Source organism: Leucoraja erinacea, chromosome 12 (genome assembly GCF_028641065.1).
Source record: "Leucoraja erinacea ecotype New England chromosome 12, Leri_hhj_1, whole genome shotgun sequence".
In the NCBI taxonomy this organism is placed as follows: domain Eukaryota; kingdom Metazoa; phylum Chordata; class Chondrichthyes; order Rajiformes; family Rajidae; genus Leucoraja; species Leucoraja erinaceus.
The window spans coordinates 13,042,687-13,186,865 of NC_073388.1; the positions used below are offsets into that span (position 1 = coordinate 13,042,687).

At 40.8% G+C, this 144,179-nt stretch overlaps 4 protein-coding genes across 7 annotated transcripts in view; 2 read left to right on the forward strand and 2 right to left on the reverse strand.

Annotated features, from left to right (window-relative positions):
• Positions 1–1,734: 1,734 nt before the first annotated feature.
• Positions 1,735–65,951, reverse strand: LOC129702067 (non-POU domain-containing octamer-binding protein-like). 4 transcript variants are annotated; one of them, XM_055643603.1, is made up of 12 exons: positions 65,812–65,951; positions 65,207–65,577; positions 56,906–57,207; positions 52,476–52,571; positions 51,476–51,672; positions 50,485–50,569; positions 49,039–49,150; positions 47,602–47,656; positions 46,237–46,323; positions 43,331–43,369; positions 42,900–43,027; positions 1,735–6,908 (listed from the first exon to the last, which is right to left on the reverse strand). In XM_055643603.1, the coding sequence occupies exons 2-12, from the start codon at positions 65,570–65,572 to the stop codon at positions 6,747–6,749; spliced, it is 1,629 nt and encodes a 542-aa protein (XP_055499578.1). In that variant the 5' UTR covers positions 65,573–65,577; positions 65,812–65,951; the 3' UTR covers positions 1,735–6,746. The 4 variants fall into 4 exon arrangements, with proteins under 4 accessions (XP_055499578.1, XP_055499576.1, XP_055499575.1 ...); XM_055643601.1 differs by lacking the exon at positions 1,735–6,908 and adding an exon at positions 35,671–36,669 and having other exon boundaries at positions 46,237–46,314; positions 65,812–65,946; XM_055643600.1 differs by lacking the exon at positions 1,735–6,908 and adding an exon at positions 35,671–36,669 and having other exon boundaries at positions 65,812–65,946.
• Positions 65,952–72,769: 6,818 nt separating this feature from the next.
• Positions 72,770–74,792, forward strand: c1galt1c1 (C1GALT1-specific chaperone 1). Its single transcript, XM_055643611.1, has 2 exons — positions 72,770–72,927; positions 73,160–74,792. The coding sequence occupies exon 2, from the start codon at positions 73,220–73,222 to the stop codon at positions 74,174–74,176; it is 957 nt and encodes a 318-aa protein (XP_055499586.1). The 5' UTR covers positions 72,770–72,927; positions 73,160–73,219; the 3' UTR covers positions 74,177–74,792.
• A 20,396-nt stretch (positions 74,793–95,188) lies between these two features.
• Positions 95,189–110,671, reverse strand: mcts1 (MCTS1 re-initiation and release factor). Its single transcript, XM_055643612.1, has 6 exons — positions 110,519–110,671; positions 109,212–109,364; positions 106,106–106,203; positions 99,553–99,686; positions 98,643–98,710; positions 95,189–95,657 (listed from the first exon to the last, which is right to left on the reverse strand). Exons 1-6 carry the CDS (start codon positions 110,527–110,529, stop codon positions 95,576–95,578), a joined length of 546 nt encoding a protein of 181 aa, XP_055499587.1. The 5' UTR covers positions 110,530–110,671; the 3' UTR covers positions 95,189–95,575.
• Positions 110,672–113,341: 2,670 nt separating this feature from the next.
• The window catches only part of cul4b (cullin 4B), a 49,878-nt gene continuing 19,040 nt past the window's right edge, over positions 113,342–144,179 (forward strand). The window contains exons 1-10 of the mRNA XM_055643599.1: positions 113,342–113,979; positions 122,735–122,850; positions 124,091–124,194; positions 125,922–125,991; positions 127,135–127,208; positions 136,816–136,978; positions 137,065–137,154; positions 142,920–143,002; positions 143,361–143,428; positions 143,666–143,784. Coding sequence (XP_055499574.1) covers positions 113,544–113,979; positions 122,735–122,850; positions 124,091–124,194; positions 125,922–125,991; positions 127,135–127,208; positions 136,816–136,978; positions 137,065–137,154; positions 142,920–143,002; positions 143,361–143,428; positions 143,666–143,784 — 1,323 coding nt within the window. The 5' untranslated portion in view covers positions 113,342–113,543. The remainder of the gene's footprint in view (positions 113,980–122,734; positions 122,851–124,090; positions 124,195–125,921; positions 125,992–127,134; positions 127,209–136,815; positions 136,979–137,064; positions 137,155–142,919; positions 143,003–143,360; positions 143,429–143,665; positions 143,785–144,179) is intronic.

Genomic DNA, 144,179 nt, shown 5'->3' on the forward strand with positions numbered 1-144,179 from the left:
CAACTAGAAGTCAAAAGAAACGTGACGGACGAGAAAGAAAGAATTCACCGGAGATGGACAAAGTTCAAAGCTCAAACGATGACTTGGCAGAAACCATGCGCTCAATGCTCCACAATATCAGTAAGGAAATACGTGACTTCAGGGCTGAATATAAAGTGGACTTACATAAACTTAAAGGACTCGAAGACATGAAAGCCAAACTCAAAGATCTGAAGCAAGAAATTTACCATAACATTTCTGCTAACTCCAAACAAATCCACGCCCACGAAACTAGACTAAACAAAGCAGAGGCACGAATCGAAGAGGCCGAGACAATTAGCATGGCTAATGTTCTGATTATATCTATGAAAAAACAGAAAGTCCTGCAAGAAAAACTGACTGATTTGGAAGGACGGTCTAGATGAAACAACATTCGCATCTACGGCGTACCAGAAGAGAAAGAAGGCAAATCCATGTCTGAATTTGTGGAGCAATGTTTGAAAACTGGACTCACTATAACAACGGACACCAACGTACGGATCCAGCGCGCGCAGAGCTTTGGCTTGCAAACCGGAACTTAACGCACCACCTAGGTCCATAGTGGTAAATTTCCTGGAGTTTAATACCAAAGAAATTGTGTTGGAAAAGGCCTGGGGAAAGAAGATGATTGATGGGCGACGTCTATCATTTGACCACGACTATGCAACGAAGGTTGTCCAGAAGCGCAAGGCATGCAAGGGAATAAAGAGGGCCCTGAAGGAGAGAGATGTCCGCTTCCAGACTCCGCTGGACAAGATACGTATTCACTGAGACTCAGGAACATGCACATATCATAGTGCACAAGACACAGTGCAGGAGCCGAGGAGAGGCTACTCCGTGGAGACCAGATTACAGCGTTGAGTAGCCGGCGGACCCAGAGATGAAGCGTCTTCTCCAGGCTAGGACATGGCAGAAAGTTGGAAAGAGGAGCGAAGACGGGAGTGAGACAGCAAGAGAGCGACTACAGGAGTCTGAGCAGACCCCATCCAACTAGCTATTATTGTGTCAGGATTTCTTTTGGACTGGAAAATAAGTGCTATCGGATGACGTTGGACGATACTAGCATGCGTGAAATTGAGTGTTTCACCTCTAGCGAGGGGCCCACTGGGAGGTTTTCCCCTCTACCCACCAACGAGGAATCAGGGTGGCAAGGAATCACCCTTACTTGGAAGTCAACCGTTTTTTTTTTTAAGTGTCTTTATTTGGCACATGTTGTCCAGACGTTCAGACCTGCACAGTTCCAAGTTATCTGGAGATTTATGAATGCAATACAGGATTAGGTAAATTAAATGTCACACAATACTATTAAATTGATGTCACTCAATGTAAATGGGATGAGTAATCCAGTTAAAAGGAGCATGGTCCTGGCTAAACTGAAAAAAGAAAAAGCTCAGGTACTATTTTAACAAGAAACCCACCTGCCTCAACAAGAACATGAGAAATTAAAATGCTTTGGCTTTAGAAACGCATTTTATAGTTCCTTCAAAACTAGCCAAAAGATGGTAGTGGCTACCCTTATTACAAATGCCGTCCAATTTGAATGCCATAAAGAAGTCGGGGACAAAGAGGGAAGTTATGTATTAGTTAAAGGAAAGCTGGAAATCAAAGTAGTGACCCCCCCCAGAGAGTACCAAATGTTTTTTCAAAACTCTGTTTGACATTATTGCTTTAGAGACTTAAGGTATTTTGATATGTGGAGGGGATTTCAATGAGGTCATGAATCATAATTTGAATACAAGCCTAAAAAAACCCAAGATGCATCTGACCAAGTTTATTAACATCAGTGCAGGAAATGGGCCTAATTGATGTTTGGAGAGAACTTCACCATTTAGAAAGGGACTATACACACTATACAGTACCTCACTCAGTCTACTCCAGGATTGACTACTTTTTAAATGAATACGGGTGAAAGCCACAGGATCACAGAGTGTAAAATCGGGGTGGCAGATATATCTGATCATAGTGCGATCAGCTTGACAGTACACCTGAATAGTAGAAAAAGAAATACTGTTTGGAAGCTCAATGTGGGTATTTTAAATGGCAAGGCAAATGTGGAATAAATAAGGGAAGAGATAAAAAAGGTACATAAAAGAGAATGATAAATGGGATGTGGATCCTGTAATACTGTGGGATGCTATGAAGGCAGTTATACGTGGAAAACTGATCGCCCTGACGTCATCACAAAAAATGGCCCGGCTAACTACATATGAACATAAAAGTAGAAACATTGAAAGAATTGGAGAAAAAAAAATAAAAACATACAGGATCAGGTGGTACTAAAACAGATTAAGGAAATAAGGGGGGGGGGGGGAGATAGGTGAGATCCTCAGGGGAGATATAGAAAAAAGGGCAAGATTTGCAAAGCAGACCTATTTTGAAGCAGGTCCAAAAGCAACTAGACTCCTGGCCAGACGCCTGCGCAAACAGCAGGCATCTAATACAATTCAGAAAATAAGAGATCCTAAAACGAATCAATTATCACATGAGCCAGATGAGATAGAAAGAATATTTGATGAGTACTATAAGAAACTCTATTCCAAACCACCATCAGCTGACGAAAGTGTTCTTAACTCACTCGACCTGCCATCCATTGGTGAGATACAAAATAATACCATTATGTCACAATTTACGGTTAAGGAGCTGGAAGCTGCAATCAGTAGACTTAAGGCAAGTAAATCACCAGGCAGTGATGGGTTTCCACCAGAATGGTAGAAGGCCTTTAAGAAAGAGCTAACACTTCTGCTCCTGCCTTGCTTTAACTGGACCCTTAAAGAGGGCAGGGCTCCCCCATCATGGAAGGAAGCAATTATTACCATTTTACCTAAGGAAGGCAAAGACAAAGAGCAATGTAAACATTTCAGGCCAATCTCAATTTTAAATGTAAACTACAAACTATTTATCTCAATCATTTGCAAAAGACTAGAGACTTTTGTACCAGATCTGATTAATGAAGACCAAACTGGATTTATTAGGGGGCGTCAAACACAGGACAATATTAGAAGAACCCTCCACATTGTGGATAATGCTCAAAAAAAGGATACAAATATAGTCCTGGTCAGTTTAGATACAGAAAAAGCCTTTGATAGTGTTAGTTGGGTCTTTTTATATGAAGTACTAAGGAGATTTGGTTTCAATGAAGATGCAATTTGGTGTATTAAAACAATATATCAGGAGCCTACAGCTAGGATTAAGGTAAATGGAAACCCATCAAAAATAATCCAGTTCGAGAGGGGCACAAGACAAGGATGCTGTCTCTCTCCTACTCGCTTTGTTTTGTAAGTTGAGCCCTTAGCACAAGCAATAAGGCAGAGAGAAGACCTGCAGGGGGGTCAAAATAGGGGGGAAACATATCATTGGCCTTTTCGTTGATGATGTCATTATTTTTCTTGAACGACCAGATATGTCTCCCAAACCTAATGAACCTACTTGAAACATATGGATACTACTCGGGGTATAAATTGAATATAACAAAAACACAAATTCTTTCCTTCAATTATTCTCCATCCCAACAAATCAGAGATGCATATAATCTGAAATGGAATTCAAAAACAATGCAGTATCTTGGTGTAACTATAACCAAAACACTTTCCAACATGTTTGAAACTAATTGTGACAAAATTGAAGAAAACAGCAAAAAAAGATATTGAAAGGTGGTCTACCCTTCCTCTAGACTTCAGTGCCAGGATACAAACAGTAAAAATGAATATCCTACCTAAACTACCATATTTATTCCAATCTCTCCCAATTAATGTTCCCCGAGCCAAATTCATAGCCTGGGATAAGATGATCTCTAGATTCATTTGGAATAGCAAAAAAACAAGAATAAAACTAACACTTCATTCCGCCCTTGCCATAAAGCAATGGCTTCAACAAATCTGAGGAAATACTTTTATGCAGCTCAACTCAGACCTCTGGCTTGTTGATGTAAACCTGATTATGAGTCTCGATGCAAAGAAATGGAAAGGGAGATACAGGGTTACCAGACCCAGATTTTGGTGGGAGGCAAATATCTGAGAGGGCTTTGAGACATGTACGGATCTAATAGTAGCATTTACGTTAGAAATATGGAACGTTAGTGGAAAAATACAAATTAAAAAGAGGGATTCACGCATTGAAGTGGTTCGCATATGACTCAAAGTTTAAACCAGGGGTGTATGATTCAAGATTCAAAGAATGGGCACAAAAAGGCATAACGGCAATGTATAGTTTCAGAAAACGGCGAGTTTATGAGCTTCTAAGATTTAAAGTCAAAGTATGGTCTCGAAAACAAGGATTTCTTTTTTATATACTTGCAATTAAGAGACTTTACCAAAGAGATAAGGCCAGAACTAGATGAAACTTCAAATAACGTGATCAAGGTGATTGTGGATGCATACAAACAGAAGGGCGGTTCCCGGAGGTTGCAGGTAGTGGAAGCAGGTAGGGAGACAGACAAAAACCTCCGGGAACCGCATGGAAACCTTGGGTGGGGCGCAAAGTCTCCTGAGGTTTCCGTTCAGGTTTCCTAAGTGGGACAGGGGCATTACTCACTTTTTTTATATAACACCCAAAATAAAAAGCAGACAAATTGCTGTACAACAACACTGTTGGAGGTTGTGTGGGAGTACGGAGGCAGACCACTCGCATATTTTCTGGAACTGTGTAAAGACAAGGCCATACTGGGAAAATGTTAACGCAGCTATTGAAAATATCTTGGGTTATAAAATCCCAAATACCTGCCCTGTGAAGTATCTGGGGCACATTAAAGATATTGTAAAGATAGAAGATACCCATTTGATTAAAGTTTTGCTTGCAGCAAGTAAGAAGGCCATTACCAGGCAGTGGCTTAATGGAAAAAAAAAAACAGGAACATCGCCTAGAAATTGAGCGCGACATCATTACTATGGAGAAACTGACATATTTCTTGAGAGTCAAGGAGAATTCATTTGAGAAGATCTGGGAAAAAAGGACCGTTTATTTGAGCAATGACACCAACTAGCATCTGCAGTTCCTTCTTACACATCTTTTCTTTTATTGAAGGTACAAATAGAGCATGCAATAGTTTTACTGGAATCTGCGGTTTTCCCTCTGAAAGGACAAGCTGTTCTTCTCTACAAAAGTACAGAGTGGCGACAGTAACGGATAGAGGAGCCAGAGTAAGAGTCATTGCCCCTGATTATTACAACATAATCTCAAAGCTGTCACTATACCAGACAAACCAGAATTTGTTAACAAAACAAAAGCACAGTTCGAATTCGACGAGGATTCCACCCATTAACCGCACAGGAGAAAATTGAGCAAAAAAATTGTTTCTTAAATCACTTCATGAACACACCACAGCATACCATTTACACAATTAAAACATACTGCAGTTGGCCATCTACATTACAGCATCAATCAAGTGTCTACATTTTTATTAGGTTAATAGATCTATACATTTGATGTCATTTTGCTTGAAGTATTCTATTTACTCATGTTACAGAGTTGGCATGTACGCGCAAAGAATATCTCTACATGAGTGCATTGACTTTTAAACTTAATAACATGTTGTTAGATTGAGTCTTTATGAAATTAAAACATTGCAACTAAACAGTTGAGGTAAGACATCATGTTGCATATTGCTATTGATATTTTTATGCTAGAGAGCATTTCTGATTAAACAGCAAAAATGTTTCCATTCATTCTGACTATACCTCATCATATGGCACTGAGCCACATGCATCATGTCCTATGACCAAATACAACTTTTGCTAAGTTAGCGGATTTTATCCAATATTGTTAGCTTTAATATCTTTGGGCTGGAAACAGGAAATAGATAGGATTCCGGCTCCATTGCCACTCCACCGTCCTAACCAGAATTGTGCATCATGGATATTGGGCAATGCACAGTGTTATATTCAATCACAAGAACTCAAGATTTTAGTCTTCAAGCTATTTTAGTATCGGCATACGTCTTCACTTGCAACAGGAAACCAGTTGCACAACTTGGCAAATCAGATGATTCTGAGTCACTCCATACATTGTACATAATGTGCAATTCCAATCAGGAATCTAATCTAATAGGAACTAGATTATGTTACAGAAAGTATAGAAAAGATTCACAAGGATGCCGCCTGGATTGGAGCATTTGAGTGAACAGGCAAAATTGGATAGGCTAGGTCAGTTTTCCCTGGAGTGAAGGAGGCTGAGAGGTGTCATGATAGAGGCATGAAATTGAGAGGTAGGCAGCTCAAAGAAGGCTTACTAGACCAATACCTGGAAATTAAGAAAATCTGAAGGCAAAATTCAACATGCCAGGCTTATATCCATCACATTTAGAACGGTAAAGATTATAAATACAAGATTCTGACGGATGTGGGGAGCAGATGTCCTCTAGTGAGAGAAGCCTATCTTTAAAACTAAAAGGTTGCTTCCATTTAAGTTAGAGGAGGCAAATTTATTCTCTCAAACGGTTGTGGGGCTTTAGAACTTCCTTCCTCTAAGAGTATGAATATTTTTAAGACAATAAGTTATCTGATAAACAAGTTTAATGGGGGTTCGTGAGAATGCAGAGACTCCAATCAGAACACTGTAAACGAAAGCGCCAACAAGTTACTAAATACTACTTTATTGGTGATTGAGTCACAAATCCTTTTTTTTTTAGCAAAACTGCCCGAATATTCTCCATATTGGAAGAAACCTGTCCCCAATACAAACATCCCAGTGCATATGTCCATTTTCAATACTGTTTTTTAACGTTTAAGGTCCAGCTACCTCTTTTGCACCTTCCCTTCAGTCGTCTGCTTTGATTCTGGCCATAGCCATTGTAGTAATCTTTCACCTAATGCAATCTTCCCCATTTCCAGTTTTAGTTCCGCTGTGTTGCTGTAACCGCGCTCCAATTGTTGGTAATTTACCTGCTCCATGATATGCTAAAACAGCATACAAAACAGATATACATTGTAAGTTATCTTTTTATATTGTTTTCTACGTACAAAATACTTACCCATTTTAAACAAAAAAAAAGATACTATATACATGTATTACATTCAAGTATTAATCATTTCATTATTGTACATAATTTCTTTAAACAATAACATAACAAATACAATTTTAAAATCACATTACCTTTACTCTGCTACATTATCTTTAATTCACATTCACCCCATTCTACATATTCTTTATAATTCAATTTATTTTTAATTAAAATTTTTATCATTCTCTCCAAATCGCAATATGTCACAAGTGAAGGTACTATGGAAGAATATATATTGGAATGATTTTGTGTGCACCAATATACCTGTTATTGCTTGCAGGACCTCCTCATGTTACAGCAAGGCTCCGTTCATGAGAACTGTTGGTGCCTGAACAATCCACAAGTCTGAAATGCAGCTTCCCACATGATCGAAAATGCCTGCAGCAGCCAGCAAATGTATCTCACCTGTCTCCCAAACATCAGTGGGCTGTACATGAGTTGAGCATTTGTAAGCTGCAGAGACAGTGTGCTATGTTTTATTTTATCTATTCCTCCTCTAATTATTGAATATATTTATTGTGTACCCACAGGCCACAGATCCATAATGCACATTTATTGTTCTCAAGGCCCGCCTTGTTGGCAAGATCAATATTTACTGCCTATCCCAAAATGCCCTTAAGAGGCGGTAAACTGCATTTCTGAATGATAGCAATTCCTGACATCCTTTAAGTGGGAAATTCTGGGATCTTGACCTAGCAGTGATGAATAAATGTTGATTCACTTCCCAGCCAGATTCAGTGGAATTTGCAGATGGTGAAATTCTATATGCCTACTGCCATTGCTCTTTTGAATAGTACATGTCATGGGATTGGTCGGACAAAATTAGATTTGATTTTGCTTGAGCACATGTACAGTTATATATCTTGTACTTCAATCATGACTGTTCTTTACATCAGATATTATTTATCATATAGTAATAACAATACACAAAGAGGCCATTCCCCCTTTTCAAGTCGATTGTACTGGTTTTTATTTATTCTTGAGGCTTGGCACGTCCATCTTTAGTCTGGATTTGCAGTAAGGAAAATCATTTGTCCTTGGAAGTTTAAAAAAAAATCAAATTTAGTTTAATCCAGGACCTACAAATTGTGGCCTTCTGCTGCAACCAAGTTTACCTATTGCACTGTCTACTATCAGCCTGCCAAAGCCCAAGTCATCACTTCATCACTATCAGACCACCCCAGACTGTCTCGGGTCTCAACCTTCTTCCCACCTTGGGGCTCATAGCTCATTTATTTCCTTGCCATTGGGGAATTTGGGTTCTTGCCACTTAGTGTCCCAGTGGCAGTTTTTAGATCTGAGAAACATCGCTCAACATCTTCCCAATAATTCCTTTGGAAGATATACAGGATCTATGAGCATTACCAGATAAAAGGGGCAAGTGAAACCTCATTCTACTAGCTAGCCACATGCATCCAATTCAAGCCCGCTGACACACAGATAACATGATTGTACTTCCTCCCAACCTGTCTCTTCTAAGGAATCCATTCGATTCTCCTATTTCTTCTGTCTCCACTGCGCCCACTCCAATTATGACATACTCTGCACAAGTGCTTCTCCACAACCAAAGTGGGCAAACTCTTGATTGTATCTCATCTATTTCCCATACCTCTGATCTCACTCTCTTTCTCTGCTTGGACCGAGTGAAAACAGAGTTCCCTCAGTCCTTACCTTCTCCCTCAACAGACTCCATATTCAAGTTTATGCTTTACAACTTCCGCCAAAACTCCAAGAAGATTGCACCACCGGACACACAACCCACTCCTTCCATTTTGCAGAGATTGCTCCCTTCATTACTCCATTGTCCTCTTCTAACCCCACCCAGCTCTCCCCATCTTATGGCACTTTCCCATGCAACCCCAGGAAATGCAACAATGGTCCTTTCACCCTTTCCCAATATCTAGCAATCAAAAATGTCTTTCCAAGTGAAGCAGTGATTCAGCAGCAAAACTTCTAAGCTAGTGTTCAGCGTTCAAAATGTGGCCTCATCTTCGGTAGAAAATACAGATTGGTGAATGTTTTGCTAGACATCTGTATTCAGTCTGCAGTGTTTCTAGATGTCCTCACTTTAATTCACCATTTCATTATAACTCTGATCTTTCCGTCTGGGACTTCCTGCAACATAAAGTGAGGCCACATACAAGCCCTAGGAACATCCTTCTGTCTGGGCATGTTGTACCCTACAGAAATCAATATTGAATTCTCCAACTTTAAGTGACTCACTCTTTTGTCTGTATTAGACTAACCTGTCACAATTTTGTCTGTATTAGACCAGCTTGTCACAATTTTGTCACAAGTTTGGCTCAATTTTTCTTTTCCTATTTCTATAGCCTGGTCTGATGGGCACATTCCACAACCTTACTATTAGGAAGACATTCAGCACAGAAAATCCCAACTACTTGGCTGCCATATTTACTCATTTGGTCTCACCATTATTAGCGATGTTTCCTTGGGAGCAGAGCAGAGGGAAGTGAGGCTATGGGATATCCTCTCCTGATCTGCAGACATGGAAGATGCTTGCAAGAAGAAAGCTTGTTATTGGCAGAGCAGGAGGCATCAAAATAATGGTGCCATGCTCCTGGAAGCTATGCTAAATGTAAATCAATGAGTAGAGCCGGTAGCAATGGCTGGGGAGATCCTCCAATTTTCTGCTCACTCTGCCCTCTTAGGCCTGATCTAGCACCTCAGATACAACCACCCCTCTCTATCAATTTCCTTTTGAACATTTGCATCTGTCCTGCCACATAGAATTATTATGTAATTAATTCATCATCCACAAAGAGCAGAGATCAGCATGCAGAGGCAAAGGCCTATAGACACCTGTTGAGCTTTTGCTATTTACACTTGCATAGCCAGAGGAATTAAAAATATTGTGAAAATCTGAGTACATGGCTACCTGGCCACAAAATTCAGTACCATCTACCTATAGTGCATGCAACAGTGGTTATGTAGCTGCAAGGTCACAAAAATCATTAAAATTATCAGAGCACAATGATAATCTGAATCCTTACCTTGTTTGTTTTAGTTCATGCCTTTATACAACAGGTGCAGCAGGATAATGTTGAAGATTCCTCAAAAGTCACTCATTGTAAGGAATCTGGTCATTAGACTTACACGGATCAAATACCAGTTCTGATACTCGCACACCGAAGAGACTGCTGGTTGTTGGTCAACACAGGTACTCGCATATCTCCAGTAAGCAATAGCACGTAAGAATACGCAGAATCAGCGAGGTACACACATCTTGAGAGGTATCAAGGAACAAGAGACATTAGAGCAGCAGGAAACAAGCGTGATGTATTGACTTACTTCGATACAATGAAACTTTATTCATCCCAGGAGGGAAATTGATCTGCCTAGTCATAAAAATACAAAATACATTACATTAAAGCGCCAAGTGGAAAGGCTTGAGGGATGTGCAAAGATTGGTGGTGGGGGAGGAAGGGGAGTCAGTCTCAGTCCTCCCCATGACAGAAACATAGAAAATAGGTGCAGGAGTAGGCCATTCGGCCCTTCGAGCCTGCACCGCCATTCAATATGATCATGGCTGATCATCCAACTCAGTATCCTGTACCTGCCTTCTCTCCATACCCCCTGATCCCTTTAGCCACAAGGGCCACATCTAACTCCCTCTTAAATATAGCCAATGAACTGGCCTCAGCTACCTTCTGTGGCAGAGAATTCCAGATTCACCACTCTGTGTGAAAAATGTTTTTCTCATCTCGGTCCTAAAAGATTTCCCCTTTTTCCTTAAACTGTGACCCCTTGTCCTGGACTTCCCCAACATCGGGAACAATCTTCCTGCATCTAGCCTGTCCAACCCCTTAAGAATTTTGTACGTTTATATAAGATCCCCCCCTCAATCTTATAAATTCTAGCGAGTACAAGCCGAGTCTATCCAGTCTTTCTTCATATGAAAGTCCTGACATCCCAGGAATCAGTCTGGTGAACCTTCTCTGCACTCCCTCTATGGCAAGAATGTCTTTTCTCAGATTTGGAGACCAAAACCGCACGCAATACTCCAGGTGTGGTCTCACCAAGACCCTGTACAACTGCAGTAGAACCTCCCTGCTCCTATGCTCAAAACCTTTTGCTATGAATGCTAACATACCATTCGCTTTCTTTACTGCCTGCTGCACCTGCATGCCTACTTTCAATGACTGGTGTACCATGACACCCAGGTCTCGTTGCATCTCCCCTTTTCCTAATCGGCCACCATTCAGATAATAGTCTACTATCCTGTTTTGTTTTTTTTGGGGGGGGGGGGGGTTGTAAAGAGTTTGATAGCCACAAGGATCTCCTGTGGCATTCTGTCCTGCATCTTGGTGGAACCAGTCTGTTGCTGAAGGCACTCCTCAGGTTGAATAGTGCGTCATCCCCACCAAGATCTCCTCACATGAATCCAATTCCGCCCACAGGTCAGAGCCAGCCTTCCTGATGAGTTTGTTGATCCTGTTGGCGTCCACAGCCTTCGCCCTACCACACGGCAGCGAAGAGGAAGGCACTGGCTATCACCGATTGGTAGAACTGCAGCATCGTATTGCAGACGTTGAAAGAGACTCAAAAAGTACAGCCGGCTCTGTCCCTTCGAGTACACATTGTATACTTGAAGTGACCGGGGGAATCCATGTCGACCATAAGCAGCATGCTGTTGCAGCACTTCTGGAAGATGCTTTTGAAATAGCAGAGGTATTTGGTACTTATTTACCAAACTCCAGAACAGTTCCACTGGATTAGAAGGTGGATAATGGAAGTGCAATTCCTTTAATTAAAGGTGGTAGCAAAAGACATGAGGCATTATAGATTGGTTCGCTTTGCATCTATAGTGTTGTAAATGCTGGAGCACAATATCAAAGAAGTGATCGCAGAACACTTGAAGAGTGACTGAATTAGACAAAGTCAATATGGATTTACAAAAGGGAAATCATGCGTGACCATCCTACTGGTAATTTTTGTGGATGTAATCAGCAAAGATTAGGAAAACCAGCGGATAGCATGGATTTCCAGAAGACCTTTGTTAAGGTTACATTACAAGATTAACATGCAAAATTAAAGAACATGGCATTACACAGAAGGTATTAAAACTGGTTTGTCATCAGCAAATGAAGAGAAGGAATAACCAGGTCTTCCTATCAGTCAGTGATGCAACTGATGCTATACCACAGGAATAAGTGCTGGAACTTCATTTATTCAGAACATATTAATGATTTAGATGAGGCAACGATGAGGTACTTAATTAATATTGACAACACCAAGGAGAAGATGGTGGGGGTGGGGAGTATGCGAGGCAATGAGTAGAAGCTGTGAGAACACAGAAAAACTGCAATGTGGTTTAGACAGATTGAGGGTCTTGGCAAATACACGACAGATGCAGTATAATCATGGAGATAAAAGGAACTTGATCCACTTTAGTGGCAATAACAGGAAAAAAGATTATTTGTACAGCAATATATTAGGAAAGGGAGTTCAGTGGGACCGGGGCATATCTGGATTAGTCAATGGAAGTAAAAATGCGACAGTGGTTAATGCAGCAAATAGTATGCCATTATACTATAACAATACATCAGACTCTCGGTCCGAACAAAGGATCAACCTGAAATGTTGGCTGTTTCTCATTCCAGTATTTTTATATTACATAAGAACTTTGTTTTAAGCACAAGAACAGGCTCTTTAGTCCACGACTGTGCCGAACATGATGCCAAGGACATCTTTTATAAACCTGCACATAATCCATAACCTTCCATTCCCTGCATTTACAAGTAAATCTATCCAAGTCTCTAAAATGCCACTATTCTATGTCTCCACGCCAGCAGTGCGTTCCAGGCACTTACCATCTTTTCCCAGCATGTCTGCTTTGAACATTCTCTCACCTTAAAGCAATGCTAATACTTAATATTTTCCATCCTGGGGAATAGGTTCTGACTATCTGCTCTACCTATGCCTCTCAATTCTATATATCTATCAGGAAACGATGCTGATGGCCCTGGTCAGTGGACAGAGTGAACAGGGTGGTGAGCAAGAGCCGGCGGCATGTCAAAGTTTGTTTCTTAAAAGCAGATAGCAACAAAAACTGTTAAAGGCAAAACCATGGCAATCTTTAATTGATTAGTCAGACGGGAGTGGCAAAAGATCTACAATGAGCACAAACGTTGCTCAGTGCTTCTCAGGCTCCCACTCTCAGAACAAAGGACAGTTAGCACAATTATACATTTTTCTTATCAGTAAAACACTCCTACCAGGTCTGAATATAGCATGACTGAAAGATTCTGTAGCCTTTCAGAATATAAGAAAGCTGGGTCCAAATCAAGCTCATCCAATAACAAGTTATTACTTATCTCTGGGGCATCAGCTATTTTTTCCCAATCTTGGCTTTTTTATGGCCTCGAAAAGAAGCACATATTACTGCAGGCTGCCAACTTAATGTCTTTATTGAAGACAACCTGTCCTCCATATTGTGTTCCATATAATTTACAATGTCATTCAGACGTGGCACCAAGCCATTCTTTTGTTCTACTAGTAGAAGAACTACGCCATTTTAGATTTAACTATTAGATTTGAATATTAGCTCTTTCATGGTCAGTGGACAGGGTGGTCAGTGACAGTCGGCGGCAGCAGCGTCGATGACCCCGGGAAGGCAGCGAGGGTCGGTGGCAGAGGCCCCAGCGAGATGGTGAAAGTCAGCAGCAGCAGCATTGGTAGTCTCAGGGAGGCAGTGAGAGTCGGCAGCGTGAGGGTGGCTGAAGAACATTCTGGTAATTATCATACTGGTAAAAGTCCTCTGCACCCTTTCCAAAGCCCCATCATTCCTGTAAACGGGCAACTATAACTGCACACTATACTCCAAATGCGGCCTAAATAAAGACCTGTAAATCTGCATCACGTCTTTCTGACTCTTACCCCAATCAATACCCCGACTTAGGACACCAAAATACCTGCGTTGCCACTTTCAGGGAATATGGACTTGGACCCCAAGTACATCAATGTTGTTATGAGTCACGCCATTAATTGTATATTTTTCCCTAATATTCAACCTCCCAAAGTGCAATATTTGACCTCATACTTGCTCGGATTAAACTCCATCTGCCATTTTTCCACCCATTTCTGTAACTGATCTATATCCCGTATATCTTGACGCATTTTTCACAATCCATGACCCCAGTAATCTTGGTTTTACTTGCAAACTTACTAACCCCAACCCGTTGACTTTTACATCCAAGTCATTTATACACATTGCAAACAGCAGAGATCCCACAACAGACCCCTGCAAATATGTAGAACCCTTAATATAATAAGACTAATAATCCAAAGGTATTCTGAATAATCCAAACAAGGAGTGAGAATGTGGAATATATCAATCAAGTGGTGTTAAAATGAATAGTGTGCATACAGTTTGGTAGAACACTAGTAATGATCTTTAATAAATCACAAATCAGCAATTAATTGTTGCTGGCCACTGGACAAAATAATTTCAGAGGGTACAATCTTCTGGAACTAACTTTTCAAGTCAAACCCACTCAGAAGATTCAGTGTTTGAAAAGTTCAAATGAGGGCAGTGAAACACGTAAATAAAGGATCATGACAAAGTAACGAAGCAAGTCAAACATAATAGGTGGAAGAAATGGACAGGTAACATTTTGGGCCAGGACCGTTTTTCAAACTGAAGGAAGCCTTTAGAAAGAATCGGACACAAAACATTCCCTCCACAGATGCCATATGACGCGCAGTTACTCCAGCACTTGGTGTGTTGCTCAAAATTCGAACCAGGGTGTGACCTACAGTAAATGGTAGGCCCCTGGGTAGTGTTGTAGAGCAGAAGGATCTAAGAGTACAAGTGCATGGCTCCATGAAGGTCGAGTCGCAGGCAGATAAGGTGGTCAAAAAGGCTTTTGGCACCTAGGCCTTCATCAGTCAGAGCATTGAGTATAGATGTTGGGAGATTATGTTGCAGTTGTATAAAACGCTGGTGGGATCGCATTTAGAATATTATGTTTAGTTCTGGGCATCATGTTATAGGAAATATATTGTCAGGCTCAGAAAAGATTTAGGAGGATGTTGCCAGGACTGGAGGGTGTGAGCTATAGCGAGGGGTTGAAACATAGAAACATAGAAATTAGGTGCAGTAGGCCATTCGGCCCTTCGAGCCTGCACCGCCATTCAATATGATCATGGCTGATCATCCAACTCAGTATCCCGTACACGCCTTCTCTCCATACCCCCTGATCCCCTTAGCCACAAGGGCCACATCTAACTCCCTCTTAAATATAGCCAATGAACTGGCCTCAACTACCCTCTGTGGCAGAGAGTTCCAGAGATTCACCACTCTGTGTGAAAAAAGTTCTTCTCATCTCGGTTTTAAAGGATTTCCCCTTTATCCTTAAGCTGTGACCCCTTGTCCTGGACTTCCCTAACATCGGGAACAATCTTCCTGCATCTAGCCTGTCCAACCCCTTAAGAATTTTGTAAGTTTCTATAAGATCCCCTCTCAATCTTCTAAATTCTAGAGAGTATAAACCAAGTCTATCCAGTCTTTCTTCATAAGACAGTCCTGACATCCCAGGAATCAGTCTGGTGAACCGTCTCTGCACTCCCTCTATGGCAATAATGTCCTTCCTCAGATTTGGAGACCAAAACTGTACGCAATACTCCAGGTGTGGTCTCACCAAGACCCTGTACAACTGCAGTAGAACCTCTCTGCTCCTATACTCAAATCCTTTTGCATTGAAAGCTAACATACCATTTGCTTTCTTTACTGCCTGCTGCACCTGCATGCCTACCTTCAATGACTGGTGTACCATGACACCCAGGTCTCGCTGCATCTCCCCCTTTCCCAATCGGCCACCATTTAGATAATAGTCTGCTTTCCTGTTTTTGAGTAGGCTGGAGCTCTATTCCATGGAGCGTAGGAGGATGAGGGGAGATCTTATAGAGGTATACAAAATCACCAGAGGAATAGATTGGGTAGATGCAGTCTATTACCCAGAGTCGGGGAATCGAGGACCAGAAGACATAGGTTCAAGGTGAAGGGGAAAAGCTTTAATAGGAATACAAGAGGTAACTTTTTCACACAGTCGGTGGTGGGTGAATGGAACAAGCTGCCAGGGGAGGTAGTTGAGGCTGGGACTATCCCATCGTTTAAGAAACAGTTGGACAGGTACATGGATAGGACAGGTTTGGAGGGTTATGGACCAAGCGCAGGCAAGTTGGACTAGGGTAGCTGGGACATTGTATGGGAGAATTGGGCCGAAGGGCCCGTTTCCACACTGTATCAATCTATGTCTCTATGTCTGCAGTTCCCTGTGTCTCCATGAAATAATGATTGTCCAGTGAAAATAATGAGTCAAGGTCATGTAGTTGGAAGGACCAGTCTAGGAGTGAATGACAACAAATATTCACAGTGATCAACAGAATATGTACTCCAAAGTCATTCCCAATTCTGTTCATCTGAACATTAGCAGAAAAACATCTAGATCTATACATATGTCTAGACTGTCCTCGACGTTTTTGGTCACATCAAAAACTATCCCTAATCAGCCTTTATCCATCTAAATACATGTATATCTTATCCTAGTATGCTCTATTGAAACTTTTCGACCACATCTTGAACTTCAACTGCATACTTAGATTCAATGCAAGGCACTTATATTGGGAACTGCCAAATTAACAGCTAACATTGAGCAATTTGAAATCCAATTGGGAAAAACCTCCCTTTGATTGGGAATGTTATGGCTAACATTGGAGAGGATCCAAAGCCTCTGCCAGCCTATTTGCTGCATTAGTTACTTGTTCCAATTACATCAGCTAGCATGACTATATATCACAGCATAAGCAGTAACACGTTTCCCAATAAACGAATTGCATCCAAGTACCCAAGGCTATTCACAAGTATGTTAACAGGTCCACTTGCTTGTACTGCTTTTTGGTATGAATACAGGGCATCATTCTATGGTGTTGGTACATTTTCCTTATATGTATTTGGAGAATTAGGATGGCTGCCACCTCCTTTTAGGTGCCATCATTTTTATCTTGCTACTCAAGTGCCTAATATAATTTCAGATGGTCATGTGCTTTAATCAACTATGGAAAATTCCATGAAGTAATTGCAAAGTCCCATAAAACCGGATACGTAAATTCATCCTCTGCATTTTTGCACGAATAACATTTTACGTTGATGGTGAGTTTCCATTAATGTCCCAAATGGATATCATTGGTATTGATTTTGCTGATAGTTCTACAAGTGCAAGAAACCTTTAGGTCATATACAGGTACATACAAGTCTCAGCCTTATCGGTAAAGCGAGGCAACCAATATCCTTGCTATAATCCGTCAATGGACTATCGATTAAATCCAGCGGAGTAGCAAAAAGTATAAAGATTCTCTCATATTTACAACAGGAACACCGTTCAACCAATTGTTTTGGTAAAATGTTAGGTGAACAAGTATCATTGAGCTCTCTCTATATAAAAATATATATACACTATATACGCGCATATTTGACAAATAGTAAAGTTGGAGCAGGGTTTTATTGGCAGTTGCACATCGACACTGGAGTTTTATAGTCAAAACTTGATCTTACTCATTCATCATCACCCATTAAAAGCACCAGCATCTGTTGCCACTCAGGGTCTCAACATTTGGTTCGGCAATAATCCATGGAAATGAGATTGGCCATTGAAATCCAGAGCAATGAAATTTGGTGGGGAACAGGGAACACAGACAAAGATAACAAGTGCAGACAACCCTACTCAAGAAATTCCATACTTTTACTGCTGATAAGAATTCACAATTACAATTTAGCTACTTAAAAATTCTCTCAATTATACAAATTGCAGCACAAGAAATGAAATGGTAGAAACAGGAATTAAAGCAGGTTTGGTCTTCTTCATATATTAGCAAGTCAAAAATATTGTCCAAAATTAGCAAGTCAAAAAACACCAAAATTTACAACTACAGTAATGCGCCAAGTACAATTCTATCACTAAATTGACCCGCGACCTTTCAGGTTCACGAGAATCGTCTAATTTACGATTCAATCAAGATCTTCTGCTTTGGCCCAATATACAGACCATGCCTTCTTTAAGTCAACGTCCGCAGCACAATCTTCAGCTTGTAAGCAAAATAAAAAGCAACATGGCATTGTAGAGTTCCTTCCTGCCTGTGATTTCATTCCCATCATAGTTTGCATTGGACTGCGGATTTAAAATCCCACAAAACTAAATCTTGAAGCAGAATGGGCATTTATACCCATCTGAAACTATCAATTCCAGGCGGTTTACTCAAGACGTCCAAATCAGTGAAGCTATTTGGAATATCCCAAACCTCACCCTGCACACAGGCACTGCAGCTCTGTGGTTCTTGTGAGGAATATAGAAAGTTTTCTAACAAAATTGCCAAATGCCAAACCAAAAAGAAAAACTACTCCAATAAACAAACTGAGGCAAATGTTAGAAATACACTGATCTACAGGGTGTTATACAACATACCACACAGTATGAGAACTTAAAAATGTTTTATTACATGGTATTTTAATAATTGTTTTGTTTAGTTATGAACTCTAATTCACATTTGTTGTCATACACAAATCTATTCTATCTTGGCTTTCTAAAAAAACTAGGTAAATGAACATGTAACAATTAGCACTACAGTAAAGTAATGCATTTACTAGAATGTCTTTCTTACATCAGGATTGCACAGTGCATTTACCAGCTTACTATTTTCAATTATTGCTAGCATGTTAGATAAGGTCATAGTTACTTTGGACACACCAAGGTGCAACTACCAACAAAATTGATAAATAAGCAATTAATCTGTTTTGACATAATTGACAAATATTGGACCAAAATACGAGAAGAAACTTGCCTGACAGTATCACTGATCAAGGAACATCCATCTAGTTAACAGTTTAAGGAAAAAGGCAACACTTGACAACGGGTGCTGTTGATAACGCAATTCTCTAATTTTGATCTTTCTTTCTTTTTTTTTAAATCAGGATACAGCAAAACTCTTGATTATCATATATTATAACGCAACCGTAATTAATTGGATTACAGGATTTTACAAGATGGATAATTGTGGGATAGAGAAAACATACAAATCACTAAGGATGAAATTTAGGGTTTAATTCCCAGGTTCATTCATGAGATGTGGCAGAATTGAGATTTATATTGTGGCAGTATACAACAATATTCCACATAACGATAGCTTTGTGAGGAAAAGGTACCAATCTCAGATAGTAATGTGCATTTCAAATGTGTGGCACACATGGGCTTGAGTGATCGGGATGCAGAATATGAACATAATTCTCACTAACTGAACCCGAAGAAAGTTTGAACACAAATTACATTTTTAACACTGCACTTGTTAATTCTTCTGTAGTGTTGCTGTAATTATGTTTAGCTAAATTATGTTTACAAATTAATTGATTTTTTTTTTAATGCAAGACAAGAGCACAATTAAGAATTTTATTGATCTAAAAGTTCTTATTGATCCAAAAGTTCTTTCCATCCTGTGTACCCATATATCTCTAAAACATTACTTTAACTTAGATTCATTGAGATTTTTTGACAATCGAGGCCCAAAAGGCTTTAAAAGCATTCAAATCCTTTTGTAGTCAGTATTAGCGACAGGGCGAATTATGGTTCAACAAACTAAGCGAAGTTAACATTTAAGAAATGTTAACTGAAAGATAAATATTGGCCAACTTCTTTGATATCCTGAGACACCAAATGCTTGCTGTCACCTCTAATTCAAATGACCGAACACATGACAATAAAGCAAAACACAATTGCTGGAGATACTCAGCGAGTCAAGCAACATCAGTTGAGGAAATGGAAAAACGATGTTTCGGGTCAGGACCTTTCTTCAGGTTGGTAGCTGTCGGTTAGGAGGTGGAGAGCTGGATGTTAGACAATGTCTGGCAAGTGATAAATGTAGACACAAGGAACTGCAGATGCTGGTTTTCAAAAGAGTCAAAGTGCTGGAGTAACTCAGGAAGTCAGACAGGTGCATAGAGGCAAGAGGAGGTTTGATTGGCAGATGAATTGAGTAAGTGACAAAAGGCTTAAAGGAGACAAAGGATGTCAGGTAACGAAGAATGAAGTGTGCAGCAAAAGTGAGGGATGTGGATGGCAGGGAACAAGGGAATGAATGGGGATTAAAGGGAAATGAAGAACTTGGGAAAGGGACGAATGGATGGAGGAAGTAGGGTAACTGGAGCATGGTAGAGAGTGGGAGAAATGGGTGCACTCTGGGGTAGTGTGCACAGGGAAGAGAATAGGAAGGGGTGGGTATAACTTCAAATTGGACAATTCATTGGGTTGTAAGTTGCCTCACTCTGACAATGGAGGAGGCCAAAGACAAAGGTCAGCTTGGGAATGGAATGGTTAGCAACTAGAATATCGTGCAGACCTTGGCAGACAGTGCACAAGTGTTCAGCAATAAAGTCACTGAGCTTATGGTTGGTCTCACTGATGTAAAGGAGGTTAGGTCGGCAGGCACTTAACGTGTGCTTAATACTGCCTGTCATTCTAGATTTAAAGGGCAGCAAATTTGAAATTACTTTGTTTTTCACTGCAAGAGCTTTTTCCTTGCTTGACAAAATTGTTAAATTATGAGGCAATAACTTTGCAATATAAAAATAAGCATATAACAATCAGTGAACAACAAGCAATTGAACAATCATTGTTTTAAGTAGGTGCAACCTGTGAAATAGAAATAACATCCCAAGAACAAAGCATAGAAGGCAAATCAGAATGGGTTTATTCATTATTAAACCAGATGGATAGAGAGAAAAAAAACCACATGAAGGTATAAAAAAAAAGGGGTACAACTTGTAAATAACATTACTATAAATGTCTCAAAGATTAATGGCAAAACTAAGACCGCATACATGGTTACAGTTCCAGAGATTACAGTAACGACCAACTGGAAAATTGTGAAAAGGAGACCCAGAAAGCCTGGCCCAAACACATTAACTGCTCTCAATAATGTTTGGGACAAAGACCCGTCATTTATTTATTTGCCTCTGTACTCCAGTTTGAGATTTGTAATAGGGAGTGCACACTGTCAGAATTTAGTAAAGGCCATTTTTATATATTTTGGGTTCACCACGTATAAATTACAGCAGTGTTTATACATAGTCCCCCTCCTCCCTCCCCCTAATTCAGGACACCATAATGTTTGGGACACATGGCTTCACAGGTGTTTGTAATTGTTCAGGTGTGTTTAATTACCTCCTTAACGCAGGTATAAGAGAGCTCTCAGCACCTAGTCTTTCCATCACCTTTGGAAACTTTTATTGCTGTTTATCAACATGATGACCAAAGTTATGCCAATGAAAGTTATGCAGAAGAATTCTCTCTATAACAAAGACAAATCCCCAAACAACTGTCCGACAGATCAGAAACACTCTTCAGGAATCAGGTGTGGGTTTGTCAATGACCACTGTCCGCGGAAGACTTCATGAACAAAAATTCAGAGGCTACACTGCAAGATGCAAACCTCTGGTTAGCCGCAAAAATAAGATGGCCAGGCTAGTTTGCCAAGTACTTAAACGAGCAACCACAGTTCTGGAAAAAGGTCTTGTAGACAGATGAGACGAAGATTAACCTGTATCAGAGTGATGGCAAGAGCAAAGTATGGAGGAGAGAAGGAACTGCCCAAGATCCAAAGCATACCACCTCATCTGTGAAACACGGTGGTGTTAAGGCCTGAGCATGTATGGCTGCTGAAGGTACTGGCTCACTCATCTTCATTGATGATACAACTGCTGCCCTGAAATGGGGGGACTTTGTATAAACACTGCTGTGGTTTCTACATGGTGAAACCAAAATGTATAAAAATGGCTTTTATTAAAATCTGACAATGTGCACTGTAACCACGTGATTTTTTTGTTACATTTAATTTGGTATCTCCTCCACCACTGTCCCCCCCACACACAAAAAAATGCAATGGGAGGGTGGGGGAGAGAGTACAGCAAGTAATTTTGAAGTCAAACCTTTGTTACAAGAGGAAATGGAGTATAAAAATAGAATAAACTTGTTACGCTGGGATAAGATCACATATTGGGTAATGTATAAAATGTTGACTTCCACTTTTCAAGCATACAACTGCTGATGGTAGTAGGATAATGAATTCTGAAGTGTATTGACACATCCTATCTACTCAAGTTCAAACAAATGCCTCAAAACACATTGGCTGGCATTGTACAGCAAAACCATGGAAGCAGTCAAGAGAAAGTTCACTAAATTGCTGGCTGGGGCGCATTATGGAAGTATGCAAGTGGATTGGGTATAATATAGAAGCTCAAGTACAACCTTATTTAAATATAATGTCTTCAGGACACTTGACAGTGTGGATGCTGTGGAATGTTGAAAGAGATCAAGTGTCCATGTACTGGGGGTGGAAAAAAAATATTAAAATCTCAGATTTTGAATCTTTGGAATTCTCTATTCCAGATCTATGGATGCCAAATCCCTGTTAATTGATGACAGAACTAAATTTTTGGCCTGTAGAGTTCAGGGTCTTGATTAGTCCAATGATCTAATTTAATGGCAGAGCAGATTCAAGAAGGGATACAACTTAGCCCTGCTCATAATCTTGAGTTCTTATAAAACAAAAATGCTTGAAAACCTGTTTAACAACTACCATTTGTCCTAACTACATATTAAATCTGACATACCTATTAAGAGAACATAACATTTCCTAATCTTAGCACTAGTAATTTTTCACTCAGATGCCACTGGTCATCACTTGTGGGAAATGATCCATGATCACATTGAATGGCCGTGCTGGCTCGAAGGGCCAAATGGCCTACTCCTGCATCTCGTGTCTATTGAAATGGAAACATACACGTCTACAAATGCAGCAAATTTGGTGATTTACCTTATTAACAATTACAAATAATTGATCCAAGAATTTTGTGTCGATGTGAGAACCTAAAATAGAATGCACTCTATTTTCATGTTATCACTCAAAGCATTCAAGAATTAAAGCATGTTATGTCTACATACTAGAGATTTTTATTTTACACACCTACAAATTTTACAATTAATTTTTACATCAGAACAAGGTGAGCATGTAAGCATGATTGGGAATTTCCTTTGCAAGGAGGGAATGGAACAAACTCGTTTTTTTTAATGTTAATTTTCTGCAGGAATATCAAACAATAGCAAAGAATACCTATCTTTGTATTTAAAGATGCAATGTAAATTACAATACAAAAGGAGAATATTTGAAATGTTACATTTTTCAAAATGCATAAAAATAAGTTGCACCTTCATGTAGACCATTGATTTTAATCATGAAGAACACCGCGGGTTATTTTTTTTGTTCTTGAAAAGAATTGTCTGATTGGACATTGGCAAAATATTGGCAATTTAGAATCAATTTAAAACTGAAGGCAATGTAAACCTCTTCTACAAGGATTCCATGCCATTATTTGGCACTTGCTAAATATAATACAATTCAAATTATTTTCAGATTGAAACATTATTTTTGATGGGCAGATAACTGGATTAATGATTTACAAAAGTATGTTTGAGCCCTATAGTGACTTTTTTAAAATAAATCTAAAATAAATAGAAATATCCATATTGGTGGCCATTTTTGGATAATATCAATCCCTTAGGCCAATGTATTTAAAAACAAAGGAAATGTGCCCTCCTCGCCTTGTCTGCAACATTGAACATAACCGTTGCAATTGTCTCATCTCCCTCTGAAATGACTTAGCAAGCCACGTGGTTCCAGGGCCAATTAGGAACAGGCAAATGTATTTTCTGGAATATATATTTGAAATTTAATGTTGTCAATGCAGAACTTCTCTTCACCTTCACAGTGATTGTCTCTGCAAATAAAGTGTGCGCTTTTGCCTTGCTTCCTTAATTCTTGCACCTTGCAGCTGGAGGAAGCTTGAAATAGTGTTAAATTACGAACAAAAACATCTTCCTGGAAAGCAAGTTTGGTTTCTTTGCTGGATAGGTAGAATTTTAATTTTAATAACTTCATTCAAAAACCTGCCCCATCTTAGTATGTCAAGGTGCAAAATTCCTAATTTGAATGATATGAAGAAACTGTTAAAGTCGGGAAGTCATTCAGTTACAGCATGAGTTTTGAATGGAGAAAGAAAAAACATTGTTCCCAAAAACTCTATTGAAATGGTGGAGCATTTCAAGTGTTCAGCAATAGCTCAAAATGGATTTATGTAATGAAACAAAAATGAAAGTAAAATGTTCAATTAACTCACCTGTTTAAAAAATCTTGCAATTGATTTAATACATTCTGTACCTACGCTTATTCACCAACCATTACCATTTCCACCTGTAGTCAAGAAATAAGCTTCTCTTTTTGCTGAAATCCACATTAAAATAATTGAGTAAAATTGATGAAGGAATGAAAGGCACTGTGGGCTGGTGATTAAAAGAAATAGCACATAATAATTTACTCACGTTTCAACATTTATATACATTAGAAAGCACTTCAATGATAATTTGCCAAATTAAATGGATTCTAAAGAATGAGGCAATGACAGATGGTGAAAAGTTTAACTAATTTTCTTAGCAACATCCAAATTGAAAACAGATAACCAAGGAAAACAAAAATAATTAAGAACAATCAAAACTACAGGGCACTGTGGAACAAATGATTAACTTCACAAAAGATCAAACTCAAGGTTGCACAATAGTTGCTCAATTTAATTAAATGAGATTATAAAGTTGCAAACAGCTTGCAACAAATGAAAGGATGGTGGAATGAATTTAAAAGTGTACAAATAATCTGGAAAGAATTACAAGAAGAGTTTACACTGTTTAACCACAGGCAGAATTTAGGTGCCATGAGCAAGACAGAAAGCATTTTGGAGCACTAACTTGGTTTGGAAAATGTAGCACTTGAGGTAAAAATCTTCACTTAAGCCTAAACAGCATTATAGAAGCTAAAGAGGATATACTTGAGCAATATATAATAGCTACATTATTAAGACTGAAGTCAGAAGGCAGTTAAGCTCTGTATGTATAGAGGCAACATAACTCCAAACATGAATGAAACTGAAGTAAAAGTATCCATTTTGTAGTATTCCACGATTTCAGAACTGTGTTACAATCCAAGATATACAACAGGCAAATATATTTACTTGCTTTTCTTCAGGTAATGCTATGGAAACATCAGTAGTTACGAGTGGCCAAATCCACAGTTTAATGCATTTTCCAAAGGACATTGGATAATGACTGTAGGCAGATATTCTTAGTTAGAATTAGTTAGAGGGTGAAAGTTTATATTGCAGAGTTGAAATATGGAAGGTTATGAATCCATTGGTGTGTTCAATACATTAAAACACTTTCAGTATTTGTAACAAATATTTATTTGCTGTGATAAAACACTAGATTCAACATGAAACACAACGTCCAAATTTTGGTTGGAGGCCACACTCTCAGGTTTACTGATAGCACCCTCCACTGGTAGCACAGGAAATTATTCGATCAAGATATTAGGTACAAGATGTCACCGAAATATGTACTCTTCCGCATCCTACCTTGACAAGGCATCTTCATAATGGTGGATCAAGTTTTTGTTTTAAATAATAGCAGCATAAAGAAAACAAACTGTATTTTGTAAGAGCATTGGTGAGTTTTCTTTGAAAACGTGTAGAACAGCAAAATGACTTGTAGGTTAATAACAATGATTACAATCTTTGATGTAGTACTTTTACATCGGCCATCAGAGTCCCAGACATTTGAAGAGTTTGGTATTCAATAGGACACGAGCACCCAGCTGAATAACGTCACAAATTTAATGTTGGGTTGGCATTACCCGGAGCACCATTCAAATCCTGCACCTTGTGAACCAGGATGTAATTCTACCACTAAGTTAATCAATACTCAGAGCAACCGATTTGATGTGAACTTGCAATCTGCAAATGAAAGAAGTGGTGCACCACCCTGACTTATTAATATTTTTGGTCATATTATATGAATTATCATAATTATTTACAGCAGAGTTTGATATATTCATGATTGAAAGTGAAGCTATGTTAGTGTTGAGGATGGTCTTGTTTCTTTGTTTCTTGGTTTCCTGGTCCTCCAAAATATTCCAAATGGAATTTAAACTGGAGGTGGTCGAAATCAACTAACTCTAGAATTTGTGCATTTTAGCATAGAAACAACACTAGTTATAAATAATACATTTGATACATTTTGAATACCATGAAATGAAACAAAAGACTGCAATTGTTGTAAATGTAAAACAGAAATGTTGAAAAGGTCAGGCAATATCTGTAGAGATGGAAAAGGAATCACATTTCAGACTGATTACCTTTCAGCAGCACTTGCCCGATGAAACATTCCAAAATGTTATCTTTTCAAATACTATCTGATCGATTAAATATTTTGAGGAATATAAATTTTATGCCAAAAAGTTTCTATTAGTCTACAATACATTTGCTGCTCAATTGCACATTCTAATAAATAAGAACAAAGCTTATTACAATATTCAAATGTTCTTCTTTAAACGAAAACTTTAATTGACATACGCACAGCAGCATTACATTAATCCAGGCTGCTAACTGGTAGAACATGTTAATCACCAAAAATCTAATAGTACTGCAATCCTCAAGTTCTTAACAAAGGGCAACCTAATCTAAAAGATTTTTAGTGACTGAAACTAGTTTCATAATTGTTTCATAGTGTTGAAAACTATTACTAACATTGCTTGCTGGAAGATTCACCTTTAGACACATTTAACTTGTGGCTCAAAAAGCAACACAGTCATAAAAAGGACAGAAAAATGTTAATTGTCTTTTTTCTTTTGTGTCTCCTTCATTTGCAGCTCATTGGTGAACTGCAAATTACAATTTGGGCACTGCCAAATCAAATCACAGGAAACCAGATGTTAAAACATTCCAGAAGCATATGATAAAAATTCAGGAGGAAAAGTTACAATGGTGCAGCTACTATAACCACTGTCTCACCGCTCCAGAGACCCAAGTTCAAGCCTGATCTCCTGTGCTGCGTGAAATCTACCCATTCTTCCAATAACCATAAAAGTTTCCACTGGATGCTCTGGTTTCTTCCCACTTCCCAAACATATGTGGAGATGGTAGAATAATTGACCACTGTAAATTGCCCATTTATATACCTACTTTCATGTTGCAAGAAGACACCAGAGGAGTTAATAGCCAATTAAATACTTCTGATATGTACTCGGATATTCTTTTTTAACATGTGCAACAAATGATTTAAACAAAGGAACAGCATCATACTGATTGTGGATGATCAGCCATCATCACATCGAAGGGCTGAATGGCCTACTCCTGCACTTATTTTCTATGTTTCTATAATTACGATAGTATGAACTGCTTCGGCGAAATTGGTCAGGGTGAACATTGGCCAAGAATAAAGGGAAAATTCTTCAGTAAAATAAAGTCATATGGTTTTTGATAGCCACCAAAATAACCTAACTGTCCCATTGTCATTGCATCCAAAAAGTGGCACTTTTGACAGTGCAATATAATGATTGTGCCAAACTAGAATATTTGCCTAGGTTTATGCTGAAGTTGAGTAGTGTTTAAACAGACAACCATTGGACAAGCTACACCCGATTCACAAGAGACAGCAAAAGAAAAAATGCGACAATAATTAATGATGAAAATGAACTACAAAGTAAACTAATGTCACATGGAACTATCAAGTTCCATGTGACAATTAAGCATACATGCTGCTTGTAACAGTTACCTTTGAATACAGTATTATCAATTCTTAACACTTTTGAAATCTCCATGAAAATCTCAGAATTCTTTCGTCGAGTGCAATGATGCGCATGAGTCAACAATAGAAATTGACAAATGGTTTTGTTATACCTCATTGAAACTACCTGTATTTTTTATTTATTTTTTTAAAGAATGCAAGAATCCCATTCCTTTCAAGAAAATGTGCCCAAAAGTCAAATGATGAGATGACGTCATTAGCAAACTTAAAAACTCTGCCTTTGGAAGTGTTCACTTTTAAAATAATCCCACATCAAAATTTATATGTGGGGGGGGGGGACACTTTTTTAATCTCTTCCCTGTACAGAGACCTGACTTTTTCCTTGTCGAGTCTCTGTTGTCGTTGAGGCCTAACATCGTGGAGTCGGTGGTCTCCAACCGGAATCAACCTGGGGGCTCCAGTTGCCGAGCTGGCCGACGGTGTGGGGAGCGCTGTGGTGGCGAGCGGCTGCGACCCGACTTCGGAGCTTCGTAGGCTCCAGCTGCAGGTCCTATGGACGGTAACATCGGGAGCTCGCAGGTCCCTGGCGGGAGACCACTTTTCGGAGCTCCCGCAACGGCAAACTTCGCCCGCCGAATCGAAGGACTTAAATCCTCCCAGAGTGGAACCATACGATGCCCGGCGCGGCTTAAACGGCCACGGGACTTACCATCGCCCACTGGGGGCTCTAATATCAAGAGCCTCGATCAGCTCGATGCAGCAGTTTGACTGCAGGAGAAGAATAAAGAACAGAGAACAGGGAAGAGATAAGACTTTTGCCTTCCATCACAGTGAAGTGGTGTTTGGAGATTCACTGTGATGGATATTTGTGTGGAATTGTGTTCATTGTGTGTTTTGGTTGTTTTGGTTGTTATGACTGCAGGAACGTAATTTCGTTTGAACCTATGTTTAAATGACAATAAACGGGATTCTGATTATGACCCCACCACATTATGACCTAAAAATGGAATTCTATAGGATGGAAAATATGGATTTAATGTGCAAATAAGTTTACATTACAGCACAAGCCCCCCATGAGCAAAATCATGTTTTGCTAAAGTTGTGGCGAGGCAAAACTCAAGAACTTAAATTTTGTTGCATTTCTTGTGGATTTTCACAATCTGGATTTTATTTTAAATCCCCATTGGTAACATTCTGAGAATGCCAATTTCAACACTGATGTACATTACATCTATATGCTCAATGTCACAAAGATTATGTTAAAATTGTCAACAAAATGAACAAAGGATATTTTGACTATTAATTCACATGCTTAATTACTAGCAATATCTGAAATTACAACTCAAAAGTAATTTTAACTGGGACCTTTTCAGACATTAAAGATGAGGATAATTTATCTGTTGTTGTTTGCTCGTTATTCAGCACATGGAGAGAGACAATTCAGTCACATTCTCCAAAATTAGTTTTCCAAAACTAGCTTTCCATCCATGATATATTGGAGACAGAAAAGACAAATAACAAGAGAAATAATATTTAATTGTACAAAAACCCAGAAGTCAGCGCTTTTTCCTAAATATTTCCCACACCATTTTTCCAAACAAAATCGCTGAAGTTGTACAGCATTTTGAAAAATGTACATAAATATCCACAAAAATGTAAATAAATATCCTTTTCTTTGCTGATACTGGACTGAACCTTTATTTGCCAGTGAATTGAAAACTACAAAGGCAAGTGAGACTAATTAAACAGCAGTAAAAGGTTGAACCAATTTTCATAGAAACACGTAGCAGAGATGGAATCTCTTGGCCCATCTTGACTATACCAACAGTGATGCCTTTTGAGCACTGATCCCATTCACTCGCATTAGCGTCTGTATCTATTACTTTTCAATCCAAGAACCTGTCTAAGATCTTTTTAAACGTAATTGCATCTGCTTCCAACACCGTGTCTGGCAGCTTGTTCTAAATATTCAGCAGCCTATGTGTGGAAAAAGATGTCCCTCAGATCTCCTTTAAATGTTCTTTCTCACCTTAAACCTGTGCCCTTGAGTTGTAGATTAACATGGGGAAAAAAGATTCTACCTATTCCCCTCAGTCTTCTACATCCAGCCTACTCAATCCCTCCTTATAACTGCAGTCCTCCACTTCATGTAACTTCCCAGTGAATCTCTTCTGCACCATTTCAAATGCCGCCACAATGTACTGTAGTAGCCAGAACTGTAAACAAACTCCAAATGCAGCCCAACCAAACCATAACTGCAACATTACATTACAACCCCTATATTTAATACCTCCACCTATTAAGTGAAGCATAGCCAGGTGTGTTTTTTTTTCCTACCCTATACAAAGTCCTTCAGTATATCATTGCTCCCAAGGTCCCTGTCATTTACTTTGTCTCAACAGAATTTCATCACCCCAATTACCTGGGCTAAATTCCATCTGGCACTGCTCTGCCCAACACCTCAGCTGATCTATATCCCTCTATCTTTAAATAACCTTTGTATCTCCAACTTCACCAATTTTCACACGAACTGAAAACTTCCTAATCAGTCCATCCACATTGCTAAGCCGGAGAAAACCAGATTTTCAGGGTTTTACTTTATACTGATTATTGGACACAATCTCCAATTCCATTAAAGTAGATTCCCAAAAAACAAACAACATAGTTGAGCGAACAAACACCTGAAAGGGGAAGAATGGAGGAGATGGCTCACACGCAAACATATAATTTCAGAATTCAGGTATATACAACGGACAAAATGCAGGGACTATGCATACGGCTAATAAGGAACTAATATACATAAACACAGGGTAGGTAGCCGATAGAAATCTATTGTTTAGGATTTTACTGCCAATTTTCACCCCCATTTTAATCACATGGCGACATTCCTTCATACAAAATCTCCAATCTGTCAAGTTTACTTTATTATTCAAAGGCTTCATAGCCTCAATTTTAGCTTGCCCAATATTCTGCTATTCATTATCCATCACTCATATATTTCCTGGCCAATAATCAGAAGCTCCAGCCCCAAGTAGACCAAGAACAGGGATACGAGAATATATTTCCTTTGGTTATACAAGTCACAAAAGGTAAACATGAGTTTTACAAACCAACACCAGAAATGAAAAGCTGGCATCTCAAACATGGCAAACAGCAGAGAATAGATGCCAAATATGTATAAAATACTACTCAATATTGGAATAAAGATAGTTACTTTATTGATAAATTATTCAAGTGTTTGAAAGGTAGCTGTAACGGGAAAATAGGGCTTAAAAAGGCAGCAATACACTTTGCAAATTGTTTGTACTTGCAGTAATTCATAGGTGAGCAATTGGAAGGTAGAGGATCATGTGGAAGCAGTGTCTGAAAGACCTTAAAATATAATTAGATCTACCGAAGTTCCAATAACTCGCAGGCTATATTACTTCTATGAATTGTTTTTATTTCAGATCATTTTTAATTGCCATCTTTCATTTGTTAATTGACCCTATATTTTCGTAAAAACTACAGCGAAAGAAAAACCTGAAGCAGTACTTTACACTGAAGGAAAGATTGTCTAATAATCTAAAAGGCAAGTCAAAACGAGGAAAAATGCATGTCAATCCAATTCATGTCAACTTAAAGTAACCTATATGTATATCAGGGTAGACAAAAATAAGTGTTTGCAATCATTTTGCTATCAGAAAATTAACAGATGTATCAAAGGAGAAAATGTTATGCTATTGCAATTATTTTAGCTGAGCAGTGCTTTTAAAAAGGCAAAAAAATCTTAGGTGACAAAATTACATTTGTTAATCAAAAAGAGAGAAATTCCCAAGAGAGATAAAGATAGTGATTAACCAGATACTTTGTTATTATAAATACAACGTCATAGAGCAAAACATTCATGCTACCTAATCAAAATTAAGGAATTCCTAACCTCAGAGTTTATTTTAAACTTCTAATCACTGGTCACAATTAGTCCCAATTCAAACCCATGACTGCTAACTTATTACCCTTGGTGGGTAGCCTATTTTGGAAATATTATGAAGTCACCTTGCACATTCATTGCTTGGTATAATACGCAAATCCGCTTTTGAAACCAGGAAAGGAAAATTTCAATCACATCCGATGTTCTGCTTTAATTCTCCTGCAAGCCTAATTAGCTACCTGGCTACCTGCCTTTGTCTTTTTTTTTTTTAAATCCCACCAAAGTAAAAATAATTTCTAAACTCTTTCTGGTATTCTTTCAGCTGATCCAGTATTCCCAACTTCACTACCATTTGACTAGTACAAATGGGGGTTATGGGGAGAAGGCAGGAGAATGGGGTTAGGAGGGGGATGGATCGCCATGATTGAATGTGGAGTAAAATTGATGGGCAGAATGATCTAATTCTGCCCATTACTTATGATCATCTCCAAATGTCGATGCAAAAATATAACATCCATGCTGGTGCTAGAGGGACAACTTGATTACTTCCAACCGTCTTGTTAAAACAATGAAAGTTTAGTATTAGTTCTCATTCCTATTGACCGATTTAAACTCTTTTCACTTCCCTCCTCTTTTTCACATGAACCTATTTTACACTTTGGTCTTTAAATTCCAGTTTTAACCTCCAATTATTCTGACAAGCTTTCACTGCAAATTTGGTCATTACTCTGAACATGATCCATTGCATTTCAACATTTCTTATTTCTCGTCAGTTCTATTGCTATTATTTCTGTCCCGATCCCAATTTTAACTGAACTTAGCAATTTTGTTCTCGGCCAATTGTAGCTTGCTCTTTGCAGTGCACATGCTGTGAACTTCAGTTTTATTTGTTCCACTTGATTTCTTGAAACAATTCTTCCTTTATCAGTAGATTAAAAAATTGATCTAAGGCACAACAGATGCATTTCACACTTTGAACATATACATTACCTTTAACCCTGGAGAACTTGGGATGGCCAAAAAAAATCAAATGTGCAAGTTGCAGGAGATACATGATTGTTTCTTCACAGCAGCTGGAACACATAACGATTTCAGACAAATTCCTGTAACAGTAAATGTGCTGCAAGTTCATTAACACAAGATGGAGAAATGAAAAGGATTACACATCCAAAAACGGAATTACTCCACAAAATTGTCAAGCAGTGAGAAAAATTGGTAACATTCTTGAAGCATCAGCAAAATAGGTAAATCTAGTGACTATATCCAGAATAAATATGAGGCAAATAATCAAGTCAATAAATATTTGGAGGCAAGTGCTTGGTGTTCACAGGATGCCATCCATGAATGCAAATGTCAGTTATCAAAGAATGATTTAAGAAATAATACAGCTCAAGTCTGGAGACTAAATAATAAAGCTAGTGAGCATCGCTAGCCAGATATTTAATTGGATTTTCCAAAGCAAAAATCGTTAAAAGATCCTCATCAGTTTTGGCGGAAATATGCATAACTTCAAAAATACTTTTATAAAAAATTTGGTTTCACCTCTTGCAGACTAAGAGATGATGTTGCCGGGGACGATTTATGAAATAAGAGCGATGCCATTTAATATGCTTACAGCACAAGCTTGTAGGGCAAGTGCTGTTATTAAAATAACAAATACATGATCTTCAGAATGATGTCCATCAATTGTACGTTTGGTAGGATAGGGTAGATTACTCTTAAATTAACAGATAGGCATATATAACGTCATACATTTAGAATATGGAAGAGCCTTCACTTTTTATATATGTATATATACTCGTTTGACTTCACATTCAACATGCCATGGTGAACTCAGAATATTCATGAAGCTAAGTTAGAAGAAATTGGGAATGCATGGAGGCATTGGTGAAAAAAAAATATGATGTACCAGTTAGCTGCCAATTTTCCATGCCTTCTTTCAAATAAAGAATAAACAAAATTATGTAAAGTATGTCTGAAATTATACATCATAAAAATTCTGCTGTACATACTTAAGGGACCAATCCACAATTTAAACGAGGGAAAATTGGAGATAAAAACTTATTAACATGACTACAGAGATTACCTTAAAATCAATTGTAAACCAATTGAAAGCTATCAAAAGGAGTTGGATCAGTAATAGATGAAAAGCAAAATTGAAGGCTATCGTATACCATCATTTGCAATACAGAAGTTGTAAAAATAAAACCACATGTTGCTCGTAGGAAAGCAACTTAAAAACTTGGGGAAAATACATCGGTTATGTGTGGAGTTCTTGACTGCAGATGTCCGTGCAGAGTTTATTATGACAAGACCAGTTTAAATCTTTCTGCAATTATGATTTTTATTTTAAATAGATTTTTTAGACCAGCCAAATGTATGCACCATTTATTGCAGCCCATCTGCATCAAAATATTTCCACTAAACTAAAGTGTGTTCCTTCTGGGCATTCAGAGTAACACTGAAGGCAAGATGACAAAATGACGAGCATAAGAAAAGTTTCAACAGGCATATTTCTGTTATCAACATCAAAGATTTTCCATTAAGATTCACATTTTCACTCGAGTACTATGTAGTAAAAGGAGCAATTTAGTTTTGCATGGACAAAACTGCTGGCTGCCTTGAATTAACAGTATTTAAGCATGGACTCAGATCAGTCATCTACAGAATCTGAGACATTTTATGGTCAAAACTAATTAAAAAAATTCTGAAGTTAGACACAAAAAACTGGAGTAACAGCGGGACAGGCAGCATTTCTGTGGGGAAGGAATAGGTAACGTTTCGGGTCAAGACCCTTCTTCAGACTGGTTAGGGATAAGGGAAACAAGAGATATAGACAATGATGTTGAGATATAAATAACAAAGATGAAAGATATGCAAAAAAGTAGTGATGATAAAGGAAACAGGCCATTGTTAGCTGTTTTTTTGTATGAAAATGAGAAGCTAGTGCGACTTGGGTATTTCAGCATTTTAAAAATCAGTATTTTTACGCCGTGCCATCTTGCTGAAAAATTATTTATTTTATGTGCGGTCATACCCATGTAAAAGTACAAGAATTAATAACTTTGCTACCAATTGACATGTCTTCTACGCACCTTATTTGACAGTGCATTCATTGCCATCTCTTTGTATACTGCTGTTTGAATGGCTGCTTCCTGCTTTTAGCAACAGATGATGATGTAGAGGCCATTTTGGAACACTCCCTCTCCCTCCCTCCCTCCACCCCTCCCTCCCCTTTCCCTCCCCCCCTCCCCTCCTTTTTTTCTCCCTCCCTCTCTCCCCCTTGAGACCATCCACCGTTCTGTAAAATCAAGGCCAAACCCAATGTAACTGCAATCCCACTGGTAACCTTTCACCACTAGGCATATCCAGAATTCTACCACTGCCTGAAAAATAATCAACGGCTCATAGAGAATTCCAAAGACTCATTGTTATTTGAGAATTTTGCTGAACAGTCTGTGGCCCATAGCTGTGGCCAATGCGCTATGTGTAAAGCCCATAGCGCTCCAGCCGGTAACGTTATATTTAGATCCCACAGCGCTTCAGCCAACAGCTCTTTGTTTAAATCCCTACGCGTTAAACTGACAGCGCTCTGTTTAAACCTGGAGCGGGACAGGCAGCAACTCTGGAGAGAAGGAATGGGTGATGTTTCTGGTCGAGACCCTTCTTCAGACTGAATTGAACTCCGTATTTAAAATCCGTATTTAACATCACAAAATTGTACATCAGTTTTCTTATCGCATTTCAGTACTAAATACGGAAAATCCCTATTAATTGGCAGCTCTGAAAAGTGTTTAGCAACTGGGAAATTAGGTAGGTTCAAGCAATTTTCTCCTTTTATTTAACAATGTCCAAGATAAAAGGTCAGGTTTCACCTATAAACAAAAAAGACTCACAAATAAATTCCTCTTAAATCTCCAAATGATGAATAATTGAAATGAAAGGTAAGAAACTTTGCAAAATAAAAAAAAATACTACAGGAATGAGCACCAACAATACATTAATTATTAACAAAAAAAATTTGGGGCTGTAAATGAATACATTACAATACAGGAAAGATTGCCGAGAACTTTATTTGCATCTTAAAGCGTGTATTGCAACGTATACCAAGCAACTGTGAACAAACTAGAGGGTATCAATTTCAAAAAGGTGGGTTTATATTTGATTTATTTTCCTGCAAGTCAGGCATTTTTTTCCAGGGATCAGGTGAATTTTAATTCTCATGTCCCAACCCACAAATACAAGATAATTCCTGATAGATATGGTCAGTAGTTTCAAATATTTCAATCTTAAGAACCTCAAAAACAGAATTCACCATATCCTTATAAAGCCAACACAGCATGGTATGGTCAAGAAACTTCAATTCTGCCTAGTCCATGTCAAAAGGCTTAAGCCCATTCCACATTCCAACAAACTCAAATGCAAACCCACCTATTGCTTATGTTTCGCTCCCATCCCAACCCCATCTACTATATTTAAAATACTAAACATATCAACATAAAGCCTTCAGCAATACAAAATAAAAACACATAAGCCATTTGAGATTCCAATTTTACTGTCTGAAATCACTTTAAAAAAAAACAAAAATCACAGAAGACGAAATTTTTCCAGAAGACTGTTTCATTGAAGGTGGTGCTAGAGCAGCTAAACAAATATCAAAATAGTAACATCTCAGTGAGACTTTTTGTCCAATTTCTCTGCAACTTGTGCATTACATTATGTACATTGTGGATTACTGAAACATATCATGCACATTCACTAAATACATCCAACAGGAAGTTAAAAGAATATTTGAAACAGTAAAATACCAAAAAGACCTTATGTACTAAAGCTCATTACAACTGATACAATCTGCAAAAATACTCGAGGCAATTAAGTGGAATGGCTAAAGGCTACTGCATCTTTCAGGTCTGTATTTAGTATCTACGACGTTTGTTTGCACCAAACTCTGCAACTTGATTTCCACGGGGAAACCCAGCAGGGCTGCCAACCATCGGTCCGCCCATGTTATTTGCTTGACCATCCATATTTCCAGGAACAAATCGATCATTAGGCTATTAATTTAGTTAAAATGCGTAGAAATTGATATTAATGTTCATTGCAAGTCCAACGTAGATTTTACATTAGGCAGGTTGAGAATCCCCAATGGAACGATGAAATTCAGCAGGGTCCAGAAGTACCGATAAAAAAAGGGAAAGGGGTAATTATATTAGACTTACAACATAATAACAAACTTAGGGAAACATTTCAGCACCTTCCACTTGCTGTCTGTATACAGCACTTACTAAAACTGACAAAATATAAATGTACAATATAAGAACAAAGAAAACAAAAAAGGTAAGCCAACTACTCTTTCAGGAACATCAATTGTAGATGCACAGACATATACACGTCGGAAGTTATCAGATAGAATAGTGCATGCACCTAAAGTATCCTGATATTAACTAAGGTCCAAAAATGATGTACACAAATACTTGAGCATTTCTTTGTTAAATAAGTGTCAACACTTTAACAGGTTCTAAATTCTGGTTTTTGTTTGTGTAGATTACAAATCAGTTAAACAGGATATAATCACGTTTGTTAGAAGCGTGCTCAAAGACTAGGCTTAACTAGAAAGCCTTAGTTCTCAACAATAACCAAGAGCCAGGGAAGACTCATACATGGAACTGTGACAAAGAATCAACATCTTAGCAGAGAGATATAATTAGCAAAATAAGTCTTATTGGTGCTCAAAAGCAAGCTATCAAAACAAACAATTCCCTTGGCAAGATAAATTGCCATATATATAACAAATATGGAATATACAAGTTAATTCAAAGTTGCTTAAACTTCTAGATTGGGAATGTTCTTGCTGAAGAACAATAAAAGCAGATTGCTTTCTATTCTTCATAGCAAGTCAATTATATATCACTTCATCTTTCCAATAACATTTACCAATTAAACTAGAAAATAGATCATGTAAGCCACCCATTAATACTATCAGATTGGTATTCCAAAACTCCTATATTTAATCACATCGAAAAGTAGTTTTCCCTCATCCTCCTCCTTTAATGAGGATTTCACTTTCTGCATCGTGGTTAGGTTCCTGTAAAATCACTTTTAGAAAAAACCTTCATTGAAATAGCAACAACAGAAGCTATTCATGGTCCCGTTTTACTAATTAAGATCCTCCTCAGAGCAAGTTCAGCTCTGGTGCCTCTAGCCTCGGAAAAGGTGGGAGCATGGGGAGTTGGCACAATAAAAACCCTTTCTATAAATGAACAACCATAAAAGGATGTCTACGGGCAAAATGAGATGCAACGTCTGGTTGAAGAATCAGGAGTTTGGGCATGGCGGAGGGGGGGGGTTGGTGGAATGGAAACGGCAAAAATGATCAAAAATTCAGCAACATGCTACGTAACAGTTTCAAAACTTTAAACTCAAAACAAACTGCAAATGGAATGTCTTGTCCTCAATGTTTTGATTTCCAGTGCATCTCCCAAATCAAAGTTTTCCACGAGTGACCCGATGCAGTCGTAAAAAAGTTTGCAATATTTTAAATATATTAATTATTATATTTTGGAGATTAACATGCTGCAGTTTCTTTTAAATTTAAAACTAAAATGCCTGCAGTCAGTGAATATTAGTACGTTATTATGATCATCCGAGAAGAAAAAAGTTGTTGTGAATGTCTAATTGTGTGATGGATGGGCAGAGAGAAGGTTGGGGATGGGGGGTGGGGGTGAAAGAAAGAGTTTAATACTTGGTTGCATGCACTGCAGTTTCTTTCGGAATTGAAATTAATTATCTGGAATAATGGACAATGCAAAGCACTGTCATCAATCCCAGTCAAAAGTGCAACCGAAGAGCAAAATACTTTGACATTTTCCCCGAGATGACTCGGGCAATAAAACTAACAAGCACATCATCTAAGTAGTTATCTCTAACTTCAGAACCAGAGAAAGAAAACTACAAAAGGTTTTAAACAATAAAAAATCCAATTTACCAAATGGCAAACAGCACCATTAAGTGTTAAGTGTATGTTTACCAATAGGTTCAAGGGCACACATTAATAATATCCCATCAGTAGTGGGGCAGAACTAAAATAATTGAGATTTCCATTAATGGAAGGGAGCATTGAAATCCATTAATTGTATTCCATTCCATACTCGGCACTTATTTGCAGTTTTGCTGGCAAAAATTCAATACTTATTAAACCACAATTGCGCTGCTGAACTAATTTTACCCTTTTCAGTTTACTATCCCATCTCATTGAGCATTGACATATTAACAGTTTAATAAGTATCTCAAAATTGTCTCTTGCCCATCGATTCAAATTACAAAAACTGACAATTACTTCAATGTTTGTGCAACCTAGAATTCAATTAGATGTTTGGATTCTTAAAGTCAAAACATCTATAAATATCATTGACCTGGCTCGACCAGACTAAAATCATGACATTGGCAACAGGCTCAGTCATGGATATGTCCAAGAAGAAACAGCAGCCAGAAGGTCTATGGAAAAGTACCGATCAATAATTATGGCATACAAGGCACTATAGCGTTATCAGCACATGTACTTTTTAGTAGCTATAAACTGTTATGTTAAGAAACCTTCAAATTGTTGTCCTGGGACATCACACAACAGACTGAATGAATGAGCGACAACCAGAGTGCTTCACACGCCATATTGAAACTGCCGAGAAATGCATAGCCTTTCTGAAGGTGCCCGACAGCAAATGCCACAAACCTTCCCCACAGAAATACGAATAAAACACTTGAGGAAAAGTCACAGGTTCTCTGCTTCCCTTTTAAAAAAAAATAAAAGTAGTACAGAGGCTAGTGCTTATAACAATGTTGCCAAAATGCAATTAAAATTAAATTTCCCTCAAACTGTCACTGGCTCATTTTGTGCAGTGGATTTCAACGTGTAATTTTAGAAGCGACCAACAAAAAATGTGATTGCACATGAAAATGCTTTAAATCCTCATTGTGCATCTTGTATTAACAATATGTTCTTGAATATAGAGCACCATGCCTTTGACACTGGTGATACGACGTCAATGCAGATAGTTTTGCTATAACATGCACTTCCATGACACGAATAGGACACACTGCAATTGAAGAATATGGGAACACTATTTGAATTACGCAGGCCAAATTGGTTATAATGCGATTTTGATAGGCTTGAGAACGAACCACTTCAAAGCTACTTTGAAATTGACAAGCAGAAATAAAGTTGGCTTGGAAAAAAACTGTTCACATCAACCTGCCCACAGTAATCACACTATTGTCTCTTAGGAACAACGATGTCAGTTTAACTGCAAGTGACCATAGAAATTGACCAGCAATAGCATCTACTAACACACGTGTAAAATTATACTCTATTAAACCCTAATAGAGTATAATGTAGCCTTTGGCATTCATTTGCATTAACAAAAATAAACTTGTAACTATTAAAAAATACCATTATATATCAAAATACGGCAAAAATAAAAATTGCCTGAATTGCAATTGCTCCTTCCCCAATGACACAAATGTTTTCGTAACATGATTTCTATATTGTATGGTTTCTTGGGAATGCAACAATCGCATGATAGCAGAACTACCTATACTTAAATGGATCAACTGCAAAATAAATGGAATTCAAGCCTCATCACTCAAAAATTAAATTTCAAGAAAATCTAATTTATATCTGCAAATACAAAACAGTAGCTGGTGCATGAATTAACCAGGTAATGACAACTATAAGAAGGCATATATAAGATCAATTATCAAACTGTCAAAGGCATACAGACATAGAAAACTAGTTCCAAATATATAATTATACAAAATATCTGCAGGGTCGTTTCCTATGTAGAGGCCGGGCCCTCCAAATAATACTAAAATTAATTAATAGTCCTGGCCACTGCTTAAGGATTACAGAATTAGTCTAAATGATGGCATGATGGCATCTCATGGGTGAAAAACATAGCCTAATAGAACAATAACTTCCCCATAACAATCAAAAGACACCAAATCATTTTACATTAAAATTCTTCGATAAATTAAGGGTTTAATTTTTCCTATCACCAATATATTCATGATGAGTGAGTGCCTTATGTAGAACAGGTTCAGAAATGTTTCATTTCAAAACTAATTTCCAGAAAATCCAACTAACAAAATCTACTTGGCGATGTGTAACTATAATACGCATAAGTCAGTATAATCCTATTCAAGAAAACGAATGGGAACTAAATTTAGCAATGCTGTTTTCAATTGATAATAAGCTACACAGGACACTGTATAATCATAATATTGTACTAATAGCCTCAGATGTCGAATAGCTTTCATACAAAGAATGGAATGAGTGATTTGGCAATATGTCAGGTAGGTTGGAGTTCCTTAAAAAAAACGACACAAAAGCCTTGTATAACAGCACCTTCAAAACTGATATAGGTATCCATCGTCCCATTAGTGCCTTTTATTTCAGTACAAAGTCTCATTATTCACTACGTATGTAAATAAATGATTTGGCATATCCACACTAAGTTAAGTGGTATTGCCTTTTGAATGTATAACTCTCAAAGTTTAGTACCTGCTTGCCAATTATGGATTATTTTACAGTTAACCTCCTGAGACACTGTACAGAACAGAGACCATGTGCAAGCTACAGGCACATTAGTGTATCAATGTAGCTCAGATCGATTTTAAGTCGTGGTCTGCACATAGTTTTTCCATCATAAATTCTTATACAAGCTTAGCACAAATACAAGTGCTTTCTCCTTTCGGTGGTTGGAATACACCACCACTGGCATGGACCATGTAATTTTAGTCTACAAGCTTAAACGGTCAGTTTTACAAGTGTGGATACAGAAATCCAATGTAAAGAGGTGACAGTATACACAGAAACTGTTTTAACTGCATTAAGTAATATATGGAATCATTGACAATTACAGACCAGGCAATAGTATATAATCTTATTGGAACAAAATCCATGTCAAAAGAATACATAAGAAGTAACGCTCTCAACATAACCGTGGTGCCTGAAACAGTTAAGTCTACAAGAAACCGGATAAATGGAATACAAAACTGGAATACAATTTAAGAATTCCCTGTAAGTATTTTATTTTGAGAAGTTGACTTTCACCTATTTAAACTCAAACCACTTCCTCAGTATTTCTAGAAGTCTGCAGTCAAACTTTTCCCTTTGGATTTTCTTCTATTTTTCTATCCATTCACAATCTCATTTTGGTACTATGTGTAAACCAAGTTCAAACTTTTACCGAACCTGGTATTAAGTTATGCATATGTTGGTCCAGCAGGGGACTCATCATAATTCATCCTTATTTACTCCAGAAAGCAAATAGAGGTCAAGAGATAAATTGAAAATCAGCTAGTAGCCTGATGATCTGATCAGATCAGAAGTATTACGGAATATTAAAACAAGACTAAAAGCTGCTAATGAAGAAATAACATTCTTCTGCTACAGAAAGACGAAGCATTGCCCTTACAAATAAATTGCTTCGGCAAATGGCAACTTGCCATTTGGAAAGTAACTGGGAAGTCAGAAATTTGTGTCTTTCATACAGCTATCTTGAAATGTATTGCTAAATTCACGGAAGAAAAGCATACGCCGCTTTCAATGTAATTAGTATAAACTGATAGATTAATAACCATTACAACGCAAGCCTGGTGGAATGGAGTTCGGATCTGCGTTTCCTGTGAGAACTTGGAATTAAGAAAGCAGGGATATTTTAGAGGCTATACTATATTATCTTGCTGGTTTTCTTCTCTTGTATAATTCCATGTCACTTTGACATTGAATTAACCCAGAATAAGTTATTGTGCAATATACGAGAAAAATGTTGAAAATAGCACGTAATTATGAAATATTTGCACCAATATAACTATAGGATAAGAGCCAAAGTCAGATAATCCATCCGAGCACTCTAAACCAAAAGTAAGGCATAGCTTCAAAGTTTTTTGAGGACATGGCTGAAAATCTAATAAAGGAAAACAAATCCTCTTCTACAAGAAAATGAATCAGTACTTAAGTGTTACTTAAGTGTCGGTTAAGTAACACTTGACAGAATTAAAACACTAAACAAAATGCTCTACATATTGCAAACATAGTTAGAGCTTCACCAAACTCACACCAACAAACATAACTATATAACGTTTGATTTTAGCCACATTCTTTCCCCTACTAACACTTGAAAGAATAAAAATATTCCTGGAAGTTCCGGTTCACTTACTATTCTTCTTATATTCACATCTATATTCTACCGTGTTAGTTATATTTTGCAACATATTAATACATTACCAATCCAATGTTGTTTTCTGGCATTTGGTTTCCCAGGCTTCCAGGTGGACCTTGAGGTGGTGGTGCATTGGTATTCACAGTGGGTCTGTTCATTCCCATAAGTGGCTGCGGAACTTGGTTTGTAGAGACTGGCGAATACAGTGTTTTAGTAAAATATTGACTGAAGAATTTGTTATAACATTTGCCATTCATCTGGCATCTACTTGCTCAAAATGCAGATCGCTGCACCATCAACTCTTACAATTCACGCAAGTTCCCATTCTTTTCTAGTCCGGTTTACATTACTTTGTTCCGCATAAGATTAGGCAGTCTATTATATTGTCTTCAGATTGCGATTGCACTGATTTATTATCTCCATTCAACAATTCTATTTTGGGGTCATTTCAGCAACTAAAGAGGTGCAAATTATATGAAATAAAAAAATTACATACCTGCTTTAAGATTTGAAAAATCAACTGCAGATAGTCCCACTAAAATGAATAGATGCAGAAAACAAAATTAAAACGAATTCCAAGCATTGCCATTCTAAATGAACATTGCACAATTTAAATATATTTGAATGATTTCCACAAAACAAGAACAAGGAATAAGAAAACTAAAAACATAAAAGTGCAGAGGAAAACATGCAACACATTTAGAGCTTCACATTCCTAGACTGCCACTGCGATTCAATACTGGAAGGAACCCTGGAAAGAATACTTTAATAGTCAAATTTTGAATATTCTCAATTCTTCCTTTCATTCAAATTGATTCCAAGCTTATAACCAAACTGCATACAGGATGAATATTGCGGATATAAAGGCTTGGCTGTTAGTTTCAATGAAGACAAGTTATTTCACAGGAAAGGAAAATATTATTCTGCTTTCCTAAAACCAACAAAAGCAGCCATTTTAATATACTGTAATACGTATTCAAATAAGATCTATGGAACTAAAATGAAGATTCCTAAAATATCCAAGTCTTCTCAAGTTGGTCAATAGCAAAACATATAGTAGGCCAAATGGATCCCCAAACTATTCATAAAAACAGTCACAGGAGCCTTCCGCTGCTTTACTGCTCTACAGAAGACAAGCACAATAATTAAAATTTAGAGAACACCTAGCACTGCAATATCCTATTGGTAAACAAATACAATATACAAGATTGGACTGTACAATTTTGATCATTCTAATTTATTCTTTCATGGGAAAAGCCACATTTGGAATCTTCAAAAGTGCCAAATTTAACCTCAAAATAAAACCATTCACACAAAAGAACCGATGAGAACAGTCCAAGTATACAAGATCTCGCTAAATACGAGGTCAGGTCCAAACGTAGCTTTCTTGATCAGACAAAACAGATGGAATCCCACTTTTAATTTATACATTCTATCCTTATATTTAAAAAAAAGAACTATATTTTTACCATACAGTCACATTAACAAACCTGCATTAACCGTGTGTAGAAATGGTCGGAACATATGTATTTCTTTGCACTCGGGACTGAAAAAATGAATCAAAATATGGACTTGGGACATTCTACAAAACTTGGTCACTGCAGGCAATACCAACACTTCCCATCATCTCACTCAAATCATTTTGGGAGTGTTTACATCCAGGTTGTCTACTACCCTCTGGTGAAGATATGACCAGTAATGTTGGGTATGAAGCTTGAGGTCCATGAAGTTAGGGTAATAATCAGACCTGAAGGAAAGCCAAAGTTCATTACACAACAGATTGTCTGTTGCTCTCAAATTTTTGGTGACAGAAGTTGCAGATTTACAGGGCACTGTCTTAGTAGCCCCAGTATGTAACTATTGTATATAGTTCAGAATATAAATGATATACAATAATGTTTGGTTTAATTGAGGGCAATTGAAGAGCTTCTCATCAATCAAACTGCTTTGCTTTAGTGTTAAACCCAAGTCAATGGAGCTGTACAATCCAGGCAAGTGAAAAAGATTTCAGCACATTCGATGAAAGTAGATCTAATCCTATCTGGCTGAGAAGCATCCCATCAGCAGCAAAACTATGGCAAGTGTTACTAACAGTGCTATCAGGTGGCATTTGTCCACCAATTCACGGCTCACTGACACCCAGTTTGGATTTTCAAGACAGAACCAGTTAGCTCTATGCGGCATCGAAGAACCGAACTCCAGAGGTGAGAAAGAATGTGATTAATGTCAGCATTTAATCACGTGTGGCATCCATTGGTAAAACGGAAGTCAATGGGCACCAAGGGGAAAGGTTTCCAATGGCCAGAGCCATAGCTCACACAAAAGAAAATGGTTGTCGTTTTGGATTGCAAACATCCCGGCCCACTGCACAAATTCCATGGGTTAAGATTCAAGGCCCAACCACATTTTGAGTCCTTTCATTCAAATAATCAAGGCAAATCTCATGATGCCCGACAGCATCGAGGCCAAAGCAACTAACATGATTGATTTTCCAAATATGATATTGAACATTCACACCCCCATCACCAGTATTGCAATTGTCATTTCTAACGCATAAAAAATATGGACTGCAGTGACTCACCGAGGATGTTACAACAGCATCACAAGCCTGCAACCTCTAACAACGAAAGGGACAAGGGTTTGTGGTACATGGGAAAATACCTGCATGTTTCCTCCCAAGTTGCAGATATACCCAAATTAGAAATATATCACCTTCATCTTCTTCTCATTCAAAATCCTGAACCAGCTTCCAACAATACAGTACAAGTATATTCACCAGAAGGTCTGCAGCTATTCAAATAAGGCCAATTTGGGACGGGCAATACACATGCTTGCCAGTTGCACTCCAGATAATAAATTAAACAAAAGAAATGAAAGCCCTTGCCTAAATATTTAGGTCATGGTACAAACAAGGATCAACTGTTTCATTTTCTGCAGTTGTGAATGAATAAAAAACTTTAATCATCACACATCTGCGCTTCTGTCTATAAGACGAAAATCATTAAAAGAACCAGCTGAAGAACCTCAGCAGCTATCCCAAAAAACTCCTGGAGTGACATCTCGGGACTGCCATGATTGACCATTGTCAATTTCCAAAATCATCCTTTGTATATGTTGCAAATCCAACCAGTGGAGCGCTTTCGCCATTAGCCCACTACATTCAAGTGTACCAGGTCACATTTAGGGCACACTGACAAAATGAGCCTTGATCTTTGGACCAAGGATGTTGAGGTCCAGAGCCAAGTGCTTCCACCAAATTCTAAACTGAGCAATAGTGAGCAAATTATTAGTGAATTACTAACTGTCAACAATATCGTCCATTATATTGCTGATATACTAAGAACGGACTCATTGAGCAGTAATTAGCCAGAACTGGATTTGTCTTCTGTCGGTGTGACATACCTGGGCAATTTTCCATTGTCGGATCAGTGCCAGCGTTCTTACTGTTCTGGAACAGCTTGACGGGAGGTGCAGCTAGTCCTGGAATGCCTCAATAGTAGAGACAGCAAACTCACAGTTAAGAACTGCAGTACTACTATAAGCCAGTCCAAGAAATTTTTCGTTCTCTTAAAAGAAATGGTCTAACAAAATCAATTTAAAACCATGAAGTGTCAACTTTGTGTGCAAGAATGAAACTGAAAAAACCCCACTAAATCCAAAACTAATGTAATAAAAAGCATGCATACAAAAACAAACCATTTGGATACTGCAGTTGCAACAACAGCAACCTCTACACATGCATAGTTATTTCCATAAATGTTAACACAGGAACTGTTTCATAACTATCTCCAGTATGATCTCCGAAACTGGTGATCGATGAATTTCCGATATTTTCAGAACGTACTCAGAATTTTTTTGCACAAGGTGAAAGTAGACTTTTAAATGGCATGCAGCATTCTAGTTACCTTTTAGCAATTGCCCTTTCTGGAGCATAATACTTATACAGATGCTAATTCTCAGGTAAATAATATGTTAGAAAGTATTTAATTTTCTTAACCATATTGAAGTCCAACTTAAAATCTGAATTAATTTATTTTAAACTTTTTTTGAGAATAGTGGCATAGCAGCATTAGTAAAGCTGCTGCTTCACAGCACCCATGATCCCAGGTTCAATCGTGACCTCTGGTGATGTCTACGTGGAGAATGCATTCACCTATGAACTCATGGGTTTCCATTGTTACAGGAGTGGTGGTGCTATGGCACTCCAGTCTGCTCCCATATTTCAGATGTGCAGCTTTGGAGTTTAAGTATCCACTGTAAATGACTCATAGTGAGTGAGCGAGTGGTAGAATAATAGATGCTGTGGGTGGTGTTTGGAACATTTGAGATTAAGGAGAAATGTGGGAAGAATTATTTTAAAATAGACTTAGTATAAATCGGTGGCTGATAGGCAGTACAGATTCAGTTAGCTGACTACATCTCAACCACACTGACTATTTCTTCAATCTGACAGACTGCTCAGCCACCATTTTTAGTCATATGGGCAGCAATCAAAATGAGAAAAAGAGTGAGATACACACTACAGAATTTCAACACCAGTGACCCCCAAATCGATATCATTATTTCACTGTCTGCAAGTTTTGTTTTATTTTACCTTCAAATCTTTGTGAAAAGAAAAACAGAAACATCAGCATTATCACATGCCTGAAATAAACCTGTTATTAATTTTGTAAAAATTCAAACAAAGTAACTCATCATATAAAATAGCAAATATATACTCCGGAAAAAAATACTTTCTACCATTTAAAATTAATTTTTAAGCCTCACCTGGCATGGCCATTCCAGCACGTTGCGCCATTTCTTCCAACCTCATATTCTCTCTCTGAAATAATAAGATTTGCACAATAAAATCCTATGCCATGCTCTTTTTTCCATTCCTGAAAAATATTTAGTTTTCTTAGATCACACATTCATCCTTCCAATTACTCTCCAAAATCTCACTAAGCAGAAAGTAGTTAGTAGAAAGGCCCTTAATGTTGTGCATCGTCAAGGAATCAATTGCATGAAGGAATGCAGGTCAGCCGATAACATGCAGCTTCAGCAGGGGATGCTGACAGGAGCTGCAGGTCTACGCAGAGTACAATCTATGGCCTTACTCCTTACCAGACCATTCAACTTGGAGGAACACTAATTCATCGCTTAAGAGATGAAAATACTTGGTAACAAGATGGTGGTTTTCATAATCGCCATGTTACTTTGTGGGTACTCGGTGTTCAGGATTCCAAATGTTAGTCCTTAGCACCTGGAGGCCACAATACTACCAACTTTGGTGGGTCTATCCTTTCTTGGGCCAAGAAATAGGTATTGTGATGGTACATTGTAATATACCATTCTGAGATTTTGACAATGTCAGGCTGATGTCTGGCTGTGGAGCCATTCTCCCAATAGTGACAGCAATTTCCTGATGTTTGTGGGGCATTTTACAAAATCCGCCATGCTGGGAACATTACCATGTCCAAGTTTGGTGCCCAATAGAATTCAAACATAGCAGGAATGATAGTACTGAGTGGCTTGCTAATCATTTCAAAGGGCATGAAGTCACACATAGGTCAAACAAAGCAAGCATGGCATGTTTGTTCTCCTGAAGGCCATTTAGATGGAATTAGAATGGCATCGGTTCATTTGGAAAATTTGTGGACTGTATTTAGTGAAAGACAAAACAGTCTCGCTTGACATGCAACTCCCTTAACTACTGTTCTGACATAGGCGAGAAACACAAATACAGAAATGACGAGTCATGCCAATATTCCAAACCTTGAAGAAAAGATAAAGAGTGCAAAATGGCAATAAATGTTTGTTGAGTAAATAAGATGAATATACATTAACGTGCAAGATCTGTATTTGATTAGATAGTTACTTTTATAATCATGTCAATTTTTCATAATCAGCTCAATGGCTAGAAATATAGGATTGTAGTTACAAAACAATCCTCATCATTCCATGTTTAAGAAAGAACTGCAGATGCTGGTAAAATCGAAGGTAGACACAAAAAGCTGGAGGAACTCAGGGGGTGAGGCAGCATCTATGGAGAGAAGGATGTTTCGGGTCGACTTAACATATTGACATATTAACATATTGCACAGCTTATTGCACAAAATAGCAGGTAAAATGGTGCAAAAAGTAACTTTCCTATGATTTATTTTTAAAATCCCAGTTTTGACCTCCAGTATAGCAATATCATCCTAAGTATCTCACAACCCTTACAGTTTCGGCAAAGTTTCCTCGAAAGCTCTCCTGTTGTCTTCTCATCATTTCTTCCTTCTCACGCTGACGAAGTAGTATTTCCTCCTCGCGTCTTCTGCGTTCTTCTTCTTGCCTACGGTAATTAATCATGAAAGGTTATCAAATGTATTCTTCCCACATGAAATTATTTCAGCATAAAAATCATAAAACAATTCTTTTCATAAGTAATTTGCTGATGCTATGGAAAATTGGCACATTTTTTCAATTTATTTTTTATTTTTTAAAAGCCAAAAACTTATTTGCTTGGTCACGTAAATTCAAATTGCATGCCAATTTAAAAGTTTTCCAATAAAGCTCGTCTGTGGGAATTGCGTTGAGTTGCACCTCCTGGATGACCATTCTACAGCTGGAGCTGCAGTTGGAATCATTCAGAAGCATCCATGATGCTGAGGACATCATGGATAAAAGTTTCAGTGATGATTACACCCAAGGTGCAGGCAGAAGAAAATTAGATAACCACCAAGACGTAGAGGAAGTAGGCAAAGAGTGCGCGATACCTCTGAAAGAGATGAGACGTGTGTCCAATAAGATGTTTATAGTATACTCTTCATTGCCAAACTGCTATTCCAATTCTAACTGCACACGTCCAAACCAACACTCCTTCTCCTCCCCACACCATCATGCCAACAAACCATCTCATCACCTCCAACCCCAAACATGGCAATTTATTTATTAACTGCTCAACAGATCTCAGAACAATTGGCATCTTTTATCACCACCAAATACCATCTTCATTTATTCAACTATAATATTATGCAACAATTAAAAAACAAAGATTCAATCCATTTTATGGATACAGAAACAAAGGATTGGGGTGTATGTGTGCAATTCCTATCAAGATGACTGTTATCTGTCAGAAAAGTCTTCCAGAAATATTTCAAGAATTTAATGCAGGGGTCGGCAACCTATGGCCCCCGGGCCGAATGCGGCCTGTAACCCAAAATCATCCGGGCCGCAGGAGTATTTTTTTCCAGTAATTATCCGGCCCACAGACACCCGTCATCTCTGGTACCGCAGCCGCAGCGACTCAAGGACGCCTGCTCTGGCGGCCGCAATGGCGGAGCTGCCGAGCTCTGGATGTACCGCATCCTACGCAAAGCCGCCGGCACGGCCGCGCACCTTCTGGGTCTGGGCTTCACTATCGGTTTCGAGGTTGCCGATAGGCAGGGGACGAGTGGGTGTATTTGAGTTACCGCCTTCAGGACAGAACCAAGGCAATGGTCCGTCAGAGCGCCCGTAACTAGGGGCGGGATCTATGCGAACACGTGATTTGTTGCCTTCCATCCGGGGCGGGATCCATGTGTACACGTGATAGATGGGGCCTGCCACACGCTCATAGACATGCGTCTTGGCCCCTATGCAGAACCAGGTTGCCAACCCCTGATTTAATGCAAAAAAGATCTTTACCTCAGTTCCATCTGTTTTCGTTTCTGCAGTTCCTGATTATGTAGTTCTTCCATGCGCCTCAATTCCTCTTGACGCCTCATTAAATCTATGGACCAAAGCTTGGTTAATTAAAATGCTTAAATTATACATTTCTAAGAACAATTTATTTTTATAATTGTCCTGGATATGCTAATTTGACTCTGTTCATCTTTCTCTTGACTTAGTATCACTTCTAGACTAATTCTAGTCTCCACTCAATTCCTACAGATAAGCCCACACGGTCAATGTAGTGCACAATCCCAGGAATCTTCCAATTCAGCCCATGTTCCCATAAAAAGGCTGCAGCTGCAGCTGCATCCATGGGGATAGGAGAGAAGCGCCTTTGGTTTCCACATATTTGGGACAAATATCAGTTACGGCCATTTGTTGCTCATCTGTCTGAGACCCAAGGTTCATTGGCATGCCAAGAAGGACTGCGAAAGGAGTACTTTGTGTAAAAGGAGTTATTGAACACGCTTTGTACATTGCATCTGTGCTTTGTATGCCAAAACAACCACCACGTTAACTCTCAACACATTACATAAAATAGTCGGGGAAGCAAATTAAATAATTATTTTAAAGGGATTTGAATAAATGCTTAAGAATTCTGAATAAACAAATTGCAGTTATAATTAAAAAAATATTGAAAAGCTTTCCATTTGAGAGGCAATAGAGCTAATGTTTCCTCACTAAGCCCGACATTTATTTTAATAACTTAAGCCATAGAACAAATTAAACAACTTGGTTAGCAATCTAAACCAAAATTTCCAAAGCCCTTGATGTTCACTTGTTCTGGTAGCCAGTGACATTGAAGTGAGTAAAAATTGGGAGAGTAATGGGAAGACAACACAGGCAAATAGAATAAGAAGTTAACAAAATGTATCCATTGTTCACATTCACAACCTGTTTACCAAAGTCAATGCCTTTAGAAGCACACACAGGAGGGAAGAGTATGGGTTGCTTCTCAACATACCTTGCCTCATCAACATGACTTGGTGTTCATGACGTGCAGCTTCCAATTCCACTTCTAGTTTTTCGCGTGCTTCTTTCACATTCCTATCCACTTGCTCTTGTTGTTGTTTCTCCATTTCAAGCAGAGCTTTCCATCTCATGGCATATTCATACTCAAATGACCCATGCTGGGCAAATCGTGGTGGCTGCTCTCGTTCCCTTAAAAATTGTCAGGTATGAAAAATGTATAATTCAGTATGAGACAAGAAACAAAATTTACCCAAATACAAACATATCAACATAGATTATCAGATTTCCAAATGCAGAATAATTAGCAAAGTAACTGAAATGCTCAAATTCATGTAGAGTAAAGAAAAATTAGATTGATTCAGACTGTTCTTGACATTTAAGGCACTTTCATCCATTTTTTTTGAGAGGCCAACAGTCCATAAACACAAGGCTATCCCTCCCAATCTATTACCAACTAATGGGAGGAAAATAATGGCCCACACAAGCAGACATCCAAGTTCATCTTCCTGTTTAATTCACAATGAATCCTTTGGAATGGATTATAAGAGGCTACCACACATTGCATAACGTATTCAGCCAAGTGTTATCTCAGTCGTTGTAAAATTGACACAGATGAGGTTTTGCAAAGAGTACTTTCCACGCCTCTAAATTCTGAAGCTATGGTGTCAGCTCATGACTATTCAAATGAATTTGTACAACATAATCCATGGGGAAACAAGCACAACAACATTTGGTAAGTCACACTTATAACTGGTGGATTGGAGCATGCAGAATTCCCAAAAGTTCATACAAGGAAGAAATGTGCTATACTTTTTTTACATCCCAAATCACTCAACTATGTACAATTTATTATACACATCTGTATTTTATTGACTGCTTGGTAAAAGCAGGTCCAAAGCAAGACACCTTCTAATTTAAAATACACAGAAATTTTAAATCAGGGATCAATAGACAATACACAATGGCTGAATCAATTTACGTTTAGTACTTACTTGTGATAATGTTGGTTTTTCTGAACAAGTTTCTCTTGAAGGCCATCTTCATCATCACACTGGTCAAACGGTTCCACAGTCACAGGTCTTGGAAACCTACAGAGAGAAAATCGTTTAGGTTAGAAATGCTAGTTTTAATGTAAATAATAAACAATAAACTGAGAAATGTAATACTATTGAACCAATTTCTGCATCTTTGGAGAAAAAGGGACAAGTGATGTTTCGGGTTGTGACCCTTCTTCAGATTACTGCTTTTTTTTAAATTAAAAAAAAAAAATTTTTAAAAAATCAGACCACCGTTGATCTTCGGAAGTCCTAAAGAAATGCAAAATATCAAATGGGAAGCCTACAGGATGTGCATTTTGCACTTCCAGATCTTTGGGTGACAAGATTGAAAAAAAAAATGAAAGAACAGAGAAAGTTAAATATCATCCTGTGACATTGCAGAAAAACAGAATCCAACATATTCACGCTCTTTTCCTTGGACAAATCCAACTGGAAAGCTCATCACTTTGCAAGGATAACTTTACAAGTACCAATTAATTAGCTTTTAATCGCATTATTAAATTATATAGACATCACCTCTCCAAAATGAACGTTTTTTTGGCATTGGAAAACAATTACAAAAATCAGCAGATTCTCACAAACAAATCCTAAGCATAAAACTTTTGGAGGAAGCATATTTTGGCAAAAGAAGAGATAAACATGGATATTATAAGTAAAATTAACAGTTGCCCCTTGCCCAACTACCCGATAATTCAAACTGGAAAATAAGCTCTCCACCCTCAAGTACAGCAGCTTAATTTGTATGGAGGATTACAGTAAATAACAGGACCTATTAACGAAATGCCTCCGACAACTGGCAAAGGTCCTGGCATTGAAGTTCTTAAAATGTATCTGACACCCGTGTCAGATACATCAGATATACCTGTTTCAGACACAGAAGGCCATTGTGTATTGTCTACTGATCCCCAATTTAAAATTTCTGTGACTGGTGGTGTGCCTCAGGGTTTGGTGCTGGGCCCGTTACTGCTTGTCATCAACATCAATGATTTGGATGAGAACATACATGGCAAGATTAGTAAGTTTGCTGATGATACAAAAGTGGGTGGTTTTGCAGATAGTGAAGATGGTTGTGAAAGATTGCAGCAGGATCTTGATCGATTGGCCAGGAGGGCTGAGGAATGGTTGATGGAATTCAATACAGAGAAATGTGAGGTGTTGCATTTTGGGACTTCTAACAAGGGCAGGACCAACACAGTGAATGGTAGGACTCTGGGGGGGGAGTGCAGGTGTATGGTTCCTTGAAGGTCGAGTCGCAGGTAGATAAGGTGGTCGAAAAGGCTTTTGGCACATTGGCCTTCATCAGTCAGAGTATTGAGTATAGAATTTGGGAGGTCATGTTGCAGTTGTATAAGACGTTAGTGAAACTGAATTTGGAGTATTGTGTCCAGTTCTGGGCACCGTGTTATAGGAAAGATAAGCTTGAAAGGGTTCAGTGAAGCTAGAAAGTATTCAGAAAAGATTTATGAGGTTGCCAGGACTAGAGGGTCAGAGCTATATGGAGAGGCTGAGTAGGCTGGGTCTCCATTCTTTGGAGTGTAGGAGGATGAGGAGTGATCTTATTGAGGTGTATCAAAATCATGAGGAATAGATCAGGTAGATGCACAGAATCTCTTGACCAGAGAAGGGGAATCGAGGACCAGCGGACGTAGGTTCAAGGTGAAGGGGGGGAAATGTAATAGGAATCTGTGGGATACTTTTTCCCCACACAAAGGGTGGTGGGTGTATGGAACAAGCTGCCAGGAGGTAAGCTGGGACTATCGCAATGTTTAAGAAACAGTTGGACAGGTACATGGATATAACAAGTTTGGAGGGATATGAACCAAGAGCAGGCAGGTGGGACTAGTGTAGCTGGGACATGTTGGCCGGTGTGGGCAAGTTGGGCAGAAGGGCCTGTTTCTCCACTGTATCACTCTATGACACTGGCATTTAAAAACTCAAAATTAGGCCATCATAAAATATTAAATTTAAACAAATGAGCATTAACACCTTCTCTTCCTCACATCTTTTTTCAACAAGATCCATTGATATCAATGGAATCCAAGCAAGTCTAGATAGTGTTCCAAGTACGAAAAGAACTTCAGCTAAGGATCAAACAAACAAATCTGTCAGCAATTCCTGGAAATCCATGTTTCACAGCATATAAACAAAGCCAGTGTTATTAGTCCATTTTGCTAGCCATGAAAAGAAAATGCATCTTTTTTCAAAGTTACCATGACAAATCATGGAGGATATGGAGCACAGACGAAAAATCTATTATCATGAAAACAAAACTTGTTTGGAAATATCTAGTTTAGAACACCCATTGATAAAACCAAGGCAATCTATCCTAACCGGGGTTCTCTCGCCTTTATACCGTATGGCCAGTTATCCATAGTCGGATAGTCGACGACTAAACCGTCTCCCCCACCTGGTTTCCCAGGTGAGGAGGGAGCTGTGGACCCCCAGCAGGACCAAAAACAAGCCCCGTCAAAGGGCGGAAGAGCTCTAGCGAGCCAACGGCCATCCACACTTCAGTAGAAGTTGTGATCAGTGTCGTACATAGCATTGTAAGGAATGATAAAAGCACACACACCAAAATCCTATACTACCAGCGGCGGAAGTCCGCAGGAAATGGACAGAGATGTGTGGTGCGTCCATCACCGTCCCCGTTGAAAACCATCACCACTGCATCGCTAATGTTTTCAACTATAACTAATGAATAACAAGTGTTTTACTCTGTGGTAGTGAAACACACACATTCTCAATTCTTGAGTAGATTTTTTCTTTCAAAGTCTGTAGAGGTGACCTTTGTAAGTAGCCACGTAGGTAAATGCAAACTTTCTGAAGGTCCTCAATCAAAACTGTTTTATCATTACAAATACCTTTATTAATCCAGTAATCCACTGGGTGGCGCTGTCAGTGATGGCAGCCTTGCCAACGGTTTGTCTGTCTGCCTTTTTGTTATTTTTAGTGTGTTTTAAAAAGTCTGATTTAGTGTTCTCTGGTTTGTTTTATGTGGGGGGTGGGGGAGGAGGGCGGGGAAAACATTTTTTCAATCGTAGTGGCTGCCTCGCCAGCAGCTCGTCAGTCCTTAATAGCCTTTTTTGTTAGGGGGAGAATAGTGGGAAACCGTTTTTCAATCACTTACATGGACGGAGATGCTTCTTTTCTCCTTGTCGCATCTTCGATACCCCCCCCCCCCCGCAACTTACCAACTGAATTGGTGGCCTTTCCCACCGGAGACGGCCCAGAGCTTCAGCGCTGAATTACCATAGCGGAGCCTGGGATCCTGTCGAGGATCGCCAATGTTGGACCTCCGGAGTGTTCCTGTTGACTTTAACACCGTGGAGCCGTGGTCTGTGGAGCTTCTAGCCGTGGGCGCGACGCTGATTTTAACATCGCGGAGTCCTGGGATATTTTGCCGAGCATCACCAGTGTGAAGCTCCGTCGGCTCGGCCTGTGGACTTCGGTAGCCGCAGTAAGAAGCAGCTGATTCAGAAACTACCAAGACACTGAGTGTGTTCCGATCCATCCAGATGCCGCCGTTTTGATCATCCCGGCGAGAGGGCCTGTACATCAGGCCGTCCGTAGCAGCAACTGCAGGGGGTTCAAAGGCCCCGCCCATAAAGAGTGACTTTATTGCCTTCCATCACAGTGAGGAACATTGATTCCGCTGTGGTAGATGTTTCTGTTAAATTCAATTGTGTATTGTTTTCTTTTTATTTGTAAGGCTGTATGGCAACTCAAATTGCACTGTACCAATTGGTGCATGTGACAATAAATGTGAACTTGAGCTTACCTTGCCGGAGTTGTGATTGTTTTCCGGATCTTATCTCCAGTCACTATGCAGCCTAAGATCACGGAGCTGGCGGCCTAACTTGAGACTGACTTTGAGCCCCACCGCAGGGCCGTGGACATACCATGGGAGCCTGCGATCCCTTGTCTGCCTCACACAGCCTAGGCACTTTATATATCTACAAACTGACAACCAACAATAGTTATTGACAAACTCTTAAGACAGTCAAACTGAGGTAAATTAATCAACGACACCTTATCTGCTATCAATGGTTTCTGGTAGAATTAAAATAACCTAATCTACCTCACTATCATTTGCTTTGCAGCTGATTTTAAATAGGTCACTCCTCTGCAAGATCGGGAAATAATTTTTCGCCCCCGTTACTGACAAACATACAAACCAGTTTACAACTGAGTAACTGGGCATTATCCATTTTATAACAATCCATATCACTTGATCATTTGAACATTTGCACATTAAAACATGGACCTGGAAAATCAAAATTACTAAAGTTAAATATAGAATGCAATTCCTGCTTGAAACTCAACCCCAACTCAACAGAACAAAACACTTGATGTTCAATACTTACGCTGTCAGCAGAAATGCACCATCCGTGCATCTGTCCAGAGCTTTGCGTGCAGCAGGTTTTGCCGCAAACTCAACAATGCCCTTTCCAGTTGGTTTTCCACGGTCATCTACGATCACCACTGCTCTTTCCACTGGTCCAAAGATAGAAAATGCTTCATCCAATAACTCATTTGATACAAACTGAGGAAGATTCTTGACTGTGAGAGCAGCACCATGTGTTGCAAATCGAATCCTTATCTGCCTCCCTCTCAGTGTAGTATCGTCAAGTTCTGCTTTCGCAATTTCTGCCAAGGTTCTGGTTTCCTGCAATCAAAATAAGCAGGAATTAATTTTCAGTCTTCAATGAAATAAACATAATTCTGGACATTTCAGGTAGAAAAATGCTAGAAACTGAAGTTGAAAAGGAATGGGGAGATAAAAAAAAAACTTGTTGACACCTGGCCCAATATCTACCTGTTCAGGTAAAATTTGAAGCCCTTTACCCTAGATCATGAAGTTACCCAGCTCTTCGATCTTGCACAAAGTTCCTCCCACATAGATCATTATGGGAAACAGGAAAAAATATAAATCCTCAAATATTTGAAGGGAGGAAATTAACCACGGTAGAAAAGATCTTTAGCAATTTTAGATCTGCACCAAGATAAATATCTCTTTGTGTAAGAGTTTTAAGAGAGAATTTCAAAAATAGTTAGCAAAGTGAGCAATGGCCCTATCAAAATGGAGTCCAAGAAATGAAGGGAAAATGAGATTGTGGCAGAAGAATCAAAGTATTGTTGATCTTCACTATAGAAAATACAAGCAATATCCCAGAAAAAATGTAAATAGGGAATTGCACACAAGAGATGAACTCAGTAACATTACAATCATTGGGAAGTGCTACTGAGCAGGTTGTGGGAGCTTTAGGCCAACAGGGCGTCAAGAACTGCATCCTAAAACCTTTTATGTGGCAAGTGAGAAAGTTCAAGCATACCAAATTGAGACAGGATTCTATCAGTATGGAGTCTATCATTTAAGCATGTACATAACTGGTGTCATTTATTTACTTGCCTCTGTACTCTACAATTTAAGATTTGTAATAAAAAAATGTTTTAAATCACACGTGGTTAAAGTGCACATTGTCAGATTTTATTAGACGATTTTTGTAAAAATTGTACTGTATACTAATCCCATTTCAGTGCATTTGATCAATTTTCTGCCCAAACCTTCCTATCCAAGTATCTGTCCAAATAACTGTTAAATATTATAATTGTGTTGTCTTTCTCAACTGTTCTGGTTGCTTGATCCTGAAACCATCACCCTTTAGGTGAAAATAGTACCCCCTAAATCTCCTTTCCTCGCCTCTCACCTTAAACATGGGACCTCTACTTTTAGACACTGCTATCCTTGGGAAAAAGAATCTCAGAAGGGTCTCGACATCACCCATTCCTCTCCAGAGATGCTGCCTGTCCCACTGAGTTATACCAACATTTTGTCTCTATCCAATTTATATCCCTCATAATTATATACATATTTCTGTAAGGACAACCTCCTACATTCCGGCAAGAATGAACTCATCCTTTACACTCCTACTACAGTCCTCTATTTCACCAACATCCTGGTTCAGCACTGCTGCACTCTAGCTATTGCAATGACATCCTTCCTGTAGTGTGTTGAACAGAAATGTATATAATACTCCAAGCATCTTCGATCCAATGTTTTGTATACCTGCAACATGGCTTCCCAACCCTTAATTCCAATAGTTCGGGAAAGGAAGACAAGCACCCAAATACTGCCTCCATTATCCCATCCACATGTCATTACTTTCAGGCAGTTCCATGTTTCTCCAGTGAAGTGGTTGAACAGCTTTTTAATAAAGAGAAGTAATGGTGCCCACATTTGAAAGTGGGTTATTTAATAAGAGGCACAAAATATAAATAAGAGATGCAATGCTCACACTCTGTAGCCAATAGACAATAGGTGCAGGAGTGGGCCATTCGGCCCTTGGGAGTCAGCACCGCCATTCAATGTGATCATGGCCGATCATCCCCAATCAGTACCCCGTTCCTGCCTTCCCTTAACTCTGCTATCCTTTAGAGCCCTATCCAGCTCCCTCTTGAAAGTATCCAGAGAACCGGCCTCCACCGCCCTCTGAAGCAGAGAATTCCACAGACTCACATATTTGTGTGAAAAAGTGTTTCCTCGTCTCCGTTCCAAATGGTTTACCCCTTATTCTTAAACTGTGACCCCAACATCAGGAACATGTTTCGTATCTCTAGCATGTCCAAACCCTTAATAATCTTATGTTTCAATCTCATCCCGAGGTTGATGCCCTCTCATCCTTCTAAACTCCAGAGAATACAAGCCCAGCTGCTCCATTCTCTCAGCATATGACAGTCCCGCCATCCCAGGAATTAACCTTGCATACCTACGCTGCACTCCCTCAATAGCAAGAATGTCCTTCCTCAAATTAGGGGACCAAAGCTGCACACAATACTCCAGGTGTGGTCTCACTAGGGCCCGATACAACTGCAGATGGACCTCTTTGCTCCAATACTCTACTCCTCGTTATGAAGGCCAACATGCCATTCACTTTCTTCACTGCCTGCTGTACCTGCATGCTTACTTTCATTGACTGATGAACAAGGATCCCCAGATCCGGTTGTACTTCCCCTTTTACCCAATTTAACACCATTTAAATAATAATCTGCCTTATTGTTTTTGCTACCAAAGTGGATAATGTCACATTTAACCACATTAAACTGCATCTGCCATGCATCTGCCCACTCACCCAACCAGTCCAAGTCACCCTGCATTCTCATAGCAACTTCCTCACAGTTCACACTGCCACCCAGCTTTGTGTCATCTGCAAATTTGCTAATGTTACTTTGGAAGTTAGGTAACAAGGACCCACCAGATTTCACACAGATACCAGTGATTTGTGAAAAGGAATAAAAATCCAAAAGGCAATGGTCATCGAGAAACCCTTAAAGAAAGAATGCTGATTTAAACAAAGAGCTTCTTCAAACTAGAAAACGGAGAATAGGTATTAAGCATCATTCAAAAAGGTTAATGTGAGAAGTGTCTCGACCCGAAATGTCACCCATTCCTTCTCTCCAGAGATGCTGCCTGTCCCACTGTGCTATTCCAGCTTTTTGTGTCGGTCTTCACATATTTGATCAGATAGCGCTTAACGTGGAAGATCGTACAAAAATCAAAGGAGGGGTTATAAAGTTTCCCAAAATAGCAATGTCTGAATTTGGGGAACCTTTTAAATCAGCAAATGAGGTCCAAGAAAGTGTTACATATTCCGGTAGAGATTTACCCCGTGATTTCAAAAATCTCATCATCTGTAAATTTGATTAATCATTTCCCGAGTTTTGCACTAAAATTGTTCACAAATCTTGACTTTTTTTTCAAATCTAACCGCTGGCCAGCTGATGACGTCACAATGCCTTTGCTCGTGGCCCCGCCCCCCCGGCACAGCGAGTGAAGTCACGCCCCTTCCCCTCCCGCTGCTAACCGCTCGTCCCCTGTACTCTCTCCCTGGCGCATCGAGTGAAGTTACTCCCCTCCCCCACCCCTCCCTCCCGCAGCTAACCGCTCCTATCCTACTCCTCCCCTCGCTGCCAACCGCTCCGGATTTCAAAAGTCGGGCCCTGTACTCTCTCTCTCTCTCTCCCCGGGCTATCTCCACTTTTCGCAGCCCACTCACTCGCCTGGCTCCCCTCCTCCCTCCCCACCTCCTCTCTCCCCTCTACTCTCTCTCCCTCCCTCTACCCTCCTCTCCTCTCACCCCCCTTCCCCTCTCATCAGCAGCATATAAAATGGTGTAATTTATAATAATACCTAGGAACGACTAGGACGGAGGAGTCAATATTGATTTCTGGAAGGGAAATTATGCTTCATTAAACAATTGTAATCCATTCAAATGGCCTTGTAGAAATGGTAAAGTGGAACCAGAGGATGTGATCTATTTTGATTTTCAGAATGTTTTCAAAAAGTAAATTCCACGCAGATTGGCCATCAAGATTAGAATGCATGGAATTGAGGTAATATACTGACATGGATTGAAAAGTTTAAGATAGAACTGCAGATGCCGAAAAAAATCGAAGGTAGACAAAAAGCTGGAGAAACTCAGCGGGTGAGTCACAGTATGGAGCGAAGAAATGGGATGAAATTGGATTGAAAAGCGATAGAATTGTTGATTTGCATTGTTCTTTCTGAACAAACCCACTCAACAATTCCTTCTCAAGTTGGCTGGCTGTAAATGGATTGGTACGACGGGGATCAATGCACACGTCCTATTTATTCACAATACGCATCCGCAATGTGGATTTTAAAAAAAATAACATTCATTAATGCAGTGATAGTGAGTAGACCAAGAAAGCTGTTCATCAGAGCTTTTGTGTGAAAATCAAAAATAAAATCATTGTTAACATGTAAGCAAAGTGAGCAACCAGAAGGAAAAGTTATGATGACCTTTATTACAGGAGGCTTGAGAATAGGATTAAAGTCTCCCCGCTGTAATTAAGAGCCTCAGCAAGAGCACACCTGGAGTAGTGTACTATTCTGATAGCCTTACATAAAAATGTTTATACTTGCCTTAGGGAGGATTCCTGGAATGGCCGGTTTGCAGGATGAGGAGATTGAACATTCTAAACCTGTGTTCTCTAGTTAATAAAAATGAAAGGTGACCTCATTGAAAATTATGAAATTCTCATGTGGCTTGACAGGGTGAATATTTCAAGTGAGGAGACCGGAACCATTTAGCAGTAAAATACTACTAAATTTTTCACTTAGAAGGTTATGAATATTTTACCCAGGCAATCTACGGCAAAGATCCTATAGCAAGCAAGATAGCCCACTCGGCGAAAAAGACATAGTAGGGTCATGGGCAGATTCATGGGTAATCTTCGGCCCCATTTCCGTAACCGCCTTCCGTCTCCGCCATAGCTGAGCAAAGATGCTAGCAAAGATCCTTTAGCAATCTTTGGATTCTAGTATGGAGACGGAAGCTGGTTAAAGGAACATCCTCATAAAAATCAAAGATCTTTATTAAAAATCTTCTCCTCCTTTTCTCTCTGCCCCGTTATGGGCATGAGGTCCGAAGCCGAAGCCGAGAACAGACGGCCCTTCGGTTTCTTCCCCCATCATGGTCGCTGCCCGACTCCCGGTCTGCTCTTCACTACTGCTCTGCGTCGCTGACTGTCGGACATTTATTCCTCTTTCTGCCAAAATGGCTGTGCTGGAACGGCTCTTTTGTTCGGCCCGCCCCAGTGCGGCAGCAATTTGGTGGGGGTCGGGCTCGTACCCCAGTTCTTACCTTGGTATTGAGCATCAATTTCCCTCATCAGAGAAAAGTTCCTCTGGAGATAGAAAGGCGGAGACCCAATTGAATCCATATAGTCCTCCACGTTGTTCACAGCGTGCAGCTTCTCCCTGTGAGCAGGTCTCAGCATCATGCAAGCTACATTTGTTATTTGTTGGGGCAGAAGGGGTGGGGAGCAGACGGACTTTCCTTGGGCTACACTCGCTCGCTCACTCGGTGCAAGCTTCAGCCCCTCACTCTCGCTCACTCCGCTTTTCTCTTTTTGCAGGAAAAATAATCAACCAATTTTGAAAAGGCACAGCGGAGACAGAAAGAGGGAAGCGTGGATTGGAACGGTCTCTCCTTTTATACTGCCGTGTGGGCACACCCTCTTTGCCCTCAGTGCCCCCTTCACCCTTGCACAGTCCGATCCCAATCCCGGGGCTTTGAATCCAAAACATTAAAAAATAAATTTAACAAAATTATAATTTATTAACATATTAATCAATAAAAAATAACAGAATTATGAATCATGAATCTAACACTATCACACACACACAAACTGTTCCCCCGCAACGCTGATTACTGTGAGAGGGATTTACAAAGTCGGGTCAGGTTTACTGAAATGGCCGACGTTCCGCTCCGTACTACACGTCAGCCCATTGGTTTTAGCAGGAGTGCACTATCTTGCTTGCGATAGGATCTTTGATCTACGGCATCCAAGTCATTTAGAGTAGAAATACATTTTCTGAATTTTAGGGAATTGTGGAATTTCTCAGCATTGGTGAATTAATATCATGTACCTGACATTCAGTAAAATATCAGAGTGCAGAACAGTGTTATCACTAGAGGAAAAAGTAGGTCTGCAATGAGGTAGGTTGTAAGATCAAGTGCATGTTAGCTTAGCTCGCTTGGCGGCTGTGCCACAGCAGTGGAGTTGCTGCCTTACAGCGCCAGAGACCAGGTTCAATCTTGTCTACGGAGTTTGTACATTCTCCTTGTGACCATGTGGGTTTTCACCGGGTGCTCTGGTTTTCTCCCACACTCCAAATGCATACAGGTTTTGTAGGTTAATTGGTAAATTGTCCTGTGTGTCGGAGAGTGCTTGTGCGTGGGATGATTGCGGGTCGGTGTGGACTCGGTGGGCCGTGGGACCCGTTTCCCCACTATATCTCTAACGGTCTAAAGGTACATGCCGGTACATGCTTTTGGGCCTTTATATCTTTTGCCCAATGGGAGTGGAGAAAGGAGAATTACAAGGGAAAAATGGTCCTTGATTACATTGTTTAGTTCAGTGTTATTTGTCATATGTAGGTTAACAAAGGGTCAACAGTACAATGAAATGTGTTTGACAAGACAATGGGTCGCCTCAGCAATGATATTACAAGGATAAAATTAAGGTAAAATTTTGGCTACCAATTTCAAGATGGTGTGGGAAAATTCAACTCGGGCAGATCTGTAACAATCTTAGCTGAATGACAGAACAGATCCCAAGGGCTGCCTTTTGTAAAACAAGTCAAACAAAAATTAGAAATTGAAAGGTCACTCTCCCAACATCGAAAAAAAGACAATTACCACATCTGAAAATATCCCCATCCTGCCAACAGAACTGATCATATTGTTTGAACAAAAATCAACCACTGGAGGAACTCAACAAATTAAGCTGTATATGTGGAGGGAAATATGACCAATGACAATTCACGCATGGACCCTTCTTCTGGATGTTGCCTTATTCATACATCCAAATAATTTAATTAGCACTTTTTTTTGATCAGTTACAAAATATTACAGTGTTGCCTGAAATGGGGGGTTTTTAATGGATACTAACATTGCAAAATAGTCTTTAGCCCTTGGTCAAATCACCACACCCTGAGAATTTTAAAGCTGAAACACACCAGTTCCCTTTACAAACACGAATTGTTGAAGTAACTCAGCAGGTCGGGCATCTCTGCATGGAATGGACAGACGGCGATTTGGGACAGGACCCTTTTTCGGTGTAAAAATAAAGGAAAAAAAGTGTTGGAGTAACTCAGTAGGTCAGGCAGCACAGTTGGATAGGCAATGTTTTTCAAGTCGGGACCCTTCTTCAGACTTCTTCAGTTCTTCAGATACCAAATGTCACCTACCCATGTCGTCTAGAGATGCTGCCTGACAAGTTGAGTTAGTCCAGCACTTTTTAGTAAAGTGGCATATGCAATTTCTCCCTTGTGTCGCCCTTCTTCACTGTCCCCAGTTCCCTTTGCATGTGTTGGAAGAAACTGCAGATGCTGGTTTACACCGAAGATAGGCACAAAATGCTAGATATGTGCGTTTAGTTTGGTCCGAGTAATCAACCCACCCCTGATTAACGAAGTCTTCTTATCCCAACCCCAGACCCTTTAGATAGAAACAAGTGGTGAATCTCTGGAACTCTCTGCCACAGAAGGTAGTTGAGGCCAGTTCATTGGCTATATTTAAGAAGGAGTTAGATGTGGCCCTTGTGGCTAAAGGGATCAGGGGGTATGGAGAGAAGGCAGGTACAGGATACCGAGTTGGATGATCAGCCATGATCATATTGAATGGCCTACTCCTGCACCTATTTTCTATGTTTCTTTGTAAAAGGTAGACAAAAGTGCCGGAGAAACAACTCAGGCCGAAACGTTGCCTATTTCCTTCGCTCCATCGCTGCCGCACCCGCTGAGTTTCTCCAGCACTTTTGTCTACCTTCGATTTTCCAACATCTGCAGTTCCTTCTTGAACAAGATAGAAACAAAATGTTGGAGTAACTCAGCGCGACGGGCAGCATCGATGGAGAGAAGGAATGGGTGACCCTCCTTCTTTAGACTTTGCATGTCACGTTTCGAAATTAACTGGCTGAAAAGTGAATGTTAAAACACGCTAATTTTTTTAAAGATTATACCAAAACGGGTAATGCCATGAACGGTTTACACACGCCGGGAAAGAGGCTTCACATGCACGAAATGGTGGGTGGATGGGGGAGGGGCGGAGAACAAAGACCGAGGCGGCCGCACTCACCAGACGAATGAAGCCGAAGCCTTTATCCTTGTTGATGAATATCTCAGACGGCTCCCCATACTTCTCGAACATCTTTTTGAACTCGTCGTCGCTCACGTCGTTGGGCAGGTTGCCGACGAAGAGACGGCAGCGCTGGGTGTAGGTCTTCTCGCCGGGCTTGCGGAAATTGGTCATGTCGACGGTGATGCCGGGCCCGGTGGGGGCGGCGGCGGAGGCCCGGTCGCCATGTCGGCCCGAGGCCTGTTGCTGGTGATGGTGGTTGTTGGCGGCGCCGCCCGGCCCCTGCTCCTGACGGTAATCCCTCTTCCGTGGGCTGTTGTTATCGGAGCGGTTGCGACCGCCGGATTTCTGAATGTGATCCTGCATGATTTCTGCAGTTGAGGAGGAGGGGGGGGGGGGGGAGGAAGAAAAAAGGAGGAAAAAAAATCCAAGCCTGAAAATTTAACGGAAACAAAAAAAAAATCCCGCCACCCGCGCGATTGATCTCGGCGTCGAATTTTCGATTTTATTTCAGGTTGTAAATATTTTCGCGCACCCGGTGTGGACCCAAAAGGGTGTAGATTTTAGTTCAGGGGGTGTTTTTGGTTAAATTTGATTTTTTTTACCTCAGATTTCAGGCCACTGCGCTTCTGACGAACGACCGAAAGCCGCGAAGAGCGCGCGCAGAGGACGCTGGGAAATATCGCTCGCCTCAACCTAACTTTGGAAAGCGAACTTGCTGCTGGTCTCGCCCGTTCATTGGTCGGATGATGGGAGAGGGCGGCGGCGTCATAGAGGGCGGATTCAGCAGCTGGGATCCTATTGGTCAGGCCGCTGCCACTCAGCCAGCGGGCCGAGTGCCAGTGCCGCCGCCACTGGTCGGCTCGCATGTGCTCTCTGTTCTTGCTCGGCCTTCACTCCGTGCGGGCGGGCACTTCCACACGTTAGAAACATGGAAAAGAGGTGCAGGAGTAGGCCATTCGGCCCTTCGAGCCTGCACCGCCGTTCAATATGATCATGGCTGATCATCTAACTCAGTATCCTGTACCTGCCTTCTCTCCATACCCCCGATCCCTTTAGCCACAAGGGCCACATCTAACTCCCTCTTAAATATAGCCAATGAACTGGCCTCAACTACCTTCTGTGGCAGAGAATTCCAGAGATTCACCATTCTCTGTGTGAAAAAATGTTTTCCTCATCTCGGTCCTAAAAGATTTCCCCCTTATCCTTAAACTGTGACCCCTTGTTCTGGACGTCCCCAACATCGGGAACAATCTTCCTGCATCTAGCCTGTCCAACCCCTTAAGAATTTTGTAAGTTTCTATCAGATCCCCCCTCAAATTTGTTTGGTTGTTTTGTTGTTCCGCGAGCATTGCCACTTTCATTTCACTGCACATCTCGTATGTGTATGTGACAAATAAACTTGACTTGACTTGACTTGAAACTTCTAAATTCTAGCGACTTTATAATAATAATAATATCTTTTATTGTCATTGCACATAAGTGCAACGAGATTTAGTATAGGGTGATTTCACTAAAGGTCACTGGAGCGTAGATCCGCACCCACGTGACCAAAAATCTCAAGTGGAGGACATGCTAGGCTTCCGGTACATGTTAGTGGATGGGAAAACATGCACTTTCCCACCCGTTAAAAACATAGAAAACGGCCAGGTTTTGATCTGCAATTTATTGTGCCAGTCGGGGAGACCGTGAGGCACAGCTACCTAGATTTACAGAAGAAAAAAAAGATAGAAACTAAGGTAAATTAAAGAGGGAGCTGAAGGTGCCAATCCAGCGGAAGTGAACAGCGGACATTTGCCGTGGAGATTTAGAGGTCCAAAATATTGGGAATTATCGCGTTTGCTCGCTGCATTTCATCAAAAGTAAGTCAATAATGCCTTTTGATGAAATTCAGCGAGCAAACGTGATAATTCCCGATATTTTGGACCTTTAAATCTCCACGGCAAACGTCCGCTGTTCTCTTCCGCTGGATTGGCACCTTCAGCTCCCTCTTTAATTTACCTTAGTTTCTATTCTGCCATTCATGACTGATCTATCTTTTCCTCCCAACCCCATAACCTCTGACACCCATACTAATCAATCTCTGCCTTAAAAAATATCCATTCACTAAGCCTCCACAGCCTTCTGAATTCCTTCATTGATTAAACATTGTTTTCGTCATTGGTATTGAACCAAATTCTAATAAATTTTGCAGTTCTGCTAGTTTTGCAATTGTGGAGTTCTATATTTTCAAGCAAGGATGGTTTACTGATCAAAGGTAAATATCATTTTTTACATTATTATTTTTCAGTGAATTACGCAACACATTCACTGCAATAAGAAACTATTTTGTACATGTATTCAAGAGAGAGTTAGAGAGAAATCAGGGACGGGGTACTGATGATCAGCCATGATCATATTGAGTGGCGGTGCTGGCTCAAAGGGCTGAATGGCCTACTCCTGCACCTATTTTCTATGTTTCTACATTATACGTTTACTACTTTTCTAAAAACAGTGAGCCATACATATTTAACTAACATAGATACCAAAAGCTGGAGTAACTCAATGGGTCAGGCAACATCTCTGGAAAAAAGGAATAGGTGACCCTTGGGGCAAAACCCCACTTTCAGTCTTGACCTGAAACGTCACCTATTCCTTTTCTCTAGAGATGTTGCCTGACCTTCAGAGTTCCTCCAGCTTTTGGTGCCTATCTTCGGTTTAAACCAACATCTGTGGTTCATTCCTACATATTTAACTAACATGTTCCTCCAGAGTTCTATGTAAATCTCTAGATTTGCATAGATAAGGAAATACTGTACTGTATACTTTTAATTCTCGATTATCATCTTGTGGAATGCTTGTTCCTCAAATGCAGATTACAAAGATCAATCTGAATAAATAGAAGATAATTTTGTAACTTTTAACCTATAAATTTGTGGCTGAATGCGTTTCCTTGTGGGAGGCCAATGTGTCTGAAAAATAGATTCCTACCCAGTAAATCAATCTCGTCCCAATTTTATTTTTACTTGGACTTTCTCTTTTTTTCTGCTTTCTTGTTTATTTTTCCCTCACATCGTTCCCACTGTACATTCTGCTTTTGATTATTTTAATAAATTGTGAGTTAAATTTTTTAAATGATTGTCACTGGCAATGCCAGAAATTCTAACCCATCCTCAATTACCATTGAAGGCTGTTGTCAACTCAGTTTTAAATCACAAAAGTCCTGGTCATGATACAGCAGTGCTGTTGGGTAGGGAGTGCTGGGAGTTTGACCCAGTGATGATGAAGAAATAGGAATACATTTTGTATGGCTACAGGATGACACTACAGTGGTGGGACTCATCTCCGCGGGGGACGAGTACGCCTACCGGGATGAGGTGGAGCAGCTGACAGTGTGGTGCGAAGAAAATAACCTGCTCCTCAACACCTCAAAGACGAAGGAGGTAATAATAGACTTCAGGAAAAACAAAACGGACATGGTACCACTGACCATCAGAGGGGACTGTGTAGAGAGGGTGGCGGATTTCCGCTTCCTGGGAATCCACATTGAGGAGGACCTGACGTGGAGCGTGAACACCACTGCGCTGCTGAAAAAGGTCCAGCAGAGACTGCACTTCCTGAGGGTGCTCAGGAAGAACAACATCACTCAGAGGCTGCTGCTGTCCTTTTATCGGTGCTCCATTGAGAGCATACTAACATACTGTGTATGCGTGTGGTACACCAGCTGCACAGCGGCTCAGAGGAAAGCGCTCCAGAGGGCCATTGACAACGCCCAGAGGATTGTCGGCTGCCCTCTCCTTACCTTGAAGGACCTACACAGTTCCCGCTGCAATAAAAAAACCCAGAATATAATAAAGGACATCTCCCACCCCGGACACTCCCTGTTTGAACTGTTGCCGTCAGGCAGACGGTACAGATCCACAAGGACAAGGACAAATAGACTAAAAAACAGTTTTTACCCCACTGCTATAAAAGTACTAAATGTGGCCGCCAAGGAACGCAGGGGCGATACAGACTAAGGGACTGTGGTAACGGTGAAATCGACAGAAGGATGGAGGGTTGGGTGTGTATGCGTGCTTTGTCTGTGATTTTTATTTATTTGCTTATCTTTATTATTTTACCGTGGATGTTTCGTTAGCTTTAGAAATGTTTGAATGCTGCACTGACTGGCTGACATTTTAAATTTCGTTGTACATGGCCCATGTTACAATGACAATAAAGAAACTATTCTATTCTATTCTATTCTATTTTCAAATCAGTGACAGTGCAACCTGGAGGGGAACCTGCAGGTGGTGGTGTTCCCACATATCTGCTGTCCTTGGGATACTTGATGGTACAGGTCACATCTTTGGGATCTCTTGGGTGAATCACTGCAATATATTTTATAGGTCTTACACATTGGGAGGAAATTAATGTTTAAAGCAAGCAGGCTGCTTTGCCCTAGATATGTGATTCCCAAAATCGTATTTCATTGTAAAAGTCGATAAAAATAGCATACATTTTATTTTGGATTAAAGTTAGCATGTAAACAAAAATGTTCTATAATATCATGTATAATTACTAGAATAAAATTAATAAAGTATCCATTAAATACATTTTTAATTAAAATAATTTATCATCAATGTGAAGGATGTAATTGCTTATGTTGGGAAAATATTTCGGCAAAATTTGCCTCTGTAGTTGTTCATTTCAACCTCAGTTGCGGTTCGACATCTAATATGCAGTTCCTATTCTTCGTCTTAATGTCCGCAAGGACCGAAAATCCAACTTCACACAGGTATGAGCTTGGAAATGGAAAAATGAACTTTACAGCTTTATCTGACAATTCTGGAAATTCATTTTGTGTTTGTAACCAAAATGAAGATAATGTATTCTCTTTATATTTGTTTTTTAAGAATCCTTCAGAAGCTAGTTCCAAAAGTTGTTCTTCTGTTTGCGACAGACCTTTTGGCACTGATTGTAGACAAAAGTGCAGCAGCATCTATGGAGCGAAGGAAATAGGCAACGTTTCGGGCCGAAACCCTTCTTCAGACTGATTGATTGATGTTGAATAGGTATGTTATACACTCAATATCTTTGTCCAATTCAGGGAAATACTTTTCTAGATTAATTTGTTAACTGTAAATTCTGTATTATAATAACCATCAAACAAGCCTTCAATTTGTTCGCTTGAACTTGTCTGTAATTCATGAAGAGACTGAAAAGAGTCCACTTCATTAACAACTCGCTTTTGCCACTACTTCAATTTAGCCACTGTGGCGCTCACCTTATCTTGAATGTGAAATATAGAAATTTCCTTGCCTTGTAAGGACAAATAAAGATTATTTAAAACAAAAATATGTCTGCCAGATATGCTTATTGACAGAGCCATCTCCAGTCTTGTAAACATTCTTTCAATTCAAAGCTTTCATTAAGAAAAACCAGTAGTTCATTCCAGAGTTCAAATAAACGAGTCAACACTTTTCCACGAGAAAGCCAAGGTACCGTGGTATGGAAAAGAAGTTGGGTATGATTACTACCCATTTCTTCGCACAGGTGTGAGAAAAGTCGGGCATTTAACGGACGTCCTTTAATATAATTTATGATTTTCACTGCTTCGTCTAAAACATTTTTTAGGTCTGCAGAAATCATATGTGTAGCAAAAGCCTCTCTGTGTATGCAACAATGTGCAGATTTTGCATCTGGTGCAATAGTTTGAATCCTTGAAACTAGCACTTGTTTAGATCCGACCATGGGGTTCTCTCCATCTGTGCTTATTCCAACACAACGCTTCCAATCAAGTTTGTTTTGTTGCATAAATTCATCCATAATGTTAAAGATTTCTTCTCCAGTTGTATGTTCTGGCAAAAGTTGGCAAAATAAAAGGTCGTCATGAAGTCTTTGGTCTTTTTCATACCTCACGAACACCAAAAGATTTGCAAAATTCATATTGTCAGTGGATTCGTCCCCCTGTAATGCATAATAACGATTCTGACGGATGTCGGAGAATAATATTTGTTTTATATTTTCAGCCATTTCGGTAATTCTTCAATGAACAGTATTATTTGAGAGCCAAATACGATCAAAAGACCTTTTTGCGCCATCTCCGATCATTCCTGTCAGGCCGCACATTATTTTCTGAGGTTTTTTAAAAAAAAAATCTTTAAGTTTATTCTCGAAACATTCCACAGGTTTGTCTTGTATTCGATATGTTTCAATTCAAAATGGCGCTTCAAGTTGGAAGGCTTCATACTCTCATTTGTTAAAATTTCATGACAAATGACACATAATAGAGCTGGTTCATCTTCATCTCCATCTCCATAATGAAAATCCATATTCCAAGTAATTTACATTGTATTTACGAAGTTTCTTTACCATCTTCTTAGTTGGTCCTTTAGAGATGTCAAGTGGCACACCCTTCTCAATTTCATTATATTCATATGGTCCAGATATATCGACGTTTTCTCATTGTCTGCGGCTACTATCTTTTTATTGATCTCTTTTGTGCGTTTTATACACCCAGATTTTAACCAATGATCCATAATTGAGAATTTAAGGGCTAGAAAAGCATTTACCCAAGACCATATGAATACTCTTTCTTAGTCGCTGACGCACACGAAGTGCAAACCATTCGGGCAAGTGAGGCTGAACGAAAATTTATGGGTTGTCGCGTGGGAGTCTGCAAACTAACCAAATACAGCAGCTATCTCAACTGAGTAGGAGAATTCATACGATATATATATAAATTATTTGCAAATATGTATGTATAAAATAATTCGTAACCACAGTTTTTTCTAACAATTAATCTATGTTTCAGTAGTACATGGCTGAAAATTGCCGCGTGCCACCCAGAAGACCCTTCGCGTAACACTGTGGGTACTCGTACCCCACTTTGGGAAACACTGTCCTAGATAATGCAAACCCTTGATTTGTTGGTCCTGCACTAATTCAGCAATCAGTATTATATCCCGCTCCTGGCTGTGCCTTCTACATGTTAGAGAGGCTTTGGCATTTCAGGTGCAGGTCACCCATCATAGGATAGCCTTTGACCTGCGCTTGCAGGCTCGAGATTTATGTAGCCGGTCAAATTGTGTATGGCAATCTTCCTCATGTAGATCTCAAAGTGTCTGTAAAAAAAAATACAGCATATTGTACTGAACCAATTCAGAATATGCAGTCGGTGAACAAGTAAAATAATGGTGGAGACTAGATAGTCATGAAGATCAATGCTGAGAGTATAGCTGCACACAATTAATTACAATAATTTAGCCTCTGAAGTCAAAACACATTTTCTAAATGTGCAAATATTAATGGACGAGTACTGTAGTTAATACTAAGAAACACAACACATTATAGAGTTCAACACAAATGTCCCTCCACAGCAGAATCAAAAATTTCCACTGTGGGGAAAGGCACCAGAAAGTTAAATCCTCTTCCTCTGAAACACCCGAGGTCGTAGTATTTACAATGGTCTTGAATGGATATCACCTGATTTCTTACAAGCCATATAGAATATATTTTTCCCACCTCTGAGACACCCAGCAGTTCTCCCTTTCATCTATTGCACACCTGAGTTCAAAATCTGCCAGCATTAAGTATGGCCGTCCTGTGCGGCCATCTTTCATACTGGCAGAACCGTCCTTCCGGGTGGTTTGGCAGATACCGCCCCAACACTCCACGGCGTTGGGTGTTTTCCCAGCGGATGCAGAACCACGTTCAACGATTGCAGGCAAAGATCTTAGAGCAGAGATCTTTGATTGCAGGTGAGTTGGCGGATGTTTCGGGGAGTGTAGGCGGGGGGGTCTGGGCGTGGAAGGTGGTCGGGCTGCAACCCCTGGTGGTGGGATTTAGGCCCAGGTGGTGGGGTTTGTTGCCCTGGTGACGGATCTTCAGCCCGTGGCTCGGCCGATATGTTGCCCCCAATTCCCCCTTCACCGCCGCCTTTCAAAGAGCTGATTTGATGCACAACTTTATTTTGTAATTCCCCCAAACCAGAGGTGATTGATTGCTGAGGAAAATTCCATTTCGAACTGCTTGTTTTCCTTCGTCGTAAAGATGATTAAAGAGAGCATTCCCTTCCTGAAGGGTATACTGCTGGGTGGAGTATTCTGCTTGTTCCTCACCATGATTAACAACACTAAGACAGGCGGCCAAATGTCACACGGATATCACCAACACCACCACATCAAAGCCCCCAACAAGGACGAACTAAATATACTTTCAGAGGCAATGCGAATGGAGCTTACCCAGAGTATCCGAGTTCTGTGTTTAATCATGGTTAAACCGAAAGAAATTGGATATTGGGCCTCGGTGGTGGAAACCTGGAGCAAACATTGTGACAAAGCTGTTTTTTACAGTTCTGAAACCATAAAACCCTTTGAATCAGTTGGTCTTGGAACAGAAGACCAATGGATCAAGACCAGAAAAGCCTTCAAGCATGTTTATGAAAACTACAAGGATGACTATGGCTGGTTCTTTCTGGTAGAGTCATCTACATTTGCAATTATTGAAAATCTTAAATTCTTTTTGTTAAATAAAGATCCAAAAGAACCTTTTTATATTGGTCACACAGTCAAGTCGGGTAATTTGGACTATGTTGAGATGTCTTCAGGTGTGGTCCTCAGTGCAGAAGCATTAAAGAGGCTGAATTTGGTTCTGGATGATCCTGATAAATGTCCGGAAAAGGGGAATTTACTGTGGAAGATGTCTGAAGAAAAGGAACTTGCAGTATGTTTGAAATACAAAGGAGTATTTGCTGAAAATGCAGAAGACAATGAAGGAAAAGAACTGTTCAACTCAAAAAATATAAAAACCCTAATTGAGGAGTCAATGTCTAACCATAAAAATGAGGTTGTGGAAGGATGTTGCTCTGATGTGGCCATTACTTTTCATGGAGGTTCTCCCAACCATATGCATGTTATGATGTATGGTGTTTACAGACTGCGACCATATGGCCATGCCTTTAATGATGCATTAATTTTCAAGCCACCTGCTGGTTCAATTAACGATTAAATTCCTCCTTGCCTCCTCTGCAAAGACATTCCAGAGCGTGAAGTATCATGACAGTAAAAAAATAGATACTTCCTTTGCTATTTTATGTGGTCTGGGTTTTGTAAAATCTCAAACAACTTTTTAAATGGAGATGTGCCTTCAATGTTAATGAGCTTAACAATGAATTGTCTCACAAATTGGTGTAAAATATTTTATGATTATTCTCACCTTAAAGTTTCTGTCAATTATCAGGTTAGCAGGAAAATGTATGAATTGTTGAATATCAGACTAGGCAGTGTTGCTGGAAATCAGTAAAACATTTTGCTGAGCTGTGCATTTTTTTTGTAGACTGTTCTGAATGACAATTATTTATTATTTTGAAAGGGGTTGCATTTTGAACTGGGTAACAATGAGGCACTGATATTTTTGATCGTGAGTGTGGTAGAAGGGTTGAACTTTGAACAAAAACGATTAAACTTTTTACCTTTATGACATTTGTAGTCACACATATTTGTGGATTTCCAATCTAATGCTAATTTGGATATTGTACGATCTTGTGAAACTTGGGAGTTGGATAATGTGACTTTTTAATTTGATATGAATCTCATCATTCCCATAAAATCAAATTGTAAGAACATTTCAAGCCTCCCAATTTGCATTTTTGCCTGATGACTGAAAATGATCTGTCCTTTGGATGTAATTATTGCGATTTTAAAAAAGTTTTGATGTTGAGGTTTAACTAATGTTTATATAGTCTTTCCATCTAGTGTAATTCATTTGCCCATAAATATTACCCTGGTTTTGACCTTATAATGCGCCATGTCCACATATGACATAAAATAATTAAAGTCCTCAATGTATTGAGTGACCTTAGATTAATAACTCATTTAACAATCTGGAAATAGCATTGATGACCACAAAACTGGCAGGGTTTATTTTAAAGTCAAACGATAAAATGGAATTGGATGGAACCTAATACAAAATCTCCCATCCATTAAATGCAGAAATCTGGATACAATTAAGTAATAACCAACGAGTTGATCTTGCCAATATCCACACTAATTTTGAGGAACAACTGTCTAAATTGGGGGGAACTAGGGCATGAGTCAAGATGCAGGAAGGCAATCCGATTTACAAAATCAGACCTAACAGGGAATCTTCCAGGTTACATCATCATAATCCCTTGACAGATCCCTGTGGCTTCGGCAGGAGAGACACAGCAGGCAGCGGCATAAACTCTCCCAAAACACTTGGTGTCCAATATTGACTTGATCCCATGAAATCTATGGCATCAGGCCAAACTGGCAAGGAAACTTCTTCATTACCACCTACCATGATTGCTCCTCCGTGTTGAACAACATGAAGAAGGAGTTTAATGCAGGGAAGTGTGAGCTGTTACATTCTGGGAAGTCAAACCAGGACAGGACCTACACAGTGAATGGTAGGTCTCTGGGGAATGTTGTAGTGCAGAGGGATCCAGCAGTGCAGGTACATCGTTCCTTGAAAGTGATGTCACAAGTAGATGGGGTGGAGAGATTGAACAAGCTAGGACTTCATTCCAGAGGAACGAGGGACAATCTTATCTCAATCTTATTGAGGGGCACAAGAGCATGAGAGGAATGGATATTGTAAATGCACAGAGTCTTTTACCCAAAGTAGGGGAATCAAGAACCAGAGGACAAAGCTGTCAGACAAGATCTCTGCAGGTATTGAATCCAATTTTGGCTTCAGCCCAGCTTTCTCATCTGTTATGCATAACCCATGACTCCTACGTCTAGCTTTGACTACATTCATTACCTTGGCCCCCTGGGGTTGAGTATTAAAAAGATTCATAACCCTCAAAGAAGAAAGAAGAAATCTCTCTTCCTCTGTCTTAAATGCAAAACCACAGGATCTGAAACTTTAACTCCTAGAAAATGTAGTGGTTGATACTTACATACAGAAAGATTTAGACATATTCAGCTATGGCAATTATATCTGGCAATTAATATTTGTACCAATCTAGTGCTAGACTTCACCTACAAGAAGGAGTCAACACCTATTTTTGACCTTCAATAACCATTGCTGAGTTACCACCGCTTGGAACTATTCACAGTGGAAGTCACTCTGTTGGAAAATCCCCAGTCTTTCAAGAAGATGGCTCACAATGTCAAGTTGAGTGTATTGCACAAGCATGGTGATGTATTGGTACAATGATAATTTTACTTGCAGCAGCATCACATGCACCTAGACTCAGCTGATCAGGGGGTCGCTGAGAGAACAAAGAAAGACTATTGGGGATTACTTCGTAACTTTGCCAGCAACCTATATGTGGCGACTCCTTGCAAAAAGTGTGGTATGCAAAACAAATAATTTCACTGACATGTCACATGTGATAATAAAGTATGAATCAATCACACAAAACAAAAATTAAATTACACGAATTCTGCAAGACAGTAAAGAACAATAGGGCTTCAAAAAAACAGGACTTTAGTGTAAAACACAATTAGAGCGAGTTCACGGTAATACCAGAGGTGGTCCGTAGTGTTCCGTTGCAGAGGCAGAATTAGGGTTCATATGGTCTTAAGTGAAAGGAGCAGAATTAGGCCACATGGCTGATCTATCTCTCCCTCCTAACCTCATTCTCCTGTCTTCTCCCCATAACCTTTGACACCCGTACTAATCAAGAATCTATCTCTGCTGTAAATATATCCACTGACTTGGCCTCCACTGCCTTTTATGGCAAAGAGTTCCACAGATTCACCACCCTCTGACTTAATTATAATTAATTTATTAGCCAAATATGTAAACGTACAAATAAATTCCTTGTCATCTCCTAACTAAAAGAACGTCCTTTAATTCTGAGGCTATGTGCGGGTTGGTTGTAGTTGTTGGAATGCAGCTGTTGCTGAACCTGGTGGTGTGCCACTTCATGCTCTGTACCTCCTGCCTGATGACAGCAGCGAGAAGAGGGCATGGGCTGGTAAGATTGATTAATTGATACTCCATTGGTACATGTACAATGAAATTCTTTGTTTTGCATAAAATACACAAGTGTGCAAAGAGTCGCCACGTATAGGGCCCCGACAAAGTAATAAAAGTATTCAAAAGAAACCCGATGGTCCCTCTTCCTCGTTGTTCTCAGGGACCCCCCACGCCGGGTCCTGCTTTGTTCTTGGCAAACCCCCCTCCCATGCTGGGTCCCTCTATTCTCGGTGCCTCCCTCCTACGCTGAGTCCCTCTATGTTCTCAGCAGCACCCACTTTGTTCTCTCGCCAGCCCTGGTTTGTGGGGAATCCTTGACAGATGCCACCTTTTGAGGCAGCCACTAGCGTAGATACTTTTGATGTTGGCTCCAGAGTACCTAGGAACACACTATAAAGGCTCGCTTCACTTGCACAAGCCTACATTTCTCGCCTCCCCCCACCCCAAAAAAAACGAAATGTGAACTATAAAAAAGCTGAGAGGAAATACTAGCTGGAGATTTACAAACAGTTGAATCACAGGTTGGTTATAGCATGGAAAAATGCCATTTGGCCTCTCAATTCTGCACTATGCAACAGAACAATCCAGCTGGTCCCTCTTACCACAGGCATGCAAGTTCTTTTAAGATATTAATCCAGCTTGCTTTTGAAAACTGCAGTGGAATCAGCCTCCCCAATTCCCTTGGCAATGCAGTGCAGACCCAATCCACTTACTGTGTTTAAAAAAAAAACATAGGTAGATAGAAATGCTGGAGAAACTCAGCGGGTGAGACAGCATCTATGGAGTGAAGGAATAGGTGACATTACGGGTCGAGACCCTTATTCAGGTTGGGGGGCGGGAAGAAGAAAGGAAGGAGACAGTGGGCTGTGGGAGACAAAGACAAAGAGCTCTATCATAGAAACATAGAAAATAGGTGCAGGAGGAGGAATTTGTGATTTGGGGATTGTATGTATGTATAGCCTCCAAGAATGTTGGTTGGCGTTTTGTAAGGATCATGTATTGCATATATTTATTTCACAAATAAAGTCTATTTTGAAATTAATAAAAATAAAATAAAGAACTGAGCGGAGGTGTTGGGCAAAGCGATCGCCAAGCCTACACTTGGTCTCACCGATGTAGAGCAGCTGACACCAAGAGCAGCGGATGCAATAGATGAGGTTGGAGGAGGTGCAGGTGAACTTCTGCCGCACCTGGAAAGACTGCTAGGTCCTTGGATGGAGTCAAGGGGTGAGTGTAACATTTCCTGCGGTTGCAAAACAAGCGACAAGTGGAACATTTCATGCGGTTGCAAGGGAAAGTACCAGGGTGGTTTGGGTGGGAAGGGACGAATTGATCAGTGAAGTACAGAGGGAGCGGTCTCTGCGGAAAGCCGAAAGGGGAGGAGATGGGAAGATGTGGCTTGTGGTGGGATCCCGATGGAGGTGGCAAAAATGTCGGAGGATTATCTGTTGTATGTGACGGCTGGTAAGGTTGAAGGTGAGGACAAAGGGGACTCTGCCCTTGTTATGAGTGGGGGGGATGGGGAATGAGAGCAGAGCTATGGGGTATAGAAGAGACCCTGGTGAGAGCCTCATCAATCGTCGAAGAGGGGAACCCCCATTCCCTAAAGAAAGAGGACATCTCCGATGCCCTGGTTTGGAACACCTCATCCTGGGTGCAGATGCGGCGTAGACGGAGGAATTGGGAATAGGGGATAGAGTCCTTACAGGAAGCAGGGTGGGAAGAAGTGTAGTCCAGATAGCCATGGGAGTCAGTGGGTTTGTAGTAAATGTCGGTCAGTAGTCTGTTACCTGCGATGGAGATAGTGAGGTCTAGAAACGGTAGGGAGATGTCGGAAATGGTCCAGGTGAAGTTGAGTGCTGGATAGATGTAAGTGGTGAAATGGATGAAGTCAGTCACTTCACACAAAAAAGTCATGTCACTTTTGGCTCTTTTCATGAAGCCTCTGCCATTGAGAACAGTTTGTCTAATCTATTTTGTCAATATCCTTCATTTTGATCATGATTTTGGATGCCTGTATCATACTTATACTCTACTTCATCTTACAAGGAGAGCAACCCCAGTTACATAGAAACATAGCAAAAAACATAGTTACTCAAAAAAGGACTGTTGTGGAAAATAATCGATCACATCATCCATACTTCAGCTCAAAAGACAGAAGACTGACTGTTAAACTAAAAGACAATGAGAACATGCTTTCAGTGTCTTTATTCATACAGAAAATAAGTATCTATGCTACTTGTTCACACAGAAGAAATTAGAAGCACGTTTCTTCAGGATGAAGAACTGATAGAATACAAATTAGCAATCAGATGAAACAGACACAAAATCAATTACCCCAGAATATACATGTTTATATTATTTTATGCAAGTGGGGCATAAGTTAAGTATTTGATAGTTTTAAAAATTTATATCACAATTATTTTTTTCCATAGACTAAACCACACTTTCTCTCAGTGTATTCTTTTACTTGCCAAAGCTAGGTCATCATAAGTTCTAGGAGCAGAATTAGGACATTCAGCCCATCAAGTCTACTTCACCATTCATCACAGCTGATCTATCTTCCCCTTTCATCCCCATTCAAATCCCGTCTACCCATAACTCCTGACACCCATACTAATCAAGAATCTATCTCCGCCTTAAAATATCCATTGACTTGGCTTCCACAACCTTCTGTGGCAATGAAGGTTAAATTGATCCCCAGACTCACCACCCATCAGAGGGATTGTTGTAACCAGTAAGATATAGTATGTGAAGAAGGGGTTATTTTTCAACCTCTGAGCCATCGAGTTAGGATATAATAATTTTTTTATTGGTTTAAAGCAAAAAGGAAGTCTTCTTAGATTTTGTTTTCATTGCCGCTTTCCGCTGGCAATAATCAAACTTGATAATAGACAATAGGTGCAGGATTTGGCCACTCGGCCCTTCGAGCCAGCACCGCCATCCAATGTGATCATGGCTGATCATCCACAATCAATACCCCATTCCTGCCTTCTCCTCATATCCCCTGACTCTGCTATCATTAAGAGCACTATCAAGCTCACTCTTGAAATTATCTAGAGAACCGGCCTCCACCACCCTCTGAGGCAGAGAATTCCACAGACTCACAACTCTCTGTGTGAAAAAGTGTTTCCTCATCTCCATTCTAAATGCCTTACCGCTTATTGTTCACGGTGGCCCCTGGTTCTGGACTCCCCCAACATCGGGAACATGTTTCCTGCCTCTAGCGTGTCCAAACCCTTAATAATCTTATATGTTTCACTAAGATTCCCTCTCATCCTTCTAAATTCCAGAGTATACAAGCCCAGCCGCTCCATTCTCTCAGCATATGACAGTCCAGCCATCCCGGGAATTAACCTTGTGAACCTACGCTGCACTCCCTCAATAGCAAAAATGTCCTTCCTCAAATTAGCGGACCAAAACTGCACACAATGCTCCAGGTATGCTCACTAGGGCCCTGGACAACTGCAGAAGGACATCTTTGCACCTATACTCAACTCTTCTTGTTATGAAAGTCAACATGCCATTCACTTTCTTCACTGCCTGCTGTACCCGCATGCTTACTTTCATTGACTGATGAACAAGGACCCCCAGATCCTGTTGTACTTCCCCTTTTCCAAACTTGACACCATTTAGATAATAATCTGCCTTCCTGTTTTTGCTACCAAAATGGATAACCTCACATTTATCCACATTAAACTGCATCTGCCATGCATCTGCTCACTCTCCCAACCTGTCCAAGTCACCCTGCATTCTCACAGTTTCCTCCTCACAGCTCGCACTGCCACCCAGCTTTGTGTCATCTGCAAATTTGCTAATGTTACTTTGAATCCCTTCATCTAAATCATTGATATATTTTGTAAATAGCTGCGGTCCCAGCACCAAGCCGTGTGGTAACCCCGTAGTCACTGCCTGCCATTCTGAAAGGGACCCATTAATCCCTACTCTTTGTTTCCTGTCTGCCAACCAATTTTCTATACATGTCAGCACTCTACCCCAAATAACATGTGCCCTAATTTTGCCCACTAATCACCTATGTGGGACCTTATCAAATGCTTTCTGAAAATCCAGGTACACTACATCCACTGGTTCTCCCTTGTCCCTTTCTCTGTAGTTACATACTCAAAAAATTCCAGCAAATTAGTCAAGCATAATTTCCCCTTCGTAAATCCATGCTGACTCGGACCGATCCTGTTACTGCTATCCAAATATGCCACTATTTCATCTTTTATGATTGACTCCAGCATCCTCCCCACCACCGATGTCAGGCTATAATTTCCTGTTTTCCCTCTCTCTATTGAATAGCAAACTTCACGAAATTTATATTTTACTATTAAAAACACACCCACTCTATAGGCGGGCCAATTCTATTTGTTTCTGAATGAATAAGAATAGCCAGACGAGTAAAATTGTGGGTGGAAATGTTACTTAAAGAAAGCAAGAGGAAGAAGGATTCAACGATCAATTTGGCAAGACAATGAGATCATGGTGAATTCAACTGATAGGGTCATTGGCAAGCTATTAACTTGGCAAATGCATTTCAAATTACTTTTGCACTGCAAGCATTTTAGTGATGTAGAAAACCCACACTAGTAATTAAACTCTCAAAATACATGGACTTAACGACTGTTTATATGACTGCAAATGGTAGGAACACGAGAAACTAATGTGGAACTTTTCAAAATGTTCCCCAGAGCAATATTGCTTGGGAAATTACTTCAACAAGCTTAAAGGTGCCAAGAGTCTGAAAGATGACGCATCTCTTGACCAAAAGTTGTAAATTAAAATAACTTACTGAACTACTTATAAAAACATGAAAAATAACCCTGACCTAAACAAGCGCATGTTAGGAAATTCCAATTCCTAATTATAAGCGATCAGATAGAGTAACTAGTATCAGTTTTTCAGAGGTAGGGTGATGTTATAAAAAAAAGTAACCTCAGAAAAGCCTAAAAGCAAAACAGCTTCCAATTGTGGATTAACAAAAACCTTGCTCTAATCAAGTATATTTAAGAAATATATTGGGTGTTAGTTTGGTGGATTCCCTATATGGAGAATGCCTGTGCGTGACTTTGTTTAACGTGGGGAGACTGTTGCACAGACAGCCACCACACAGTTCTTGACAGATCTGGGTCAGGATCCAGTGGCATGGAGTCCAAGACGACCGGAGACCCTTTTCTGCTGCAGCCCTCATCCGCCTTCCCAGCCATTGTGACGCTCCACTAAAGTCAGCCATCATCCTCCGCCTGTTCTACCGTTGAGGTCTTGGTTGGATTGCTCTTTGTCAGAGACCTCGCCCTCGACTGTACCTCCATGGGTGGCCCTACCAGGAGCATAGCTCCAGACGGCATCGCTCACAGGATCTCAGGACCACACAAGCTTCTCCACCACGACAAGGTAACAATCCACGGAGAATATATTGACAGTTTGACAGACAGTATAGGTTTTCATTGCATGCTTGGTAATGGCTGCAAATCCTTTTATATTTGGACAGATTAAGACGGAGATATTCGAACATATGTAATTACCAGGAGTAGGCTACTTAGCCCTTAAATCAAACACCACCATTCATTATAGGCAGTAACCCAGCAGTTCTGGCTGCATCTTTGGAGAAAAGGAATTGGTGATGTTTTGGGTCGAGATACTTCTTCAGACTACGTCACTTATTCCTTTTATCCAGAGATGCTGCCTGACCCATTGAGTTACTCCAGCTTTTTGTGTCTATCTTCAATGTAAACCAGCATCTGCAGTTTCTTCCTACACACCACCAATCAATATCATAGCTGTCAGTATGCCTGACAGTATAGATTTTCATTGCATGTTTGGTAATGGCTCCAAACCCTTTTATATTTGGACAGATTAAGACAGGGATATATTAGAACATATGGAGATGCCAGGAGTAGGCCACAGCCCTATAACCTAGTTCAGCATTCCTACGTACCCATGGTAACCAATCACTACTTTATCACGCATATCAAATATCTATCTCGATTTTTAAAAATATTCAAAATCTTTTGAGGAAGCGTTCCAAAACCTCACAACTGTCTGGGAAATTAATTGGATTCACCCCTGAGACCTTGAACAGTAAGTATCAACCTGAAGTAATGACACAAGTGAATAGGGTAGTGAAGGCTGCATTTGGTGTGTTTGCCTTCAAAGGCTGAACTATTGAATACAAGAGTTGGGAAGTCAGGTTGCAGCTGCACAAATATGCTTGGAGTATTATGCACATTTCTGTTCAACAAACTATATAACTCAGACAGCTCCGCCAGTCTAAAGATGAGGCCTACAGGAGCGGGGATGCAGATATCTACAGGCAGGCCAAGTACAAGCTGAGAAGAGGAATCAGAGCTGCCAAGGAAAGGTACTCTGAGAAGTTGAGGAGCAAGTTCTCAGCTAATGACTCATCTTCAGTGTGGAAGGGCTCACCAGCTACAAGAGGAAAATCCCCCGCTCCTTGGACAATCGTCAGCTGGCCAACAACCTGCACGAGTTCTGCTACAGGTTCGATAGACAGAAACATAACCCCGGTACCTCCTCCCCCGCCCACTCCTCCTCAATCACCACTTCACACCTATTCGCAGCCTGACTCCAGTCTGCAAAGACTGGGCCCTTGTCCACCACCCATCCCCTCCGTGCTGCCCAACATCAGTCTGGCTACTTCTCCTTCACTAACAATAGTAAATGAGGAGGCGGAGAAGCTATTCAGGAGAGAGAAAAACCAAAAATCTCCAATGTTTCCCCCTCTACCCTCAAACTCTGTGCCAAACAACTGGCACTGGCAAGAGACTCAGTGTGCCTACCCGATCTATTCCTCTCATGATTTTGTACACCTCATTAAGATCACGCCTCATCCTCCTGCATTCCAAGGAATAGAGTCCTAGCCAGCTCAACCCCTCCCTATAGCTAAGGCCCTCGGGTCCTGGCAACAATCTCGTAAATCTTCAACATTTTGACAACATTTTTCCCAGAACTGACCACAATACTCTGAATGCGGTCTCACCAATGTCTCATACAATTGCAACATGACCTCCCAACCTCTATACTATGTGGTGTAAAATTCTGTTTTGCGATAAACAGGTGAATGCTTTTTAAGTCGGGACACCTAGTTCAAGGTTGTTCTACAAGAGAAAAACATCACAATTCCCCTGTCTTGATCACTTTGGATATGTTTAAATCAAGACCCTTCACACACATTTATTGGATACCAGTCTAGCCTGTGCAAACTTCGTCATAAACAGTCCACCCATTCCTTGTTTCTAAACAAATTTAACAGGTAAACCCCCACCTCAATTACCTTGCAAATGTCACATTTGAAGTACTTGTACTCACAAGAGCTTTGCGAGCAGCAATATGTCTAATTTGCAAGTGATTTTAATACCAACAAAAGGGTGTGGAGCATTCTCCATAGCTACATCTAAATGTTAACGAGAGGGTGTGGTGATTACAACAGGATGGAATTTATTTTGTGCATTTAGAAGGGTTGCTTTCGTCATATGAACATCCTGGTTGGTCTGGATTTTCCAGTTTGTGGTTATTTGCTTGTGATTATTTCTGCTTTAGGTCATAAGGATTATATTAGATTACATATTACTTTATTAAGGCGTTTATTAGGAGTAGAATTAGGCCCATCAAGTCTACTCCACCATTCAAGCAAGGCTGGTCTATCTCTCCTTCCTAACCCCATTCTCCTGCCTTCTCCCCATAACCTCAGACACCTGTACTAATCAAGAATCTATCTATCTCTACCTTAAAACTATCCACTGAAGGCCTCCACACCCTTCTGTGGTAAAAAAATTCCACAGATTCACCACCATCTGACTAACAAAATTTCTCCTCATCTCCTTCCTAAAAGAACGCCCTTTAATTCTGAGGCTATGACCTGTCGTTCTAGGATAGAGTGGAAACATCCTCTCCACATCCACTCTATCCAAGCCTTTAACTATTATGTATGTTTAAATGAGGTCCCCCCTCCAGGGCTGCCAACTCTCACGCTTTGAGCGTGAGACTCACGCCCTCAAGCAAACTCTCACGCCCTCACGCTGATCAGAAATTTCTCACGCTCAGTGGTGAGAAATTTTGTGATCAACGAAAATTTCAAAACTCGGATAAACTGCATGGTCCGCGGGTGTTGGAGAGCCGCGGGTGTTGGGGCTGCGGGAGGGATGGGAGCAGAACCAGCAGCGGGAACAGATGTGGGGAGCCGGGACTTGCGAGTGTTTGCGGCGCTGTCGAGTTTGCGGGGCTGACGCTGCAGCTCCGGCCATGGAGCGCTCCGGACAGTGCGAGTGTCCCGGGCCGTCGGGGGCGTCGGAAGCGCCGCTGCCCCGAGAGTCTCTGTGCCGAAGGGACAGACTCTCAAAGGGAGGTGGATAGAGAGAGAATGGAAGGAGACAGGGAGACAGTGGGGAGAGAGAGAGGGGGGTGAGAGGAGAGAGATGGGGTGAGACAGAGGGGGGGGGGTGAATGGAGAGAGAAGAGGGAGAGGGGGAAAAGAGGGGGGAGAGTGAGGGGGGAGAGGGGGGGAGAGGGGGGGAAGAGATAGGGGTGAGAGGGAAGAAAGAGGGAAGAGAGGAGGTGGAGAGGAAGGAGAGGGTAGGCGAGAATGGGAGCGAGAGGGGGAAGAGAGATGGGAGGTGGTACAAGGGAGCGAGGGGGGAAAGAGAGAAAGAGATAGAGACAGGAGAAAGAGAGAGGGGTGAGAGAGGGTAGAGTGAGCAAGGGGGAGAGTGAGGTAGGAGGGAGAGATGGGGAGAGAGGAGGAGAGAGGAGGAAGAGAGAGAGGGGGAGAGAGAGAGAGAGGTGAGAGAGAGAGAGAGAGAGAGAGGGGAGGGGAGAGAGGGGGAGAGGGAGAGGGAGAGAGGAGAGAGAGAGAGATAGAGAGGGAGAGAGAGGGAGAGAGAGGAGAGAGAGAGAGAGAGAGAGAGAGAGAGAGAGAGAGAGAGGGGGGGGAGGGAGAGAGAGGGGGAGAGAGAGAGAGAAAGGGGAGAGAGAGAGAGAGGGAGAGAGAGGGGAGGGGGGGAGAGAGAGAGAGGGAGAGCGAGAGAGAGAGAGAGGGAGAGGGAGAGAGAGAGGGAGAGAGAGAGAGAGAGGGAGGGAGGAGAGGGGGAGAGAGAGAGAGGAGAGAGGAGAGAGAGGGGGGAGAGAGAGAGAGAGAGAGAGGGAGGGGGAGAGAGAGAGAGAGGGGAATGGAGAGAGAAGGAGAGAAAGACGGAGACACAGAGAGACAGAGAGGGAGAGAGGGAGAGAGAGGGGATAGAGAAATGGAGGGGAGAGATAGAGGAGGAGAGAGAGAGGGGGGTTGAGAGGCGAGAGAGTGCATCCTGGAGGACAACCAGTGGCTGCTGGAAGTAAGTACCAAGCACTGGGTAGAAACGGTGGAAGATAGTAGACTTCAAATGGGGGTGGTTGGAGAAAGCATCCTGCTTGCCTGCTAGATTTTCACTTACTGAACTGCAGGAAAAATATTCCGATGTTGGGGGCGTTTAGAACCATGGGTCACAGTTTAAGAATAAAGGGGGGGGGGAGGGGGCAGTTAGGACTGAGATGGAGGACAAACGTTCTTCACGCAGAGAGTTGTGAATCTGTGGAATTCTCTGCCACAGAAGGCAGTGCAGGTCAATTCACTGGATGTTTTCAGGAAAGAGGTACTGATTTTAGATGAATAGCCATGAACATATTGAATGGCAATGCCGGCTCGAAGGGCCGAATGGCCTATTCCTGCACCTATTTTCTATGTTTCTTTGCTTGAGTATATGGCAATAAAACTCGATCACTTGATTTTGAAGCATTCATGCATGGTGGAGGTATAATGTAGTCATAGATTGATACAGTGTGAAAACAGGCCCTTCGGCGCAACTTGCCCACACCCGCCAACATGTCCCAGCTACGCTACCCGCTTTTGGTCCATACTTCCAAACCTGTCCTATCCATGTATCAGTCTAACTTTTTCTTAAATGTTGGGATGGTCCCTGCCTCAACTACCTCCTCTGGCAGCTTGTTCCATACACCCATCACCCTTTGTGTGGATAAAGTTACCCCTTAAAAAGTTACCTCTTAAAAATACTTCATACAAAAAACATTGAAATCATACTTCTACAGTGCACTAAAACATGATTTTAATACATCAAATTTCAAAAAGTTCCTACCCTTGGATGGGGGACCCCCTTCTTCCACACCCTCTCCCCACTCGGTTGCTCCACTCCCTCACCGGGTACCCCCAAGGCCAGTGATCAGTGATCGCACAGCCTCCCCCCTTTCAAAAACGCTCCAATCCAATTTAAAGCATATATATTGTATTCAAGTGTAAGTTAAAAGACTCGCTGCAGTATGCACCATATTGCACAATTCCAATGGGAGGGGGACACCATCCCCACCACCCACCACCCCCTAAACCCCCCCCCCCCCCCCCCCCCCCCCCCCCCCCCCCCCCCCCCCCCCCCCCCCCCCCCCCCCCCCCCCCCCCCCCACCCCCCCCCCCCCCCCCCCCCCCCATGTCGCTATGCTCCCTCGGGCTTGGTCTCTCGCAATTTCTCACTCCCAACTCTCACCCAACGGTCGCAGCCCTGCCCCTCATTCTTCTAAACTCCAGCGAATACAGACCCAGTGCCGATAAACGCTCATCATAGGTTTACCTACTCATTCCTGGGATCATTCTGGTGAACCTCCTCTACACCATCTCCAGAGCCAGCACTTCCTTCCTCAGATACGGTGCCCAAAATTGTTCACAATATTCCAAATGGGGCCTTACCAGCACCATATAGAGCTTTAACATTACATCCCTGTTTTTGTATACAAGCCCTCTTGAAATAAATGCTGGCATTGAGTTTGCTTATTTACTTATTTACTTATTCGACTTGCAGATTAACTTTTTGGGAATCCTGCACCAGAACTCTCAAATCCCTTTCCCCTCTGATTTCTGGATTCTCACCCCATTTAGAAAATAGTCTATGCCTTTATTCCTACTACAAAAATGCTTGACTCCACACTTTGCTGCACTATATTCCATCTGCCACTTCTCTGCCAACTCTCCCAACCTGTCCAAATCCTTCTGCAGAGACCCTGTTTTCTCTACACTAGCTGCCCCTCCACCTATTTTTGTATAAGCCATAAACATTGTCACAAAGCCTTCAATCCCCTCGTCCAAATCATTAATATACAACGTGAAGAGTAACGGCCCCAGCAACGACCCTTGCGGAACTCCGCTAGTCACTGGCAGCCAACCAGCAAAAGCCCCCTTTATTGCCACTCTTTGTCTTCTGCCATCCAGCCAACCTGCTACCCATGCTAGTATCTGCCCTTTGATACTGTGGGCTCGCATCTTCCTTAGCAGCCTAACGTGCGGCACCTTATAAAGGCTTTGTAAATCTGAGTAAACAAAACATCTACTTTGTCTCTCTGACTGTCCTTTTTCTGTCCTGCTATTTACTTCTTCAAAGAATTCCAGCAAATTTGTCAAGCAAGACCTCCACTTCACAAAGCCATGCTGACTTCGACCTATTTTATCGTTAATTTCTAAGTACTCCGTAACCTCATCTCTTTATAATGGACGCTAAGAACTTACCAACCACTGAACTCAAACTAACCGGCCCTAGGTCCCACTATTCTGCCTTGCTCACTTTTTGTGCAGCGGGGTAATATTGGCAATTTTCCTACATTCTGGGATCACTCCTGGCTCTAGTGATTCCTGAAATATCTCTATCAATGCCTCCGCAATCTCTAAGGCCACCTCTTTCAGAACCCGAGGGTGCAGTCCATCTGGCCCAGGTGGGTTATCCACCTTCAACCCTTTCAGCTTCTCAATCACCTTCTCCCTAGTAATAGCCACTCCACTAACTTCCACCCCCTGACTCTCTTGAATTTCAGGCACATTGCTGGTGTCTTCCACTGTGAAGACTGATGACAAAAAGTTATTCAACTCCTCTGCCATTTCTTTATTCCTCATTATCACTTCTCCTGCATCATTCTTCAGCGGCCCAATGTCCACACTCGCCTCCTTCTTGCTCTTTATATAACAGAAGAAACTCTTGCTATCCTCTTTTATATTATTTGCTTGCTAACCATCGTATTTCATCTGTTCTCCTGGTACTGTCTTTTTAGTTACCCTTTGTTCTTTAAAAGCTTCCCAATCCTCTGGCTTTTCACTAATCTTAGCTATGTTATACGCCTTCTCTTTTAGTTTTATGCTGTCCTTGACTTCCCTTGTCAGCCACGGTCGCCACTTTCTACCCCTAGAATCTTTCTTCCTCTGGAACAAAAAGATCCTGCAATATCCCAATTACTCCCAGAAATTCCTGCCATTGCTGATCCACTGTCTCTGTACTGCTCGGGTCTTTTTCTGGTCAACTTGTTGGAAGTATATGTTTTAGTCTATTTTTAGTTGTGTATACGTTGGGGGTTGTGGGGGGGATTGGGGAAACTTGGTTTTATCTCTTCCTTCAATGGGGATGCAACCTTTTCCTTGTCGTATCTCCGTTCGTGCTGAGGCCTAACATTGTGGAGCTGGCGGCCTCCAACTGGAATCGACCTTGAGGGCTCCAGTCACAGAGTCTGTGGACTTACCATCGCGGAGCTGGCTGACTTCGGAAGCTGTGGTGGCGCTGTGGCTGCGATCCGACATCGGAGTTTCGGCTGCGGGGCCTGTGGACTGCAATATCGGAAAGGTTACAGGTCCCTGTTAGGTGACCGATTTTCGCCCCGAATTGCAGGGTTTGAATCGGCCCGTTCACAGGGCCTTTCATCGCCCGGCGCTGATTAAAATTGGCCGCAGGATCTACCATCGCCCAATGGGGCCTTCAACATCGAGAGCCTCGATCGCCTCAACGCAGCAGTTTGACTGCCTGACCGCAGAAGGAGCAGGGAAGAAATGACTTTTTGCCTTCCATCACAGTGAGGAGGTGCCTGGAGATTCACTGTGATGGACGTTTGTGTTAAATTGTGCTAATTGTGCATTTGGTTACTTTTTACTGTCATGACTGCATGGTACGAAATTTCATTCAAACTTGTTTGAATGACAATAAAGGAAATTCAATTCAATTCAATTCAATTCCCTCTCAAATTGCAGATTAAAACTGCTAACTTCCTAATGGTCCCTTTACCTTGAGTTCCCTTATCAAATCCTGTTCATCACATATCACTAAATCTAAAATTGCTTTTTCACTGGTAGGCTCCACTACAAGCTGCCCTAAGAATCCATCTCGGAGGCACACTACAGCTTCCCTTTCTTGGGGTCCAGTGCCAAACTGATTTTCCCAGTCTACCTGCATATTGAAAACTCCCATGACCACTGTATCATTGCCTTTTTTTAAATGCCAATTTCATCTCATGATGTAACTTGTACCCTATATCCTAGATACTGTTTGTGGTCCTGTAAATAACTCCTATTAGGGTATTTTTTTTATAATTTCTCAGCTCTATCCACATTGACTCGACATCTTCTGATCCTGTCACCTCTCACTAAGGACTGAATTTTATTCCGAACCAACAGAGCTAGCCCACCCCCTCTGCCCACCTTCCTGTCATTCCATATGACGTATAACCCTGAATATTTAGCTCCTAGCTCCGATCCTCTTGCAACCACGTTATTTCCCACATCATATCTACCAATCACAAACTGTGCTACAAGCTCATCCACTTTGTTTCTAAAATTACACGCATTCAAATACAACACCTTTAATTCGATATTCACCTCCCTTCTCACACCGGTCCCGATTTTACCCAACCTTACTCTCTTACCCCTTCTTGAACTTTCCGCTCCATCAATTTGGGAGACCTCTGTAGCATTTCCTGCACACTTTCCCTGTAACTCCACCCTTACACTTCCAATTTGCTGAACCCCCCCACCCCCCCACACACACACTATTTAGTTTAAAGCTCTCTATCTACAGCCCTAGTTGTATGGTTTGCCAGGAGTCTGGTTCCATTCGGGTTCAAGTGGAGTTCATCCCGACGGAACAGTTCCCTCCTTCCCCAATACTGGTGCCAATGTCTCACAAAGTCAAAACCACTTCTTCCACACCAGTCTTTGAGCCGCGCTAATTTGGCAGCAATCCTGAGATTATTACCTTCTTGGTTCTGCTTTTCAAATTGGTACCTAGCTGCTCAAATTCCTTTAGCAAAATCTCTTTCCTCATTCTACCTACGACTTTGTCGACCTCACTGGCTGTCCACTCTGCACTAGGCCACTTGGACAATAAAAACACATGTCAGGCTGTTGTTCATAGACTGCCGCTCAACATTCAATAACATCATCCCTTTAAAATTTGTAAACTAGCTTAGGGAACTGGGTATATGTGCATTGTTCTGCAACTGGAATCTTGACTTCCTCATCAACGGAACACAATCGGTACGAATTAGCAACAATGCTTTCTGCTCGATAACCATCGAAGATTGCAAAAAGTGAACACTGTCCGGTCCATCACGGGACCAACCTCCCCACCATCGTTGGGATCTACAGGAGACGCTGCCTCAAAAGGCAGCCAGCATCATCGGGGATCCATACCATTTTGGCCACACTCTCATTTCACTCCTGCCATCGGGAAGAAGGTATGGGAGCCTGAAAACTGCAACGTCCACATTAAGGAGCAGCTTCTTCCCAACAACGGTCAGGCTATTAAACGTTACAACCTCCAATTAAGCTTCAAACTACAGACTAGGGGGTGCTTTGTTTTTATTGTTTTTGTCTTTGCACTTTTTTGCTTGTTTTATTTAAAATATATTAAACACCTTTTGTTTACATATCTGTTGTGCCGCTGCAAGTAAGAATTTCATTGTTCGATTTTTGGGACATATAACAATAAAAAAAACTCTTGACTTGTAATCAATCTACTGCTGCATTGATAAGCTTGTTTGCTGTGAGAGCCACAACAAAACCTTCCACACATAAATATCATCCTTCTGGGTGCTGCGAGAAAGAGATAGTTTCCACAAAATTGCTGAGAAACCATTGACAACTGATTAATGTGGGCACAAGGAACTGCTGATATTGGTTTACAAAAAAAAGACACAAAGTGCTGGAGAACCTCAGTGGGTCAGGCAGCATCTCTGGATACGTGACGTTTCAGGTTGGGATCCTTCTTCATACTAATAGTAGTGGGGGAGAGAGCAGGTAAAGGCACGAGTGTGGATGGAACAAAGTAGCAAGACCCGGAGCGCGGCCTTGCATCACCCGGCGCGGCGTAAATGGCCGCGGGACAATTGTTATCGCCCGCCGGGGGCTCTGACTTTGACTCTGACATCGGGGGGAGAGGGAAGTGCAGGGGAGAGATACGTTTTTTTTGCCTTCCATCACAGCAAGGTGGAGATGCGCTGTGATGGATGTCTGTGTAAATTGTGTTGTGTCTTGAGTCTTTTTCTTGTATGTATGACTGCAGAAACAACATTTCACTTGAGCCTCTATGAGGTTCAAGTGACAAATAAATTGTATTGTATTGTATTGTAATGTAATGATTGGTAGATACAGCTGAGCAGAGGTATGATTAAATCAGAAGTAGATGGTAGGGTGGCACAGCGGTAGTTACTGCCTTACAGCTCCAGACCCAGGTTCAACCCTGATGATGGGTGTTGTCTGTACAGTTTGTATATTCTCCCCGTGGGTTCTCCAGGTGCTTTGGTTTCCTCCCACGCTGCAAACGCGTTTTAGGTTTGTAAGTTAATTGGCTTCTGTAAAAATTGTAAATGGTCCAGAGTGTGTAGGACAGTGCTAGTGTACGGGTCAGCATGGACTCAGTGGGCCGAAGGGCCTGCTTCCATGCTATATCTCTAAAATCTAATGTGAATTCTAAATGCACTTGGCTGTTGGGCTTCTGGGCTATTTACCTTCTTGCAAATGTCATTATCTATGTCTTTAGTAGATTTTCTTTACCTCTAAGCAAATAGACCAAGTTTGCTCAGTGGTTTGAATATGTTAGAAATGCTGGGCTGATGCCTTCGATTTTCCAGCATCTGCAGTTCCTTCTTGAATAATAGGATGACTGGACAACTGCTCAGAAATATCAGAACGTGAAACTACAGAGGGGAACTGCCCCAGGTGGAGTCCGCAGGTAAATCGTCAGAATCTGCACAGAGCAACTGTCAGAATTATTCATGGGCTTCTTTAATCTCTCCCTTCTGAACTTCCCCCCCCCTCCAGCTTTAAAACCAGTATCATCCCAATGCTAAAGAAAAGCAAGGTAGCATGCCTTAATGATGACCCTCCAGTATCTATGACATCCTACATCATGAAGAGCGTCAAAAGGCTGTGTCGTGTGTACTTTAACTTCAGCCTTCCAGACAGCCTTGATCCACAGCAGTTTGCCTACCATCACAACAGGTCCGCAGCGGATGTCATCTCCCTAGTCTCGCACACATCTCCGGGACATCTGGAGAACTAGGGACCACTGCGTCAGTCTCCGATTTATTGACTATATGTCCACCTTCAACACAATAATCCCAACCAAACTCAACTACAGACTATGGGACTTCAAAATCTGCACTCCCTTTGCAAGTGGTTCCTCGACTTCTTGATACGTAGACCACAATCAGTGAGGGTAGGCGATAATACGTTGCCAACAATAATTCTCAACATCTGTGTCCTGCAAGGATGCATTCTCAGCCCTTTACTTTACTTCCTATATACACACTCGTGCGGCCAAATTCTGCTCTAACTCCTTTTACAAGTTTGCAGGTGACACCAATATCGTTCGCCAGACGTCAAATAGTGATGAGATGGATTAGAGGAAGGAGATAGAGCTTAGAACATGGCGTCAAAACAATAACCTTTCCCTCAATCAACAAGCTAGTTATTGACTTCGGGAAACATGGTTGTGTACATGTCCTAGTCAACATCAATGGTGCCAGATCGAAGAAGATCGAGAGCTTCAAGTTCCTGGCGTGAATATCACCAACAATCTGTCCTGGACCAACCAAATTAAAGCTGCAGCCTAAAAAGCCACTTCATCCTCAATAGTCAAAGGCAGCTTCGCTTGTCTCCAATGACTTTTATTAACTTTAAAAAATGCTGTGTAGAAAGAAGCAAGTAGGTCATTAAAATAAATAACGCTGCTGCTGATGATTCATAATATTGTCCATTTGGTATTTAAATAAATCTGTATTAAAGTTCAGATCAGAAGTCTACACCAAGCTGTTCCCCCCATTCTGCAGACCGAATCACGCACTTGCTTCTACTTGGCAATGGGCGGAAATCCCGGGGGGGGGGACAACGTGTGTCCCCCCCCCCCCATGTTTCGAGAGTTAGGGGACAATCCCCCCCATGTTTGAAATCCGGATTAAAAAACACGGTGAAAAAAATCTATTAAAAATGTCCCACCCGCAAAACAGTGGGGGTGGGACTGATGATCGAGGGCGCCGATTGGACGAGACGTCCGTCAGCAGGCAGCGGGGTGGTGGTGGGGAGGAACCATGATGATTCAGCGCGATGATTGGCGGAGGGAAGCGTCAGAAGCGGAAGTAGGGGTTGGGACTGAGGATAGAGCGCGGTGATTGGAGGAGACAGACGTCCTGGTGGAGCAAAGATCATAGAGCGGAGCTTGAATCGGCCCGTTCGCGGGGCCTTTAATCGCCCGGCCCTGCGCAGCTTAAAATCGGCCGCAGGATCTTCCATCGCCCCGCGGTCAAATTGCTGCGTCGAGGCGATCGAGGCTCCCGATGTTGAAGCCCCCGCCGGGCGATGAAAGGCCCCGCGAACGGGCCGATTGAAGCCCCACGATTCGGGGCGGACGAAGCTGCTGTTGCTGGAGTTTGGAGTCGGTCACCAACCAGGTCAGCTCCCGATGTTACCGTCCACAGGGCCCACGGCCGAAGCCTCGCGTGTGTGTGCATGCGCACGCTCGGCCGCCAAGAAATTGTGTCCCCCCCCATGTTCTGATAGCGATTTCCGGGCCCGGTACCATCAATATGGTAACAATTTTTTCAACTGCCAAGCAATGCTGTACCATCAAATATCATATGCATAAAGAAATTCACTGGCTTTTCAAAGTGGAGTGAAATTGGTACGACATGAGAAAAATCCTCAGTGAAATAAAAAAAAGGTGGAATTAACACCGAAAAAGATCTGAAATTTCACGAAAAAAATATTTGGCTTATCCTCTTGGATATTAATTTAATGAACATTCAGAATTTCAACCATGCATACATATTTGTACAAACCCACTGTATGTGCTCAGGATGTTCGCACTGATTTCATTTCATAACAATGGTCAAGTAGTTGTCAAATTGTACATGTCAGAAATAGTTTCTCACTAAGCCTTGAGTGGTTACAACTCCTTTTGTGTTTTAGACAAATTTAAACTTGGAGAAAAATGCCATCAACTGCACATAAAAGAAGTTCTCTTTTTCCTGTAATGCCAGGTTTATGGAAAACAATACAATACAACTTCTATAATTCAATATTCAAAATGTCTTTGTGTCTTGCAGTTGTCGGTCCATATCTCCCATCGAGATTAATCTTGAATTCCATTGTTATTTATACGTCTTCATGTGCCAGAGGCCATCATTTAGGTAATGCATATTCTCAATTCCAATACCTTTGTTCACTTGTTCACTGCATAGAAAATATAAAGACCAAAATAGACTTGACTGTTTGCACATGAATACAAGTTTCTTATTCAATATATTTTTAAATAAAAACATAATTTTAAGGAATTACCAATTTCACATCCATCTCATACAGCCAATTAACTAGCAGTATTAAAAGTTACAATACCATGATTGAGATATAAAAAGCAATAAAATGATTGAAGAATTCTCAAATCTCATGCTTTCCGAAGTAACCCGGTGAGAAAGATATTAAAAGGCTAATGACATCTGCATGAATAAGCACTTTCTTTTTTACATCAAAATACCTGAAAATATTATACATAATGATTTACTGCTAAAGGTGCAGAAACTGAGGCAAATCAGTTTGCCAAGTATCCTCTGAAAAGTGCACCTCACAGAACTAATAATCATTGTGGCATTAGTAAGGGTGTCAGCGGTTACGGGGAGAAGCCTGGAGAAAGACAGATCAGCCATGATTGAATGGTGGAGTAGATTTGATGGGCCGAACAGCCTAATTCTGCTCCTAGAATTTATGAACTATTAACTTTTATCATGCTAAAGCTTAAAAATAGTACCGCAAAAGGAAACAAATAACATCGATTACACTAAAGATGGCTTTTTGCAATAGTATAGGCCTTCATGAGAGTACACTTTAGTTTTAGTTAGTGTCTTGTCACATGTACTGAGGTACAGTGAAAAGCTTTTTTGTTGCATGTTATCCTGTCAGTGGAACAACGATATACAATTACAATATTGGAGTACTTGTGCAGATTTGGTTATTTTACCAAAGGAAAAACATACGTGTCGTGGAGGGAGTTCTGCGACAGACTCATTCCAGGATTGGCAGATTTGAGAAATGAGATGGGTTTAAATAGATTAGGACTATGTCCACTGGAGTTCAAAAGAATGAAAAGACAATTCATCTAAACAAAAATCATAAAAGAGCTTGATAAGCTAGATGCAGAGGAGATACTTCCCCTGGCAGAGGCGTCCATGAATAGGGGCCAGTTTCAGAATAAAGGCTGTTTAGGACTGATATGGGGTGATGAACATTTGGAATTGTCCACTCCAGGTGGTTGTGGAGGCTCAGTTGTTTTCATTCAGAACAAAGATCAATTGATTTCTAGATATTAAGAGGATAAAGGGATATGGGGATAGTGCTAACAAGAGCTATGGACGGATCGAGGGACTGAATACCCTAAGCCTGCTCCTATGTTTTAAGCTTGGATTTCCTAAATCAAAACCCAGAATAATGTCATATCAGCTGACTAATTAATCTCAACCAATGGCTATTTCCTTTGCCTAGATAGTACAAAATATTCACTATTTTCTTTTTACAGAAGTTCTTTTAGAATCTTGAAATGCAAGTGTGTTTTTTAAAAACAAAAAAAATAAAAATCTGGCACATTGACTCTTTATTAGAATAAAAATAAAAACATGAGCACGCCATTTGGCCCCTTGCTCTTGCTCAATCTTTCAATAAGATTATAGCTGATCTTTTTCCAGTACTACTTTCCCGCACTAACTCCATATCCCTAGGTTATCTTAATATCCAAAAATCAATCAACTATCTTGAGTAAACTCAGTGACACAAACCTCTCAACAAAGAATTCCAAGGCCTCACTGTCCTCTATGTGAAGACATTTCTTCTCACAGTCCTGAATGGCCAACCTCTTATTCTGAGACTGCCACTTGGTTCGAGACTCGCCCTTCCAGGAAAATCATAACCCCTGCATCTCCTTTATAAAAACTCTATTTCAATAAGTAATCCTTCATTCTCCACAATTATAGCACAGGCACCTGATTTGCTTAGTCTTCCTTGATAGGCCAAACTCCACTATCTCATGAATCACTGGTGCCCGTTTTTAGCACCCTTATACAGCAAATAACATCTGCCTTAGGTAGGAAAACAAGATCCATACCCAATATTTCCCCAAGTGCAGTCTACAAAATTCCAGTAGGATATCTTCACCAAAATTGTGTACTGACGTCCATTTGTAATGAAGGCCAACCTATCATTTGTCTTTTTAACTGCTCAATATACCTGCACGTAAACTGAATATCTCATGATTTAAAATATTCAATTTTTTCCTCCCAAAGTTCTTAGTACCCGGAAAAGAAAGGTTTAGAGATATGGGCCAAATGCAGGCAAATGGGACCAGCTCAAATAGGGCATCTGGTTGGCAAGGACAGCATAGCACACAGGGCAGCACAGTGGCGCAGTGGTAGAGTTTGTGTCTTATAGCACCAGAGACCTGGTTCTATCCTGACGATGGGTGCTTTCTGTATCAAGTTTGGACGTTCTCCCTGTGACTGAGTGAGTTTTCTCCGGGTGCTCCGGTTTCCTCCCACATTCCAAAGTCGTGCTGGCTAGTAGGTTAACTGGCTTCTGTGAATTGTTCCTAGCGTATTGGGGTGATTACTGGTCCCCGCACTCGGTGGGCCGAAGGGCCTGTTTCCACACTGTATCTCGAAAAATAAAACAGCACTCTTCATAGGAAGAATTACAACATTACAAGAAGGAAGTTCATCACTTTTGAGACAGACTCATACACACTCTTCAGCCTAACCTGCCCACCAAAGGTGCCATCTAAGCTAGTCCCAATTGTGTGCCTTTGACCCATATCTCCCTAAGCCCTTCCTATATGTGGAGCTTCCCAAGAGAAATTAGGGAAAGACAATACATGTGACCCTTGCCAGAGACACATAGACCTCAAAATGTAAATAACACAAAAGACTAATTTTGCTTTATGCTCATCTATTCCAGCTGGATCCCAGGTTGAAAGGTCACTGAATAACCTATTTTTCTGCAAACCAAACTCCAACATGAAATAGATAGAAACTGCTGGAGTATTTTGCTGCAGAAAAGCCTATTCCTTTTCTCCAGAGATGTTGCCTGACCCACTGATTTGCTGCAGTAATTTGTGTCTCTCTTCAGTGTAAACCAGCATCTGCAGTTCCTTCTTACACCAACATGAAATATACTTACATTTTGTCTGCTGGCATCTTCATGACTCCCACTGAAAGAGCATGTTGTTTGCCTTCTGCCATAATTGCCTTAACAATATTGAGTTAAGAAAATATTCAGGTACTAAGAGAGTAAAGCAAAGCAGTTTATCTCCAAATAGTCGCAAGCAAAATCTGAGCATGACATTTTATTTGGAAAACTGAAACAGTGAATGAAACTCCAGTTCTTGGAACGACACACATATTACAAGGCATTAAGCATGAACTAAGTTATGATAATACATAACTTCATATATATCATATTATAAAATATGAATCTGTATCCGATTCCTGTTAAATCGTGTGTGGGGGGGGGGGGGTGGGTGGTTGTGTGTGTGTGTGTGTGTGTGTGTGTGTGTGTGTGTGTGTGTGGGGGGGGGGGGGGGGTGTGGTTAGTGTCGTGACGTCGCAGGCCACCCCCCCCCCCCCCCCCCAAACAATCGCGCGTTGAGGGGCGGGACACAACGGGTTCCCCCTGGTGTAGTATATTACTAAAACTCTCATCTTGTTTGTTTGTATGTGTGTTCCCGAAACTCCGCTGGTACACCTTCAGGCTGATGTAGGTAATGGTTGATCACTATTCCTCAAGCAGTCAATGGTTTCAGAAGGATCACTATTGGGGATGATGAAAAATTAGAAATAAATAAAATATCGTGTGCCAATTGATTTGGTTCAATGGTTTTCAAACCACATTAAACCTGTATCGCACCCTCCAGCAAGGACATCCCCTAAAATTCAAATCGCTTTCACAACTTAAAAAAGAAAATATTTAAATTGCAATGAAAATGCAACTCGTTTTCCCTTAATACATTAACATCTCTAATAGATATTTTGTTTTATGCAAAATAATCTGTATTTGGTTTCTGGTAAATTAGATGTCACCACAAGGATACAACTATCGTGTCAGTATCAGCTGGGTACAGCTTAGCTCCAGGGGATGTTAAACCAGGACACATGATGTTGGCTCCACTGAGCACAAACTTGATGGCTCCTTTATCAACCTGTTGATGTGGTAGGATAAAAGGATCTGTAATGAAGAACATCAATAAATTCAGTTTCATAACAGCCCCATTACTGTTTGTAACAAAAAAAATGTACCAAGACTTGTCGAGACACAACTTAAAGAATAATCTAGGTTTAGTTTAGAGATAAAGCACGGAAACAGGCCCTTCGGCACACCGACCAACAATCCCCTCACATTAGGGACAATTTTACATTTATACCAAGACAATTAACCAACAAACCACTAGGTCTGGAGTGTGGGAGCAAACCGAAGATCTCAGAGAAAACTCATGCAAGTCATGGGTAGAATGTACAAACTCTGTACATACAACACCTGGAGTCAGGATCAAACCCAGGTCTCTGGCACTGTAAGGCAGTAGCTCTACCATTACACCACAGTGGCGCCCTCTACTGTAACTTAATTCAGCAAAATAACAGAAAACATAATTTTCCCACTACAGGTGCACAACCTTTTATCCGAAAGCCTTGGGACCAGACACTTTTCGTAATTCAGAATTTTTCGGCTTTCGGAATGGAAGATTTTTAGCGTAGTGGTAGAGTGCTCGGATCATATCCGCAAGGTCGCGAGTTTGCGCCTCGATCCCGGCAGTTACTAAATCGCGAGTTTGAGTCTTCAATGTAGTTTTTTCTTGCAGAATAGGAGAGAATAGGGAGGGTTAGGCTGGGATCATTCTCTGCGAGATGATCTTAGTGCGGGAGACAAGTGTAGGAGAGGTGTACTGACTGTGTGGGCAGAACTTTGGAAGTGATTGCCCACCATTCTCAAAAGCCGCTGTCTCCCTGTCCCTGGGATAGCAGGGGGCGATCAAACAGCACAATACCCCTCTCCCCCTCCAACTCCAGAGGAACCCGCTCCCCGATGGGCCGCTACGGCGACAAGTGGCAGTTCGCCCACAGCCCGAGCTGCGGCCCCTCATCCGCAACCCGGGTTCCTCTGGAGTTGGAGCGGGGCTGGGCTAGGGTTGTTGCTGGCTGTGAGTCTCTGGGATCTCCGTGCTTGCAGTGGGCCTGGGGGTCGGTGTCCCGATGAGGGGGCGCAGCTCGGGCTGTGGGCGAACTGCCACTTGTCGCTGTAGCGGCCCATCGGGGAGCGGCTTCTGGTGGTCCTGACGTCTCTCAGCTCCTGTCCAGGGGGGTGGCCGGAGACGTCAGGACCAACAAGAACCCGCTCTCCGATGCGCCGCTACAGCGACAAGTGGCAGTTCGCCCACAGCCCGAGCTGCGCCCCCTCATTCGCAACCCTGGTTCCTCTGTAGTTGGAGCGGGGCTGGGCTAGAGTTGCTGCTGGCTGTGAGTCTCCGGGATCTCCGCGCTTGCAGTCGGTGTCCCGTTGGTCCTGACGTCTCCGGTCACCCCCCTGGAATGGAGCAGAGACTGGGAATTTTATCGCCCTTGCCCCCTCCCTCTGCAACTGTAAACAACCCCATTCTCCTGCTCACCTGCAAGGGCGGTACAGTTCCCAGTCTCAGCTCCTGTACAGGGGGGTGGCCGGAGACGTCACAGCCCGAGCTGCGCCCCCTCATCCGCAACCCGGGTTCATCTGGAGTTGGAGCGGGGCTGGGCTAGAGTTGCTGCTGGCTGTGAGTCTCTTGGATCTCCGTGCTTGCAGTCGGTGTCCCGTTGGCCCTGACGTCTCCGGTCACCCCCTAGAATGGAGCTGAGACTGAGAACTGTACCGCCCTTGCCCCCTCCCTCTGCAACTGCAAACAACCCCACAGTTCCCAGTCTCAGCTCCTGTACAGGGGGGTGGCCGGAGACGTCACAGCCCGAGCTGTGCCCCCTCATCCGCAACCCCAAGACCAAGACGTACTTTGCACACCATCAGCTTCTGTCCTTACGGGGAGCATGTTCCTCTGGAGTTGGAGCGGGGCTGGGCTGCTGCTGGCCGTGGGTCTCTGTGATCTCCGTGCTTGCAGTGGGCCCGGGGGCCGGTGTCCCGTTGGTCCTGACGTCTCCGGTGACTGGCACTGGCTCCAACGTGAAGACAGTGCAATGCCCCCGCGCCGGTGCAATGGGCGGGGAGCTGGAGAGGGGAGGGAAGGGGTCACACACATGGCCGGGAAGCAGAGGGGTGTAGGTGGGGTGAAACTGAAGGGAGCGACAATGTGCTGCTACCTGCCCGCTGAGTTAAAAAGTTCCCATGCAAGACTCACGATACACTGTGTATCGTGTCTACCGTGGGAACTTTTTTAACTCAACGGGCAGGCAGCAGCAGATTGTCAATTATTAACCCACCCGCGCAATATACCCTCACCTTCTCTTTTATGAATGGGGATTTAGTTCCCCTTTCTTCGAGGACCGACCGGAGGTTCCGCTGTCACCTCTGCGGGCCGCCCTCGGTGAACGATTTCAAGGACCTTTTTTCAAGGACCGAAAAAATGTCCGCTATTCAGAGCTTTTCGTTATTTGGAACTTCGGATAAAAGGTTGTGCACCTGTAGTAAGAACTGTTGACCAATACAGTCTCACCCCTCCTAATAATTTTGACTCTTGCCTATAATCTTCCCCCATTTCACCACAAGTTTAGACAGGAGCAAGGATGGCACCATAGCTTAGAATCAATGTGTTCCTCTCCAGTTTTTTAAATGCATGGTTTATCTGGATAGCATTCAGGCGCAGGAATAGTGATTAATGTTCATGAAGTTGGCTGTTGAAACATTTCATTTTTTACCCCTCCATGATTTCAAACATGATCTTCCAATTGTTTGGCACTTAAATTTTTACAATTATAGCTGGTGGAATGAGAAAAGCAAGTACTTACCACACACCATGCCAAAATCATGTGAGCACCATTGACTCCGTTCCACATAAGGTGCAGTGTTTATATATTAGACCCTTGAAGGAGTCATGGACAGAAAGTTAATGAAAAGGCTATTTTAAGTGGGTCCACGATTCAATTTGCAGAACACTAACTGTGTTGTGTGTTCAAAGCTCAAAGCAAGCCCAGAGTATCTATTCTAGGCTGATCCTCTATTGTACCACAGAGGTTGAATTTCACTTAACACTTGGTTCTTCAAACACGAATAAAACTATTAGTATCTAGTTGGACGATTAACATAAACATGTTTTTGTGAGGGGCATTGGATACACATAAATCTTCCTCTCCCCATGAAGAATTGTGTACTGCTGTCATTTGGGAAAAACTTATGTCTGAAGGCTCTACATGAAGTGAGATGGCAATCTCCAGAAGGGTGGATGAGAAAACAGTCAGCGTCGAAACCATGGACATAATCACGGCTTAAACTCTTAAAGGAATGGAATTTGTTTTTAATTTCCTTACTAATAGGTCTTTTGATGTACATTCAGAACATGGTAAGCAGATTATTTTTAATTGCCATAATGGTATAATTAACGTTATTTAAAATACAACTATGAGTATAGAAATTGGGATGTAATGTTAAAATTGTACAAGGCATTGGTGAGGCCAATTTTGATGGTGTACAATTTTGGTCGCCTAATTATAGGAAGGATGTCAACAAAATAGAGAGAGTACAGAGGAGATTTACTAGAATGTTGCCTGGGTTTCAGCAACTAAGTTACAGAGAAAGGTTGAACAAGTTAGGGCTTTATTCTTTGGAGCGCAGAAGGTTAAGAGGGGGACTTGATAGAGATCTTTAAAATGATGAGAGGGATAGACAGAGTTCACGTGGATAAGCTTTTCCCACTGAGAGTAGGGAAGATTCAAACAAGAGGACATGACTTGAGAATTAAGGGACTGAAGTTTAGGGGTAACATGAGGGGGAACTTCTTTACTCAGAGAGTGGTGGCTGTGTGGAATGAGCTTCCAGTGAAGGTGGTGGAGGCAGGTTCGTTTTTATCATTTAAAAATAAATTGGATAGTTATATGAACGGGAAAGGTATGGAGGGTTATGGTCTGAACCCTGACCACGGGGAACAGTGGAGGAAGAGACTGACTTTGGTGCCTTCCCACACAGTGGGAAACTTTGGTTCTGCTGTGTGGGGATGTTTTGTGTTGAATTCTATAGTGTGTTGAGTCCTGTTTATTTTTATTGTATGGCTGTATGGGAATTCATTTCACTGTGCCATCTGGCACATGTGACAATTAAATTTATCTTGTATCTTGTATCTTGTATCTTGAACGCAGGTGTATGGGACTAGGGGAGAATACGTGTTCGGCACGGACTAGAAGGGTCGAGATGGCCTGTTTCCGTGCTGTAATTGTTATATGGTTATATGATTATGCCACATCAGGAGAGGTGGGGAAGTACAATGTAAATTTATTTCACACTTTGCTATCAAGAAGTGATAAGTAATTTACAAGAAGGTAGACAAACATGCTGGAGAAACTCAGCGGGTGAGGCAGCATCTATGGGGCGAAGGAATAGGTGACGTTTCGGGTCGAGACCCTTCTTCAGACTGATGTGGGGGCGGGAAGAGAAAGGACGAGGTGGAGACAGTGGGCTGTGGGAGAGCTGGGAAGGGGAAGGAGGGAGAAAGCAAAGACTACCTCTTAGTCAGGAGTCAGGGGATATGGGGAAAAGGCATGATCAGGGTACTGATTGGGGATGATCAGCCATGATCACATTGAATGGTGGAGCTGGCTCGAAGGGCCGAATGGCCTACTCCTGCACCTATTGTCTATTGTCTACCTGAAATTGGAGGTCAATGTTCATACCACTGGGGTGTAAACTACCCCAGCGAAATATGAAGTGCTGCTCCTCCAATTTGCGGTGGGTCTCACTCTGGCCATGGAGGATGCCCAGGACAGAAAGGTCGGATTCGGAATGGGACGGGGAGTTGAAGTGCTGAACCACTGGGAGATCAAGAGGAATCGAATATAGGAGCAAAGAGGTCCTTCTGCAGTTGTACAGAGCCCTAGTGAGGCCACACCTGGAGTATTGTGTGCAGTTTTGGTCGCCTAATTTGAGGAAGGACATTTTTGCTATTGAGGGAGTGCAGCGTAGATTTACAAGGTTAATTCCCGGGATGGCGGGACTGTCATATGCTGAGAGAATGGAGCAGCTGGGCTTGTATGCTCTGGAGTTTAGAAGGATGAGAGGATCTCATTGAAACATATAAAATTGTTAAGGGCTTGGACACACTAGAGGCAGGAAAAATGTTCCCGATGTTGGGGGAGTCCAGAACCAGGGGCCACAGTTTGAGAATAAGGAGTAGGCCATTTAGAGCAGAGACGAGGAAGTGGTCTGTGCAATTCTCTGCCTCAGAGGGCGGTGGAGGCAGGTTCTCTGGATGCTTTCAAGAGAGAACTAGATTGGGCTCTTAAAGATAGCGGAGTCAGGGGATATGGGAAGGCAGGAACGGGGTCCCATCACTGATTGGGGATGATCAGCCATGATCACATTGGATGGCGGTGCTGGCTCGAAGGGCCAAATGGCCTGCTCCTGCACCTATTGTCTAAAAGGTTGGTTTTCCGCAGAGACCGCTCCCTTCCATAACTCCCTGGTCAATTTGTCCCTTCCCACCCAAACCACCCCTTCCCCAGTACTTTCCCTTGCAACCACAGGAAATGTTACACTTGTCGCTTTACCTCCCCCCTTGACTCCATTCAAGGAACCAAGCAGTCTTTCCAGGTGCAGCAGAGGTTCAGCGGCACCTCCTCCAACCTCATCTATTGCATCCGCTGCTCAAGGTGTCAATTGCGTTACATCGGTGAGACCAAGCGCAGGCATGGCGATCGCTTAGCCCAACACCTCCGCTCAGTTCGCATTAACCTGATCTCCCAGTGGCTCAGCACTTCACTTCCGCCTCCCATTCCGAATCTGACCTTTCTGTCCCTGGCCTCCTCCATGGCCAGAGTGAGTCCCACCACAAATTGGAGGAGCAGCACCTCATATTTCGCTTGGGTAATTTACACCCCAGCGGTATGAACATTGACTTCTCCAATTTCAGGTGGTCCTTGCTTTTTCCCTCCCCTTCCCAGCTGTCCCACAGCCCACTGTCTCCGCCTCTTCCATTCTTCTTCCCGCACCCCCCACCCCCACATCGGTCTGAAGAAGGGTCTCGACCCAAAACATCACCTATTCCTTCGCTCAATAGATGCTGCCTCACCTGCTGAGTTTCTCCAGCATTTTTGTCTACCTTCGATTTTTCCAGCATCTGCAGTTCTTTCTTAAGTAATTCACTAGAAGTAATTTACAAAATCGGTCTTCTAAAGGGTTACACACAGAAATCAGATTGATGATCCGATTCTACCAGTGATCTTAGACCTTAAAAATCAACACTAATTTATTGGTACCAATCCACAACAGTTTTTTCTGCAAGGGCTACATGTTTTTGCTCTCAGTTTGTTTTAGAATAAAGCTATGAATACAATACCACCCATTTCTCATCATACTTCTTGAGATACAGCATTTAAAAATTAGAGCAGAAAAGAGACAATATATAACATCCCCTCAATAAATATTATTATTCCTCCGAAAATGCTTTAGGACAATCAACCTACATTTGTGAAGTAAACGCAGCGTTGGGTAGAACGGTCCCTCCCTCTGTCTAAAGAACAGCAATTCTCCATTAACCGTCAGGATCTCTACATGTTCATGGCTTCAATCAGAGAGTGAAAATGAATTACAAGGTTATCATGCTGCAAAAATATTAATACCTTTAAAATAATCTCCACATCATTCACATTGTTCTGCATATTGCAATATAATCATGGTATATTTACTTGTCTTTACTGTGACTGCTACAATGAGAAAGAGTGATGATTTATATACTTAATTACTGTGCTTATAGAGTAATTTCTTTATTTCAGATTTAATTGCAGTTGGATGGTTCTGCATTGTATCAATAATTGTATCAATACACTTTGAAAAAACATAATGACTGCGTGAGGCATAGAGATTGGCTGCTGATATGAAAACAATCTCTATCGCCAACATGCCAGATTCAATGAGACAAACAGGCAGTTAAGCAATGTTTTTGCAGGCGAGAAGCAAGAACCCTGGTCAAAGCACAGCGACAGTTACTGATTGTCGAACAATTATTGTACAGGTCCACCAATGATTGTCCGGCAACTTGTGGCCCGGCACCTCCTTTAATCCGGACAAAATTATCAGAGCACACTAGACCCCCTCCCCCTCCAGAAGTCCCTCGAAAAATGTGGTGCCTAAGCTGGGTGAGGCAGCCAATGTTAACATCAGCGGGACTTCCGCACCGATTGGTGGGTCGAATTTGTCCCCTATGGCCAGTGCTCTGGAACACCTGCCCGGCCAGAGCTGGCAGATTCATTCCCATAGCTGACTTCCGGGGCCAAATCTGCAGGCCAGTATCTCGGCTCCTCGGCAGCCTAGCCTGACCATTCCAGTACTGTTGAACTCCTCTCGGAGGCCATGACCCATGTTAGTCCGGCAAATTGGTTAAACCAGAATGGCTCCGGAACCAAGAATGCCAGAAAATCAGTGGTGGACCTGTAGTAGAATCATCAACATGGTGATAGGACAAAGTATTGTGAGATTCAAAAATCACAAATGCTCTTGAGACAAATTCAGACAAAGAAGTGTTTTTATTAATTTCATATTCTGCAGAATAGGTGCCTCTCCTCTGATGTCCCCTAGAGGCACAAAAAAGATGGAGATGCTTTCTATCTTTATACCTTTCTTCACTATGGTCACTACCTCATGTCTCCCCATCGAGATTCGTCCAATCATAACATAAAGCCCACATTCCCATGAGAATGTCCAGGAATGTCTCGGACCATCTCCTGAGGACTCCCAAGGCTTCTGCTGAAGTTTCTAGCTGTTTGCTACTTTCTTTATCTAGAATTTCTCTCTGTTCTGTATATTGTTACTTTATTCTACCAGCAGTCTGGCTTCTGCTGATAAGCTAATTTCCTTCTAAGTTATATTTTTCAGAGTTCTAGTATAAAGCAACGATCCCTATTAACCCTTTTCTCACAGTATTGCAAAATCTTGCATCTTCCAACTAACTCAATGTTTCAAAATCAGTATACTTCCAAATACCAGCCTAGATTAGAAAATAAAATCTCAACCAATGGACCTACAGAAAAGAGAGCTACATATTAAATCCAAATGACAAGCTTCTATCGGCCCCTCTGCGTAATTTAATTCAGCATTAACAATACAGATGAAGATTATTTTTACAAAGAGAAACTAATCCTAACCGGAGTGGAAAAAAAACAATGATGTTTAACACGGCATTTAAATTTTTTAAAGTTGGTCTGCCAAAAACAAAATGGATATTTCCCTTCTCCTTACAGTGCCATTTCCAATTGGGATAACTACGTGGTCATCGACAGGCTTCAAGTGTCAACATAAGCCGCATTTGCAGAGTGTTCAAGAAGGAACTGCAGATGCTGGAAGATCGAAGGTACACAAAAATGCTGGTGAGCCTCGTTTTAAGTTAACATTTCGCAAATGTTATGCTCATCAGATGAAAACACGTTGGGAAATGAACATTTTCCAATCGCATCATATCTGAGATGGCTGGACAAGGAGAGAGACGTCAGTTCGAGGGTACAGAGAGTGAGCGGGGCGAATGGACTTTGGAAATGGCGCCAAAACATGGTGGTGCCTGCATGTGTAATATATGCAAAAATGATTTCATTGTGCAGTTGCATACATAACAAATAAAGCACCATTGAACCAATTCCACAGACACTTTCAAATCTATTTATTTTCCCCTTTTTCTGCTTGTAAACAGAACTCAACTGGAGTGTCAAAATATCTACCTTGACTTTGACCTAGCTCCAGACACTGTTCACATGGTATATCATTCCCGGTAACATCCTATCTAAACTTAAAAATCTTTATCCCCAATATTACATCAGCCAATATAGATTCATAAGTTCTCAACACATATTAACAGAAGTTGGCCATTTTCTTTCTCAACTACATTCTCCTGCCTTCGCCACGTAACCTTTAACACCCGTACTAATCCAGAACCTTGCAATCTCCGCTTTAAAAATACCCAATGACTTGGATTCAGACATCAGTCTAAAGAAGGATCTCGACCTGAAATGTCACCCATTCCTTCTCTCCAGAGATCCTGCCTGGCCCGCTGATTTACTCCAGCATTTTGTGTTTATCTTCGATTTAAATCAGCATCTGCAGTTCTTTCCTACCCAATGACTTGGCATCCACTGCCATCTGTGGAAAGTAATTCCACCGATTCAGCACTCCCTCGCTAAAGAAATTCCTCCTCATCTCCATTTTAAAAGTACGTAGTTTTATTCTGAGGCTGTGCCCTCGGAAACGGCCTCAGAACAAAGACACGCGAGTTGGAAGATTAATTGACCATTATAATTCACTCCTCGTGTAAGGGGCATTGTGAGAATCAACTGGCAGTGGATGGGCATGCGAGGAAGAATAGGACATGGGGCGAAACATGGAGAATAGGATTGCTTCAAGTGTTGGCATACACTCAATGATCAAATGATCTATGTTGTAAGCAAGCAAATGGAAAACAACGCAACATTGTTGACGGCAAGAATAAAATGCACAAACACCAAACTCTTAAGCTGAAAAGGGCACAGAGAAAAAAAGATTTTGTTTAAACTTTGCATTTAAAATATTTAAAAAAAATTAACTTACCATTTAACTATTTTTACTGGGTCCTTCTTTGGCATAATTTGGTTCAACCATGGCTCAATAGATGGGAACTGATCCACTAATTGATTCTTAATGCCTTTAATAACAGATGTTTTCAATTGAATGCAATTTGAAACATTCTCTTTTTCATCAAACCTGTCAATAAAAACAAATGGATCATTTTTAATCACTGATGCTTATAAAACATAATTGATACATTTATAGGATATGTGGCTGAAGCAGAGTCTCTACCCGAAATGCCACCTATTCCTTCTCTCCAGAGATGCTGCCTGTTACTCCAGCATTTTTGTGGCTATTTATGGATGTATGTGTGCAGGGAGGAACTGCAGATGCTGGTTTACACCAAGGATACAAAAGGCTGGAATAACACAGTGGGTCAGGCAGCACCTCTGGGTGAGAAAACGAATAGATGATGTTTCTGATCGAGACCCTCCTTCAGACAGTATATATGTTTGAAGAATTGTTTGGAGACACCATACACTTTTATTTTTTAAAGAACTGCTCTCCTTCCAGGATGTTAAACAGTTAGCATATCCCATAACCACTAATGCTTAGCTGAAATGGCTGCATCAGCCAGATAACAAGTGTCAATAGGAACTTTTGAGGACAACTCCCTCAAACTAATGCTGTATTCATCAACTGTCCGAGTATGTCAAGTGTGCTGACAAAAATAAGCAGCATGAACGCCTGTCAATTCAATTCAACTGCACTGCTCTCCTCCGCCTTCCTCATGAACACCAGGTTAGAATACTCCTCAATACCACAGTACCTCAGGACCAAACAGGCCAACAACCCCTTTATGATTCAAATGCACCCCAAATAAAGACACTAGGTCATCTCAATGACGTTTTAAAATATAGAAAACAGAATATAGAAATGGATTGAACCCAATATTTCCGAATAATCTTTAGTAATTTCAGTAAATGACATGGAGATAGAAAATAACGTGCGAAGGACTTCATCTTTAATTCAATATTCGTAAATTCAAAGCCAATATCCGTCTACAAGCAACGAGCAAAACAAGAATCTGGCGGGGATCAAACATCACACAAACAACATGCCCCGCATTGGAGACTGACGAAGAATACCCGAAAAAAAACGAGCCCCTTGTATTGCAATTAGGTAATGGACATTTTTATCACTCGTTGTCACATTGCCATATTATCAAATTCTATTAAAATGCGTAAAGTTAGCAGAGCAGATTGAAAAACCCAGCGTTGCCAACTTGAATCTATCACAAATTTGATTACTTCTGACGGGGGAAAAATAGGCGAAAATGAAAAACTCACTTCTTAAACATTATGCAGCTGCAAAATCTGCAAACTCCACGAGGCCCAACGGGAAATGTAATGTCTTACGGCGGGTCGCAGCTATAAACAAATCGCAGCAGTTGCTGTAAAGTGGATTCGCCTCTGTGTTTTCAGTGGAGGAATGAACATGGAGGGCAGTATTGAGCAGAGTCCAACCCCTATCTCCTCAAGCGAACCAGACAGAGTGCTGGAGGACCTCAGCTTTCCTGGCCTGTAGAGTTCCTCCTGCACTTTGCATATTGCTCAAGATCTCAACATTTGCATTTACTTGTCTCCCATCTCAATGGTCTTATCGAAATCGTAACTGGACTTCTTATGACCACGTATCATCATATTTGAATGCCTGAGTGAATGCTCAGTGGATTGCTGACCTCCTGGTTTTCTGCGGCTTCTAGTTAGGGAATACCCAGATAATTTTGGTGAGAACACATTCCAACACACTTTTCCTTATGAAGTCGGTAACAACCATGCCGTATTCGTTCAGGTCCGTTGCCGAGTCTTTGAACGTCGTCCAGTTTGCTGACACTAGGCAGTTTTGACGTAGCTCCTCTGCCTCCCCTGACCAGCTCCTTGCAATTCTCACCACTGGAGCTGTGCTCTTCAGTCGCTGCCTAACCTTAATCCTAACCTGCCCCATCATTCAAAAAGATCATGGCTGATTGGAGAGACAAAAGTCTGCAGATGCTGGAATGTTCAGTAAAAAACAAAGTGCTGAAGGAACTCAATGGGTCAGGCAGCATCTCTGGAGAACATGGACGTGACTTTTTGGGTCAGGACTCTTCTTCAGACCCAAAACATCACCGATCCATATTCTCTAGAGGTGCTGCCCGACTTGCTGAGTTACTCCAACACTTTGTGTCTGCAGTTTCTTTGTGTCTATCCACAATGTCATAAATCATAACCTACTTCGAATAATACAGTGCAGAGACTGGCTCATTGGCCCAACTCTAGTACCATTTACCCATCTTTGGCCCATATCCTGTAAATTTTCCCAATCTGTGTACCTGCCCAAGGCATTCAAGAACCAGTGGGCATAGGTTAAGCTGAGAGGTGAAAGGTTTAATAGGAACCAGAGGGGCAACTTTTTCACACAAAGAGTGGTGAGTATGTGGAACGAGCTGCCAGTGGAGGTAGTTGAGCCAGGTTCTATAACAACATTTAAAAGACATTTGGACAGGTACAGTACATGAATAGAATAGGTTTAGAGGGACATGGGCCGACCAAACGGCATGTTTTGTGCTGTATGCCTTTTAAATTCTCAGTGTCTTTTAAATACTGAATTAAAAACCAATTTAAAATTTGAAACAGATCTGTGTATGTGTAGTGCCGCATGATTCAAACTCTCAAGACCAATGATCCACCTTTTCAAACCAATATGAGGCCCAGTAGCTTCCCTCTTCGTGTCTCCATCTCAGTGTGTCTTTCTCAATATCTCTCTCTGAAAATGTGTATGTCTTTCCCTTTCTATGTCTTTCTCTGTCTGTCAATGAGTGTGTTTTTCTCTGTCTGTGTACGTGTGCGTTACTCTGTTTTTCTGTCTGTCACTGTCTCTGTGTACACGCGTGTGTGTGCCTCTCTGTCTCTCTATCTACCTATCTCTCTCTGTCATGTGTCCCTGTGTCTGTTTTCTCTCCCTTTCTAACTCTCCCTCTCTGTCAACCCGTCTGTCTACATTTCTCCCTCTCCCTGTCAACGCCTGTGTCTGTCTCTATCTACATCTCTCTATCCACCCCTCCTTCTACTACTGTGTCTATCTATCCATATCTATCTTTGTCTGTCTATCTCTCCCTCTGTGTCTGTCTCTCCCTCTGTCTATCTCTCCCTCTCTGTCAACCCGTGTCTGTCTGTCTGTCTGTCTATATCTCTCTGTCTATCTGTGTCTCTTCCTCTTTTTGTCAACCCGTGTGTCTGTCTATCCATATCTGTCTACCTGTGTCTCTCTGCCTGTCTCTCCCTCTCTGTCAACCCCTGTGCCTGTCTCTCTCTCTCTCTGTCTCTCTCTCTATCTCTCTGTCTATCTTTCTCAACCCGTGTCTGTCTGTCTCTCCCTCTCTCTGTCAACCCTTGTGTCTGTCTGTGTCTCTCTCTCTCTCTGTCAACCCATGTGTGTGTGTCTGTCTCTCCCTCTCTCTGTCAACCCGTGTGTGTGTGTCCATCTCTCCCTCTCTGTCAACCCCTGTGTGTGTGTCTCTCCCTCTCTCTGTCAACCCGTGTGTGTGTGTCCATCTCTCCCTCTCTGTCAACCCCTGTGTGTGTGTCTCTCCCTCTCTGTCAACCCGTGTGTGTGTGTCCATCTCTCTGTGTGTGTGTGTGTGTCCATTCTCTCCCTCTCTGTCAACCCGTGTGTGTGTGTGTGTCCATCTCTCCCTCTCTGTCAACCCGTCTGTGTGTGTGTGTGTCCATCTCTCCCTCTCTCTGTCAACCCGTGTGTGTGTGTGTGTCTCTCTCTCTCTCAACCCGTCTCTCTCTGTCCCTCTCTCTCTCTCTCTCTCTGTCTCCCACTCTGTCTCTCCCTCTCTCTGTCCCTGTCAACCCGTGTGTGTCTCTCCCTCTCTCTGTGTCTCCCTCTCTGTCAACCCCTGTGTGTGTGTGTGTCTCTCCCTCTCTCTGTCAACCCCTCTGTGTGTGTCTCTCTCTCTCTCTCTTTGCCAACCCCTTGTGTCCAAAGATGTTTAGCATAATCTTTGATTTCTAGCATCTTTGTCTGTGTCTCCCTCGCCCCGGTGACGTGCACGCAGTGACGTCACAGGACACCAGGTTTCCCGGCCGACCCCGCGCCACCGGAAGCGTCGCCATTTTATTCTATTGACAAAACAAGTGACCGATAAATTTGACCGATTCGGTTCCAGTTTTGTGTGTTTTCTTTTTTTTTTTTTTCCGCCCCCTCCCCCCGGTTCTCGCTTTACCCGTGACAGTGCTGCGCGCGCTCGCCCTTTTTATTCCCCCCCTCCCCTAGAAAAGAACCCAACGAGAAACAGAAAGACGGCGTCGGCTTTAAGTTTTCATGTTTCGAACGGGCCTCTCTTCACAAAATTCACCGCAGGAGGTGCGACAACAGGCTGATGTTAGTCCGAGGAAGCGAAAGTTAGCACAGGCCGCCGAGTTTGAGCACCAGCATCAGGCAACACAGCAAACCCAACTCCAAGTCTTCTCCACAGCCCCCAAGTCGTCGTCCTCCTCCTCCTCCTCCACCACCACCTCCACCTCCACCTCCTCGTCCTCCACCTCCTCCACCTGCTGCAACCACCAGCTCCACAAGAGAGTCAAGTTCGAGGATTCGTTGGACTTTGTGGGACTCGATGTAATGATGGCGGAGGAGCAGAGGAAAAGCAGCGGCTGCTCAGTGCTAACGGGGCATGCCAACGGTCTGACAAAGTCCACCACCTTCGCCACCAGCAAGCCGGGAACGGCTAAAAAACTAGTTATTAAAAATTTCAAAGGTACAACAAGGTTTCTAAATAAAACGTGGCAGTTAACTGATTCAGGTCTGCTCTTTGCCTAGGCCGGTGTCAGTTCATTTAAAGTCCTTAATTATGCATCGTGTTTGGTTGTACACATCAAAAATAATCAAGCTTATAAATTAATCATGTTCACAGTGAAGATTGATCTTGTCCTCCAGTCCTTCAGTATGACCCATACCATCTTAAACGATATCATGTTCATATTCCTGCATGATTTGTATGTGTCCAGGCAATGATCACACTACAGAATTGGATTGCTATTTCACTTTTTTTTATAGCACTTTCAAATTGAATATGCACATTTGATAAGCTTAATTTATGCTTTTAAAAATTGATCTTAATGGGGAAAAATCTCTCCTGAGGACCAGATTGTCTGAAGGACCCTGACCCGAAATGACACCTGTCCATTCCCCTCACAAATGCTGTCTGACCCGCTGATACACAAAAAAGCTGGAGAAACTCAGCGGGTGCAGCAGTATCTATGGAGCGAAGGAAATGGGCAACGTTTCAGGCTGAAACCCTTCTTCAGACTGTCTGACCCGCTGTTCCTCCAGTACTGTTTTATGACCAGATGGTTTCCCTTGTTTCCATTTAAACGTATTTTTACTTTTAATCATTGAATATTGTATTAATTTACTTGTATTTTATTACATGTCACAATTGTGTTACTGTGAATGTTCTTGAAATGATTTAAGCTCAAGTAAGAATAAGGTTTGTTAATTCACTTGCACTGAATGAAAATGGTATTCTTGTTTTAATGGGAGAATCATGTATTGCTACATCCTTAAACTTATGGTTTGGTAATCCTGATCAAACTGACACTGAATACAAAAAATAGAAATTCGAGTTGAAGGTTGGTGACAGTTTCCTATATATTTGTTGTCTTTTTTTTTTATCATTTTCAATAATTATTAAGATCAATTCATTCTTCACAGAGTGAGTCTATCCAGGGATATGTTAGTCTTTTAATGAACATGAGATAAAAGCTTTACAATAATTTTATTTGTATAACACTTTTCATACAAATTGCTTTCCACATAGACACAGGTCTAAACAAAAATACAATTTAAAACAGTAAGAGCATAGGCAGTTAATACCATAAATAGCACAGATTTATATAAAAGTGAGAGTGTAAAAAGAAAAAGGAAGTAAAGTCAGTTGTTTTTTTTAACCTCTCCTCTTGACTCCATCCAAGGACCTAAGCAGTCTTTCCAGGTGAGGCAGAGGTTCACCTGCACCTCCTCCAACCTCATCTATCGCATCTGCTGATCTAGGTGTCAGCTGCTCTACATCGGTGAGACCAAGCGTAGGCTTGGCGATTGCTTCACCCAACACCTCCCGCTCAGTTCGCAATAACCAACCTGATCTCTTGGAGGCTCAGCACTTCAACTCCCCCTCCCATTCCGTATCCGACTTTTCTGTCCTGGGCCGCCTCCATGGCCAGAGTTAGTCCCACCATAAATTGGAGGAGCAGCACCTCATATTTTGCTTGGGTAATTTACACCCCAGCTGTATGAACATTGACTTCTCCAATTTCAGGTAGTCCTTGTTTTCTCCCTCTTTCCCCTCCCCTTCCCAGCTCTCCCTCAGCCCACTGTCTCCACCTCTTCCTTTCTTCCCCCCCCCCATCAGTCTGAAGAAGGGTCACGACCCGAAACGTCATCTATTTCTTCGCTCCATAAATGCTGCCTCACCCGCTCAGTTTCTCCAGCATTTTTGTCTACCTTTGATTAAAAAGATAAGTCTTTAGCTGCCCTTTAAAAATGTCAACTGAGTGGGTATCTTTCATAGCCCTGGGTAAGGTATTACACAGCTTGGGGGTGTAATTGAAAACGGCTGCTTAACCAATTTTATTTTTGCTGCGCATTGAGTGGCTAACAGCCAGCATCAGAAGACCTGAGCGCTCGAGTAGGGGCATAGGGAAGGAGGGACTATGTAAAATATACTGCTTCTTGGGCATTTAGGGCTTTATAGACAAGAAGGACCTTATAGACTATCCTGGATCTCACAGGAAGCCAATGAAGGGAATATAATGCTGGTGATATGTTCCCTTTTCTTGGTATTAGTTAAGAGCCGGGCTGCGGCATTTTGAATGAGCTGTAACTTGTTGGTGGATTTTGAAGGCAGACTGGTAAATAAGGCATTACAATAATCAAGTCTGCTTGATATGAAAGCATGTATGAGTTTTTTTACAGTCATGTTAAGTTAAGAAAGGCCGTACTTTAGCAATATTTCTGAGGTGATAGAAAGCACACTTTGTTACCTTATTTATGTGAGATTTAAAATTAAGATCATTGTCAATTTTTACCCCCTGGCATGTGACTTCTTGTTTGACATAGGCAGTCAAATTTCCCAGTTTACCGAGTAACATCTCTCTTGGGTTTTGATCTAAGTAATAACATTTCTAGCTTGTCCTCGTTGAGTTTAAGAAAGTTAGCATTCATCCATTTTTTAATGAAAAATAGGCAAGACGTCAAAGAACTTAAGGAATTTGCATCAGTGAGTTACAATGAATACAATATGTATTCCATTTGTAGCATTCAGATAAGGATCTCGACCTGAAACATCACCCATTCCTTCTATCCAGAGATGCTGCCTGTCCCGCTGAGTTACTCCCAGCAGTTCGTGTCTATCTTCAGGGTTATTACAAATTGGCTAATATAATGTAAGATGGATATTGAACCTATGATCATTTTGGTATTTTCTGAACTGTCAAGGTGCAACTGGCAAATGCAGAGTGGAAATAATAATTTGGCTGATTTCAAATTAGATGTTGATTCACTTGATATTGGCAAAAATGTCAGAACCATTAAAGAGATCCCAGGTATGATTCATTCTCCGCAGTAATTAAAAAAAGACTTTCTCTGGATGTGAGACGATCACTTAGGGTGAGAAATTTTTGAATCTATAACTCTGTAGATGAAAGACAAAATTGGGGTAACTTTGCATATGAGAGAGAAAACTTGAATTGATTTAATTTATTTTTAGTCAACAAACCTTTTCACAATGGAAGCTGTGATAAAATCTAGAATGACCATAACTCAGTATTTTGATAATTATGTCAGAGAAAGAAAGGCAGTTGATGGCCTCGTATGTACTTGGCCAATAGGGTAAGCCTTTTGTGGTGAATTGAAAATCTAAATTATGGACAATTACATGTCTAATTAATACATTTTAAAAACTTCTAATTTATTGTCTTTGAACATGTAGCTTTGCAAAAAAAGTGTAGAATTATTAGTAATATATAGTTTTATTTAATAATTGACTGATGTAGATGTTAAGGGTATATGTAAGTGAAGCAAATTTACTATTCCCCTGAGCATGTATCTCTGTAGTTATTAGGAACATAGAAACATAGAAATTAGGTGCAGGAGTAGGCCATTCGGCCCTTCGAGCCTGCACACCGCCATTCAATATGATCATGGCTGATCATCCAATTCAGTATCCTGTACCTGCCTTCTCTCCATACCCTCTGATCCCCTTAGCCACAAGGGCCACATCTAACTCCCTCTTAAATATAGCCAATGAACTGGCCTCGACTACCCTCTGTGGCAGAGAGTTCCTGAGATTCGTCACTCTCTGTGTGAAAAAAGTTCTTCTCATCTCAGTTTTAAAGGATTTCCCCCTTATCCTTAAGCTGTGACCCCTTGTCCTGGACTTCCCCAACATCGGGAACAATCTTCCTGCATCTAGCCTGTCCAACCCCTTAAGAATTTTGTAAGTTTCTGTAAGATCCCCTCTCAATCTCCTAAATTCTAGAGAGTATAAACCAAGTCTATCCAGTCTTTCTTCATAAGACAGTCCTGACATCCCAGGAATCAGTCTGGTGAACCTTCTCTGCACTCCCTCTATGGCAATAATGTCCTTCCTCAGATTTGGAGACCAAAACTGTACGCAATACTCCAGGTGTGGTCTCACCAAGACCCTGTACAACTGCAGTAGAACCTCCCTGCTCCTATACTCAAATCCTTTTGTTATGAAAGCTAACATACCATGCGCTTTCTTCACTGCCTGCTGCACCTGCATGCCAACTTTCAATGACTGGTGTACCATGACACCCAGGTCTCGCTGCATCTCCCCTTTTCCTAATCGGCCACCATTTAGATAATAGTCTGTTTTCCTGTTTTTGCCACCAAAATGGATAACCTCACATTTATCTACATTATACTGCATCTGCCATGCATTTGCCCACTCACCCAACCTATCCAAGTCACCTTGCAGTCTCCTAGCTTCCTCCTCACAGCTAACACTGCCCCCCAGCTTAGTGTCATCCGCAAACTTGGAGATATTGCCTTCAATTCCCTCATCCAGATCATTAATATATATTGTAAATAGCTGGGGTCCCAGCACTGAGCCTTGCGGTACCCCACTAGTCACTGCCTGCCATTGTGAAAAGGACCCGTTTACTCCTACTCTTTGCTTCCTGTTTGCCAGCCAGTTCTCTATCCACATCAATACTGAACTTATTGTAGCTAGTCAGCAATTTATGTTAGCGACTCCTTCCATCATTACAAAATGATTGAAAGGAAAAGCATTGAAGTGGAATGGAGTTGCCCCCGTTTCATGTGGAAGACAGTTACTTGATGTAGTCATCAGCAGTCTCAACTGAGAAGATTGTTTTTTAATGCTGCTTTTTCTTGTTGGAGTGTTGAAGTTGAGTTGTTATCTTGGTCCAAATACATTGAACCTTCTGATGCTCTTTAATGGGATGGATCAGGTTCTAATAGTGAAGTTCAGTTAAGTCTGGATTGATGGTTCAGAGAAAGAATACTAATTATCAATAAGAATAAATCTGATTTGCTCGGGAACTGGGTGACTGACAGACAAAAGAGAAAGCAGGATACCCATCTGAGAGAATTGTTTCTCAGCAGAATTTTGTTTTTAATCTGGAGATTGTAGCCAAGAACAAAAGCATGCGTGCCCCATTTGTACAGGGAGAGAGTGGAACGATAAAAGATCGAAGCAGTCATTGGTGGTTCTGAGTGAACACAGACATTTGTCGGTGTGATTCAAGGATGTTTTGCTGCTAGATTTAATTATATCACTGGGTAGCTGCAGAACTCTCTGAAAGGGAGTGGTGAACAAACGGAGGTGTGATCCTTGTCCCTACGAATAGTGAAGGTAGAATAATGGATGTGGTTCTCTGGCCAGATTTAATGAGTTGAAAAGCCAAGGAGAAAATTTTCAAAATTGGTCATCTCTGTGTTGCTCTTGGTGGTATTTACTGGAGAATAAAGAAATAGGAGAACAATGTAGATGAATGAGTGGTTGGAGAGAGTATATGGGAGAATGGGCGACAGATTATCAGGATGTTGTATTTAGTTTTGTGGAAAATGGTGCCTGTGTAAACCATGTGCTACTTTAATGGAACATGGACACAATACCCTGTGAAGGTGAGGTGAGTTTGCTCATGTCATTGGGGAGGGTTTAGACTAACTTGCAGGAGAAAGAAGCTACGCATGTTCCAGAACTAGAAAGGAAGGCAATGCAAACAAAAGTTTGAGAGGAAGGAAAACAGTCTAGTTGTGCTTAATGAAATACATATGAATGCGTAAGTGTAAATAAGCATAAATGTACATGAATACAAGTTTTTGGCGGTTGCTGAAGGAAGGACTAAATAGGGAAGCTTCACATTTTTTTGCTATGGGCTTTCAAACATATAAAAATGGGGTGGATGATAATATTTGTTGTAGAGGTGTGGAATTCACTACATGAAAAGGTGATAGAGCCAGAAAACTGTCACATTTTAACGTTTTGTGGTAATGATCATGATGTAATATAGTTGCAGAAAACGACACGGTTAATATTGGAATAAAGAGGCACCGATCGTTGTCTTTCTGTCTTTGGCTATTGACAATCTCCCTCTTGGCAGGCAGGGCAAAAACACCCCCATAGAATCTAAATCTGAGATCACAAATTGGTTCTGAAATGGACTCTTTGAGACAGGGAATGAAGGTTAATAGTTGTGTGTTTCTGTGACTGGAGGGGGGGAGGGGAGAGGGGGGGAGATAAAGGATCATTGGAATACATTTACACGTATGCTTAAAAGTAGCATGATTAGTTAAAATCTGAGACATTGAACATACAAGGAGGAAGGTAATCTAGAACTGCATGCAATGTTGTGCCATGGTTTAAGTTTGGAGTACAGCTTTGATATCACCACACAGGAAAGATGTGCTTGCATTGGAAATAGTGCAAAGATGATTTATTAGATTGTTGAATGGAAGTTTAGCAGTGAACATAACCCAGTGTAGAATATTGAGAGGATCCACTTCCCTAGACGAGTGATAAAATCCAGGGAGCATAAATTTACGCTAATTCGAAGAAGGATTAAAGGGACAAGATGGAATTTTGATTATTTTTTCCCCCCCGTGATCTGCTTCCTTTAGCCCATCAACTAGATGTTCTCACAGCAACCTGACTTTACCTAATCAGGTATTCCCTGTTTTACTATCCTGCTCCTACTTTGCAGATTAAAACTAACCTGTTTTCTGTCTAACAGTGGTATGGAGGAAGGGTCTTAAACCTGAAACATTAAATGTTTCTCTTTGCACAAGTGCTACCTGCCTTACAAAGTGTTCCCAGCATTTTCTGTTTATTTCAGATATTCAATATCATCCGCAGTATTTTTTATATTTAGGTATATTATGTTAACTTCCCATGCAAAATGTTCATTATAGATGATGTCCAAGAATCCAAGCATTGTTGCCGTCTGTTCTCTACAAGTTGTAGTTTGCCTACCTGAAAATAATGGGTTTGTTTTACTATCTATTTTCTGACCATTAACCTAACCTCAATCCACAAGTTTAACTGCAATCCTCTAATTTTGTTTCATAATCTCTTTGGGCACAATCTTTTTGAAAGGCTTCCGAAAGCCATCTATCCACTGGTTTCCATATTTTCTGCTCTTTTCAATATTAAAAAAAGACATTTGTTAAATGTTTTCTTGAAAGCTAGTAGTATATTGTAATCTTGCCCCTCAGTGGAATTTGTGATAGAACCTCAAATATTTTGTGTTGCTTTCTGTTGTTTTGGAATTGTGAATTGTTTTTACAATTGTCCAAAACTGGTCTTTGGAAATCTCACATTTTTTTGATAGTGTTTAAAATGAGGATAGCAGTAATAAACTTGGAAAAAACATGCAGACTGATAGAATAGGCAGAGAAATGGCAAGTGAAATTGTAAAAGTGTATCATATATTTTAGTACAATAATGAGATGCAATGTTAGCTAGTTTGCATAATTGTAAGTAAAGGAAATTACTTCATCTTATGCACTTAATAAACGTTGAAGATGACAAGATAAGTTGACAAACATCGTGATAGCCCTGACTGTTGAAACGGACACAAATAATGTGAATGCATAGAAGTTATGCTCAACCTATTTTTAAATCACTGGTGTGGCCTCAAATAGAATATTCTCTTTCAGTTCAGTAATGTACCACACCAGAGAGAGTAAATTGAAGGCTTAGGTTGCATAAGAAATTTGAGTGTGACTTTTGACTGGAAAATCAAAGGTGCTCACTAAAACAAAGACAGAGAGCAAAATATCTTGAAGAATCACAATAGATTAAATAAGGAGAGTAAGAGATGACATTTCTTAGGATTTTTGCTATAAATCTTGGCCATCTGGAATGAATTCCCTGAAAGTGCAGTATTAGTGCATTTCAAAGGCAAATTTGAAAATTTTATTTTGTCTGAGGAGGGTCCCGGCCGAAATCCATTTCCCACCATAGATGTAGTCTGACCTGCTGAGTTCCTCCTGTAGTTTATTTTTTAGCAATACAGTAAAGCTACCTGACCACCTCCTGCTACGCCCTGTGTAGAATTATTGATTTGATTCTTGAGCTACAGCCTGGATTCAGTTTTGGCAAGATGCCTTGACATCTTTGTTGCTTTTAATGGCTGATGGAGAAAATTGACATCAGTTGTGTCAATCATTATTTTCTTTTTCATTTTGTTGTACAAAGTGAATACTTGATAGATCAACTTGTAAGATGCACCTATTTATTACTTGATTTGTGAACTTTCGTATGTGTAGCCAATAAAGGCTTTGGTGAATATCTGTTGTTCCCATTTTAGGCACTGTTGCTTGAGGTGAAAATAGAATGTTGTAATGGAATATATCCAGCTAATTATTTTTAGTGTGCTTTTTCCGATGGCTGACAATTTCAAGGTGACGTTGAATCTTCAGACACATTTTAAGCTGCATTCCATATTCCATATTATGATTGTTAGTAATGTGTTTGGTGTAAGACAACCGTCAGATCAAGTCAAGGCCTTGTTCAAGGCTGAGCACTTTGAAGGACTGGTTTTTGAATTGTTGCAATTGAGAATTGAACCTGGTATTCTTTTTGTCTCCTTGCACAAGTAAAAAGTAAACAAACTACCATGTCAGAGCTAACTGAATATAGCAAATTGGTCATGAATGATTGTGTTTGTCAATGAGCTTGAGTTGTTCCACTTATAGGGAAAACATTTTTTTTGCAACTGTTTTCTCTGTGCAGTTTCTGGGGGGGGGGGGGGAAGCCTCATAATGTCAAAGGACCCTCACAACCTGTGTTTATGATTCCCAGCTACAGTTCCTATAGGGAAACATTTTACACTAAATGTGCAACACAAATTTTTGTATTTTGTCTCATCATTTTCTCCCAAATGTACTTAAATTTGCAGAATGTTTCTTTTCATTCAGTAATCCATAACATGGTTATTGTCGCTCTTTTTATTTAATTTCAGATAAACCTAAACTGCCTGATAATTACACTAATGAAACTTGGCAAAAATTGAAAGAAGCAGTGGAAGCAATTCAGAAGAGCACCTCAATCAAATACAATTTAGAGGAACTTTATCAGGTGATAAACACGCTGCATGTTTTTAATAAAATATAGACCAAGTGGGACCCGTTGGGTCCCGTTATAAAATACAGACCAAGTGGTGGGGAGGGGGGGGGGGGGGGGGGGGGGGGGGGGGCTGTGCGCCACACACACACACACACACACACACACACACACACACACACAACACACACACACTCACACACACACACACACACACACCACACACACACACACACACACCCTAATATTAATATTAATTAGCTCCACCCCTATATCACAGGCATTGTCCAACTGCGCAGGCGGGGGGCCAGGGGGGGGGGCAGGGAAGGAGGAAGCTTGTCGTTTAAATTCAGTCTTTTGATATTTTTAAACATTTTCAGTAATAAGTCGAGAAATAAAGCATGAAATGTTCAGATAAGGTGATCCCGGCCACGATGGGAAAAATGTTACCCGGAATATGTAAAAATGTTATCGTTATAGTTTTTTTGCGAAAATGTAAAGACACACACCTAAACACACATACAAGATCAGAGTTTTAATAAGTATATGATTTTATTTATTTAGAGTAATGATGTGAATAAAGTTATCCAAGTTTTTTTTACTTAACCACATAATTTAGTGTTGCATGCCATATTATTGCACGTTTCCAATAAAATATTTTATTTCCTTCTCAACTTTTCCTCTCATTGCTGTCTATTTTTGACAAATAATTCCATCTGCACCAGGCCCTCACGCCACAAATTGACCTTCTAATTTGAGATTGCAGGGAGAAAATCAGCTAAAGTACTTATTACTCACTATCCAATAAAAGGTGTGGGAAAAGCAAATCGGTACTTGGCTGTGATGCCTTGACAAATAGAAAAAGCTGCTCATCTATGTTGTCCAGGTCATGTCTAAAAACATGACTCTAGATGAATGAAATTAGAATGTTCAACATTCCCAAGATAACAACATTCTAATTCTGTGGTTTTATTTGGCCAACTTGAAGGGAATTTGTGGTGTTGACCCTGAAGACATATTTTTGAAATCCTTGTGTTTCTTAATAGCTCTGATCAGTGTGGCTAAGTAGCTTGCTGATGCATGTAGAGTGACTAACTTGGACACTTAATGCGTAGTTGTGGAACCGTGGAATTATAACCCAGCTAAAATGGGCTCTGTGGGTTATAATAAAGGTTATAATAAATAGCTAGTTTGTATATTGTGTAGGCAAGCTAGAGATTTATGTTCTTCATAATAATGTTTTTTTATTTTTTAGGCTGTGGAGAACCTTTGTTCTTACAAAGTATCAGCAAATTTATACAAGCAGCTGAGACAAGTCTGTGAGGACCACATCAAAGCTCAAATTCACCAGTTCAGAGAATATCCTTTAATTTGCTTAACAATGTTACTGGAGGTACTTGTGTAGGCAATAAAACTGAAATTGAGCTTGACTCTAAAGTTTTGTATATTATATATAAAGGAGTACAAATATGGCGTTTGCACATTTGACTATTGTGTGAAAATTCAGCTTCCAGGAATGGTCTTTTATTTGTTTTGTGGCTGCAGTAATTCAGAAATGTTATCACTATTTACATATTCCTCTTCTGCCTCCTTCAATCTTCTGACCGAACTTATGGCTTCTCCTGCACTTCTCCCCCACTGTCATCTGTCTTCCCACCCACCCCCCTTCCCTCCCTCCACCACTCAACATTTCAATCCCTTGATTTCTCTAACTTCAAGTAACCCCTGCACACCCTCTCTCTCTCTCTCTCTCTCTCTCTCCATGCCATCCCCACCCAAGTTGCACCAACTTTTGTTCTCACCTAGTTACAGCTAACAATGACCTTTATCATTGTTACTTTTTTGCATATCTTTCATTCATTTATTTTATATCTCTCTACATCATCTATATCACTCATTTCCCTTTCCCGTGACTTCCAACCCAAAACGTCACCCTTTTCTTCTCGCCAGAGACGCTGCCTGTCCAGAATTTTGTGTCTATCTTCGGTTTAAACCAGCTTATGCAGTTCCTTCCTACACATTTCCACCACTTGCATATGGTTTCTGCAACACTTTTACCTGTTTTTTCTTTCGTTTTAGACCACGCTGATTTTCACTCATTAGCTGTGGATCTTGTTGTTTATTATTTACAGTGGTGCGAAGAACATTGACATTCTTCATGAGAGCCAATAGTCAGACTCAAAATAAGTATTTGAGGTTCTGTATTGAAAAGTTTTCTTTGTGAATCATTTGGTTGGAAATGTCATGTTTTGAATGGTTTAATTATTTTCCTGTCTCTTCAGCTCAATGTTGCCGGAAAGATTTTCAAGTATTTTTCATTCGACTGTTTAAAAACTTGGATTGTTGAAAGTAATCTCTTTATTAATACTTGGCTCAAATGGCCCTTGCCAACAAAGTACCAATTGGATTAGTATAGAATGTAACTGTATCGGTGTAAAGGGCCACCTGGTACTCTGAAAAGACCCAGAAGTCCTTTCCAGTTTTTCAGCCACAACTAGCAGCAGTAACTAGCTTTTTTTTTTCTTTGTATGACCACAAATGGATGGATAGTGCTTGCAAAAACAGTAGTGAGCCACAATTTACTCAGTGATAAGCAATAAACCATTCTTGTATCTCTTTGGGTTGTTGAAACCAGTAACTAAATTATCAACGTAGCACTGGTAAATATTAAAAGTGTTTCCGTTTGCTTTAAGAATTAACGGAGACTTTTTCTGAAATAGTACTTCATCTTGTATTTTGTACAACTTACAAGCATGTAGATTTTTTTTTTACCACTTTCAAATGAACGTTGATATTTGAAATCTGGATACATGATGTAGAGCAGCAAGCATGGTGTTTATTACCACAGGTGTTCCTAGGTAATCTCATCAATAAAGAAGGTGGTCATCTGAGCTTCCTCATCCGTTGTTATAAATATGTGACAATTTGATATTTTATTCCTTCCAGTTCACTTGGGTTATCAAGTAGTGGGAAATTATTTAACTAAATTTCAAAACATTCCTATGGTGTAAATGCCAGGAAATTTGCTTTCTTCATTCATTAGGAACTAACTTTGCATTTTCCATTTTCTTTAACTAATTCTCCACGGATTCCTTGGATAGTGTTCTCTTTTTAAAGAAAATAGATAAATGCTGGCAGGATCACTGCAGACAAATGGTAAGTACGACCTCAAATTTAAGGTATTTAATTTATTTTTTAAAAAGTCTACACAATTAAATGTTGTCACTCAGCATTGAAGTTGTATTGGAAATTCATCTTGGAAATGGAAGGGGGACAATGATCATTCGGTTAGTTCAATTTTATTCTCAATTTCACTCCTCTCTTTGAAATGGTGAGTTGAAGCACTGATAATAGTTCCTTGGGTCTTATTGATTTTTAAGATCAGGCATTTATTTGTTTAAAGGCTGAACCTGAGCCACTGGAAAGGTATTTTTAATCTATTTCTGCGATTGTGTACTTGGAATTCAACAGTCAATATGATTGTTTCAATTAAAAATTGGAAGCAAAAATAAATATTCTTGTAGTTCTGGAGAGGAATCACAGGCTTATTTCACAGCTTGTAAAGGAATTTCTATCTTGCTGGTTCAAATGAAAATAGATCTTAAACTGTCCATTTCCCAGCCATGAGTTTGATTCCAGATGTACGAGGATCTTTTGTTGAATTGCTTGTTGCCATCCAACAGATTTATGGATGCAATATTAGCTTCTGCATTGATTAGAGCATTAAATGCAGAAAACGTTCTTTGTAAAATTCACCATTTATTGGCCTTGTCATTTCCTTAGGTTCTCTAGGGTAGTTTCCCAGCTTCTTCCCTCCCCAGACTCGGGATAAAATCGCCTGATTTAACTAGTTACATTTTTGTTTAGTTTTCAAGCTTGTCAATCTCATGTTTAACAGTGTTATTATTATCAATTTCCTTTGTTTATATACATAATATTTGAAACATCTTATTGTTTTATTCTAAAATGTATTCTTAAATCTCATTGTCATTTGAACCAGCAAGATTTTGTTAACTGGAATACAGTTACACTGGGTACTGGTTGAATTAATTAACATCAAGCACCTAGTATTCAAATATGTAGTTTAATACATAATCATAGCAGGCCTTTTCTAGCAAAGAGCAATTGCCTTGCCAACATCTGCACATTCTGTTGAGAGAAAGGCTCACAGTTTTTAGTTCATGATAGTACTGACTAGCTTGACATTGTTAAAATTAAGATGAAATTCAACGTAATCAGTCACTTTACAAAGAAACTAACACATGCCATTTACTGGCTTGTTTCTACTTTTATTTCCAGATCATGATTAGGAGTATTTTCTTGTTTCTGGATAGAACATACGTTTTACAAAATTCAATGCTACCGTCTATTTGGTAAGTTTAAAGATTTGTTCTTCACAACAACAGTAATTTAATAAATTATAATTAGAACAACAAGAAAATTACAACTGACCATATAACCCTGAAGAAAGGGAAACCAAAATTGATGTCTAGTACCGATAATTGTGCACTTGAAATTACATGCGGTGGATTAGTGACAAGTTGGTCTTGTCCTTTGCTAAGCGTGAGAGGATACGAGGTGCTTTCAAGATTCAGAAATAAACAAGCCATCTGGACAAGTTACTGGAATGAAGATTGAACCAGTGGAACTGTATCCCAGCTGTATCTTTGATGTGTAATTTTGATACAAAATTATTCGGAGCCAAATCTAGACAGAGTGGGTTATAAACAGAGTTCCCCCCAGTAGCTAATCTGTGTAATACGAAGAAGGAGAGTGTGTGGTATGTTACCTGTTTCCAATTTGAATGATAAATCAACTTTTGGGAAGTGCATACAAATCTATTTGAAAATTAACATGAACCAATAGTTCATCAAGAATTAAAGGGTAGCATGAAGTATCTGTTTTAAATGCAAAATGCACCTTACCGAAGATGCAAGAGGACACATTTGACTAATTTCACTCATTTGCTAGAAAAGCCTATAGTTCCCCATTCACTTCAAGTATTCCATCTTGGAACATTACATAGAAACATAGAAAAACATAGAAACATAGAAAATAGGTGCAGGAGTAGGCCATTCGGCCCTTCGAGCCTGCACCGCCATTCAATATGATCATGGCTGATCATCCAACTCAGTATCCTGTACCTGCCTTCTCTCCATACCCCCTGATTCCCTTAGCCACAAGGGCCACATCTAACTCCCTCTTAAATATAGCTAATGAACTGACCTCAACTACCTTCTGTGGCAGAGAATTCCACAGATTCACCGCTCTCTGTGTGAAAAAAGTTTTCCTCATCTCGGACCTAAAAGATTTTCCCCTTATCCTTAAACTGTGACCCCTTGTTCTGGACTTCCCCAACATCGGGAACAATCTTCCTGCATCTAGCCTGTCCAACCCCTTAAGAATTTTGTAAGTTTCTATAAGATCCCCCCCTCAACCTTCTAAATTCTAGCGAGTACAAACCGAGTCTATCCAGTCTTTCTTCATATGAAAGTCCTGACATCCCAGGAATCAATCTGGTGAACCTTCTCTGTACTCCTTCTATTACAATTCCTGAGGCTTGCTAGTTTTGGTATACCACACCTGTTGCAATAGTTTGCAACTCTTTTTCTCATTAGCTGGATCATATTGTTTGAATTTATGGCTCTTATTGTTGATTATTGATTCCAAGAATGTTGACTCTTTTATTATGTAGCTGAACGTTCACACAATGTCCGCATTGTTTCTCTGTCTGTTTCAATCATGATTTTGTTCTTAACATGTGCATGTTCTGATCTACTGACCTGAATGTACGTGTAACAAAGGTAATTTGTCTCCCTAGGTTTTGAATCATAGTTATGTGTCGTATAGATATTATTGTGTCAATTATCGTTGTTGAAAATAAGTACTGCGGGAAGAAACCCATTCTTCAAGCAAGTCAATCCCAGTGATAAGTTATAGCACAGCAATAGCTTGCCTTTTCAATGGAGATAATGGAGTAATGGGCGTAAAGAAGGGCTAAAGAAGGATTGGAGTAACATTGAATGAAACCTATAAACCCACTGACTCCCATGGCTATCTGGACTACACTTCTTCCCACCCTGCTTCCTGTAAGGACTCCATCCCCTACTCCCAATTCCTCCGTCTACGCCGCATCTGCTCCACGGATGAGGCGTTCCACACCAGGACATCTGAAATGTCCTCATTATTCAGGGAACGGGGGTTCCCCTCCTCCACCATAAATGAGGCTCGCACCAGGGTCTCTTCCATACCCCGCAACACTGCTCTCTCTCCCCATCCCCCCACTCGCAACAAGGGCCGAGTCCCCCTAGTCCTCACCTTTCACCCCACCAGCCGTCACATACAAAAAGTAATCCTCCGTCAGTTTCGCCACCTCCAACGTGATCCCACCACTCGCCACATCTTCCCATCTCCCCCCATATCTGCCTTCCGCAAAGACCGCTCCCTCCATAACTCCCTTGTCAATTCTTCCCTTCCCTCTCGTACCACCCCCTCCCCGGGCACTTTCCCTTGCAACCGCAAGAGATGCAACACTTGTCCCTTTACCTCCCCCCTCGACTCCGTTCAAGGACCCAAGCAATCGTTCCAGGTGCGTCCGCGTCCGCTGCTCTAGATGTCAGCAGATCTATATCGGTGAGACCAAGCGGAGGTTGGGCGATCGTTTCGCCGAACACCTCCGCTCGGTCCGCAATAACCAAGCTGACCTCCCGGTGGCTCAGCACTTCAACTCCCCCCCCCACTCCGTCTCTGACCTCTCTGTCCTGGGTCTCCTCCATGGCCACAGCGAGCAGCACCGGAAATTGGAGGAACAGCACCTCATATTCCGTTTGGGGAGTCTGCATCCCGGGGGCATGAACATCGAATTCTCCCAATTTTGTTAGTCCTTGCTGTCTCCTCCCCTTCCTCAGCCCCCCTGCTGTCTCCTCCCATCCCCCAGCCTTCGGGCTCCTCCTCCTTTTCCCTTTCTTGTCCCCGCCCACCCCCGCCCCCGATCAGTCTGAAGAAGGGTTTCGGCCCGAAACGTTGCCTATTTCCTTCGCTCCATAGATGCTGCTGCACCCGCTGAGTTTCTCCAGCTTTTTTGTGTAACCATTGAATGAAACCTGTTCAATGTAACCTATGGAATGCATCACATGCAGAATAACTGGTTATAGTTGAATTCTGGTATATTTTTGGATCAATATTGGATCAACACTGTATAGTTAACCATTTTGTGGATGGTGCAATGAAGTGAGATATTTTAAAGAGTCCATAAGAGTTTGTAAAATATAGTTTGAAATTAATATACTCTGAACTCTACCCAAATTGTCGGGGCATTAACTTCTTGAGAATTATCTTATTGGTACTAGAGAGTTATCAAAGTACGTGACAGCTAATGTGAAACTTTAACGGTAAATAGTAAATGGTAGTTGTTTTTTGCACTTGTATGTTACATTTGTGTAAGATGCAGGTAGGCAATGCCCATGTATATATATATTGAACAACAAAGAACACTGAGAAGTAGGCATACCACTTCAATTTCCTCATGTCCACCTCATCAACTCTTGGTGTAAAGAAGAACAAAGTACCATACCATACCCTTCTATCTTATTTGCTGCTGAGCTAGCTAATATCCGTTATCACAGTATAGCTGAGTGTTGAGCTTGAGCCTTTCACTCTTCTGTGGCATAGCTTCTCGCTAAGGTCATGTGAGAATTAGCCCGTTTATAATATGCAAGGTAAAGCTTTTTTGCTATTTGTGATTGTGAAGGTTTGATTACACATTTGTACTTGCACCCATTATAAATATGAGAATTATATGATAGCAATGTTGTTTCTCTAACTATAACAATCTGCTGTTCAAAACTCCTGTTATACTACAACTAGTATCGGTAAAGTCAGGTAATAGAACCTTGTGGAATGTCAAAGAATTTAAAAAAAATCACAAGAATTCTGACTTTTTGTTATAAATCAGGTCCTCTCCAAATTATTTTGTCTGAATATTTTTATTCAAACAATTTTTTTGTCCAGACTTTATAATTCTTTGTTTTTCCTTATGTGCATGAATAAAGCCCTTAGATGTTAACTGTTACAAAATATAACGAGAAGCATGGAAGCAGTTCATCCCTTCGTATGCCATAATTTATATTGAACAATAATTTTTATAACTTTGAACGAGGCTTAATACATTTTACAATAATTGATTATCTCAGCACACTAACAGATGGAAACACAAAAATCAATTGATGATTATGGACAAAATAGCAAATTTTCTATCTTGTATATGAAAGGAGGAATATTATCAACTTTATATTCCTGTTTGATAAACTAGAATGAAAATAATGTAGTCACATTTTGGCTGTACATTAGATTTGTTTTGTTTAATGTTACGTCTGAAATTCTTTCTGGAGTTAATTTTCTTCATGATAATTGAAATTGGTTCCAATATTATGAAGACATTATTCCAGCCACCCCTTGTATGTATTTAAGTGTCTGAAAGTAGATATCTTAATTATTTTTGTCTTTTCTTTCCACTTTTCCCATCTTCAGTTTTGCATGTGATTTTTGTTTATTGTGGGTTTTTTTTTGTTTTTGTGGTTTTTCTTGGAATCCACGAGCTCCAAGTTATACGTTAAAGCCAGATGGGTCTTTTAGCTGATGGTGGTTTCCCTTGCTTTCTTCAATATCCCCTGCTTTAACATGCCATTCCCAACTACAAATTTTACCAGCATTTTCAGACATTGGTGAAAATATTTATAATAAGAAAGCCCTAAAGATCATCATGAAAGAAATGAGGTGGCAAATCGCTCATGTTGCTAATTCTCCAGCAAGTCTAGGGACTTGGAACATTTTTCTCACGTATGTTTTTTATTGAACAAAAAAGATAAAGGTAGAATTTATCTTAGATTCAACAGCAGATTATTTTCTCATCATGTTGTTAAAGATTCACATTTTGCAGGTAAGACAAGGGTCTTGGGGAAAGAACTATTCTTAATTCTTAATTGAAGCTCCCTGGGCTCGTTTTTAGATCCCCTTCCAGATGGGAGAAAAGGACCTCTGTCAAACTAAATGAGAACTGGTGCATTTTGTTTGGCAGACTTTACCAGCTACATGTTTTAAACCAGCATCTCAGCAAGTTACTCCAGGGACATCATAGAAGACATCGATAAATCCATGTGCTGACCGATTTGCAACCCTGACTTGGACCATTTAATACTGGTCAGATTTCTAAGGCACTCTCCTTGATGTTGGCAGGTGCTAGTTCATTCTCGTCCAAAGAATATGTGACCTGTGAACCATCTTACCTCATCATCACTCGTATGAGCCTGCACTGAGGTCTCCTCTAGAACCAAGGAGCTCCTGTTTTGGTGTACCTTGCTTCAGCTGACACCAGTGAGGAGGTTATGGCATCAGATCTTTGGGTGTCCGCCACGATCCTCATCTCAGGGCTCAATGCCTTCTGTGCAAAAAATCACTTCAATTTGAAGCTTCAGCATCCATGGATCCCAGCTGCACAAAGGCAATCCTATAAACGAAGAAGCAAGGTATATTGCTCCCTTTCAGGGGAACTATTCCTTATTATTTCAGTAAGGGTATGCTCCACACTGTGTATTCCATCTAAACCAAGCACTTATTCCTATTTCTGGGTTGAAAAACTTGTATTAAATTTTGTGTAAACGTTTTTATATGGCTCTTTACCCATTTGATAAAACCATTAAGCTGTGTTACTATGGCTTACACACCAGAATAGCATAAGTTTGATTGATTCGCAGTATTGACTTAAGTTGCCAGATGCCAGAATAGATCTTCATGTTACTGAATTAATTTATAGAGCAGCATGGGCCTTTGCTGTAATCCTTCACCGTTGAATCTCACCCACTGACCAGCCATTCATGAGGAAGAACACTTTATTAATGAATAAAAGGCTTGCTGTATGTATCCTTGGATTAAGGTGACTGTAATTGGGTGTTTTTTTTATTATATTCCAGGAGGAGACTATCGTAGGCCTTGTAGGGTTCTAATAACTTTCCCTTTTGAATTGTTCACCATTCTCATGATTACTTGAAGTAATCTAGAGTCATTATGTTGCCTAACACAGCATGGTATGTTTTGTCTGAGTTTTATGCTTGTATTATAATGTCCAGGAGTCAGCTTGCAGCTGAAAAACATGTTTAATATTCAAGGAGTGAGAAGTGAAGAATTGAGCTAAGTGGTTTGAAATAATGGGAATAGGGAGAGAGGCCAGCCTGGAATGTTCCTGGAGAGAAGTAATTAAATAGTGACACAGCCAATAGAAATATCCTCAATGTTCACAAGCGTTTGATGAAAATAACACGTTCTATTATTGTGAAATGAATACATCAAAATGTCAAAACCACCTCTTGCTGCTCTCCCTGCTTATCCTGCTGCTTATCTCCATCATGTTTGGGACAAAGACCCATCATTTATTTATTTGCCTCAGTACTCCGCAATTTGAGATTTGTAACAGAAAAAAAAAATCATGTGGTTAAAGTGCACATTGTCAGATTTTAATAAAGACATTTTTAATACATTTTGGTTTTGCCGTAAAAATTACAGCAGTGTTTATACATCGTCCCCCCATTTCAGGGCACCATAATGTTTGGGACACAGCTGAATCATGTAAATGAAAGTAGTCATGTTTAGTATTTTGTTGCATATCCTTTGCATGCAATGACTGCTTGAAGTCTGCGATTCATGGACATCACCAGTGTCTTCTCTGGTGATGCTTTGCAAGGCCTGTATTGCAGCCATCTTTAGCTTATGCTTGTTTTGGGGGCTAGTAACCTTCAGTTTTCTCTTCACCATATAAAAGGCATGCTTAATTGGGTTCAGATCGGGTGATTGACTTGGCCACTCAAGAATTGACCATTTTTTAGCTTTGAAAAACTCCTTTGTTGCTTTAGCAGTATGGGATAATTGTCTTGCTGTGGAATGAACAGCCGGCCAATGAGTTTTGAGGCATTTGTTTGAACTTGAGCAGATAGGGTGTGTCTATGCACTTTAGAATTCATTATGCTACTACCATCAGCAGTTGTATCATCAATGAAAATAAGTGAGCCAGTACCTTCAGCAGCCATACAAGCCCAGGCCATAACACCCCCACCACCGCGTTTCACAGATGAAGTGGTATGCTTTGGATCTTGGGCTGTTCCTTCTCTCCTCTATACTTTTCTCTTGCCATCACTGTAACCTGGTTATCCTATTTTTGCAGCCAACCAATGGTTTGCATCTTGCAGTGTAGCCTCTATTTCTGTTCATGGTCTTCTGCGGACAGTGGTCATAGACAAATCCACACCTGACTCCTGAAGAGTGTTGCTGATCTGTCGGACAGGTGTTTGGGGATTTTTTTTTTTAATTATAGAGATAATTTTTGCCAAAAGCTGTGGAGGTCTTCCTTGGCCTGCCAGTCCCTTTACAGTTAGTAAGCTCACCAGTGCTTGCTTTCTTCTTAATGATGTTCCAAACAGTTGATTTTGGTAAGCCTAAGGTTTGGCTGATGTCTCGAACAGTTTTATTCTTGTTTCTCAGTCTCATAATGGCTTATTTGACTTTCATAGGCACAACTTTGGTCCTCATGTTGATAAACAGCAATAAAAGTTTTCAAAAGTGATGGAAAGACTGGAGGAACGACTAGGTGCTGAGAGCTCTCTTATACTTGTATTAAGGAGGCCATTAAACACACCTGAGCAATTACAAACGCATGTGAAGCCATGTGTCCCAAACATTATGGTGGCCTGAAATGGGGGGACTATGTATAAACACTGCTGTAATTTCTACGTGGTGAAACCAAAATGTATAAAAATGGCCTTTAATAAAATCTGACAATGTGCACTTTAACCACATGTGATTTTATTCTGTTACAAATCTCAAATTGTGGAGTACAGAGGCAAATAAATAAATGATGGATCTTTGTCCCAAACATTATGGAGGGCACTGTAAAAAATGTCAGTCCAGCAGTGACCCTTTTGAGTGTGTTAAACTATTTTTCATGCTTAAGATCTTGGTTAATGCCCATTATAAAATGCAACTGTGAGAGAATCTTCCCATTAAAATCCAAATCCCATTAGTTGATGCCTTCGAAAAGTTATGGTTCCTTGTAATTTCCCAGTAATTGTTGCTGGTTCCTTTTTGTTTCTTTGCATTCCTTTACCAAAAATGTATGTTTGGGGTTATCATTAAATAAGACAAATATAAAAACAAAATATTGCTCACACTGAATCTATGGTTTAAAAATTAAATGACAATGCTGGAAATATGAAAGAGTGAAATTAAATCAAGAAAACGATTAAACAACAAATTTCAGTCATTTTCACCAGACATAAGAAAAAGATAGCAGCATGCTTTAATGGTACAATTTTCTGATTTCAATTACTGGTTCCCCAGAATTTTATTAATTGAAATTCTGTTCATTTTCTCTTAATAACTAATATTTAATTAATATTTTTGCATTTTATTTTTTAATGACATTGAATTTCTGATCAGTTCCATGGGAATTTGGTTATATTCTTGTCGTTGGTTCCCTAAAGAGTATTGGACCACATAAATCATTTTTTTCTGTTGCTTTACTTGTACTACAAGTGTGAGTGTGGGCAGTGGTGTTTGAGAACTGGTTTGATTGTGGAGGGAATCACATCTTGATCCAGTTATCTCGCTTGAGGCTCTTTTCACACAAGGGGAAGAATTTTCCCGTGATCCCTGCAGTACTGAGAATGTGCTTATTTTTGTATTCTCGCTCCATTCAAGTGCTCAGGCTATTTGTAGTACACTTTTTTTTGTTTTTTTGCTCCTCATTGTATTGGACATTGGACACTTGTTGAATGTGTGGTTGGGGGAGGGGGGGTGTGCTAGGAATTTTTCAAATAGTTTTGTAGTGGAAGCAGCCATCTCCAATACTGTTAATTTATTGAAGGCAAATTCATGTGGAAAAAATATGTTTCTGTTTTCTGTGTGAACATGAACAAGTGCTTTTACATATTTGTGTCAGTTGGGGGTGGCAGAGAGAGGAACCATTCCTTCCTTATATATTTAAAATCAACCATTTGTTATGTTTTTTATTGGTTTCAATATTATAAAAGGAACCTTTCTTTTGAACCAATACCAAAAGAGCAGTCAACATAGCTAAACTGATGTTTTGATATGACTTTGAAGCATATAGGAAGTTATAAATTTAAGACAATTTTTTGATATACTGGTAGTCTAAAATTGAATATGATAACATAACTAACAAAATGGAGAAATGTCTTCCTATGAGCTTACCATTTATGCAACATATAACAAAACCAGGTAGACAAAAGGTCCAAATTAGCTTGGCACTCTTTGTGTGAATTTACCAGGTGCAATAGAATGAATGCTAAAAATAACCTTGAGACTCTGATCCTGGTTGTATATAATTTATGATGTTGTAAACTCTAGGCCCTGCCTGAAAGTAGGCACATGTAGCTAGTGGGGGAGAATCAAAATTAATTGTGATGCCTTTGCAATCAATACTGCTGCACTCAGGGGTTACTGTTGAAAACAAAAAAAAATCTGGCAGTGTGTTTGTAAAGCTGCTAATACCAGTGGAAAAAATCTTGTCTTCATTAGCGCAAGTGAAAAAATCAAGTTGCAATTAGCAGCCACTGTGTTACTTTGGCTTTTAAAAGCATTGCAGTTCTATATTAAAGATTCTTCAATGGATGATTACTTCAACATGGAAAGCACAGGTGTGAGATGAATTGTAAAGCATTGGCTTGTTCAATGTGTTGATGAGTTACAGATTTAGCAAATAATTGGTTAATCAGTTTTTCTCATTTAAAATATTTTTGTGAGGTGTTTTACAGTGCAGATGTGAGAGGTATTATAAAATAATGTTAGAGAACAGGAACAGGTAGTTTACAAATACACGGTCACATATTTACATATATTAAATGTTACTATTTAAGAGCTCCATACATTGATCCTGTAATTTCAACTGTTCATGTGAATTGTTTTCATTTGTAGGGACATGGGCCTAGAATTATTTAGATCCCATGTAATAAGTGATCGGAAGGTTCAAAATAAAACTATTGATGGGATTCTTCTGTTAATTGAAAGAGAACGAAATGGTGAAGCTATTGATCGGAGTTTGCTTCGAAGTCTCTTGAGTATGCTATCAGATTTGCAGGTAAATTTGAATTCTTTTAAATGCAGCTAATCTTGATAGTTTCATTTGTAAATTCTTAATTTATTTGATTTGGTTTTTTTTCCCAGATATATCAGGATTCATTTGAACAAAGGTTTTTGGAAGAGACTAATCGTCTGTATGCTACAGAAGGTCAAAGACTGATGCAAGAACGAGAGGTATGCAGTATCCTTTTTGCCAGTCCATCACCATTTAGGAACATGTTAATAAAAGGCTCGATAGACCATAGAGCTGCAGAACACGCTCGTAATTATGTTAGCACTTGTACCCCAGCATTTATTTAGAGACATGAATCTGGCAATTTTATTTTGCAGTACCGTAGGTAAACAACATTAAAAGTGAAATTATGAATAGATTGTTTCTGTTTATTGGGAGCAAAAGTAAATGCAAAACTATAGATTGCAGTCTGAAAAATAAATCAATTACTTTAGAATCAACTAATACTAACAAAAATGTCCTGTGCTGGTATTATTAAGAAAGTCTAAACAGGCACAAGACATTCTGAGAACAGAGGGTGAGCAGCCATAGTTTGTGGTCCATATTGGTTCCAATTATATAAGAAGGGAGATTAAGTACTCCCAAGGATTGAAATGGATGGAATCGTCAGGATTACTACCCATGCCACTTTCTCGTGAGGCAAGGAGCAGAAACATAGTGCTGTTCAATACATGGCTAAGGAGCTGGTGCAGGAGGAAAGACTTAGTGATACAGTGTGGAAACAGGCCCTTCGCCCAACTTGCCCACACCAGCCAACATGTCCCAGCTACATTAGTCCCACCTGCCTGCGCTTGGTCCATATCCCTCCAAACCTGTCCAATCCAGCTTGTTCCATACACCCACCACCCTTTGTGTGTGTGAAAAAGTTACCCCTCAGATTCCTATAAAAACTTTTCCCCTTCACCTTGAACGTGTGTCCTCTGGTCCTCAATTCCCCTACTCTGGGCAAGAGATTCAGTGCATCTACCCGATCTATTCCTGGCATGATTTTATACACCTCGATAAGATCACCCCTCATCTTCCTGCGCTCCAAGCAATAGAGACGCAGCCTACTCAACTCCTCCCTATAGCTCACACCCTCTAGTCCTGCCAACATCCTCATAAAGATATATGGATCATGGGATCTCTTCCCTGGCAAATGGGACCTGTATCAGAAGGCTCTGCGGCACATGAGGGAGGGGGAAAGAGTGGAAGGGCAATAGTAATAGGGGATTCAATTGTCAGGGGAATAGATAGGCGTTTCTGCGGCCGCAAACGAGACTCCAGGATGGTATGTTGCCTCCCTGGTGCAAGGGTCAGGGATGTCACTGAACGGCTGCAGAACATTCTGGAGGGGGAGGGTGAACAGCCAGTTGTCGTGGTGCATATTGGCACCAACGATATAGGTTAAAAAAAGGGATGAGGTCCTACAAGATGAATTTAGGGAGCTAGGAGATAAACTTAAAAGTAGGACCTCAAAGGTAATAATCTCTGGATTACTACCAGTACCACGGGCCAGTCAGAGTAGAAATAGGAGGATATTGCAGATGAATACGTGGCTTGAAAAATGGTGCAAGGGGGAGGGATTCAAATTTTTAGGGCATTGGAACCAGTTCTGGGGGAGGTGGGACCAGTACAAACAGGACGGTCTGCACCTGGGCTGGAATGGAACCAATGTCCTTGGGGGAGTGTTTGCTAGTGCTGTCGGGGAGGATTTAAACTAATGTGGCAGGGGGATGGGTACAAGAGCAGAGAGGCAGGGGGGTGTAAAATGAGGGTAGAAGCAATAGGTAGCAAGGTGAAAAGTAAAAGTGGCAGGCAGACTGGGAGCTGAACATCCAGGGATATTCAATATTCAGGAGGGACGGAGAGAAAGGAAAAGGAGGTGGGGTAGCGTTGCTGGTTAGAGAGGAGATTCACGCAATGGAAAGGAAGGACATTAGTTTGGAGGATGTGGAATCGGTATGGGTAGAGCTGCGAAACACTAAGGGGCAGAAAACGCTGGTGGGTGTTGTGTACAGGCCACCTAACAGTAGTAGTGAAGTTGGAGATGGTATCAAACAGAAAATTAGAAATGCGTGCGACAAAGGCAAAACAGTTATAATGGGTGACTTCAATCTACATATAGATTGGGTGAATCAAATTGGCAAGGGTGCTGAGGAAGAGGATTTCTTGGAATGTATGCGGGATAGTTATCTAAATCAACATGTAGAGGAATCAACGAGAGAGCAGGCTATTTTAGACTGGGTATTGAGTAATGAGGAAGGGTTAGTTAGCAGTCTTGTTGTACGTGCCCCCTTGGGCAAGAGTGACCATAATATGGTTGAGTTCTTCATTAGGATGGAGAGTGACATTGTTAATTCAGAAACAATGGTTCTGAACTTAAAGAAAGGTAACTTTGAGGGTATGAGGCGTGAATTGGCCAAGATTGACTGGCAATTAATTCTAAAAGGGTTGACGGTGGATATGCAATGGAAGACATTTAAAGACTGCATGGATGAACTACAAAAATTGTTCATCCCAGTTTGGCAAAAGAATAAATCAGGGAAGGTAGTGCATCCGTGGATAACAAGGGAAATCAGGGATAGTATCAAAGCGAAGGATGATGCGTACAAATTAGCCAGAAAAAGCAGCATAACGAGGACTGGGAGAAATTCAGAGACCAGCAGAGGAGGACAAAGGGCTTAATTAGGAAAGGAAAAATAGATTATGAAAGAAAACTGGCAGGGAACATAAAAACTGACTGCAAAAGTTTTTATAGATATGTGAAAAGAAAGAGATTAGTTAAAACAAATGTAGGTCCCTTGCAGTCAGAAACAGGTGAGTTGATCATGGGGAACAAGGAAATGGCGGACCAATTGAATAACTACTTTGGTTCCGTCTTCACTAAGGAAGACATAAATAATCTGCCGGAGATAGCAGGGGACCGCGGGTCAAAGGAGTTGGAGGAATTGAGTAAAATCCAGGTTAGTCGGGAAGTGGTGTTGGGTAAATTGAATGGATTAAAGGCCGATAAATCCCCAGGGCCAGATAGGCTGCATCCCAGAGTACTTAAGGAAGTAGCTCCAGAAATAGTGGATGCATTAGTAATAATCTTTCAAAACTCTTTAGATTCTGGAGTAGTTCCTGAGGATTGGCGGGTAGCAAACGTAACCCCACTTTTTAAGAAGGGAGGGAGAGAGAAAACGGGGAATTACAGACCAGTTAGTCTAACATCGGTAGTGGGGAAACTGCTAGAGTCAGTTATTAAAGATGGGATAGCAGCACATTTCGAAAGTGGTGAAATCATTGGACAAAGTCAGTGTGGATTTACGAAAGGTAAATCATGTCTGACGAATCTTATAGAATTTTTCGAGGATGTAACTAGTAGCGTGGATAGGGGAGAACCAGTGGATGTGGTGTATCTAGACTTCCAGAAGGCTTTCGACTAGGTCCCACATAAGAGATTAGTATACAAACTTAAAGCACACGGCATTGGGGGTTCAGTATTGATGTGGATAGAGAACTGGCTGGCAAACAGGAAGCAAAGAGTAGGAGTAAACGGGTCCTTTTCACAATGGCGGGCAGTGACTAGTGGGGTACCGCAAGGCTCCGTGCTGGGACCCCAGCTATTTACAATATATATTAATGATCTGGATGAGGGAATTTAAGGCAATATCTCCAAGTTTGTGGATGACACTAAGCTGGGGGGCAGTGTTAGCTGTGAGGAGGATGCTAGGAGACTGCAAGGTGACTTGGATAGGCTGGGTGAGTGGGCAAATGTTTGGTAGATGCAGTATAATGTGGATAAATGTGAGGTTATCCATTTTGGTGGCAAAAACAGGAAAGCAGACTATTATCTAAATGGTGGCCGATTAGGAAAAGGGGAGATGCAGCGAGACCTGGGTGTCATGGTACACCAGTCATTGAAAGTAGGCATGCAGGTGCAGCAGGCAGTGAAGAAAGCGAATGGTATGTTAGCTTTCATAGCAAAAGGATTTGAGTATAGAAGCAGGGAGGTTCTACTGCAGTTGTACAGGGTCTTGGTGAGACCACACCTGGAGTATTGCATACAGTTTTGGTCTCCAAATCTGAGGAAGGACATTATTGCCATAGAGGGAGTGCAGAGACGGTTCACCAGACTGATTCCTGGGATGTCAGGACTGTCTTATGAAGAAAGACTGGATAGACTTGGTTTATACTCTCTAGAATTTAGGAGATTGAGAGGGGATCTTATAGAAACTTACAAAATTCTTAAGGGGTTGGACAGGCTAGATGCAGGAAGATTGTTCCCGATGTTAGGGAAGTCCAGGACAAGGGGTCACAGCTTAAGGATAAAGGGGAAATCCTTTAAAACCGAGGTGAGAATAACTTTTTTCACACAGAGAGTGGTGAATCTCTGGATCTCTCTGCCACAGAGGGTAGTTGAGGCCAATTCATTGGCTATATTTAAGAGGGAGTTAGATGTGGCCCTTGTGGCTAAGGGGATCAGAGGGTATGGAGAGAAGGCAGGTACTGAGTTGATACTGAGTTGGATGGCCTACTCCTGCACCTAATTTCTATGTTTCTATGTTTTCTATGTTAGAATTGGAACCAGAATTGGAAGGGAACAAATATGCTCACAGGGAGGTTCACTGGTATCCTGGGGAGGGTTTAAATAAGCGTGCCTGGGTGGTGGGATCCAAATCAGCAGGTCAACAAATAAGACTGATCAGAAGGTAGAGTTTATGGCAAGTCAATTTGTGAAGGATAGGTGGGGACAAGTTAATGAACTTGGTGTGACTGATAGTCATATAACACGAAAACAGATCTTTGGGCCCAACTCGTCCATGCCATCCAAGATGCCCCCATCTAAGCTAGCCCCATTTACCTATATTTGGTTCATATCCATCAACCATTCATCTCCATTTACCTGTCCAAGTTCTTTTAAATGTTATAGTACCTGCCTCAACTCAATTTGCGCATGTGTGTTTTTTTTCCAATGCGAGGAGCAATATGAGTAAAGCAAAGCTTTAGAGGCTGGATCAGTGCATGGAGCTGTGATGTAGTAGCCATTTACAGAGGCTTGGTTGTGAGAAGGATAGTACAGGTAGTTCAACATTTCAGGGTTTTGATATTTCAGATGTGTTTGAGAGGAAGATAAAAAAAGGTAGAGAAGTTGAATTACTTATCAGGATGGAAACAGTTTACATACTGAGAGCATACTGGGAGGGATCGTTCACTGAGGCAATAGTAGTGGAGCTCACAAATAAGAACGGTGCAATAAGGGAATAATACTACAGGCTCCTAATAGCCAACAGGAAGCAGAGGACTAGATATGTAGACAATTTATGGAAAGATGTAAAAGAATCAGGGTTGTCATAATGGGTGAGTTTTACTCCCCTAATGTTATATGGGTCCAAGACATGGGTCTAAGAGGTCCTTGGTCCAAGAGGCTCAAATGCAGCAGAATGTGCTTAGTGTTTCCAGGAAGGTTTCTTGAAACAGTATGTGAATCATTCAAATAGAGGATGGACCATGCTGGATCTTGTTTTGGGAAAGGAGCCCAGCCAGATGACTGGCATGGGAGAGCATTTTGGGAACAGTGATCAGAGCACTAAGTTTTAAGATGGTTATGAATGATAAATCTGGACCTTGGGGAAGTACTGAATTGGGGAGGGCAAATTACGACCTTTTCGGCAGAACTAGGGAGAGTTAATTGGGAGCAGCTGTTATTGGGGAAAGTTCACATCTGAAGTAGAGAGTGGTTTAAAGGCCAGCTGATTGGGATGAAGGGCCAATAGGTTCAGGTAAGAAGGAGGGACAAAGATGGCAAGGTAAGGGAATCTTCAATGATACGAGGTGTAAATTTGGTCATGGAATCTTTCAGCATAGAAACAGATCTTTCACAACTTTTATGCATGCTGACCAAGATGCCCAATCTAAGCCAGTCCCATGGGCCCAATTAATTTCAATTTATTCCATTTAGGTTCCAGAATACTTACACCATGTTAATAAACGTTTGGAGGAAGAAGCAGATCGTGTTATCACTTATTTAGATCAGAGCACACAGTAAGTACAGATTTTTAGTAATTATTCTTTAAAGCTTATGTTATTTGCATGATTCTGGACAATTTCACCTGTTCACTGCCGTTTTTAATTTTGCTATTGGCCATAACCCGAGTACACTTGGGGATGGCACTGAACAGCTTCATCTTAAACCTCTGAAACTGATTGCTTGATGCTTTACCAGTGACAAATTGACTGTTAGGGTTTCTTGTTTTTTGGGCCTGTATATACACAACAAATATTTTAGTTTCAAAATGCCTTTTGCAAATAATATGTAATTTAGATTTTCATGCGATGGTCCAATCAAATAGAGTAGTTCATTATTATTAATTAAATTTCGATTGTTTTTAATTTTCTTCAGGAAGCCTCTAATAGCTACTGTGGAGAAACAACTCTTAGGTGAACATTTACCGGCCATTCTTCAGAAAGGTAACCTTCAATTGAACACTGATGTAAACTGTTCTCTATATAAGGATACAGTTCCGCTCCAATAAACATTAATCAAATTCACTTATTGAATCGTTTTTGGGAATTTGATGATAGATGAGCTAGAACTTAAATTGGTACAAGTTACTATAATTCATGATGAAATTTTAGATTTTGCAATGCTTCCATATTTTGTTGTCCCATTCCAACCAATATAAAGCTGCTCATAACTCCCTGTAGGTTTAAACAGCCTTCTGGATGAAAACAGAATACAAGATCTCTCTCTCCTTTACCAACTTTTTAGTCGAGTTCGAGGTGGAGTACAGGTTCTATTGCAACATTGGATTGAATATATAAAGGTATGTTTTTCATTTAATTTCTTAAATTATTTAGCTTTTATAGCGAATTGATTAACACAACTTGCCTTAAAGATGAATGAGCTCCCATAATATACATTAGATTCAAAAGACGTATGTTTGTTCCTACGAACGGCCAAATTTGTTTCCTTGCTCGGCTTTTAGTGATTGGTCTTTCAAATCAGCATTGTGTGCTTTGATACCATTCACGCAGTATTGTGGGAATATGTTTCCATAACAGGTGATCTTTGTGTATCTTCTGATTTATGGACAAAATTGACCTGGACAATTGTAAAAATGGAAACTTTGTTACCTGGGGTTAGCCTCTAAAGTGCTAAATTAATCTACCTTCTAATCTCCATTTTGTGGTTGGGTACATTTTAAATTGTTCTCTTCAC

Bases quoted from the DNA above. Each gene is read 5' to 3' on its own strand.
- mcts1 (XM_055643612.1), bottom strand. The intron at 106,204-109,211 runs GTAAGTTAATTT...CTCTGATTGAAG, and splicing joins CCAGTAAAAATAGTTAAATG to CCATGAACATGTAGAGATCC. The intron at 98,711-99,552 runs GTATCCTTGTGG...AATATTGTTAAG, and splicing joins CTGATACTGACACGATAGTT to GCAATTATGGCAGAAGGCAA.
- LOC129702067 (XM_055643603.1), bottom strand. From the start codon at position 65,572: ATGCAGGATCACATTCAGAAATCCGGCGGTCGCAACCGCTCCGATAAC. The intron at 43,028-43,330 runs GTATGTAATTTT...TGTATTCGCCAG, and splicing joins TTTTTCAAATCTTAAAGCAG to TCTCTACAAACCAAGTTCCG. The intron at 6,909-42,899 runs GTAATGTATTAA...ATGCTGTTTTAG, and splicing joins CAGAAAACAACATTGGATTG to CATATCATGGAGCAGGTAAA.
- c1galt1c1 (XM_055643611.1), top strand. From the start codon at position 73,220: ATGATTAAAGAGAGCATTCCCTTCCTGAAGGGTATACTGCTGGGTGGA.